Raw genomic sequence first — 144,179 nt, forward strand, 5'->3', positions numbered from 1 at the left:
TAGGAAGTCTGCTTGATTGCAAGGACTGGTTGTCACTTTCAGATCTCTTAACTAGCACTGTAGCTTTTGTAACATTAAAGCTACATATTTCCAAATAGGAATTAAACAAAGGGCTGGATATTGATTTCCTTTATTCAGAATGTATTGTCTGCAATGGTTTTAGGACAAACTCTTGTGAAAAAAATATTGTTACTTATACTTTTAAGTTCTGGCTATGTTGTAATATATTTCTTTTTGTTTCAATATCTAGTAGTATATTCTCTATTTTTAGGATTCCTATGAAAATGTCATTTAAAGGCTAAAACTATGGCATTTGGGACCCCAGCACTGCAAAGAATCAGTTTAAACAGATGCAGGACTATTCTCCAGTGGGAGCAACTGTAAAATATGTCGATTTTCAACACTTAACACTGTCTATTGTTCAGTCCTAGAAGAAATATGAAAAGAAATATGGTTAATGCCTCCAAAGATGATCACAAAAACAAAGAATGGGGGCTGGGTGTGCACTCACTGAGTCTCACTGACAATTATCATACATAGACGAGGTGTCGAAAAGCTGGGGAAAAGTAGTGTTTTGCTTTAATGATCCAGAGCCGAGGTTTCTAGGTTGCAGCTCCCAACAAGCATAATGTATGTATATCTTTATTTATAAAGTGCTACTTATGTAGGCAGCGCTGTACAGTCCTTGAAAATATTTTTACCTTTAATAGTAAAACAATAGTTTGTTGAACTTTTGCTCCTTCTTCAGAGACTTTTACAGAATTCTAGAGCCTTTTTTAAGAAAATGACAAGAAAATATCTCATGTACACACTGTTGAGGGTTTACGCCATGCAGCAAAGACAAGTCAAAAATATTTACACTGAGCCCCTGTTTTTTTTTAATGGCAACAACCACACTATAATTAGAAATCACCCTGTATTCACATGTTCACTAAGGGAACCTGGTATATATTTCTCAAGGGACTTCTGGGTATAGGATTGTGACATGGAACACACAAAAAATGTGTGGGTTTGTTTGCATGAGTACTAAATTATGCTTACGCATACAAGCACACAGCTTAGAGGGAGCATTGCTCCTCCCTGTTGTATTTTTGTGTGGATCAGATGGTAGATGTGGCGTTTCCCTGATACTTTTAAGGGTTATAGTGGTAATACAATAAAAGATGAAACGTTTATACTTTGTGCATTTTATTAGTGTCCCTGTTGAGACTTCATAGTGTCTCTGTTGGAAAGGGAAATATAAGTAAATGAAGGAGAAGTTCACCTTCAGACAATAGTCTGAATTTGAAGAGCCCCTATAAGAAAAAATAATTTTGTAATTCATCTTTATTATTTAAAAAACAAAAGGAATTCTGGGAATGAATTCCAAACAAGCTCCAAAACAAACCCATTTACATGGGTTTATCCTATAGGCTAAAACTTACCCACTGGCTTTTTAAAGTAGATGCCAGGATAATAGCTGATCAGATTCCCAACTATAGACCGGTTTTGCCTTCCTTGAGACCAAGAAAGGCGAAACTGGTCTGTAGTTAGCCTCAAGAAAGGCAAAACTGGTCTGTAGTTAGACTCAAGAAAGGCAAAACTGGTCTGTAATTGGGAATCTGATCAGTTATTATCCTGGCTTCTGATTTAAAAACCCAGTGGGTGAACTTTAGCCTATAGGATAAACCCATGGAAATGGGATTTTTTTGGAGCTTTTTTGGAATTCATTCCCAGAATTCTTTTTGTTTATTTGTATCTGTTTAAGGAAGTCTCCTCAACCCTAATGATATCTTTATTATTTGAAATGTTAGTTTTGAAGCTACAGACCAAGATCAGCGCTGCTAAAACTCTCCTCTGCTTTCCCCTCTCTTTGGAAGGGATCGCTGAACTCGCATTCAGCCTAAACAGGAAGTTGACACTGAACTGGTTACTGCACATGCCTTCCCTCTCTTGCTTCATTTGCCTTGCATTAATCTGATTGCTGAATCTTCCCAGTCAATGATATCAAAGATATGCAAGCGAAGCAGGAGAGGGAAGGCAAGTGCAGAACCTGTTCAGTGTGAACTTTTTTTATTTGAGTGCCTGTCAAGTCCTGTCTGGGAAATCCTTTACAGAAAGAGGAGAGAGCAGATCTGTGAGTGTTTTAGCAGTGATGATCCACAGTTTATATAGTTTGTACCTTCAAAACGAAACATTTAAAACTATAAAGATGATTAGCAAAAATGTTTGTTCTGACAGCGGTTGATCAAATTTGGACTGTTGTCTGAAGATGAACATCACCTTTAACTATGTTTCACTGGAAAATGTCTGGAGCAATGAGTTTGTAAAGAGAAAGTGTGAAGCAAGTGACAATTTGTAACAACAAAATCAGTAACATGTTGCAAGTATCATTCCTAAAATGAACACTTTGCCATCAGGATGAAACCTTTCCTAATTAGTTCCTTCTTTTACATGAAAAATCTCTCTACTGTTTAGGTAGGTGTTGCTTTTTCTCATTATTGTTTATTAATAATGTTTTGGGCAGTGTCTAAATAAAGAAACGATGTACCATATTTCTTACATGGTAGCCATATTAAACTAAAGTTGCCAGTTTCTCTGCCTCCTGGTCATTTAGTCATTTAACTCTGCAAATTAGAAGAAAAACATACTCAGGTAACAATTGCAAATTAAACTGTAGTCTTTTGTCTGGAGGTCTAATCAGAAAGCTGTTGCCATGTGAGCGCTGCTTAATTACCAGTTATGGCTCTTTTACCTGCAGTAATGCTTAGCAGTTGGCAGTAGCACAGTCAAACCTCTCTCTTTTGTTTTATATAAATATACATTTATAGTCTCTGATATACAGAACTAACTTGATAATTCATAAGCAACATTACATGTACGTGGATATACAGTTTGCAGGATGTGCACATAATAGTAAAAGTGACGTTTGTTGTTGCCAACACAAAATTTCTTATTAAACTGTATGTGCAAAGAGGGCATAACCAGTATGTTAAAAAAAACTCTTTTTATAATACCATTCAATCTTTTACACATACCTAAATGGAACTTATAGTTTCCTTTGCTTCAGAGGGTCAGATTCTATGTTTTATAAAAGTCAGTGGTTTTGTTTGCTTTGCCTAAGCTCTTTTTTTGTTAAATATCTTCTACCTGCAGAGACAAATCATTAGCATGCATCTCCAGGCAGAATTAATAATGCTCATGAGAGTCTCAGATAAAGGATAATTGATTTTGCCTTGATGTGATTCTGAATGTATATCCAGAATTTCTGCAATAAAGCAATACAATACTTGCAATGAGTTATGAGTAGCAGAAATCCCACCCCTATGCAAGCACAAAAACAGTGTTACAGTATACATAGGCATAAGTAAAGACTTAATATTCTGATTACAGTACCCCTTTAGACTCATATTATATATAATGTAGTAATAAGGTGCTTGAGAGAGGGTCAGCACTCACAGGACTTATATAAACAAATTATTTTTGTTTTAATAAAAATAATTTGTTTATATAAGTCCTGTTAGTACTGACCCTCTCTCAAGCACCTTCAACATTATTTGGACCTGCACCCAGGCAACAGCAACTTATCTATGCGTGAGTGCCGGCATTTACTTATATTATATATAAACAGTTCCAGTGTAGATAGCACACCGCAAAAAAAGGGGATGAAACCTGGGTGCTGCAGCAGTAAAATACAAATGTACATACAGTGAGAGCCAGCACTCACAGGATTTTCAGTGATCAAACAAAAGAAAGAAATGGTTGGCAAGAAGTATCCTTACATGGTGGTTTATTTATATATATATATATATATATATATATATATATATATATATATATATACAAAAATAACAATAATTAACAATCATTTCACGGGTCACAACAGCCCCAATACACTTCATGACAGGCACATGTGTCTACACAGTCCCCCACAAAGACATACCCCCTATAATCCCCTTAAAATGTTAGGGTACAGTGGTCCCTCAAGAGACCCAGTTCCCAATAGTCATAATACAGTTAAAAGAACAATGTAAGTAAGTGCCAGCTGACATTGCTCTCTGATCCATGAAAAAGTTCCTAAGGGGTGCCCAGTAAGGACTGTGATTTTTTATTTGGTAGCCCCATGTGGCTTGGCAGCCTACAGAAGGCTCTGTTTGGCAGTAGGCATGGTCTTTATGCCCCCAACATTTGCCTTCAAGTTAGAAATTAAAAAATAAGCACCTACTTTGAGGCCATTGGAAGTAACATCAAATGGGTTGGTGAGCAACATGTTGCTGGTGAGCCACTGGTTAAGGGTCACTGGGCTTGAGGAAACAATAAAAATTTATACATTGCATGTTTGTAATTCCTGTATTTGACGAAGCGTGAATCTAGGGGTATTACAAGTGGTCTGAGCATGATTATGTGATCAGTTTTCCTGAAGACTCCAAATTGCTTTTTTCAGGCAATATGACCAGTGACATTCCATTACTGGAGAACCACTAAGCAGGGCAAATATTTTGCAGTGCAGAGTGTTTTGTTTTTTTTTTTACAAAAACATCATATCATTTTAAAGATGTAGCTTTTAACTTCCTGAGCAATGATGTGGTGTCTCAGTTTGTCTCTTTATGTCATGAGTGAAATAAGGAGCTTATAATTAAAACCATGGAAGCTATGTGAGCACAGAGGCAAAGTAAGTTGAAAATGCATTCTAATTATTAGAAAAAAAAATCCCATGCCGTTCCTTAAGGGGCCAGTAAATTGATTTAGGCATTGATTCCCATTTAAAAATTTCATATTATAAATCTTCGTATAAGTAACATACAAAATCGCAGTACAGTGTATAAGACAATTGAAAGATGTCTTACAGTTTCTAAATGATTTACTAAAAGGTTCTGGTTTTGGACCTGTTATTCAGAATGCTCAGGTATCTTTCTGTAGTTTGGATATTCATACCTTAAGTCTATTACACAGTTAAGGATAAGGGTTAATTGCTGTATATCTTAGTTGGGATCAAGTACAAGGTTCTATTTACTTATTAGAGAGAAAAAGGAAATCATTTTTGAAGATTTGAATTGTTTGTTTAAAATGGAGTCTATGGGAGATGGCCTTCCCATAATTCGGAACTGCAACTGTATAGATATATAAATATCAACATAAACTCTGTATAGGAGTTTATGTTGACTTTATTGTTGCTGCTAATAGGGGCTCCTAAAGAAGACTCCATTTTCAGATGGAAGAGCTTGAGTTATAAGTAAGTCCTTCATATGCTGTATCTGAGGGTGAGCATTAATGGAAGTTTGGAAACTTAAAGTAAATGTTTCCACTATAACTTCTTCCTCTATAATGGCTCCTTTATGTTGTGCTTGCCTTATAAAGTGCTGACATACTCCTTTTCTATCATTTGACTGAGGGGCAAGTAAATAAGAAGAGGCTGGCAACCAATGCTTTATAGGATACCAGCTTAATAAAGATTATACTTGATCCTGACACTCCCTCGATTATGGTTAGGACACCCTATTTTCCCATTCCTGCTCAAGGTGAGAGTAAAATGTCCCTAGGGACCCAAGCAATGTTCTAAATTCCAATAATAAGGTGATTTGAGGGGGGATCCTAACAGGCAACTGTTCAGTGAATCCCAATAGTGCTAATTAGTTCTGCTTTGGTTGATATAATGGTTTTGAACTTCTACTCCTACATTCCTCCAACTAACTTGTCACAACTAATCTCAGAATTAGCCATTATTTTCTGCTGTAAAACGAAATTTCTTGGAATAGTGTAAATCAGGATAAAAAAAAAAATGAAATTCAATATTTAAAGCAACAGGGACAGCAAAAATTAAAAGGTGATGCATGGCATCAGTGATGTAATAGATCAGGTTTGTTATGTTGATCGGTGTGACATAATAATAATAATAATAATAATAATGATGCTACATTTTTTATTAATATTATTACTTGCTACTTATATGAAGATAAAACATATTAACTATCCATGGAAATTAGTTGCATTTGTCACATACTGGAGTAATTTACTATAATCATAGACACCAGTGCTGCAGTACTGAGAGGTGTAAAAGCATGTCTTTGAGTTTATGTTTGAAGAGACTGAGGGAGGATTTTTTTCCATAAAAATTCAGGTATGGCATTCCAAATGCAAAAAGCAGCAAGGCAGAAAAACAGGAGTGGGGGGTGTGGAGAGATGTGAGTTAGGGAGTCCAGTTAGCAGCAGGTTACAGTAGTCTGGGGGGGATAGGAGGAGAGCATGCATGGGTGTCTTAGCTGTTGCCTGCAAAAAAAGGGATGGCAATATTAAGTAAGAAGTGACAGGTTTTGATAGTCGTGTTTGACTCAAAGAGGTAGGAGTCAAAGACGACCCCCAGACTCCTTAGAGATTTGAGACTCTGTTTTAGCTGTTAATCAAGGGGTTTGATATATTTGGACATTATCAGCATACAAATGACATTTAAAGCCACGTGAGTGGATAAGATCTCCAAAATACAGAGTGTTTTAAGAGAATAGCAGTGGATCAAGTACATAGCCTTGTGGCACCCCTACATTAAGAGATACTGGTAATGATGTTGTGTTAGCATAACAGAGATTGAAAAAGAGAGAACAGTTATAAGAGAGATATGATGTGGCCTAATTACAGATGTAGAATTTGTATAAGGAGGAATTGGTTAACCAAAAGACAGCCAGGATCACGTGTGGTTTTTTTTAGAACAGGCTTGACAAAAGGCATGTATAAATAGAGAGTGGGAAGGTCAAAAAGCTAGAAGAATTTAAGATGTGAGTAAGAGCTGGAGTAAGCTCAGCAGCCCAATGTTTAATTGGAGAGGAAGGCATAATAGAGTTAAGAGAACAAGTTGTGAGTGGGGATGACAAGGTAAGTTGAGTGACTTCAGAGTGAGTAGGAGGCTTAGGAAGGAGGAGACAGCATGTGTTAGTAGAGACAGGGATAGACTCTACTTTGTTTTTGAAGAATCAGCAAAGTCCTGAGCAGAGTGTATGAGGTTGAGTGATTCTTTTGAAAGCTCTGTACCTAACAACAGTGCTAGTTTCAAAATGCATCTCAGGCACAAGGCAACTCTGTCCGTAGACAAGACTTTTTTATGTCCTTTTTTCCAGTGCTTTCAAACATGAGTGAATGATATACAAGTTCAAGGGTATGTAGGGGCAGGGAGCCTATGCACCTTCCTTAGCCCCTATAAATTCAGCCTTGATGAATGCAGGCAGTGCTGTAAAAGTGCAGAGCAGGGTGCAAATGTGCACAAAATATGGTAGCTTTTAACCATTTTAAACATTTTGCACCCTACCCTACACTTTCTAAATGACCCCTAATGAATTATTATGAAAAGTGGCAAAACCCACCCACAATGCGGTGCCAGACATTGCAGTGTGTAATGTCTGAATGCACCCAAACTAGAAATGGATTTGTAATAGAGATACAAAGAACAGAATGTGATTTCAATTCTTTTTTTCTATTCTCTCTCTCATACAATCTACCGTTATCCTCATTTAAAGGCATTGCTTTCTGTTAAATAAAGTATTATAGGTTTTTTAAGCAAGCATTTGAGAGAAGGAAAAGAAATCTCATTGCTAGTTGCCATAGAAACAGTGCAACATATAAGTGTGATACGAGTGCCTTGTTTTTTGAGATTATAGTTTTCTTTCCTTTTCTTATTAGTAATACTTATACAAATGTATTCCAACCATTATAAAGATAAAATAAATCCTGCAATTACAAATTTAATTTAAAAAAATTAACAATTTAAATTTATTTATTTTCTCTGGAAATTCTGTGGTGCCTCTGTGGGCCAGATTTACTAAATAGCAGTGAAATTTACTGTTTGTTAGCACTTAATATTGTAAAATGTACTACATGCAGGGTAAAATTGCCCTTTTTTTGCCCATGGGCCCAACCGAAACTGTGTGATTAGATGTTACAAAAATACAGTTATATTCTTTTCTGTCACAATCAAGATTTTTAGCTGCAATTGCATTTGTTGACAAGCTTGTTTTTATATTTTGAAAAATAAAAGGCTGCCCACCTGAAATCTGTTGAGCTTATGAAAAAAATAAAAAGATAGCATGGACAAATAATGTAACTGGGAGAAAAGCAATCATAATAAAGAACAATGTGTTTTGTAACATCTGTATACCCCCAGTTTTTCCTACAAATTGCTTTTTAAGGTTACAACTCCTTAATGATTGCCTCTTTTAATTTACACCACAGGGATAACCTGACAGAAGTTGGAATGATTGGGGCTACACCAACGAGCTGGCCATTGCTCCTCTATATACTATCCCTCTTATGTAAGGAAAAGCCAGGAGCAGTAACTCATAGCAACCAATAAGATATTTGTTTTAAAACAGAAAATCAGTGAAAGCTATCCACTCATTGGTTGCTATCAGGTCTGGGACTGGGATTCCCAGAAGAGTCATCAAAGCTACTGCTAATTTGTTGCAATGGTTAGCTCCACAGGGGCCCTCAGACTTTCAGGCTCATTTGTGATCGAAAATGCTAAAAAAGGGCACAATTAGTCTTTTTTTGCACTTTGCATTCTGCGTTTCAGAATTTGCAAATAGCTTCAGACTTCTGTGCTCCATAGAGACCTGTGATTAGCACTTAGAATCTAGTGGGGTCTGAGTTGGGCCATGCTTGATTCCAAAAAGTTGGGCAGGGGGAGGCAATTAGGTGTCCTCCCCTCCTGCTCCCTACATCCCTACCTTGCCTGTCATTTTGATGTGAAGGTAGGAGCTGCAGGATGCGCAGCCCGCGTCGGGGGGCCTGTCTTTACTGCCTGCCTTAATGCGGGCGGTCAGTATAGGGCTATCTGTGCACTGATATTTTATACAGCACTCAGTGTGCAGTGTAGAGGGGGCACAAGTGCTCCATAGCATAACACTAAGGGGTCTGCTCTTGCACCTGTGGTCCCAGGTTATAAATGACCCCTTTTATTTTTTACTTCTGTGTTATTGGCCCTTGCAGCTTGTTGTCCATTTTAGATTTTCAGCTTTCCCGAGCCTTTTCCCTAATCACAGATACCTTATTGTAAAACACTATGGCAGCATTTGTCCATGTTCCACCCACTCTCAACTGGCCTTGAAAGTATCCTCTAATTATAATAGCCTCTATTTTTGTCTTCTGTGGCTAAGCCAGATGAGAGAACACATTATACATAATATGGCTTGCAAACCTTAAAAATAGATGTACCAAGTCAGTTTGCAACACAGCAACATACATATAGGGAGGCTATATGGACATGTTGCTATAGGTGTTAAAAATAATGCTTCACCCTTCTATACTGCACCTCATGCTGAATTACAGTGACCCCCCCCTTTCAATGCTTGGCTCTCCGCCATGTCCTTGAGTACCCAGTTTTGTTGGCTTAATGATACATAAGACCAGACTGTTTTTAATTCTGTGCAGGAAGGGTTGGCACCTGGCTGGTATTTTACTTCCCCAGATTGAACTGATGCCAACAATACTAATAGATAACTAAGGTAAGAACAGGTGGTAACCCTAGGGGTAATGCACAGTGGCTCTTAGGGTGCACATTGCCTGTATGTAGTACATATATATTGTTAACCATTAATGTACTTTGGAACCAATGCATGTACATGAGAGCTATTTTTATTTTTCCAGTACCGCAGCACCTATATTATTTTATTTCAACTATAAATAGGGTTGTAATTTACAGAATATCAGTCATAACACTACAATTATATCTAGCCATTATACAGAATATATTCTATTAGTTTATTTTTACAGCTCTTAAATAAAGTTAGGCAAGAATGCACTCTGAGCAAAGAAATGATTGTGTCCTACTGTCACACTCGCTATTGTTTATGCTTAGAATGCTCTAGAAATTTAGAGCTGGTTGATGAGAGCAAAGGGATTTTGAGAGCAGGTGGCTAAAACTAATTTGAGAGCAGCAGATGAATTTGGCTTCAGTCGTGGAGCAGGGAAGTGTCAGGAATGACTTATGAAGCTTTATTCATTAAGCTTCTGTGATGCTGATCAGGAATCTGATGGAAAGAATCCTGACACTCACTTCAGCAATCTTTAGCAAAGTAAAATAGTGGGTAACTGTGACTATGGCTTGTCATTATTTGTGCTAGCTTTTAGGGAAGAACTTGGGCTCATTTGAGTAAACCCCAGGCAGAAGTTCTATAGCATTAGCTACGTGCCTCCCCCTCACACCCCTTATAAATACAACTGCTAAATGCAGGCAGCACTGTATTCATGGAGCAGCTCTCTGTGCTACAAAGAGAGTAAAAACCTTTACAATTCAAGGAAGAAAGGAAGGCAGTGGTGGAATGAGCCTGTTTGTCCACTTTATGCATTACCTTCCTTAATGGGCCCTGTAGTGTAACCTTATCATTAGATAAATTACCAAAGTTTAGTTCATGCATTATGCTTTAGCCATGGACACTTTCCTCTTCCAAATTCAAAAACAGGGCCGGAACTAGGGGTAGGCAGAAGAGGCAGCTGCCTAGGGCGCAACGATTGAGGGGCGCCAGGCAGGAGCCTCTCCTGCCTACCCCTAGTGCTACTTTGTCATTGCCTCCGCCGCTTGTCATTAGCAGCAGAGGCAATGACCGATCTAATCGCCCCGCCCCCCCTGCACCACCTCCTGTGCTTTGGTGCACATGCGCCGTTCGGGGGGGTGGGGAGGTGGGCGGAGTTGGCCGACCGGGTTGCCTAGGGCGCCCGGTCAGCTTGGCCCGCCCCTGTTCAAAAACATTCAGTGCTCAGTAAAAATGTTTAATCCTTTATTAACAAATATTACAATCAGCACTGGAGCAGTACAGGAATATTTCATGGCAAATGGCCACTTCCTTAGAATCTTCAAACTGAAGCATTAAACAAAAAGGATGTAAAAAAGGTACCCAAAAATGAAACCATTTCATTGCACTTCCACACTGGGTTAAACTAAAAAGGTATAATATCGACCAGGATTGAAGGAATTAAAACTTTAAACAATTTTTTAATGTATATTTAATTCAAAATATAGTGTAAATGGTTAAAAATGTGGATTTTGGCAACAAAAGAAATGGAAGGGAAAGCATAATGGATTGTGGCTTGATGACTTGACTTGATCAGTTTCCTTATAGGAGACATAAGATGAATAAAACATCTCTTAATCTTGTAGACAATTGTGAATAATATGTGGTGCTGGTTTCACTTTGGGCTAAAAATGAATACTATTTGTAAAACGGCCCCTTTATTGGAGCTCCCTATAGATCCTCTCAGGTCCCTGTCTGTGTTTAAAATGAGGGGTGAGCATGTCCTAACTGTCCCTGCCAGAAGCACAGTATGAAAGACAGACTTCAATTCCCCATCAGGTCAGCCTAGCTGCTGATTGGTTCCTATCCTACAGTGTCGTGTCGCTGGCCCCCCTGCACAGCCTGGGAAAGGAGGCAGCAGGAAGTGGAACCGATGGGTGGGGCTAGTAGGGTTCTTGCAGAAATTTTCAATAAATCAGCCCAAAACACTACTTTTTAATGCACATTCCTTTTATATTTAGATGAGTACAATTCATTGGCATAATATTGAATTTCACACAATATGTCTGCTTTAAGGCAAGGAACAACACTGAACTCAGGAACATAATTCAAGTATACAACTAATAACTAGGGGTTGTATAGTCATGCTTATCATCACTATAGTCTGAACAAGCCTGGCCTGTCCTTTCCTATTATAGAAAAAGGGCTTCTACTGTATATAACCTAAGGTGTACCTCAGTGTCCACTATTGCAGAAATGCATTGCTGCACTTAATAGGTGTCCCATATCCTACTTAGCAGTCATAGTCTATCATCTGCAGGAAACTGCAGGAAAACCCGGGGCTTCTATTTGGCCCTCAAAACTGATGTTAATGCAAATAGTGCACCAATATTAGCCTTGTGTTCTGAGTTGGAGCCACCAGTGATCTGTAAGACATGGAAAGCTTTCGTTATCTTCTAAGTGGCGGTAAGCATCATGTTATGTACATACAAAACTGAAGCATAGGCAATATTATGAAGTGCTTTAATCTTAGCATGCAAAAAGAGAGGGGGATTGATCAATGCACATTCCCTGGTCCCCTGTTTCATAAGTAAATTGTCTATGCTAGTGGATGTATTGACAAAAAACAGGGGTTTTTAGTTACAAAATTATGATCATAAGATTGGTAAGCCACCACACCAGGTCAAGGTAAACCCTGTATGGTGGTCCTATCTATTTACCTCTGGTCATATTTTTCAAAGGCTGGCACTCCCATGCACTATTGCCATTCTTGACCTGGGGGCTGGTTTGAGTCAGAGGGCTTAGTCACTCCCATGCCTTCAGCTTTTATAGAGAGAGATTGCCAGGACCGCAGCTTGGTTCTACAGGCTTAATCCTCCCCTGCTTGCGGCTTGTAAAGGAGAAGACTGCCCATTAACCAACACCCATTTTTTTAAAGGCATAAGACCACCATTAAAGGGACGGGTGTGGGGGTGATAACCCACATGGAAGTTTGGCCATTCTTCCTGCAGAATAACTCTGCTAAAATACATAGATACACAGAAAGGGGTTGTGGGAGCACTACAAGGCTAAATAGAGTATACAAATACAATGGAAGTGCGACTGATCTGGCCAAATTAACTACAAGCATACAAAAAGAGAGGGGGATTGATCAATGCACATTCCCTGGCTTACCAATCTTATGATCATAATTTTGTAACTAAAAACCCCTGTTTTTTGTCAATACATGCACTAGCATAGACAATTTAATTATGAAACAGGGGGCCAGGGAATGTGCATTGATCAATCCCCCTCTCTTTTTGTATGCTTGTAGTTAATTTGGCCAGATCAGTCGCACTTCCATTGTATTTGTATACTCTATTTAGCTTTGGAGTGCTCCCACAACCCCTTTCTGTGTATCTGTGCTTTAATCTTAGTGCACCTTGTTGCCCCAGAATGGAAGCAATAGCAAAAATAAAGTGTGCTTATGTTCTTTAGAGAAAAAACTTGTTGTCCTGGATTTTTATGCAGTTAAAATACCTTCCAAGATACAAACTTTTTAGCCCTTATCCCTGACTGTTCAGGACTAATTATGCCCATTAATGGCACAGATTTAGCACAAATTCCACCAATGTTTCAGCAAGGCCCATCCCTTTGGAGTCTGCAATTTAGGATTTCTCACCAAATAGGAACATCTGGGAGGTGCGACCCAATTTTACACTTATGTCTGATCTGTGAATATCTAGAACCAGAAAATGAATGCTTTTTTAATCAACTTACGATTCAAGGCAGCGATAATATATATATTTGTCTAATTTTGTCAATTTGTACTGATAATTTTCAGTAGGAAGACACATTAGCTGCTGTAGTAAAACTGTAGGGAGCTTTTTGAGTCTCTAACAAGCTTGACAGAATTTTAATTGAATTTTACTTCCCGCTAACTTAACCTTAACTTAACCTTAATACACTGTTTTTTCTCTCCTCCCAACTGTTATTGATGAAGCACAGTTACAGGAGCAATGTGCTACATGTGTGCTTGCTGGGGCTCAGGATCACTTAGCAGGCCTATGTCAGCAGCTCAGTCCCTGGCATATGTTTCTAATATCTTTTATACTTGGATGACCCATTCGAAGTTTAAGTCTAAAATCAAATTGGCATTAAAAACAATTCTGCACAATTTCTTTTTGTTAGACCTGCTACATAGTCCTTCCTATGAGAAATTCAGTGAATATAATTTTTGAGATTTTACTGAAGCTTTTGCTATGCTACCTCATTAACAATTTGGGTTGAGAACTGGCTGGGTGAGATGTTATAAATGGGGCCCACTCAATTACATGAAAGTAGGGTGAGGAAGGCAGCTTTGTAATTAAGTTTTATGAATGAATAATGCATTAACTGTACACTAATATATGTGTCAGCCCACAAAGCATGTAAATTGTACCAATGTATATGTTTCTAGTATATCAATAGCTGGAGAACTGCAGGTTGGACATCCTTAACCAATACAGTTGGGGTTTCTACCTATAATATTTCCCAGCACCCAATTGCTCCTAAGAATGCATTTAGGACTGACCATCCATTTCTAATACAGTTCTTGGTTTGGAACATAAATATGCGTTTATATACATATTATCCAACAGGAATAGAATTTACATTGCTAGGAATGTCTTTTGGTGACCTGCAGAAAATTATTTTGCTTGAGCGGTGTTCTGCATTACCCTTTTAACAAAAAAAATAAGGAGTGGTTCACCTTGTTAAAGTTAACGTTTAGTTTGTTATAGAATCACCAGTTCTTAGCAACTTTTCAATTGGTCTTATTTTTTAATATCTTTTGGAATTATTTTGTTTCCTCTTCTGACTCCAGATTTCCAGAGGGGGTCACTGCCAGCAGCAGTAAAAAAAAACTATTGCTTTTGTGGCTACAATCTAATTGTTATTGTTACTATATATTGCCTATGTTTCTATTCTGACCTTTTTTTTTCTATTCTTATTAATAATTAAGTTTCTCAATCCAACCACTGTCTGGTTACTAGGGTAATTTGGACCATAACAACCATATAGTTGCTATATAATTTAAAAACCACAAATAATAAAAAATGATGACCAAATGCTAATTGTTTCAGAATAGCATTCTCTACAACATACTAAATGTGAATTTAGGTGAACAACCACTTTAATAATAGCAAACAGCAGTTCCACCACTGAAAAATATCAGACATGAAAGCTAACATTAAGCACATACATAAAGGGGTCATACTGTATACTTATCCCCCGGGCAGAAGTGAAAAGGCATGAGGGGGTCAAGAGTGTTAAAATGAGTTAAACAGCGCCTGCATCCTCTGCCGTTCCCTAGTTTGTACATCTGAATGACATGCAAGTTATTTTTATTTTGCTCCCCTACTTTATATTTTACGAAGAGGATATTGGCTCAGCTTGCAGGCTAGCCCAGGCTGCCATTGTCTCTAAGGATGCTTTGGTAAAACCTTTCTTATCGCCTCCCAAAACCCTTATCTTCTGTCAAAATCACCTAACAATCACTTGACAATAAAGGTGGCCATACACGCACCGATATTATCGTACGAAACCTCGTTTCATACGATAATCGGTGCGTGTATGGCATGTCGGCGAGTCGACCGATATCGCAGGAAGCTGCCGATATCGGACGACTCGCCGATCGGACAAGTTTGAAAATTTTGATCGGGCGCCATAGAAGGCGCCTGACCAAAATTCTCACTTCAGAGCTGAATCGGCAGAAGGAGGTAGAAATCCTATTGTTTCTACCTCCTTACCTGCCGATTCAGTCCTGAATGGTGTGTGGCGGATCTTACGATGTTTCGTGCGACCGATGGTCGCACGAAACATCGTCGGATCGCCACGTGTATGGCCACCTTTAGTCAGAAGGGGGCAAGACTTAGATACTTTTTGTTACTCTGTGTACCCTTGTTTGTTAAACTTTCTAAGATCACAGTTTTTTAAATCCAATATGAAGCATTGCTTAATATGCTGACGCTATATACTGTAAATAAATGATGATCATGACTTAGCAGGACAGAGAATTGATATAATTGGGAGAGTGGTGGTACAGATCTATAAATGAAACTTTTCACAACGGAGACTTTTTTGTAGTCTTTATGGAGAAATGCCATAAACTATGTATGTGACAGTATTCTCCTATACCAAGCACAATGCCACAGGTACATTTCTGAATACATTAGTTGATTAGCAGTTTTTATTAGCTGTTAAAAGTTTATCTGTACGGTGCTTCTGACAATTAACCATATATATATATATATATATATATATATATATATATATATATATATATAAGACCCGTATGCTATGCATTCCCTTTGATGTCTTTGGAAAGACTGACAACAATATAAGTAAATTGCACTGTGCCAGATACTGAGGATGTTCCTGCTCATGCGCAGGTAGATGAAATAAAGACGTGATCCACTAATCTATTGCCCTTTGCTCCTGCATGGCCCTTCTTCATCCACACTGTTCAGGGCTTTTGATGAACAGAGCTGCTTTTGCTCTTAAAATCAGTGGCTTTCATATGAATTTCCCTTTGTGTAGGCTGCTCTTTTATACCCACAGCATTTTTTTTATTTATTTGATGCTAGTGCTTTTTTTAGCCTGCCTGTGGCAGTGGGTGAAGCTGAACTTGAAACCAAAGAAACACAGGCTGGGAGGGAAGAATTCTTGTGTGGAGAAGAGAAAGGATTGGCTCCTGACAAGCTTATCATGCTAGTATGTCAATCCCCACATATAGCCCAGCACCTCTAGCCTTTGATCTCTTAAAATAAATAATACATTTGTGCGTGCAGAGATGGGGAATTTAAAGCAGAAAACAGATTTTAGTTTGACTGTTGCAAGAAAGAAAAATGGAGAGTTAGAATTATAAGAAGAATTATAACTTGCTTCAGCACACTGCTTTCCTTAGTATTCTCAAACTCCTTCACCTTCAGCAGCTTTATATTACAGCCCCCAACAGTCCACAACATACAACAAATGTTGGAGAAGCTGAGAATTGCAGTTCCAAACAGCTGAAGAGGTTAAGAGGTCCAGTGTCCCCTTTGAGGTCCAAAATACAGTCATGGACCTTCATAGCTCTTCACAGATATATGAAATCATAGCTATTGCCATGCTATAGTATTGAGAATGCCGAAGATTTAATATGTGTTATAATATATGTGTTATAAGTGTTCACCCCATACATTACCCATGTAGACTTATAGATTGGGCTACCAAAAATATCTAGAGGAGCAAACAGGCATTTTCACCAAAGCTCACCTTGCCCTGCTCAGGGCCCTCTAGAGGGACAGCCCCACAGTTTGGGAGCCATTGCATTAATAGGCCACTTGCAGCCTGAACAAAACAGGTGAATAAACAACTCATTTAATATGTCAAATCCATTTGTGATTCAACTGAAATTAAAAATGTGACAGGCTGGGGATGTAAAGGGAAAAGGAACTATGCCAAATGGTGAATGATAGGGGATTATGGATTATGTAAATTTAAGCAGCGTTAAACAAAGCAGTCATTCTGTTCCTATACCTTGACTGGATGGTCTGGTCTCCTTAGTAACTATTTATATATATTTCTACATATAGAATGCCTACATGCATATCGTGCGTTTGTACAGTGCTGTTTAGCGTTGGCATGTCCTTTCAGTCAAAGGAAACAGTAATACTGCAACATTTTCTAACAGTACCGGGCTTGTGGAAAGAAATCTTGTTGTCAAGGCAACAAAACCAGTGTGACGAAGCTTTTTATGTGAAACATATTCTCTATAAAAATAGTCCCATTCTGTTCAGAAATGAGGTACCTGACAAATGTACCGCTGCACCAAGAGACCAACACGCCTATAAAATAAATGCACAGAACAGTGTCCTTTCAACTTTAGACTTGCCATGTTCAATAATCAGCGAATCCAATACAAGATATACTGTTCCTTTTATTGTTTGTATGTGGAGTGAGAATACACAAGGCAATGCTTACTGTGTACTGCAGTAAGTCAGATTTTCTTATTTTAATGGTACGGGTATGGGATCTTCTATACAGATGGCTTGGAACCTGGGGTTTTCTGGATAAGGTATCTTTCTGTATTTTGGATCATACCATTCCTTAAAGGGGAACTATTATGAAATTTAAATGCAGTATAGAAAGTTTATATCGAGGCTCAAAACCAAGGATAAAATGCCTATCCTTGGTTTTGAGCATCTGCTGCTTAAAGGGGATCTGTCACCCAGACATAAAAGCTTTATAATAAAAGTCCTTTTCAAATTAAACATGAAACCCAAATTTCCAGCTGTCAGTCATATATTGCCTGCCTCACCTCTATGCCTTAGGCAAAGATGCAGGGCAGACAACTAACTTTCCATTCAGCACTACCTAGATGTCACTGCACTGCTTACTTTCCCCCTCCCTTCTCACCATCTAATTGTGTAGCCAGTGCATGGACATGGGCATCTGGTCCCCCATTCTGGCACATAAACAAGATTTTGGGGTGATACAAAGCTTGCCTTAATAACAACGTCCACTAATGGCACCTGCCTGCTTGCTGTGATTGTGTAATTCCAAGACTGAAGGAAACAAGATTTATATTATTTATATAGTGTAAGTGAAGTTTATTTTTCTCAACTAACATTTGGAATTATTTCTTTGGGTGACAGGTCCCCTTTAAGTGATGATCTACATCTGAAGTGCACACTGCTCTGAAATTGCTCCACATTGCAATGGTTTATCCTTTTCTATTTGGCTAATGTGTAAAATCTGGTAGCATTTTGGTTATACAGGATCTTTCATATGGAATGTTTGGGGCCTTGGGTTTTCCAAATAAGAGATTTTTCACAATTTGGATTACCATACCTTACCTAAAAACACAAAAGGAGCCATTTATGACTGCAAGCTCATGTGCATGGCCCCTAATTTGCCCACAGCCAGTAATAAAAACTATTTATTAAAATTATTTGAGTCAACACATGCATTCTTTGCACTTCTGTATAGTTGTGCTTGGTGCCACTGCCTTCCTCTGACTCTTTTCCAAATAAGTGCAGTTGCGCCTATTGATGCAGGAGAACCATGGAGCTACTGGCAGCTATGAACTAGGTGTTAACTCCTGTAGCAAGTAAATGATTCTTATAAATATGAAATAATCCCAATATTCATCATATTTAAACATTTGAATAATTTGATGGAAATGGACATTTATAGGGATGACCTTCTTGTAATTCAGAGCTTTCTGGATATCAGGTTTTCAGATAACAGATCCCATACCTGTTTATTATATATGTGCTACTCCAGTCCTGACATCATTTCTGGTAAAATCAGTAAGTTAAAATGTGAATAGAAATGCAGATTCTCAGCTTATCTTTTACAATGTATTAAAAAATAGCATTTACTTGTGCAGCGAGTTATTTATCAGTTATTTTATAGTAGTTTATATATTTGGGCCCATTCATTAAAGCATGAATTTGGGATTGTCAAAAGCATGATTGGAAAAATTTCGTAGAAACCACAATATTTTCTGATGAGCGTAAATTGCGCAGAAATTCATGTTGTGGTCATACGAAAATATTGTGGTTGCAATCCAAACGTTCAGAAATTTTCATATCCAAACGATCATAAACATCGCAAAAACCTTTCTGACTTTGATCCTTCTGTGCACGATTTAGGAAGCCTCCCATAGGGCTCAATGGCACTCTGCAGCTCCAACCTGGCCCAAGGAAAGTCTCCCATAGGGCTCAATGGCACTCTGCAGCTCCAACCTGGCCCAAGGAAAGTCTCCCATAGGGCTCAATGGCACTCTGCAGCTCCAACCCGGCCCAAGGAAAGTCTCCCATAGGGCTCAATGGCACTCTGCAGCTCCAACCTGGCCCAAGGAAAGTCTCCCATAGGGCTCAATGGCACTCTGCATCTCCAACCTGGCCCAAGGAAAGTCTCCCATAGGGCTCAATGGCACTCTGCAGCTCCAACCTGGCCCAAGGAAAGTCTCCCATAGGGCTCAATGGCACTCTGCATCTCCAACCTGGCCCAAGGAAAGTCTCCCATAGGACTCAATGGCACTCTGCAACTCCAACCTGGCCCAAGGAAAGTCTCCCATAGGGCTCAATGGCACTCTGCAGCTCCAACCCGGCCCAAGGAAAGTCTCCCATAGGGCTCAATGGCACTCTGCATCTCCAACCCGGCCCAAGGAAAGTCTCCCATAGGGCTCAATGGCACTCTGCAGCTCCAACCCGGCCCAAGGAAAGTCTCCCATAGGGCTCAATGGCACTCTGCATCTCCAACCTGACCCAAGGAAAGTCTCCCATAGGGCTCAATGGCACTCTGCAGCTCCAACCTGGCCCAAGGAAAGTCTCCCATAGGACTCAATGGCACTCTGCATCTCCAACCTGGCCCAAGGAAAGTCTCCCATAGGACTCAATGGCACTCTGCATCTCCAACCTGGCCCAAGGAAAGTCTCCCATAGGACTCAATGGCACTCTGCATCTCCAACCTGGCCCAAGGAAAGTCTCCCATAGGACTCAATGGCACTCTGCATCTCCAACCTGGCCCAAGGAAAGTCTCCCATAGGGCTCAATGGCACTCTGCATCTCCAACCTGGCCCAAGGAAAGTCTCCCATAGGGCTCAATGGCACTCTGCATCTCCAACCTGGCCCAAGGAAAGTCTCCCATTGGGCTTAATGGCACTCTGCAGCTCCAACCTGGCCCAAGGAAAGTCTCCCATAGGGCTCAATGGCACTCTGCAGCTCCAACCTGGCCCAAGGAAAGTCTCCCATAGGGCTCAATGGCACTCTGCAGCTCCAACCTGGCCCAAGGAAAGTCTCCCATAGGGCTCAATGGCACTCTGCAGCTCCAACCTGGCCAAAGGAAAGTCTCCCATAGGGCTCAATGGCACTCTGCAGCTCCAACCTGGCCCAAGGAAAGTCTCCCATAGGGCTCAATGGCACTCTGCAGCTCCAACCTGGCCCAAGGAAAGTCTCCCATAGGGTTCAATGGCACTCTGCAGCTCCAACCTGGCCCAAGGAAAGTCTCCCATAGGGCTCAATGGCACTCTGCAGCTCCAACCTGGCCCAAGGAAAGTCTCCCATAGGGCTCAATGGCACTCTGCATCTCCAACCTGGCCCAAGGAAAGTCTCCCATAGGGCTCAATGGCACTCTGCAGTTCCAACCTGGCCCAAGGAAAGTCTCCCATAGGGCTCAATGGCACTCTGCAGCTCCAACCTGGCCCAAGGAAAGTCTCCCATAGGACTCAATGGCACTCTGCAGCTCCAACCCGGCCCAAGGAAAGTCTCCCATAGGGCTCAATGGCACTCTGCAGCTCCAACCTGGCCCAAGGAAAGTCTCCCATAGGGCTCAATGGCACTCTGCATCTCCAACCTGGCCCAAGGAAAGTCTCCCATAGGGCTCAATGGCACTCTGCAGTTCCAACCTGGCCCAAGGAAAGTCTCCCATAGGGCTCAATGGCACTCTGCAGCTCCAACCTGGCCCAAGGAAAGTCTCCCATAGGAATCAATGGCACTCTGCAGCTCCAACCTGGCCCAAGGAAAGTCTCCCATAGGGCTCAATGGCACTCTGCATCTCCAACCTGGCCCAAGGAAAGTCTCCCATAGGGCTCAATGGCACTCTGCAGCTCCAACCTGGCCCAAGGAAAGTCTCCCATAGGGCTCAATGGCACTCTGCAGCTCCAACTTGGCCCAAGGAAAGTCTCCCATAGGGCTCAATGGCACTCTGCAGCTCCAACCTGGCCCAAGGAAAGTCTCCCATAGGGCTCAATGGCACTCTGCAGCTCCAACCTGGCCCAAGGAAAGTCTCCCATAGGGCTCAATGGCACTCTGCAGCTCCAACCCGGCCCAAGGAAAGTCTCCCATAGGGCTCAATGGCACTCTGCAGCTCCAACCTGGCCCAAGGAAAGTCTCCCATAGGGCTCAATGGCACTCTGCAGCTCCAACCTGGCCCAAGGAAAGTCTCCCATAGGGCTCAATGGCACTCTGCAACTCCAACCTGGCCCAAGGAAAGTCTCCCATAGGGCTCAATGGCACTCTGCAGCTCCAACCTGGCCCAAGGAAAGTCTCCCATAGGGCTCAATGGCACTCTGCAGCTCCAACCTGGCCCAAGGAAAGTCACGATACTGAAGCTTGAATGAATCCGAAATGTTCGAAGTCCTTGGAAAAATACGACTTTTTCGTGCAAATTTACGTAAAATGCAAAAAAGTAGCATAATTTTAACAATATTTCCATGGCCATTACGAAAAATTTTAAACTTTAGAAAAATTAAGAATTTTTCGCAATCGTGGTCATCATGGTTTAATGAATGGGCCCCATAATGTAAGGTATATTCAAACAAAGGCCCCCAGTGAGAGTGGATCAGTACCAACATTTTAATAAAGAATAATTATATAAAGTTACACAATCATGTTGGTTTATATATGTTAATTCATAATTTTAACCATTTAATAAACTTAATTTTTCTTTCCTAAATCTAAAATTGAATTGTTTTTTTTTCTTTAAAAGCCATTTATTCCATTATAAACTCGAGTTTAAAGCCTAATACAGCATGCAAATACAGACTATATCATCCCTGGTAGAAACATTTCTTGTTTAGACGTTCTGCATTACATACAGCTTCCTAGAGGGCATGTCTGCTCAGGTCCATGACAGTCAGCACTGTAGATTCCATGATCTGCACAAGGCAGCCCGCTCATCAGGTCACATATAAAGAGCAAGGTTGGTCTCTGCATCTCCAAATGCTCATCTTGTCCAGACACAGAATCCAGAAACAGACTCTTATGTCTTCTGAATCATTTATATTTCTTTAGAAATCTTCTTTATTTCTGCATTAGTCAGTGACTTTTGGGATAGCATTTAAAGACAGGAAAGCCAACTTACTGTGGGTATGATGCACTATGTGTCCTATGACCCTGTTCCACCAAGTTGCCATATGCTGTGGTACAGTGAGGTGGTAAATCACCCACAGACTTCAGCCATGATTCTCTGAGAGATTCTAGCCTATGACTTTCTGCCCTCACTTTCTTTAAGAGCTACAATCTGACTGTGGAAGAACACTATCTTCTGGGTTTATCTGAAGTCTGCTGAATCTCTCCAAAGGCCACTTGGGTCCACTGCCCCAATGATCAGGTACTGCTAATCTGTGGGGAAGCTTCTGTTCTGTTAACCTGTGGATTGCCTACAGGGAACTCTGCATAAGACTTAAAGGACATGTCATCCCAAAAAATATTTTTTTTGCCTAATTAAAGAAAACACAATTCTAAGCAACTTTGCAATATATATTTATTAAATATCTGTAATGGTTTGTCTGTAAAATTCCTATCAAAAGCAGTGTTTGTCATTTTCTATTCTCTGCCCTGATAGCTTTTGAAAACAATGTAACACGAGCCAGCAGACTGACAGACCTGCCTTGCTGGAGGAGACTGGCTTTTGCAATATTGGTTAAAAAAATAACAACTGGGAGTTCAGCAAATGCTACTTTCAGTAGCAATTACATTTACAAATAACATTTAAAGCACTAACAATATTTTTAATAAATTGATATTAGAAAGTTACTTAGAATTATGTTTTCTTTTATTAGGCAAAAATATTTTGGGGGTTTTATGTCCTTTAAACAGATTCTGTATTGTCAATCTGTGGATTGCCACAAGTGGATTTTTAACCTGTGATTTGCAGGATGGCTGATACGTTAGATTGTGCTGTTTTGATTGTGTATCTCAGCTCATTTTTGCATGTGTCCCCTCTCTCCCTAAAACTATCTATCATCTATCTATCATCTATCTATCCATCTATCTATCTATCTATCATCTATCTATCCATCATCTATCTATCTATCTATCTATCTATCTATCTATCTATCTATCATCTATCTATCTATCTATCTATCATCTATCTATCTATCTATCTATCTATCAACTATCTATCTATCTATCTATCATCTATCTATCTATCTATCTATCATCTATCTATCTATCTATCTATCATCTATCTCTCTATCTATATCTGTCTACTATCTATCTATCTATCTATCTCTCTATCTATATCTGTCTATCTATCTATCTATCTATCTATCTATCTATCTATCTATCTATCTATCTATCTATCATCTATCTCTCTATCTATATCTGTCTACTATCTATCTATCTATCTATCTATCTATCTATCCCTAAAACTATCTATCATCTATCTATCATCTATCTATCTATCTATCATCTATCTATATATCTATCTGTCTATCATCTATCTCTCTATCTATAACTATCTATCTATCATCTATCTATCTATCTATCTATCTATCTATCTATCTATCTATCTATCTATCTATCTATCTAATCATCCATCTGACCTATTCAGCCATATACCTCATTACTTACATGTAGCAATGTAATTTAACCTGTATCATACCTGTAGCTATGGCTCTGTGCCAATCTCTTTGTATTTCAAGAATTACCATATTCCTTGGTTAACCCCTGCAAAGGGTGTGCCAGCTAAATGTGAACCAGAATAAAAGGGTAATTGTTTTATTTGGAAAGACTACCAATTTGAGATTTTCTATTAAAGAAATTCCAATTTTCTATGGCTATATAGCAGCTGGACTTTTTTTTTTATAGATTCTTTCTAGATCTTTTTTTAATCTTTACCTTTCCCTGAACATGAAAATATGCAGTTTAGAAAATAAATTCTGCTTGGCCATGCTGAGGTGCCCTATATACATTCATTAGAGACAAGGGGAACAGGGATGGAAAAGGCTTGATTACAAGCTGATTAGGAGACACTCGTTAAGAATACAACTAATAAGACCTTTCCAATTACCAGAGAAATGTGCACCTTTTTATACATTTTTATACATTTGCCTTTTCAGTAGCTTCTTTTCTGTTTAATTCTAATGTTATGGGACCCATTATCCAGAATGCTCGGGACCTGGGGTTTTAGGGATAAGGGGTCTTTCCGTTATTCAGTTCTCCTACCTTAAGTCTACTAAGAAATTATTTAAATAGTAATTAAACCCAATAGGATTGTTTTGGCTCCAATAAGGATTACTTAAATCTTAGTTGGGATCAAGTACAAGGTACAGTTTTATTATTACAGAGAAAAAGGAAACCATTTTTAAAAATGTGAATTATTTGATTAAAATGGAGTCTATGGGAGCTGGCCTTTCCCTAATTTGGAACTTTCTGGATAATGGGTTTCTGGATAAGGGGTCCGATACCTGTAAAGTGTAATAGATTAAATAGCCTTTTCTGCCATCAATATCAAATGGTTTTGAGGAATTTCAGCTTATGTGTGTTACAGGTAGAAATGTTTGTGTAGCAATATTGCCAGGCACCTATAATGGCCACAGAGCAAATGCCTTCATGCCAAGATGCGTTACGTTTGTGACAACTAATCTCTCCTACACAGTGACATTAGAATGCAGTGTGAGCCACGTGTCTCCGCTGTGGATGCTACGCTCTGCTCCATGCTTCAACACTTCTCTTAGTGCTGGCCATGCCTGATCATTAGTCAGCTGAGAGATTCTGACCTTAAACCCCTCTCCTTAAACATCTGTACACAGAAATGACCTTCCAGTACAAATGTCACTTCTTCTATATTGCTTTTCCCAGCGTCCCCAGATGGCAATAGACTGACACCATAAAGAATTCTTTTAACAAGCTGCCGATAAAGATGGATTTATATTTCAGTAAGATTAACAGACATATGGGGAGGGGGGAGGATAGGAATACATATTAAGTTGATATTTTTAAAACCATTCAACACTTTAAAAAAGGTATATCCCTAGACCAACTCTTGCTCAAATTTTTGAATAAGATTTTCTTTTATTCTCTTGATGGACATTGATGAACTATATTGTAAGTTTTGATTTATGATTCAGAAACGTCACATGAATGATTTACTGCTGTGGGGGAGAAGCTTTACTGCTCCCAGAACCTTAATGAGATGTTTGATGTATTTACAGGCTTTAATTCAACCTTAGATCTCAATGTGCAATGTCTGACATGTTTCCCACTGTGTAGAGCTGAACCCATATGCAGTTAGTATATGGCATTAATAACAGAATATTTGCTAATATAAGATTCAAAAATAATATATAAGAAAAGAGTAATTACATCATTTTTATAGCACAGGAAGCTAGGTAGATGGATAGATAGATAGATAGATAGATGATAGATGATAGATAGATAGATAGATAGATAGATAGATAGATAGATGGATAGATAGATGATAGATGATAGATAGATAGATAGATACTGTAGATGGAAAGATAGATGGATAGATAGATAGATAGATAGATAGATAGATAGATAGATAGATAGATGAATAGATAGATAGATAGATAGATAGATAGATAGATGATAGATGATAGATAGATAGATAGATAGATGGATAGATAGATAGATAGATAGATACTGTAGATAGATAGATAGATGATAGATAGATAGATAGATAGATAGATAGATGATAGATAGATGATTGATAGATAGATAGATAGATAGATGATAGATAGATGATTGATAGATAGATAGATAGATAGATAGATAGATAGATAGATAGATAGATGATAGATAGATGATGGATAGATAGATAGATAGATGATAGATGAATAGATAGATGATAGATAGATGATTGATAGATAGATAGATAGATGATAGATAGATAGATAGATGAATAGATAGAGAAAAGTGCAAAATTACCAAGATACAATAAGATAAAACAAGGCAGGGGCATCTGATGATCTCAGCAAGTGTTATCTGTGACATTTAGCTTTAACAAAACTGAATTAGAAAAAAACCCAAACTTTAGTAAATGGCATCCTTATTGTTTAAATTGTTTTTAGAAAACTAAAGATTTGTAAATCCAAATTATGGAAAAACCTCTTTGCTGGAAGCCTCAGTGTCCCAAGCATTACACTTAATATATCCCAGTATTTAGAATGTGGGTATTAGAGTGGTGACGTGCGGTGGGGTACTATTATAAATATCCAGTTTACGCCAACACTTCAACAACACACAGGCAGGTTTATGGGCTTGTGTTAAAACTGACCATAGTTTGTGTTAATGTGACATTGTATGCTCCACTGAGGCAGGGATAGATGTGAATGATAATATACGCATAATGCTGCAGAATATGTTGTAATTATATAAAAAGATCCTTATATTAATATGCCCATTGTGTAACTTGCCTTTCACTAGTGGAAGTTTCTCTTGCCTTAACCTATGTCTTCCATAGGTCTAGTATGCTCTAACACAACTACTTTGTAGATGTGAAATATAGGTATGCTGTTCACAACTACACAATATGTTCACTATCTACAGTATATCTGAAGAGAAGAGTGAAAAAAGCAGTTTTTGGTTGGTGCAAAGACACCTTGCTATGGGATATACCATGCTATCTCACCCAAAAGCAGAGATGTTTCTTGACTGACTGCTGGCATGTTTTTTAGATGTAGAAGCTTCATCTAGCGTCTGTAAAGGACCATGGCTAGGATTTTTCTGAGAGATGATACTGAGACATTTCTCCACTACAGTTGTAAATCAGCAGTCTTTATCAGCATTCAGGCCAGAGATTAAACCTCTCAAAACCAATACAAAGAAAGGGCTTAGCTGCTTGTATTCTTAATGTCCATAAACAGATCTTAATATTTTTAAGGTAGTGTTTTAGTAAACATGTTCCCCCTATGTCCTGGTTTCTGGCCTATCCAGCCTTGTTTCACTGATAATTTCTTCTGACTGCTTTATTTGCTAAATCTTTTACTAGTAGTTGTCAGTTGTTCATATTGCCTTGATTAGTACTGGTTCTTGTCTCAGGGACTTTGTTCCCATATCCACAAATGCCCTACTCAGTTCCCCTGGCGCATTATTAAGTGCCATGATGTGCCCTGCAAGATTCAAAGTCGGCCTGTGTCCATAACCTCTTAGAAGTGGTTCAAAGTCAAACATTACAGTCTGTTTTCTTCACGTATCTTTCCTTATTCAGGCAGATTTTTTTAATTTTCAAATTCTTTAGAAATACAATGGCAAATTGCGAGTGGGATTGTGATTTCTTTCACACTCCTGATTTTTCTTCTCAATTGCTAACTTACTTACAAAAAAACTTACATGGGAAAAACCCAGTATCAGTTTATGAAAAAAGTCAATCACAACAAAAAGCATATTTCTACTATTTAAAGTTCCAATCAAAGTTCAAATTCAAACTAAAATAGCTTGAAATTGAAAAATATACAGGTATAGGATCCCTTATCCGGAAACCCATTATCCAGAAAGCTCCAAATTACAGATTACTGATTTCCTTTATCTCTGTAGTAATAAAACAGTACCTTGTAATTGATCCCAATTAAGATATACATAATCCTTACTGGATGCAAAACAATCCTATTTGGTTTAATTAATATGTTATTGATTTTTTGAAGACTTAGGGTATGGAGATCCAAATTATGGAAAGTCCCCTTATCCAGAATACCCTTGGTCCCGAACATTCTGGATAACACGTCCTATACCTGTACTCCCCATTGCCCTATATAGCCATAAGGTATTGCTGCCAAAAGTCTTTAGAATTTTCAAGATTATTTTATTTCCATTGGTAAAAATCAAAAGTTGGAGTTTGAACACTTTGGGGCCCATTTACTTACTCACGAACGGGCCGAATGCGTCCGATTGCGTTTTTTTCGTAATGATCGGTATTTTGCGATTTTTTCGGAAAATTATCGCGACTTTTTTCGTTACCAATACGATTTTTGCGGAAAAACGCGAGTTTTTCGTAGCCATTCCGAAAGTTGCGATTTTTTCGTAGCGTTAAAACTTGCGCAAAAAGTTGCGATTTTTTCGTAGTGTTAAAACTTGCGCAAAACGTCGCGCCTTTTAAGTTTTAACGCTACGAAAAAAGCGCAACTTTTCGCGCAAGTTTTAACGCTACGAAAAAATCGCAACTTTCGGAATGGCTACGAAAAACTCGCGTTTTTTCGCGCAAATCGTATTGGTGCCGAAAAAATCGCAAAAAATACGAAAAAGTCGCAAAATGTTCGTTTTCCAATCGGAATTTTTCCAATTCGGTCGGAATTCGTGTCTTAGTAAATCAGCCCCTTTGAATTTAAAGCAGTTCCCATTGACTTTTCTTCTCAAATTGCAGGAAAAAAATCAGAATCTCAAATGTAAATAAACAATAACAAGGCCATTTAGTGTACCAAGGCATAACAAGTCACCCCATTAACTTCACTGGCATTCTGCAACATTAGGCAAAATATTTTATCTCTTTGTACCTTAGGCACTGAAAAATAATTTATTTAGTTTACAGGTTGTGTAAAACTAATACTGCTACTGCTTTTGTAAAAGCTATCGAGCTGCAGAGTGCAATAGGGATACAAACAAGCTTATATATAATAATCTCAAACTGCTGTACAAGATGTGGGACCAAGGGACCTAGCTTCCTATTTGTATTACTTATTAGCCAAGTCATTCATATAATTATTTAATGCAGGAATTTCTGTTGAAAAGAAATGCCGTGACGGTAGATAAAAGAAACATTTTCATCTCGCGTTTCTTTATAATTCTCTGTACCTTGTCTCCTCTGAGAGAGCTATCCACCCACTCAGAGTAAGAGGAACAAAGCAGGATTTCTGAAAATAGAAAAACCGCTGTCAGACACCTTGAAGAAACACAGTGCAACAAGCTTACGTACATATCAGCTAGAATTATACAGTAAATCCATTGTGCAGTATTGCCATAAACCAGCTTCTCTTGCATCGATTTCTTTGCACCCCCTAGATCAGAGCCTTTGGCTTTATGATCATGTTATGACAGTCTCCTGCTATAATGGTCAAAAAGAATTCATGTTCATCACAATTTTCAGCATTCCTGTAGACCACATCAACAGCATTGAGAGGTCCTTAAAGGAAAACTATACCCCCAGAATTAATACTTAACTAGCAGATTTTATATTTTTATTTATACATTTTATATTATGTTTAGTGACCTATTAAAGAATCTTGCCAAACTGGAATATATATCAATAAATATTGCCCTTTTACATGTTTTTCTTTGATCCACCATTTAGTGATGGGCTGTGTGCTCCCTCAGAGATCACATGACCAGATATAATGCAGCTCTAACTATAACAGGAAGTAGTGTGGGAGCAAAAGGCAGAACTCTGTCCATTCATTGGCTGATGGGGCCTAGCATGTATGTGTGCCTTGGCTTGTTTGTGTGCACTGTGAATCCTATGATCCTATGGCAATTTTCTATTTAGGATTACCCAATAGCACATACTACTAAAAATATATATTTTAATGAAAATGGTTTATTTAGATGAAGCAGGGTTTTACATATGAGCTTGTTTATGGAATATATTTTTATAGAGATCCACATTGTTTGGAGATATAGTTTTCCTTTAAGGCTTTGGAACCTCTTTTATAAATTAGATGTGACACACAAAACTCCACCTTCCACAAAATGAAGGGATCCTCAATGAAGTGTTGTTGATAAGATTCATACAGTGCAAGAACCAAACCTCTGCCATTAACAGATATTATTGTGTACATATAGATAAATTGGCCTGTGGCACATTTAGTTGCTTTCATAAATGTAACTTCCTGCAGTCTGTAATAGGGTCATTATTCTCAATGTGCTAGGGTGAACATCCACAGTTGGAAAAATGAAGCCTTTTTGTGCTTGCTAGAAAGCTGCTGGTATGAATAAGACCTAAATATGGAATAATTAGAAAGTGTAGAAAAAAAACAAACCTCACTAAGGTGCATTTATCAACACAGGGTAAAACTGTGCCTGGGCATTTACCCATGGCCACCAATCAAATGTTTGCTTTCATTATTCTACCTACAAATCACTGTCAAGTTTAAATGTTCCCATGTGTTGATAAATGAACCCCAGTACAAAAAAAAAAACAAAACTAAAGAAAGAATGGTTTATAAAGCAGGTATAGACAACCTATAGCCCCCATAGATGTTGCTAAACTCCTGTTTCCAATGTTTAGCCAATAGTCCCCAAAAGGATAAAACTAGGTAATACTAATGTCAAGTTACAGTATGTACACAAAGATGCACTGGTACCATATATTATATCAGTAACATGGGAATAATAAGACTACCCGTATATACTTGAGTATAAGCCGATCCGAATATAAGCCGAGGAACCTAATTTTACCTAAGAAAACTGGAAAAACTTATTGACTCAAGTATAAGCCTAGGTTGGAAAATGCAGCAGCTACTGCTAAGTTTCAACAATCAAAATAAATACCAATAAAATTACATTAAATGAGGCATCAGTGGGGTATATGTTTTTAAATATTTATTTTAAATAAAAACTGTAAACTAGCTCTGTAAGTGGAGGGTCAACAAAAACAATTGTTTTATCAACAACGATACCTTAAGAGTACTTACAAAGAGTTAAAATCCTTCAAAACTATATATAGTTTATATAGAATATAAAGTGAAATGTCTAGTGCAGAATGGGACAGGTGAGGATGATAGATGAAGATAAATTTGGGAGCGGGCCAGGGCACTGCAGGGTCTGGTTGCGGGTGGCCTAATTTGCACACAAAGTACGGAGGGTGCTAGTTTGGAGGGACCTATGGCACCCGACTCGAGTATAAGCCGAGGGTGACTTTTTGAGCACATTTTGGGTGCTGAAAAACTAGGCTTATACTCGAGTATATACAGTAAATCCCAGTATGTCAGGTCTAACAAAGTGAACCAAAGATGGTCAGACTAGTTAGGCAAATAAGGTATTCAGTCAGTCTGAATTACTGCCCTCAAGTCACACTGAGACTGATAGGACATTCCTACTTGAATAAACACAGGACTCTTTGTGGCTTACATAATAATGCAAGTGCAAAAATGCATTAATAACTATATGAAATTAAACGCAAATCACAGGTACTGACTTTAAAACACTTGCCTTAATAATTGCACCTTGCCGCACAATACTTGTTAATTGTTAAATACAGTTCAATATGATTTACACTATAGGGCACCTGGATGCAAGGGAGCTCTGAAATTAACACCTACCCAAAGATGATTCATCCACAGCTCTGTTTGTGTCAGTACTACTGACTTGCACCTTGTGAATTGTTTAGTCTCAACTCTGGAAATAATGCAGTCTGCAAATACTTTACCTCCAGAACATGGCATTTTGTATGCACTGCATTTAAGTTTACAACTCAGCCCTTTCCTTTTTTCTTTTGACTATTTTTTTTAAAACTTTATGTTCTGCAGTGACTACAGGTTTAAATATTATTTTGAGATATCGTTATATGCTACTGAAGGTTGGGTGGATGTTCATCTTTCTGTAGGACAACAATCTGGGAACAGGCCAGGCCTGGAGCAGTAAATCAGAGACTTCTGGATATTTGTTTCCCTGCATGTATACTTTATGGATTTTAGCCAGAATCCAGTACCACTGATGTAGCATTCCAGCCTTTTTTTTTTATAAAACTTCTATAAACAACTTGGAACAAAAGCTATTTAGTGTAGGTCTGCATCTGTGCTATTTTGTTGTGCTATCTGATGCCATCACACCATGGAAGGAGCCAAAGGACAAGAAGATTGGAAATTTAGTGGTTACTGTACCACTAGATCCTGCTGGTTACCCTGTTGGTTCTTCCCTTAGGTTAATAATGCATATTGGTGTCAAGGTTGCATTGAAGCAGGATGGGCATGATATCATTTTACTAGTTCAAAATTATCATAGTCCTAAAATGTGATTTACAAGGGTATATGTGATTCAATGGCATTTGGTGTATTTTATGCAATTTCTAAATATATAGGTTTGCCATCCATTTTAATTGTTTAGGCACCTCTTTAAATAATTTTTATCACACCTTAATATTTTTTTGAGTATATTCAGAGTGGAGCAATGTCATTGGGTGGGGCCAGGGCTATAAAGTGGTGGTTGGTAATTGGCCAATCACCATATCAGTTTTGGAGAGTCCAAATTAGGAAAATTGGGCAGGCAGTTTTGACCTGGATAGGACTTCCCAAACCCGGGTTGTCCAGGTCCAAACCGGACGGGCTAGCATCCTAGGTTGGGTGTATGAAGACTTAATTGTTAATTGTTAAAGATAAACATGTAGGTTTGTCATCCATTTTAATTGTTTAGGCACCTCTTTAAATTTTTTTTATCACACCATATTTTTGGGGGTATATTCAGGCAGGGTATATAAAGACTTAATTGTTACATTTGGTCCCTGGTAGTTACAGCACCATCAGGAGGCAGTATTTATTGAAGGATGTAACATGTATCATGTTGATATTTGGTCTTTCACATACTGTACATATTTATAAGAGCACTGAGCATCCTGTTAACTACCACAGCTCTATTCAGCACAGTTTTTTCCCTTCCCCCCTGGTCAAGCAAATCTTATACTGTCTTTCACTCTAAAGTTCACTTTCTTTCTAAAGTTAACAGAGCCTACCTGCCTTATATTTGACTAAAAATCTGGTAGGTTTAAAAATTCCATCAGGCTGAGAAGCACATTGCCTCACTGATGAAGTCCTGGTCCCAACGACCTGTACCATCAATGTGATCCAGCCATTTGGCTTAAGGACTAAACAACTGGATCAGTCTGATAACATCTACCTCAAGGTGGGCATATCAGTGAATGGCCATCTTAATATTGGGACTGTCAATTTCATTATTGCAATAAAATGTTCCCAGCAGGTAGGTTATGCCTGAGTGAGAAATTTATTGGATCAGTTTCCTTTCCTAATATGCTAATATGGGTGTGAAGAGTATCAATTCAATTGTTTGTTTTGGTGTATTTTAATGTGATATTAATGAAGTGTTTAGTTGAATTACAACTGGTGTATATTCAATAAACTATTTGCTGAAACTAATATGGGATTTTGTTCTTTTTCTTTACCACTCTCAAATCATCTTGTTATTAGGAGAGTGTACTTTAAATCATTACTATGCTCTATTGGGGTTATGTAATAAAAGGCACTAAAACCAGTAACCCATATCAACCAATCAGCAGGTAGAATTTACTGATCACCTGTTTAAAAGCAAACATCTTATTGGTTGCTATGGGTTACTGCTACTGGGAAAACTTAGTGTCTTTATTACATATGAGGGTATGTTTTAATTATTATCTGTCTAAGGATAAGGCGCAGACTACAGCATTGGGGAGAGCAGGCCAGTCCCATTGTGGCCAGAGTCCTCTGCCATTCCTGCAGTTTAGGGGACAAGTAGGGAGTGGGAGGAGGGATACCTGGGTTCATTGCACACTCAGCTGTTGTAGATGGCTCCTATGATGCGCAAAGCACGCTATATTTTTCACTTTGCCCCATGCCCGTTCAAGTTTCCTGCTTGTGCCCTGAGGTATACATGTCTGCCTGCACTTGGGATCTGCCTATTGCCTTTGCACTCTGTATCTTGCACTGCTTTTTTATATTATTATAGTGCAGAAGCAACTACAGAAGGGCTAGGTGCAGAAGCTTACTGCTCAGAGCTCCAAGGGCAACAATCTTGCAGCCCTAAGCACTCCTACTCTTTTACATAGCCCTACATACTGTAAATAGGTAGTGTTATAATGCCCTTACAAGAAAGCAGCAGCATGGTCTAGCAGCTAAAGTTATGTGGTCTGATGCTATTGGTAAATGTAGCTGTTTGGAAGGGGACAGCCTAGCAATATTTCTGGATAGAATACTTCCTAACTTTGTTTATAGGCTTCACAAAGAGAGGCTGCAGAACTATACTATCATGGGTATAACACTGTATATATGATTGTGTAAAGCCCAGTCCAGCAGGAATATGAATCAGGTGTGACATCACTTTTGGTTATGGCAGTGGGTAGATGCACAGGTGAAACGACAGAGGGAGACGCCGGCAGAATCCATCTCTTTGTATTGCGAGGCTTCGCTTCCACGATCTGCATCACAGCAATGGAGAAAGTGACTGATTTGTGACTTATATAAGTGCCATACGTTTTATAATCTTTTTAAAAATAAAGGAGAATTATACTGTAGCTGCTGCAATTGCTTTTAATGTCTTTACAGAGAAAAGGAGCTGGTACTGATATGTTATTTTGAAATCAGGAATCTTGTAAGTTGCTAATTCCACAGGAGAGTGGAGAAGCCACATGCTGAGTTTTGTTTTTTGGAGAAAGCATTATAGCAATTTGCTTTATTTCATTTTACTTTTTAAAGAAAGCTCTATAGCACCTTGTTTTGTATTATTTTATGCTTAAAGAAGCACTATAACACTTTGCAATAATCACTACAGCACTTTAAATACACAGACAAATCTGTGTATAAACTTTCTATGGATCTGGACACACATAGAATAGTGTTGTAATACCCTAGTGTTCATACAATACAATATTGCACTAGGTTCTGTTATTTGTTTTCTTTTTCTCCATAGCATGTGGCGCTGATCTGTATTTTGTCTTGAGCTGGTGATCCAGTGGAGGAACTGTTAAACAGATTGTCAAAGGAAAAAAATCAGAGTGTTTACTTTCCCTTTAATCTTGCAGAATTTTTCTTGTTAATTTTTGCATTTTAAACTTTGTTATACATCATCCCTGTGTCTGAAATATTACTTACCTTCACAATTAAACCTGGATTCTGGACAAGTTTTTATGAGCCTGCCCCAACTTTATTCTGGTGCTATTTCAATAGGACAGGTATGGGACCTGTTATCCAGAAAGCTTAGGACCTGGGTTTTTCTGGATAAGGGATATTTCTGTAATCTGGATCTCCATGACCTAAGTCTGCTAAAATTCATTTAAATATTAAATAAACCCAATAGGCTTGTTTGCCTCCCATAAGGATTAATTCTATCTTAGTTGGGATCAAGTACAAGGTATTGTTTTACAACAATAGAAGAGAGAAAAAGGAAATCATTTTTAAAAATTAGAATTATTTGCTTATAATGGAGTCTATGGGAGATGGCCTTTCCGTAATTCAGAACTTTCTGGATAACGTGTTTCTGGATAAGGGATCCCATATCTGTAACATGTAAGAGCCACCTTTCTTGCTACTTCAGTTCCCTATATTTCCCACTGTCACCGGGGGGCCTGGGAACTGAAGGGCCTGGACCGCGGGGTCGGCTTCCTCTATAGCCGCTCTCTAGCCCTAAAATTTGAGAGCCAATTGTGAGCTATCTGCTGCAGGCAGGAGTGAGGGGACATAGAGGGGCAATAACAGGCTGGTAGGTAGGTTGCTGCTCACTGGGCTACTCTGAAAATTTTGGGCTCTGGCCTATATAGGCCCTCATCGTTACACCGTTCCTCCCAGAACCTTTCTTAATTATAACTTACTGGGATGGTTTTGAAACTGTTGTTTAATTAAAATAGATACGTGGTAAGTGAACAACAAAACAAAGCAGCTACAGTGATGAAGGAAGGACTAGGATGAAGCCAAGACATATACAGCCTGAGGTGTACTATACCGTACTGTATAGCGTACATACACAGCTCTGTTACATGTATCACATGGCCAGACATCAGGGGATGACAAGCCGGCATGACAAGGGACTGTCTAAATTCATTAGGTACATCATTCCTGCCTAAATCATCTGTATGAAGGTCCATCACTGGTGTAGTTAGCAGGGTCTTAAACAATGGTAATGGGTCTGATGGTTATTAAAGTGGAATGCAGAACAGATTAGATTGTGAGAAGAAATTGTGCTGGTTCATTCTAGAAAAAAGCAATTCCCACACTTCTACAAATATAATCGCAATGTAGGAAAATGTTGCTAATGAGTCAGAGCCATTTCAACTGAGAATATGTTAATGTTTCCATGACAACTCATACTGCATAAGAATGTTCAGCAGGAAATTTTTATACAGCTTGTGTCCAATTGTGTGGGAGAGATACCAAATAATAATACAGAAAGCGCCCACTGGCCATGTAACGTCAAACGGAATTTAAGAACATGCATTAAACACCCAAGCAATTAAGTGGCACATTTTTCAAAAAGAGCTGAATGGGACCTTGGAACATATTTACCTCCAGTGAGATAGTGGCATTTTTCTGTCACTGTGTGGTATGGTATTTGTGGGTTATGCTCCAGAGATCTGAAAGCTCATTTATAAAGGAACAGCATGGTGCAAAGTGCACTTTTTGGATGCAAATTTGCATGTTTTACCCCGGAATTCCAGCATCATTGTAGTAGCGCACCAAGTATAATTGGCCACAAAAGTAGCATCTGTGTGGGTTATGCAGTAAACACAATATATACATGATCTGAGGTAGTATGATGTCACTTCTGGCTGGCAACATTAATACTGGTATTGCTGTGTGACTTGCTTGGTGCAAGTCCGTACTGTCTATAGACGCAACTCACTAATGGAACTTTGGAAATACCACCAAGTCCAGCCTGGTAGAAATTCAAGGTTTGCCTACTCCCTGCTAGTGCTTGCTAGTTCAAGGTGTGTGAACGGGTACAAGTAACATTTACAGTATGAATGGGGCTTTATCTGCAAATGTCGTTATTAAAATGATATGCTGAGCCATAAAGAGCTTGCTTGTGGCTTTCTAAGAAAAACACTTCTCAATAGATGTAAAACTGTAAGGAACACAGGGAAACAGATATAAAATATAAATAAAATGTATAATTTATTATGGATGGATGGATGTGCAATGCATTATATCTTATGTTATAGAAGCTGCCTTGTTGCTGTGCTGTCTGTACTGAAATTGCTTTTATGCAAGAAGTCAACAGAGAAATGAAAATACCCTATATTATTGGTTATAAATTGCTTTTTTTTATTGGAGCATTAATCCTGTTTTTTTTTTTATTTTATTTTAGCTAATACTATAAAGAGCCAGAACATGGCAGATTGGATTTCAAAGAGGACAGATGGTTGGTGCACATGTAGAGGTGTGCATGACAAAAACTATTTCTTTGATGTACCCAGAGCGTCTGTGTCCAAGTTTATGACAGCATTAACAAAGGATGGGAAGGCATCAACTGTTATGTCACCGGAAAGATATGCTTTATAAACCTAAAATATATGGTAGAGCTGCTATGGCCCAACCATTCTTTGGCATACAGCCAGTCATGTAATGAGCCAAATAGCAGTGACAACAGAAACTGTGTATCCAATGGTTGGATGTGCACACACATTTGCACATTCCCCTTGGTCTGCTAGCTCTTGGTAAATGCTACCACTAGTCAGCCTTTTTCTTCCAGGCTAGGATAGAGAGATAATGTACCAAACACACCCAAAGCATATCTGCACTATTCATATCACCTAATTCCATTCTACCCAATGGCTGCTCCGCTACTCTCTGTGTCATGATCCCATCTCCTTGGTACCTGCTCCAAAAGCCAGTCATCATATACATCAGTGCTCCAAAGCATTGTAACCACATAATTCCAAAAAGACACATGAGGAAAGAAGCTGGAATTGAACTCACAACCTTTTACTTATATAACGGCACCCATAACCACCAACCCTCCAAGAAAGCAGATGCTGGAAATGAAACCTCAACCATCTGAAATTGAACTTTGAACATGGTCTTAAAAATCAACCCATCAAAGCATTACACCAGTGAGCCTTTACTTTTGGATTGTTAATTTTGGTTGCAGATAGCCCTATATGACCAATAAAGGCCACTGTAAGCAAACCATACCAAAAAGGTGGATTTTGCAAGAAGATGGAGCTCTCAACCTCTTAAAAAGAAGTTCACCCAAAGAGACTGTCAAGTTGTTGTGAAGAAAACAGGTACCCCCTGAATGATGCTGTGGTACTGTATGTGGTTTTCTTAGAACAGAGGATCTACTTATATCACTTATCATATACCAAGTTAGGAAAGCCATCAGAGCATTTAATTCTGAGAAGTTTTGTCAAGCCACAATTTAGGAGGATATATTTTATCTAAATATATATAAATGTTTTTTATATCAATTTTTTAGTGCTCCTTCATGAAGATCCAAGGCCACTATAAGCACCTCAAACCGACAGATATTGGAAGAAGCTGGAACTGAACTCACAACCTTCAGCTTATAAAGCAGCTGCCTTTTTTAACTACACCATAAAATCGTCTTACTTGGTTGGTCAAATTTAGAGGCAGATGTTCCTTCATGAAGAACCAAAGCCTGTAAACAAACTATCCCAGAAACTGGAAGAAGTTGGATTTGGACAACCTTTATTTTTTACAGAGCTTCCTTAACCACTACACAATTGAAACACCACACTTGGGTAGGAAAATTTGGTGGTAAATGGAATTTTATAATAAACCGAGGCTACTCAAACCAAATATAGGCATAGAAAGAAGCTGGAATTGAATTCTCAACCTTTAACTTTGGAAGAGGCTGGAATAAAAAAAGCTGCTCCCCTAACCACTACACCATTGAGACCCTGCGCTTGAGATAATACAATACATTTTTAATGTGTAGTAGTGTAGTAGTTAATGTGTAGCAGTGTAGTAGTTAAGGCAACAGCCTACAATTCATAGCATCCTGAGGTTTATTCCTATCCAAGCTGCTTAGGGTTGGACAGTTAATGTGATTTTGTGCTTGCATTTCTGGTTGCAAAGATCTGTGGGAGGTAACTGAGCTACAAAGTGTGCCCTAAGGAATCAATAATGTCTCAGGCAGGAAGAAAAATGGGTGCATGGGGAGAGAACAGTGCAACTATAGCATTAAGCGGGGAATAAGATAGACAGGGTATGAGTACTAATTAGAGGCCCAAGAGGAGTAGTTCACCCCAGAAAAGGCTGTCAGGTTGTAGTGAAGAAATAATTTCCCCCCTGTGTGATGCTGTGATGATATATGGTTTCCCCAGAAAATGTCCAAGGAGGCTACACAAGGCTGCTTTAACCAAAAATGAGCAAAGCAATAAGGTGGTTTGTGGAGGGAAGGAGTAGCCCAGAATGGAGAAGAATTCTCAGAGCAGGTGCCAAAAGAGGGGGTAAAATGGTGGGATGAAATCAGGTGCAATCTGAAATATGCAGGGGGTGGGGAGAGAGTGAATGCCTAAGGTTGAATAGTAAGAAGCAAAACAAGGTTTCAAAAGAGTCAGAGGGTGTTTATTTTTTGGAACATGCAATAATTGCCACCCTATCTAGCCATGATAGTCCTCTCCACTGATACCTCATGTATCTTGCCCACTTTGTAACATCTACAGTACATACACAGCATTTCACTTCTCCTCATATTGCTGCTTTCAGTAGAAATAAGTACAGTTTCCACGTAGTGTTGCCTGGGAAACCAATACACCCACTATTTCTCGGTATACTTGAGCTCAGAAGTGTTTGCGCTTGTTATGTAGGATTCTGTTCTGATTCTGTCAGATTGCTTAATGGGTGAATTGGCCTACCCATGTGACTCGAGAAACAGGCCCAAGGCCAGATTTGCAATGGCACAGTACTCACAAATATACAGTCATTGCCAGCCACTAACTAAAGGTACTGAATTGCTATGTATATTTTAGATTGTATATTCATTTCAATTGGCATTTTGCAAAACGGTATCACTAGTTCCTTTGATATTTGAAATCGAAGTGGTTATAGCCTGACTAGCCCAAACTGACTTAAATGCATATTTCTCTTTGAGCTGTACTATACACTATAATGGAAGTACAAGCTACCAAATATGCAAGGTATGTGTATAGTCCCCCTTTAAACCCCCCCCCCCATTAAATCAAAACAGTGATATATATGCACCTAATGGCCTAGGGCGGCAGTGCCTATAGAATAGATGATATATGTGGCAAACAGAGAAGAGGCACATTCTACAGGAGATCCACAGGTTTTGCTCATCATTAAATTACACCTGAACTCTGAGCCGTTCTTTAAACAATTGCTACTTGTGTTCACTTGATCTATTCTGTAGTGATTAAAACATTAGCAAGAAAAGTGCAAGATAGCGAAAACAACAGATAATTGGGTCTCAGGAAACAAAACAATCTCTGTGCTTCTCTGTGATAATATATCTTAGGTGACTCATTTCAATACATTACAATTGTATGAAGGGAGATGGTGGATGGGGCACCCTCCCATTAGTTGTCATTTTCACTTACTTTCAGCTTGCCTAATTGCCTCCTGAGTGTATTTATTCTGTCCACTATAACCACTTCTCCTCCATGTTCGGCCTGTTGAATTAATGATGATAAATGGATATCACTGTAGATTGGTACGGCTGCTCAGTTTATATCCACTGACAGTGCTTTGTGCTATTATTTTGCTTACTAGACAATAGTGGAGTTTGCATGTAGCAGCCACTGAATTGATAAAAACCCAATGATTTTTGTTAAATTAAATCGCCATACTATTGGAGAAAGAGGATAGTCCCTGAGCACTAAGAGAGATATATTTGGGTATGGCTGGGCTCTGATTCTGAGCAACTATAATAAGAAAGGATACACTGTGCTGTTTCATCTCGTGCTAAATTGCAAGATGACCATCCTCTTTTGGACATTGCGTCCAACTTTTTCATAGCATGTCAAATATCCTGTATACCAAATACAGTATTCCATGGCCAAATAAAGTTAAATCAATGAACTCATGTGAAGGGTGCTATAAATATCTCTTAGAGGGCTCCTTGTGGACCATTAGTTTCCAGCTGCACAAATTAGAGAATGAAGGGTGTGACCAGTGTACATTAGAGGATCCCAAACTGTAGGGTTGGCCTCCCATCTGCTTTTAAGACAATAACATGTCCACCCTGAAGTTTTACTCTCCTTGCTGTCTGTGATGCAAGGTCCCCTCTGCTAACTTTCTGCACCTATTATTGAAGTGCCCTGAAGTACAAAAATTTTGGAAACAGGTTGTACATTTTATGGCTACAGAACTATCACTTCCTTCCACAAGTGTACAACCCAGCAACATGTTTGCTCGGCTTACTGCACTCCCTGGTGCCCAGAACACACACTAGATGTCTCATGAGGCTACTCTTCTTCTACGCCAAAAATACTGTAGCCATGCCTCCATCACTTGGTAAATAGATCACTCTACAAATGTAGAGAGGGGGCAGGCACTCCGGTATAGTCAAAAATGAATAGCGATTGTTCATGAGAGGTAAAGGTAAAATCAAAAATCTTTTATTAGATTAACACATGATACAGAGAGCCTTACGCGTTTCGTACCTCCTGGTACTTAATCATAGGCTCTATGATTAAGTACCAGGAGGTACGAAACGCGTAAGACTGCGACTCACCCTCACCAGTTACAATCAATAAAATACACTTACAAAAAAAAAAAAGATTGGAGTTGGAGATGAATGTTTATTAACTGTATTACACAAGAACTACAATAGGTACTACTAGGGTTCTTGTGATGAGTGCACTTTTCAAATATCTGTGGAACAAAACATGGTGGTAGCATGAAGCTAAAGTAGGGTGACAAGACTTGTCATTCGAAGCCAAATACGATACAAAACTGTTTAAAGTTCAGACCTATAATATGTTACCTGCCAGGTATGGTGCTCAGAGGGAGACCTGTGTATTGGCTCTGTTGGTGTCAATAGCTTGCAAGTGATTGAGCAGCTTGGTGTCTCAGTGGGTAGTAGGTCTGGGTTCCTAAGTTTGATTCCAGTCAGGGAACTATCTAGACGGAGTTTGTATGTTCTTCTCTTGTTTGCTTGGGTGCTCTGTGGGTTCTCGTTTCTTCCTAGAGGCAGGTTAACTGGCTTCTGATGAAACTGGCTGTAGTGTGTCAGGGGTATGTAATAAAAGGCACTAATTTTGTCCAGGAGCAGTAACCTATAGAAACCAATCAGCAGGAAGCCTTTACCGTTCACCTGTAATATTGAAAAAAATGTTTAAAATGGCTTGTGTGTCTCCATATTAACATTTTAATTTCTTTAAATAAAGGCATCTTCACAATCTAATGAATTATCCAAAAAACTGTCAGGATATTTTGCCTTTGTGGGCAAAATGTGTGAATTTGCATTTGGTCTTTCAAGGCTTCCCCAAACAAATGTAACCCCTATTTGGCTGTAAACAGACAAAGCACCAGCTAGAATAGGTTAGAGCATGGGGTACATGCAACTCTCTTAGACAGAATGGGCCATCGCTATGTGGAAGTATCCAAATATCCCGGGTGGTGTAGTGCAACTACAACTCACTGTAGCTGTGTGCAGTGCATATTAGCAAATAATGGACGCCTTGATGGTGAACAAATAACAACTGGGTTTATTGTCAGAGACAAATAAAGGTGCAGGGTTAGCTCACATATACTCACACTCTGAGGACAACAAGAGAGAGAATGACACCGGTTTATCCCACCTCTTTGGGAGACTGGGCAGGGTATAGCACCTGGTCAGCTTGGCACCCCTATGGAAGCAGTCTGGATAAATACCTCAGTCCTCAGGTTAAATACCTTTAGCTTTAAAGAGTCCTACAGCCGACTGCGGATCAGGGTTAAGGTACTAGCCTATATCCTGTGTCTTAACCGTGGCCCTATGCTAAGGCAACAGTGCCTGTATGGAAGGATGGAAGGGTACTTCCAGCTACTTTCCTGGTTGGAGCCAAAAACTGCTCTTGCTTCTTTCATCTAACTACCTCCCTTTCCTAGAAAGTGCTCGACAGAGTATAACTATTTAACTGGTCCTCATTCACAGGGTCCCTGCCCCACAACTTTCTCTTGAGTATAGATGGGTACTCTAGGGTAGGCTCGCTTTACTGGGGCCATGTTGATCCCAGGCTCAGTGGACCTTCACCTGAGACACAGAGGCAGCCAAAGAGGAAGACACACCCCTTTGCTAAACACTGTATTGGAGTGCAAAGGGAGTAGTCAACCAAATAACCAATAAGGCATATATGCAAAACTACATATGGATACATGGGTCTTTGCTCAGTAACAGCATAACCTAGGAAGTTGTAGGGTTTAAAACCATAGGGGCATATTAACCATATGGGTCCCTACACAATTAAGGAAAATAAATAAATAGATAAGTCAAAACTTTTTATTGCTATTTAGTGACTAAATTTTGTATAAACCACAGACATGAATATTTTTGTATGTGTGCTTTTCATTTACTAATATATTTACTAATATATACTGTGCTGGCACATTACAATAGAATATAGTATATTTTTAAATAATGTGATTTTTTCACATTAAGAATAAGTTCATTACCCTTTTGTGACTGGTACTGCTTGTGGGTACAACAGTTATGCAGATGTGGAATCTTTTATCCAGAATTATTGAATGCACTGATTTTCTGCATAAGGTGGAGCACCATGCCTTAAGGAAGAATAAACCCCCCCCCCCCCAACCTCTGTTTTTACAGAGACTCCCTCCTACCCAACTGCATCTGTACCTACCCTTAAAAGTGCATCTGTACCTACCCTTAAAAGTGCCTGGTCTTTTTACTGTAGAGTGACATAGTGTTGTTGGCAGCCTCCATTTTTGGCAGTGTCAGATCTGGTTTCTGGGCAGTGATCGCTTCCACTACTCCTGTTCAGCATTGATTGTCTGCCAGAAATTAAGTCTGATGCTGCTACACAACATTGTCTGTTGCAGAGATGGTATAGGGGGCCTTTAAGACTACTAAAGACTTAAAAAATAAAATCACACCAACAGGAATGCTTTGCCATCAATACGAAGTTAGGCAGCTTAATCACCAGCAAGTACTGGGTACTGCATTACTATTATAGAGAAAATAAATTCTATCAAAAATTAAGAACAATTGGTTTTAGTAGGACTCTGTGGGGAATGTCATCCCTTTATTTCAGAGCTTTCTGGCTAATTAATCCAATACCTGTACATAAACAAATACATACTGATCTAGATATCATCATTTTCTTATGTACCGTATTTATATTTTCTTGTTTATATGCCAGCTATACAGTGATGTGTCTGTTATCTTTCTAACAAACTGACAGCTAGAGGGTGCTGATGTTCCTTTAGGAAACATAATGAATTCCTACAGAATCACTTTCCTATGCCAGTCATTTTATAGGTTTGTTATTACTAGCGGGACCTATAACATAAAAGCTTGAAGCAAGCTAGAAGTCCCTCTGGGAGGTGTTTAACAACTTATATATGTTTGCATTAACATCTTAGTACAACCAAATAAAACAGGAATACTGCATTTGATTGTCTGACAGTTCTGGAATAGAGGTTATTGACAGGAGAATTGGATTCTGGATTGAAATATATGTAACGTGTTATATTAATTAAAAGGACAAAGGAAAACAACCACTATATTATAGAGGATAATTACCTTTATAACAAATTTTAATGCATTATAGATCAACCTACTCCAAGCAGCCTTTCAACTAGTCTTCCCAGTTCAACTTTATTTTTACCTTTAATTCAGTTTTTGCCTCGCCTGTAAACCTTCAATTCTGATTTCAAACTGTTACCTAGTTGCTAGTGCAATTTTGCCCTAGCAACAAGATTACAGTTAAGCCATAAGCTTGACAGTTGCAGAGAACCAAATGTAGATATATTAAAAACCACAAACAATAAAAATGTATTGCAGATTTTTACAATATATACACAATATAACTGTTTAAGATCTATGGGGACAGGGAGAAGAAAAGTGTAATAATTTATCATTCTCCCTGGGGACTAAATAATATATTTTTTATTCATAGATGTGTATTCATATATAACCAGTAATATACACTGCTCAAAAAAATAAAGGGAACACAAAAATAATCCTAGACATCCTAGATCTGAATGAATGAAATATTCTTATTAAATACTTAGTTCTTTACATAGTTGAATGTGCTGACAACAAAATCACACAAAAATTATCAATGGAAATCAAATTTATTAACCCATGGAGGTCTGGATTTGGAGTCACACTCAAGATTAAAGTGGAAAAAACCACTACAGGCTGATCCAACTTTGATGGAATGTCCTTAAAACAAGTCAAAATGAGGCTCAGTAGTGTGTGTGGCCATGTGCCTGTATGACCTCCTTACAAGGCCTGGGCATGCACCCACACAAATGGCTCAGGTAGTGCAGGCCATCCAGGATGGCACATCAATGCGAGCTGTGGCAAGAAGGTTTGCTGTGTCTGTCAGCGTAGTGTCCAGAGCATGGAGGCGCTACCAGGAGACAGGTCAGTACATCAGGAGACGTGGAGGAGGCCGTAGGAGGGCAACAACCCAGCAGCAGGACCGCTACCTTTGTGCAAGGAGGAACAGGAGGAGCACTGCCAGAGCCCTGCAAAATGATCTCCAGCGTGCCACTAATGTGCATGTGTCTGCTCAAATGGTCAGAAACAGACTCCATGAGGGTGGTATGAGGGCCTGATGTCCACAGGTGGGGGTTGTGCTTAAGCCCAACACCGTGCAGGATGTTTGGTATTTGCCAGAGAACACCAAGATTGGCAAATTCACCACTGGCGCCCTGTGCTCTTCACAGATGAAAGCAAGTTCACACTGAGCACATGTGACAGACGTGACAGAGTCTGGAGATGCCGTGGAGAACTTTCTGCTGCCTGCAACATCCTCCAACATGACCAGTTTGGCAGTGGGTCAGTAATGGTCCAAATGGACTCCAAATCCAGACCTCCATGGGTTGATAAATTAGATTTCCATTGATCATTTTTGTGTGATTTTGTTGTCAGCATTCAACTATGTAAAGAACGAAATATTTAATAAGAATATTTCATTCATTCAGATCTAGTATGTCTTAATTTTGTGTTCCCTTTATTTTTTTGAGCAGTGTATATATATATATATATATAGGGAATAATGCACCACTTAGCCCTAGGGCCAAACAATCATAGGAGCCGTGGGACCAAGGGCTGCAATGAGCCGTTACGGTTCCTGATCTGACGGGAAAATCAAACCTGCACAATTGACAAATGCCAGATTTTCGGCACATATTGACTGGGGAGACCTGTCGGGGGCCCTATACATGGTCAGATAACCTGCCAAAACAGTAGAACAGAACTCAAATTGGCATCTTAAATCTACCTGTGTATGGCCATCTTTAGGGTTTTTAAAATGATCATTTAACTCCATGGTAAATTTTAATCTGCTTATATTATACATCAAGGTGTATATCATTTTTGTAGTACACCAGTTCCCACAAGTCATGTGGCTCAAGTGTCATCACCGAGGAATATAATACACATATAAAAAGTGTTTAGTTATGTAATTTGTTTGTGTCATACTTTGTGTGTATTATAAAATAACATGTCCACTGTTGTAAAATCTGAGGATATTAGAAGTCACCTCAGAGTCCCATGACCTGTATAAAAGCATTCAGCCTCTCCCTGTTTGATAAATACCCTCTTAAAAATGTCATAAAAATGACTAGAACATGGGTGAGGTTTTATCTATTGAGCTCTAGACTCACATTTTGATAAATCTGCCCCTTTGTGTTTAGTGATGTCAGGTTTGCAAGAACTCGTTGAAGTGAAGTGTTTCATGAGCTTTATACTTACTGATTTATATCCTTATATTTTGCATTAGCTATACATGATCTTAAGTAGTTAGGCAGGGGTCAGACAGGAGATGACTATGACATAGCTGGCCAGCTTGAAGTATATTGCAATATATGGACAAACAATCCCTGTTTTGTTTAAAAGGGAAGGTACTGTATGTATTAATAGCTTAATGCACAGAATTTACTAACAGTTGGGTTTTTTTCTGATTCATAATTTTTAGCATTTTACCTGGGACTTCAAAATATGCAGCCACTTATAGACTTAATGGGACTGCACTAGGCAAATCCATAACGGAGAAGGACCTCAGAGTCCCTGTAAATAATAAACTTGGCTGTAGCAAGCAATGCCAGGGCAAACAAGGTTTTAAGCTGTATTAAAAGGGTCATATAGGGATATATAAGGGGATCATACAACAATCTTTCTAATGCTTTTTTTTACCAGTAGGTCTGTCCAGCAAGGGCACCCACTCTGATTGGAATAAAAGAGGATCTGTCTAAATATTTTGAAAGGGTTTGTTACTGTGAGAGCTGTGAAGCTGTGGAATTCTCTCCCTGAACCAGTCGTACTGGCTGATACATTATATAGCTTCAAGAAGGGGTTGGGTTGTTATTTAGCAAGTCAGGGAACAAAGGGTTCATAATACAAATTGACCTATTGTAAAGCGCTGCGGAATATGTTGGCGCTTTATTAATAAATGTTAATAATAATAATCTGGGTACTGGTCCAATTGCCATCATGGAGTCAGGAAGGAATTTTTTCCCCATGCAGTCCCATTAAGTCTATAAATTAGAGAGGCTTCAGATGGGGTTTTTGCCTTCCTCTGGATCAACTAGATGTTAGTCATAAAAAGGTTGAACTTGATGGACGTGTGTCTTTTTTCAACCTAACTTACTATGTTACTATGTAATTCACCATCTAAAACTTGTAGAGATCATGTAGAAGTCAAAGGCAGATGTCCCTTTCCTGGAAGAAAAAAGACAGGCAACTGCTTACAGAGATTTAATCTAGGCGATCTTACTCATGGTGACACTTATATGTTCCTATCACACATTCCCCTGTCTTATCCAAAAGCATTAGTGTGACATATCACTGTCGAACAAGCATATTCCTGTACCTGATGCTGCGGATCTTTTTTGAGGTGAGGTACAGATAGGGCAATCAAATGAATGGATCAATGACAGGTTCAACCATGCTGAGCCACAAACATACAGATCAAAGAGCCCTGTCAGTGTACAACAGAACTCTGGGCAATCTGCAATTTTCTGTCCCCATCTGAATGATATCATGTGGAGATAAGCTGACACTGCAATAGGAACAGTCTTTTTTATTCTACTGAATAATCACCCGTGGTTTAGTGCTTTTCCCTTGTCCCAGTATAGTCTCACCCTTTAGTCCTAAATGAGCAAGGGCTTTATCAAGTGGCGTGACAATCTTGTTTGCAAAAATAAAGGCCAGCCTTCTCCTTTATCTTCTAGGTGACAAGCCGACATCAACTGCCAAATCCATTTACAAATGGGCTTATTTCTGAAACGTACTCATGTACTACAATATGAAATTACATTATACTGGCAAGTCCTCTGCATTAAAACCTTGTGGGAATGTTGCCTCATGTAACCCTGGAAAGGCTTTTGGATTAATAGCCAATCTAGTTGGTTGTCTCTAAAAGCACCAGCATCAAAAATATATTTAAACTGGAATTTTAAAGCACTGAAACCTCCACAAGTTACAGCAGGGGTCCACAACCTTTTTTTTTTACCCATGTGCAACATTTAAATATAGAAAAAAGTTGGGGAGCAAAGCAAGTGTAGGGACCCATAGGGTTAACAATCCCCTATGGCTTTAACCCCTACACCTCACTGTTACTGGGCAGCTGCTTATGTACTGTATCTATTTTGCTATTTAGCATATGCCTGTCATTGGCCCTTAAGGTGGCCATACATGTTACAAATATGATCTTTCTTGCAACCATTGATCACAGGAAAGATTGTTCCACTCCACAGATGTTTAGGGTTCAATCGTCAGATATGAAGGTAAAAACAACCCCTATCTGACGATTCAGCCCTAAAAGCATCTTTTGCTTGGATGCCTTTAACGACGCCTGACCAGAATCTTTTGTCCCACCCTATTGACGAGACAACCGATATCCAAGGCTTTTGCGATATCGGTCGCCTCGTTGATCCATCATACACGCACTGAATATCATACGAAACCTTGTATTTCCAGCTTTAGGCTTGATGGCCACGTCTTGCACACTGTAATATAATGTTTAGCAAGGACTGGACCTGCATCTCCTGCATCTGTTAAACCAGGTGGATGTTCATTCAGCCTGGGATCAACAAGGCCCCAGTAAAGCTGTGCTGAGGGACCTTAACCTCTGGTGAAGTGGGGGAGCAGGGGCCCCATAACCAATGCTTTAGTCAGAGGCAGGTCATTATTTATTATATCACTTTCTAGGAAGTAAGTAAGATAGATAATTCTAGCTAGTAAGAGCAGCTCTGTGTTCCAAGAAAATGCAGTACTGACAGGGGAATCAGGCTTTGCTGTATCTCCCTGATCCATGTCTGCTGTATGGGATCCAGACCACACAAGGCTTTGAAACCCTAGGGATGAACCTCAAACTACCTTAAGCCATTTTTATATGGTGTCACAGTGTGCTGTCCCAGTTTTGCCTTGACTGTCCTGACCTTCATCACAAATTTGTGCTCTATTGCCTCTGTGGACTGTGAGTATTATCACCCTGCCTTGATTTTCTTGGGCAATAATATAGTTCTGTATGAGTTTTCTGCAAGAACCTTCTGGCGTCCTTTATCTGTTAATTTAGCACACAGCATAAGTGAGTTGTAATTTCAACTCCCCCTTGATCCTTCCACATACCAAAAGGCCATCCTGTGTGCTAGACTCCAGTGTACCACATGCTCTATAGCCATTCTAGCTGGTCATTGTCTGTTTTACAGCCAAAAAAGGGTTACACAAGCATGAAAGATGTTCCTAGGTGGGGAACAATAAGGGCTGTGACTGCCTATTTGGTAGCCCAGTGTGGTCTGGCAGGCTGCAGTAGGCTCTGGTTGTCAGTACACATGGTCTTTTTGCCTTCAAAATTGGCCTCCAAGTCAGAAATTCAAAAATTAACACTTGTTTTGAGGCCACTGGGAGCTACATCAAAGGGGGTGTTGAGCAACATATTGCTTCTGAGCTACTGAGTTACAGAGTTATGACATGGAATAAAACATCGAGTCATGTTCCCCAGTAGCAGCTGTCAGGGACTTAAGGGGAAATCCCCAGTTCACAGATCCTTAAGAGAAGGGACTGTTTGGGAGCAAGCTGGACAGACTGGAGCGGGATAAAACAGAACTAAGTCAGGAGTGGGAAGGAGCTGGTAGAGAACAGGACTGGAGCAGGAACAGAACCAAGGCAATGGAGGGTCACAGCAAAGAGAAGCTAGAGCCACAGTACTCAAGGCAAGGAAGTGATGCAGGAAGGTTTATATAGTGCAGATTCAACTCTGACTGGCTGACCAATAAGGGTGAAGACACACAGAGCTACTTAGTAGCAGCTACTTTTTCACAGCTACTAAACTCTGGAAAATACCCTGCCATAGATAATACTGAGACTTGCCTCTGCTAAAACACACGGAAAGACAATAATTAGCAAATGATCAGCATTGTCTATTTTAGTAGCCTCGACAAGTGGCTGCTACTTGTGGCTCTGTGTGTCTACACCCTAAGGCTGCTGAACTGGAATGGAAAGCCAGTTAAAGGCTAATTAGATGGCCTCCCAACAGGTCACCTGGCCTAGTTGTTAGGAAGAGCTTGAATCCAAAAAAAAGTCTAACAGCAGCTTAGTAAGCCTGGTCACCACATCTCTAAACTGTGACAGTTTGATCTATTAGTCTCTGTAACAGATTTAGAGAAAAACTATATAAAAATTCATTCTGTGGTACTATTTGCACAGAAGAATAAACACAGACAAATGGACAACTTAAGGTTGAGAGGAGACCTCAGATCCAGAATGAAGAAACACTGAACAGTAGAGCTTGGGTTGCAGAACACAATCACCTTTGCTGTTATTCCCATTACTTTTAACCTCATTACCTTTAAGCTACTGAAGAATTCTGACTGATCAGAAGAACTGTAGAATAAATCACTATTCAATACTGTTTGCACATAGACACGTGAAAGACAATTCTCAAATTACTCATGTATATCTTGCTAGGAATATTTGAAATCTGAAACATAACTGGGTCTGGGCTAGCAAAACTCTTTTGCACAGATACATTGCATTAGAATACAAGCTTTTAATAACATCCTTTTTCATTTGCTTAGTTTTATCTGAAACTCCTGCTATACCTTTCTGCAGTTGTAACTAACATGAATTGGAGCAGGGTGCAAAGGGTGCACAATGGTAGGATTTTTGCACTTTGCTCATAAATGGAGCTCAGATACCTGCACTGCCTGCATTGGGCGGCTGTATATTGATGAGAGGCTGGGTGGGGACAGTGCCTGAGCATCCCCTTGGAAGCCCCCTAGGTTGAACATCATTCAGAGGGGCAAGCTATGTTAAAAAACAACATTTAGGATTTATTAAATATATCTTGTCATGTTTAAATGTTTTATACCTGGTCCCTTAAAAATCATATTGTAGTGCCACACTTTCAAACAGCAATACAATACAATACAAGAAGCAGATACATTAATAAACAGATTTCTTAATAATTTCCCCATTCACCTACATAGTCATCAACCAGACACAACGTTGGTGTCCTGGCCTGCTTGCAGTACAGATATATCATCATATCACCCACCCATATCACTTCTGTACTAAGGTGTTGCCCATTTGTATATTTCAGTAATTGGAAGATAATGAATATTATATGAAGATCTTTACAACTGACAGTGTTTATTGATGAGCTAATAAAACTATCATTAATTTGGAAAGCGTCTCCTCCTTAGTCTGATGTGAAAATCTCTCTAATAAATCTTGCTTTAGTCTAGCTCTGCTCCCACTCGTTATATCAAAACTTCTACGTGTCAAAACTGACAGTCCTGTCACACTGATGGGGCATCTCTAACAGCACATAGAGGTGGGATGCACTAGAACTTGAATGATGAGATCTTTATGAGGCAGGCATGTTAGCAATAGCTTGTTCTCCCACACAAGTCTCCCTGTATATTTGACAATGAAAGTTACAGTGAAGTGGTTGTCATTTTACTCAGGAACAAAATATCATGAAGCTGGTCTGATAATGAAATCGTGAACATGACTCGAATGCTTTCATTAGCGGCTTCCTCTAACCATCTGATCTGCCTAATAATCTTATTGGCTTTAGGTTTGGTAGCAGAAACCACCACCTTGTAGATTATTTCAAGTCCATGATTGTCCTTCCTGCCCTTACAGGATTATATGCCAGACAGGTATCTGTGCATATCAGGTAGCATTTTGGGCCAACTTTAAAACACAAAGTTTTTTGCTGAGCTGTTGTGGACATGGTATATTAACAATGGCCCTAAATACTTTAGCTTTGAAGTGTGTGTGTGTTAAAGAGAAATTGTATGGTTGGATCAGGCTCTTGATAGACTTTATGTGCTAACTAGGTGCACTCTGTACATTTCTGGGGGTTTTTTGTTCTATTTATGAAGATTTTTACCCTTGTCATAAATGACCTGATTCCAAAATAAACTTTATTTTAAAAACGTGAGGCTTAATGAAGACCTCAACAACCAGAAGGCAACAACCATTTCAGACTCTTTGTATTCTATTCTTTCTATTCCTTTACATTAATGATGAACTATTGATTATAAAGCAACAGGCTATACAATTTTTGTTGTGTAAAACATGGGCAGTATTTGAGGCTTATTTTCAGCCTCAAATTTTTGGGCTCTCCTGTTCTCTCTATCTATGCAGGCTTGCTTTTCAACATTCTGGTACAAAGCAGGCTTTAAAAGGCTGCTACACTGTTTACTACAACATAGTGTCATTTTGTAAGTAATTGCTATCTTGGTTTTGACATTATTTCCATGTATATATGTGGCAGTTGTGGCAATATATAGGGAACCATGAAGTTGAATCTCAATATCAAAGGGCTTCCTAAGATTGGTAATTGGGCTGCATGTTTGCTATAGGAGCCATTAATCTCAATACTGCATTTGAGCTACCCTCTTAACAGTATGTGAACAAAGGGCAAAGTCTTTATCAACTATCTGACAAGCTGAAACCTGTTAGTTGGAATAGGGGCAGGTTTTGAAAACATGCATAAAAGCTAATCATGTGAAAGTAGTGAGGGGGCTGATGTGAGGACGCAGATGCTGGAGAGAAGGTGTGCTGAAGACTGAAGAGAGAATATGCAAGATAGGCAGCGGCAGATGCCCTACAGCAGTCAGACCAAGGGAAGAAGTGCTAGCTGAATTAGTATTAAGGGTTACACACTTGCAGTGTTCTACCCCTGCTACAATAAGCCTACAAACAGCACATTTCACATTGCACATGTTGGTGTAGCTTAAAAAGTTTTAGGGCTCTGGCACACGGGGAGATTAGTCGCCCGCGGCAAAACTCCCTGTTCGCGGGCGACTAATCTCCCCGACTAATCTCGCGAGTCTTTTTCGGCGATTTGTGCGAAATCGCGCCGCCGCGTCTGCCATCCCGCCGGCGACTTACATGTTCGCCGGTGGGATGGCAGGGGTAGGCAACTCGGGGAGATTAGTCGCCCACGAACAGGGAGTTTTGCCGCGGGCGACTAATCTCCCCATGTGCCAGAGCCCTTAAAGTGACAATATGTTCAAAAGTGAATCACTCCCACAAGGCAGACACTTGAACATGGTTCCTTAATGACTTGCCAAGTTCATCATACAAAAGATGATAAAAAGTACATGTGGGCTTATTTAATAATTTTCAAGTTTGTGAATTTGAGTTTGCCTTTTTAAATCAAAAACTTGCATATCAAATGCTCATTTATTTATTAATGTGGTAAACTCAAAATTGAAATCCTACTGAAATCCCATCAAAAGATGTTGCATTGTGAATTTGTAATAAATGGGATAATGCATTGTGAATTTGTGACATTTTTTTTTAGACAGGCACCAGTGGACACGATTTAATTTACTCTTTTTTATTAGCTTGTTTTTACACATTAAGTTTGTTCACGCAAAAGGATACAGCTCCATTTCTTAAATAGTCATTTTTTACAAAAAATAGTCTCTGATCATTTTATCTTACACATTGACAGCGGCCTTTGAATCTTAGTTTTTATTATGAAGTCTATATATTATGAAGTACTGTACATTTTTGATTGGACTCAGTTCATCCAAATTATCTATTACATATTTCCCTGTGAAAATAAGAATGTACCCTTTAAATACTACATATATGGTACTATGATCTTCAATGACACTCAGCGTGCACAAGTTTAGTTTTAGAAGCATTTCATAACTTTTCATATTAAAAGTAGAATTTGGGAGAGTTTATATATGCATTAGTCATAACCTTATTTCTAGCAGAAAGTATACCTTACATTTATATACATCATTTTAAGCACAGACATTGCAGTGTCATGCTTCCATTAAAAAAGCCATTTTTTCTCATTACATTGCATGGCATCTACAATGTAAGTATTGCTTTGCAAATGTAGACAAGATCACAGGTTGGCCTTATACAGTGTGTGTAATGTCTTACACAGTTTCACTCAAATGATGAGACAGTGCTATCATAAATATACCAGCCAATATATAACATTAAAGAACAAAAAGCAGAATGGAAATAATGCCCTGGAGTAAAGATCAATTCGCTTCGCTTCTGATGGAATGACTGGCTTGGCAGGTGGAGGCTTTTTGTTGTTCTTCGCTTGGGATTTTCCCAGTCCATTGTTGACTTCAATTGGTTTCCCATAACAGTCATAATTGGACAATTCAAAATCTCTGGGCAGGCTCCCAACAATGCTGAAGTCGTTGGATCTCAAATCTGATTTAGACGTACAGACTTTTTTGCATCGATTCTCTCCGACCTAAGAGAAAGAGATTCCTGTAAAGTAGTGCTTTTGAAATGCCAAATATTAAGCAAGCGTGTATTCCTAATTGGTTTTTCGTCTGAATGGGGGTTATAAATAAACATTTCTGGGATATTAAAATGTCTCTTTACCAGGCCATAGTAAAGTGAACTTACTCTCCTGCAAATTCATATATATATATATAAATATTCCCCAAAGCAAGCTGTCAGTCATATATACTGTGCTGTAAGACTCAGGAGGGAGAAGACCTTTCCTATGCTACACCTGTATTTACTTCCTTCCTTAAACCAAACATATTATCAGTAATTAGTATCAGTTTCTCCTCTGACTATACATATAGAATATGAATGTCTTTCTTAAACAAGACTGGAGTCATGCAATTTCACGAGACTCTTTATTTTGTTGGAGAAGAAAAGATTTGAGAATCAATATTTCCTTCAAATTGTACTGTCACCATAATGATGTCTTATCCCTGTATCTGCAAAAGAAAAGAAACTAGCGAGCAGTGGTGTAACTAGATGTTCCTGGCCCCGTAGTTAAGGGACTTATGGATCATACTTTTTTTTTTTTAAACCATTCAACTTCTTCCCTCCCAGGAATCATTCACATAAAGCTTAACAGCAAATTCAAATTTCAACAAGTGATCTGGAGTGCTGTGGCATTCACTGGAATTTCAAATGTAATGTCTGTATTTCCAATATATACAGTATAAGTCAATACTGCCTGTGATTTAGTTTTAGCAGTAAGAAGGAGTTTATTACAAAGTGGCTCAACTGGGAAGAAAAATTTGTAGTCTCTTCCTCCCAACATTGCTCTGATGAATACTGGCGGTGGGGTGCATAAATCAACAGGGAGACATGCACACAAACACAGGCACAGACAAGCATTTATAGAGCAGTTTGTGTTGAAAAAGAAAAACTGGTGGATAAAAATTCTTTTTGAGTAAAAACAAGTTTTTATTTCTTCTCACGGAGAACAAATGAGGCTAATTTAAAATTAGAACATTTTTTATGAACACCCCATATTGGGATACAGATATATACTGCCCCTTAAAAGACCCGTCACACATAAGCTATACCATGCACACTACAATTATGATGCCAACTTACTTTTACCTTATTCTTTAGAACTGTATTTAAGATTATTAATGGGTAACAATGCTCTTTTTGCAAACTGATTGTACACTGTGCTAGTCTGACTAGTGAGTGTGGATACCTATGTCAGTTATCTGTGTTATTTAGTACAATTCTCTGTCAACCATCGAATCATAACCAGCACTCCGTATTCCAATCTTCTTATAATTAAAATCCCTTTATTCACACGATTGGCACAGACCAGTGTAGAATTGTCAAGCTGCAAATTAAGGCATTTTAATTATAAGAAGATTGGAATACGGAGTGCTGTTCATGATTCGATCATTGCATGACCTGTGCGGTGAACACAGTGGGATGTGCATCAAGAAATACAGGAGCCTGATTTGGTGCTGACTACCAGGAAATCTATTGTATCTCTGCCAAACCAAGTCACTTTACTGGCTGCTTACAGGGAGTATGGTGTACTGAACTCCTAAAGAATAAGAAAAGGTTCAAATATAATGAATGCATTCTAGTATTTCATCCACATTTTTTATAGCTACATACATTTAAGTTAGATTTATAAAGTGTATACATACTTGCAAGGTGCTGATATGGATAGGAGTACCGGTTCCATTGACTGTATTCTTTTTGGCTGCATTGGCTCCCTTTCCTTCGGCCTGCTCAGCCTTTGCAATTTTAGCTTTCTCTGCTTCAATCCTTTTTGGGCTGTTCAACAGTACCTGAACAACAGCATACTCAACAAGGGAGGCAAAACCAAACAGGAGACAGGCAATAAGCCAAACATCTATAGCCTTTACATATGACACTTTTGGCAGCTCCTGTGCTAAGGTGGTACATTCAGATGCCAAGCTGAGAACGGAAAAGATCCCTAAATACAAAAAAAAAAAGAAAAGAGAGTTAATAACCTGACAAACTGTTAAATTATTTATAGTTAGAAAACAGAGTATATGGAACTTTCATTTATAGATCAGTCAGTGGGTGAAGAAAGCTTTGTATCTCAAGCTACATTTGTGTTTGTTGCCCTTCCTAGCTTGTCCTATGGACAAAGGTGTTAGCATACAAACAACACAGACACTGGGAATCCCTTATTACATTCAAATGGTAGAGCAGAGTGTAAATGAAGAAACATAATAAATTAAAAAAAAAAAAAAAAAAAAATTGCATTTGGAATATACTTCACTTAATGATGAATCCCCAATAAAATGTTATCATTTCCTACATTACTTTACAGCTGTAATGTCCAGTAGTGATGAGCAAATTTTTTCACGAGGCATGGAATTGCAGCAAAATTCCAGTTTGCCATCAGCAATTTTTTTCAAGAAATTTGCCAAGAAAAACATTAATTGACTTTAATATATTTAGAAAAAAAGCATGGTAGGAGTGAGGAAAAAAAACACCCATTGACTAATGTATTTAGAATGAGAAAAAAGTCAAAATTTTTCTCTAGTTTTCAAGCTATAAACCATTTTTAGATTGCTTATATAACTGAATACAAACAGAGGTGCCATATCTTGGTCTGTACTGCTGACCGGCCTGACAGATGGAAGAACATTTTAGAAGAAGAGGAAAACCTTTTTCTTAGAAAAGAGCAGAAAGAGTCATCAGATGTTTCTCTTCCTTGGTCAGGCTGGTCGGCAGAACTGGCCAGCAAATGGCACTGTTATTTTAAATTTACTATAGTAGAAGTTTAATAATAGTCAGTGTTGGACTGACCCACCAGGATAGCAGGAAAGCTCCCATTGGGCCCAGGTATAAGTGTGCCCTCCTGCTCCATTGTAAGCCTATATCTTAAGCATCTGTTTGAGAACAAAAAAGGAGCAATGGAGAGAATACTAGACAAGAGCATAGTGATATATGATAAAGAGACTAGGAGAATATAGATGTTGAGTGAGAAGTAAAGGCAAAGTAATGTGGAAAGTGTGCCTTTGATCTAAAGTTCTCTGGAAAGCCCCTGGCATCCACGTCCAACACTGGTTTCTGCTAATATCTGAAAACAAAACTATTGCAGAAGTGCTCACTAGAGAACGCTGAGCATTTTTTCTTCATTTGTTTTGAGGGGTTTATATTTCCTTGGTATTGTACGATAAATTCCCCTTATATGCGATAGAATTAAAGAAAGTCAATAACTTGTACTATATTTTGCATCTAACATGATTTTTAACTTTTGCTTGATTATTATATCTATGTACAACAGATGCATGCTTCACTGTTAAATAAACTAGACCAGAAAGGTGTCAATGGTTTAGAAATAAAAGGAGATATTGCCAAGAACAATAGCAATGGAGAGTTAATAATGCAAATCTTACAGTTCAGAGGCACCTGTCAAAGTGATCCTTACTCATTGCTCATCATGTGATGGAGGATTTTTCTGGTGTGATGAGGATGGTCCACATATATTAAGATTTTACACCAAACAGACAGATGAAGCATGTTTTATATGACGAATTATATCAAAACATTGATCTGGGAATGAAAAGTGATGCCAGTGCATATGAAATGGAAAACTTAAATACAAAAATTAGTAACAACAGAGCTTAATTAAATTGCATTCACTAATGTAGATACTCGCTAGCTATCTCCTAATTTGGTAAGGAAACATTGGGCAATTTGAAGGAGAAATGCCAGGATAAGCGTTTGGATATTTCAACAAGCCTCTCTAAAACAAGGCACGTGAATACAAATCAGCTGGCAGACACACTTGTGTACAATCTAGTTGGGCCTTCCCTGCAACACATTTCCTTCTGATTGTGAGCTACTGGTAAGCAATTCAGAATGGCAAGAAAGTGAAAATGGTAAATGTATATTTCTTTGGCACTGTTCCAATTGCAAATTCCCTAACACAAATGGGTTTGGTCTCTAAATACATAAAAGCAGATAAAGGCAAGGAGATGGAGGTCAACATGGTACCATGACATAACATGCAACAACAAGGTGCGATTATCTGTTTAAAAAATGTGAACATGTTAAGATAAAAGTTTACTCTATCAGTAAACAGTTAGGCCCTGGCATTGTACAGCAGCCCCTCTGGTATTTGCCAGAATTTGCTGCTCTCCAGTCTTACTTCTATTTTAAATACCAGTCTGGGCCTGACAACATTTGCACCATTCATCTCATTCAGAAACTGAGTGGCCATTAAAAGACTATATTATACAGTTGGATAAAGTACAAAGAAAAATACTAAGAAAATACTTTACCAAGTGGCACTCTTGCAGCACTTGCATCTGGGTTGATCCAAAATGAGAGCCAGGAAAGGACAACGATGAGTAAAGTTGGGGCATAAACACCCATCATGTAAAATCCAACCTGTCGCCTTAGGGTGAAGATCACTTCCACACAAGTATAATATCCTTGAGCAGAATGGACACCACAGTTAGCCGAGAGAAAAAAATGTATTTGTTTATATACCAGCTAAATTAAAATAGCACAGATATCTTTCAGTTACTTGCCCCCAATAAGGATTAATTATATCTTAGTTGGGATCAAGTACAAGGTACTGTTTTATTATTACAGGGAAAAAGGAAATCATTTTTAAGAATTAGAATTTTTGCTTATAATGGAGTCAATGGGAGATGGTCTTTCTGTAATTCGGAACTTTCTGGATAATGGGTTTCCAGATAAGGGATCCTATACCTGTATATATATTTCATACTTAACAAGATTCTCTTGTATTTTTTGCTGCTCGGCATAAGTGCACAGCAGCAACTAAAAAAATAGTAGAATCTTGTTGAGTATTAAAATCAGAATAAATAGAAGATTGAAAATGAGATATTGGGACAGTATACATGCCTAGTTAGACCCAGCTTGTTATATGGTAAATCTGTATTTCATTATGGTTATTGAAATCTCTAGGCAAAAGTTAATGAAGTAAGTAAAGTGTTTAAAGAATCCAGAATGACTTGAGGGAAATGTAATAAAACTCATAAAATGTTTAAAAAAACATAAATAAGAACAAAAATATCACATCTCAAATAAGTGTAATATTCTTCATTAGTCAGTAAGTACATTGCAAATTTCACTTTTGCATCTTTTAAGACTTACTTAAAGTTGGTTTAATTTTGCTACAAAAATATTGAAATTTACACTGCAGCCAGCCAGATGCAGGCTATTGGGGTCCCTGTGGGAAGAAGTGCAGAGAAGTAAGGGGCAAAGTACATGCCTTTAGTGCTAACTCAGCAAGCTGTTTTCCCTCTCAGGTCTGGATGCAGCCTGCACTGGCCAGACTGGGGCAGACTAGAGCATCAGGGGGTGCAGGGCAGCCTTGTCCTTACTGTCTGCCAAGGGACAGGTCATTGCACCCTCTTTTTGCACTGTGCACAAAAATGACTTCTTATAAATGTGCAAACATTTTTACTTGGGCAGATGGGGTATTAAATAATGGAAGCACAGTTTTCCATTAATTTAGACTTTCCCCAGAACATACACCAACTTATTTCTGGGCAAGAAATCACAGGTAATGGCATTATATTGTGGCAGTCCAACCTCCATGAGCTGCAGTCTTTTAAAATGCATTGTTTATTTTCATTCTTGCTTCTTTACTTTCTTACCTTAGTAGGTTTAGACATTTCTAAGCCATATAGGCAACTAATCCACCTGTATGTAATATAAGGCATACTGTAAAGTTCGCCCAGCTGCATGAACCTATAGCATAGTAATCAATGACATATTTGCTTTTAAACAGGTGACCAGTAAATGCTACCTGCTGGTTGGTTGCTATAGGTAACTAGACCTGTAGAAAACTTTTTCCCATTAGTTACATAGCCTTATTTGTGTGGTCATATATGATGTGCCTAGCTGTAATAAGCATTTTACACTCACTCACTGCCCAGCTTAGATACTTGCAGTTTGACCATTATTACAAGGCCTTAGTCATAAAGCATGTAAAAACACTGATTTTTGGCACTATGGATAGAAACACAGTAACATGAGTAAGAGCCAGATGAATGACTAGGAGATGCTTCACTTAAACACAAGATTAAACTTTACAAAAGGCAAATGTTTCTTCATGCATTGACTATCATAATTTAATTAATGACAATAAAACATTAAGGTTTTATTATTTTTTAATTTTAATGAGTGTCCTTAACAGAACCATGGATTTAATGTTGTCATTGACATCAACATTCTGAACCGTGGGCTACAAGCAGAAAAGGATTAGTCATACTTCAAGGCGCTTGTAAAAAGCATGTCTAGCGCCAGAACTGTAATTTCCTAGTGCCGATATCAATGGGCAGGAGCTGTACTATTTAATCTGACCTTTCAGAAAGGTATTGCCACCTGGCACTGTGGAAAAGCTACATGCTGCTCAAGATCAATGCCCAAGTTTATAGGGAATCGTGCAGGGCCCCCATCATTGGAATAAGAGTGATGTAGCTCACTGCAGGAGCTGCTCAAATAACAGTGTGGTTGAAGGCAATACCTACAGAGTTGTTTAACCTCTTATGCTCCACAAAGATATGCCATATACAGTTAACAAAGGCAGGGCAGCAAAAGGAAATTCTTCAAGATATCTTATTTAAGAACCAGATGACTTTATATACAAAGTACAAACCAGAGATGTTATGTAAATTCCAGCATTAAAAGGGTGGTTGCAGGCCATACTAAATATAATGTTGCTTCAATAAGATTAAGGTACAGAGCTGCTGCACTGCTTTTAACCAGCTTTAGCCTTAAATAACGCCCACTTAACTTCCAAATGCCCTTGGCATAAACCAGGGACCCCCAATCTTTTTAACCCATGAGCCACACTCAAGCTGGCCACACACGCACCGATATAATTGTAACAAACGATTTTTGGACCATGTGTGGGCTCAGAATTATTGTCCATATTCATACCATGGCAATAGGTCACTTAGTTGTTCGGACAGGTTAGGAAAATTCGGACAGATAACGATAAAATAATGATAAAATAATGATAAAATAACGATAAAATGTATTGTATAACTGACAATATCCTTGGGGGACCTACAATATGTTTCCAGGAAGTCACTTTCGTATGACTAGTGTCTGCCAACTATTTCATGTCCTCCCATTTGTTAATTTTAGGGCTTTATCGTACAATTTCAGTCTGAATGTTAGGTTTAGATCGTTGCATTTAAATGGGCTGGGACTGGCTATTTGGGAGCCCCATGTGGACTGCTGGCCTTCAGGAGGCTCTGCTTGAAGTAAAACTGTGCCTCTGTGCTTCCAAACTTGCATCCAAGCCAGAGACTTGGAAGGAGAGTAGTATCATGTTAGAGAATTGTGGAAGGTTAACGGGGGCTGCAAAACAGACATAGGGCTGACAAACAAAACAAGTGGCAGAGCAACCCTACTGTTAGGAAAACAAGGTTTTGTTTACATTAGGCTGTACATGTGTTTTAGGGCTGTGACACATGGGGAGATTAGTCGTGCCGCGACAAATCTACGTTGTTGCAGGCAACTAATCTCCCCGAAATGCCATCCTACCGGCTAGAGGGGCAGACTAGAGCATCAGTGGGTGCAGACCAGCCTTATCCTTACTTTCTGCCAAGGGACAGGTCATTGCACCCTCTTTTTGCACTGTGCATATATGCCATGCCACTGGCGATTTACATTCTAGCCGGTGGGATGGCATTTCTGTGAGAATAGTCGCCCGCGACAAGGGAGATTTGTCGCAGCACAACTAATCTCCCCGTGTGTCACAGCCCTTAGTAGCTGACTGAATAAACAGGTAAAATATATAAACATTATAAATTGTCTACACGATTACTTAAAAATAAAAGGTTTTCTTCTATGCTCAATATCCACTTACCAGTGCCTTTGTAATACTTTGTACAATTGCCATACTCAATGTCTTCTGTTTTAATATCAAACTGAGGTAAGGCAATTTTTTCCATTTGAACAGGATCTCCTGACTGCCAAATGAACCGCAAATCATCGGTGGTATAGCCAACTGAAACAGATAAAAATAATCCCAATAATAGGTTTATGAAGAACCACATAAATTGGCAGATGAGCCAGTCAAAGGGCTCCTTTGCATGTTCTGAGAATTCAGCAGTAGGATAGGGCAGTCCAGACTGAGTGCATTTGAGGCCAAATAACAGCAAGCCCACATTGAAACCAGCAAAAACATACAAGAATAAATTGGCTATATTTTGATATAAGGAAGCTAATCACTTTTATATATTACAGGTTCCCAAGCTAAAGACTAGAGCTCATGTGCAAAATGTTATTTTATTTGCCTCAAAACACTTCTAATGGATGTAAAACGGCATTTAATGCTCTGGGGCACCATATAAAAACCAATGAGGCACCTTTGCCCTTATCAACCGCCAACAAATATCAGTTGCAATATATACATTGTCTTAATTTTTCGTTACACTCCCATACAAATGGGAACTGTGTTAGAAAGCAGAATGCATAACTTGACAGTTTTCAACATGAAGGGGCTGATTCATCAAAGTCCAAATTTCGGACTGTGAAAAGTACTTTTAAGAAAAAATCGTATCAAATATGAAAATTTCAGATTGCTTCGTGGCCGTACGGAAATATTGTGGTACGATCAGAAAGTTCCAAAATTTTCGTATCCGAACGATCAGAAAAGGAGCAAAAAACTTTCTGACTTTGAACCTTCTGTGCATGATTTTGGAAGCCTCCCCATAGGACTCAATGGCACTCTGCAGCTCCAACCTGGCCCAAGGAAAGTCTCCCATAGGGCTCAATGGCACTCTGCAGCTCCAACCTGGCCCAAGGAAAGTCTCCCATAGGGCTCAATGGCACTCTGCAGCTCCAACCCGGCCCAAGGAAAGTCTCCCATAGGGCTCAATGGCACTCTGCAGCTCCAACCTGGCCCAAGGAAAGCCTCCCATAGGGCTCAATGGCACGCTGCAGCTCCAACCTGGCCCAAGGAAAGTCTCCCATAGGGCTCAATGGCACTCTGCAGCTCTAACCCGGCCCAAGGAAAGCCTCCCATAGGGCTCAATGGCACTCTGCAGCTCCAACCTGGCCCAAGGAAAGTCTCCCATAGGGCTCAATGGCACTCTGCAGCTCCAACCTGGCCCAAGGAAAGTCTCCCATAGGGCTCAATGGCACTCTGCAGCTCCAACCTGGCCCAAGGAAAGTCACAATACCGAAGCTTGAATGAATCCGAAACTTTCGTACTTGTCGCGACAAATACGATTTTGTCGAACAAATTGTCACAAAGTAAGAAATTCGTACTTTGCTAAATGTGCCCCAAAGTATTCTTATACTATTCTCAGCTGTATGTATACAGAAAAACATTTGTGGACATCAGTTTTCGAGTTTGTTTTTCTAAAGCAAATAAACTTGCATGTCGACTGGTCGCTTATTTATGAATAAGGAAAACTCATTCAAATAGAAAACTCAAATATCTTTGAGAATATGGCTTGACTTTGCCTATAACAACTCCCATTGACTTCTATAGAAGCTTTTAGATGGCACATTTTACTTTCAAGTTTTCAGTTTTTTTGCATTTAATATATAACAGACATTCGAGTTTTAGAACCATAACTCAAATTCGAGTTTTTTTAAGGGCAAAAAAACTCAAATCAAGAAAAAAGAAAATACTAGACCATTAATAAAACACCCCAAAAGCCCATTTTTAAACACAACTACAAGTGCAAAGTGCTAGACTCAACACAAAACTGAGCAATTATTGCTGTAGTTCACAATGGTCTTGCAGCAGTAATTCCAGGCTTCCCAAAGCTGTTTACACCAAGTAAAATGAAGCTGTGCACATCAGTACACTGGCGGTTATGCCATCCCCACTTTGGAACTATACACTACAACTTGCAAACAATTTACGAAAGGAAGGAGCTAACAAAAAAGGGAAATAAAATGTTTTTTAAATGATTCCAATTTAAAACCTGTCTAGGACCTACAGGGTTGGAGTAAATTAGTCAAAGTCTAAGTGGAACTGAGGTAGCTGGTGGGGCACAGCCTTTGGAAAAGCTGTAAGTTTGTTAGAAAAGAGACTTTGCAATACAAAAATTATTATTATTTAAAACAAAAAGACATGCCTGGCTGTATTTGACTGCAGTACAACGCTTAAAAGGACTCTTTAAAGCACAGCAAGCTAAAATCCATTAAATCTGGATTATTGTTTTGCTTTAGGTCAGTTTGTCATACAGTAGAACAGGGAATGGTGGATGGCCGAGAACCCATACTCATTTAAAACTTCACCTCCTGTACAGAACCATCTTGTTGTGTCCAGCTGGAGGCCTGAGGGCAGCTGCAGCCCTTAATATATATGTATCAACGTAAAAGTATTGTGGCCAGCAATTATGTAGTACAGATCGGGTAGGCAGGCACCAACAGCTTTTGAATGCCTCAGAATATAAGTCAGAGCTATTTTAATTATTGATTATTCTTAAAAAAATTATAAACTGCAGTTACCAGATATCAAGTTTAAATATGTATAAAACATGCACCCATATATTTTCTTTAATCTCTTGCTTATAAAACAGAAATCTCTACAAAAAAAATAACAAAATATTATGTTTTTATTTAGGTTAAATTAAGCTGCTGATTGAGCTGCTGCTATAAATATATAATATTTCAAATGTTCAACATACTGTAACTGTAATTGGTTTAGGAAAGGATGGCCAGAAAATCTGATGCATGTTGCTTTTTTTAAAATACAGGTGTAATGCCAATGGCCTAACAGAAGCATGCCAGAACACTGGGGAGAAAACCATGGGTCCTATTCACACTGTTGTAATTTCATCGTTTGGCCAAACAGTCAGATTATGCCGATATCGTCCACCTTAGTTGTGCATACCATGGTGGAAAGATCTGCTCCTTTGGCGACTTCACCAAATCAGTGGATCTTATAATGTATGGACCTTTAGAGGCCTTATAACATGGTGACCAAATTGCTGAAAGGCACCTAAGCAGGATAATACCAAGTCTTTGTATATTATATTATATTATATATCAATAAAAGATGAGCCTCTGTAATCCTAAGGGGTTTGGGAAATGATGCCGATATGTCAGAGATAGACTACCTCGGTTTGACTTCCTTTGAATCTGTATCAGGTATGTCTGTTTGAAAACTCTTTAGTAGTTGAATAGTATTCATGCACCTAAAGTACTTTACATAAGCTCATCCATGCAAGCTTATCTAAAAAGGGGTATATATTCTCTTTAATTAAACTAAAGCAGAGGTTACTAGACCATTGGGGTATAAACTCCCCTTTATGGTCCAACCTTTAGCAAGGCCCTACTTGCATATACTGAGGCTATGGAGAGAAAAAATACATTTCTGTAAGAGTCTGGCTGACTGGTATGACAGAATTCTTGTTGCCACTAGAGGTATTTTAATGTTTACCGGTCAGTTGACAAGTGGTGAAAGCTATTCGAACATTATGTAGTATATTTTTATAACCTCCATGATAAGTGCTGTGGCATGTGGCATAATCAAAGCACTGATACCTGCCAAAGATTTCTCCCTAGTAACATGAATGGGAAGTTATATTGGTATACAGGTAGTGATGTTTATATTGGTATACCGGTAGTGATGTTTATATTGGTATACAGGTAGTGATGTTTATATTGGTATACCGGTAGTGATGTTTATATTGGTATACAGGTAGTGATGTTTATATTGGTATACAGGTAGTGATGTTTATATTGGTATACCGGTAGTGATGTTTATATTGGTATACAGGTAGTGATGTTTATATTGGTATACAGGTAGTGATGTTTATATTGGTATACAGGTAGTGATGTTTATATTGGTATACAGGTAGTGATGTTTATATTGGTATACCGGTAGTGATGTTTATATTGGTATACAGGTAGTGATGTTTATATTGGTATACAGGTAGTGATGTTTATATTGGTATACAGGTAGTGATGTTTATATTGGTATACAGGTAGTGATGTTTATATTGGTATACAGGTAGTGATGTTTATATTGGTATACAGGTAGTGATGTTTATATTGGTATACAGGTAGTGATGTTTATATTGGTATACAGGTAGTGATGTTTATATTGGTATACAGGTAGTGATGTTTATATTTGTATACAGGTAGTGATGTTTATATTGGTATACAGGTAGAGATGTTTATATTGGTATACAGGTAGTGATGTTTATATTGGTATACAGGTAATGATGTTTTGACTGCCACTGCCCTAGCCATTAAATCAGGTATTTCAAATATTTTTGATTCCCTTTATAAAATCACCAATTTTAAAGCTGAAATCTATGGTTAAAATTCATGAACAGTTAGGTATCATAGGTATTGTACTTACAACTTTCCAGCTGCATTTTACAGCGTTGAGTATCCATTGGGAATAATGTTAAGTCCAAAGGGCATGACAATGTGATGGATAACCTAAACATGAAACAAAACAGTTAAACAGGGTAAAGTGTAATGTAACATACTTTAAACATTTTGGAAGCACACCTACACATACAGTGCTTGCGATACATAAAAATGCATCAGCTGACATAGAGACTGAAAAAGATGAGGTAAAGAGTTTTTATTTTATTGAGGATTTATTATTCTTTCTAGATGTCATAAACCTGTGTAATTAATAGAGATTGTTGCTAGGACACATATTTGTGATAAAACTTCGAAGAGAACAGTATTTATTAGACAAATATATTATAGTAAAGTTATATTACAACACATTTTCTCAACTTTGTCTCAGCAACAAAATGAAAGTTGTCTTCATGATAATCAAAGGGAATCTTCAGAGAGCCAAACATGAAAGAAACAGTAACGACTGAAAGTCATGCACGTCACTCTTCTTATTTATTATAATGAAAGTTATCCACAACAAGTTTTTAACATTTTTGTCACAAAGACAATTTCTTTAGAAGAGACAAAGGAACGTAGAAGATTGTGCCCAGATAACCACACTTGCTTTTTAAGTGTAGCCTTAGACATATATATAAATTATAGAAAAGAATCTAGGGCAGGCAGAATGATCTTTGTTGCCACACAAACCATTACTAGTACAGAAAAATAAATAGAAGAGACATCTAAGAAAAAGAAATAATAACACAGCAACCAAGGCTCCTCATCTGTAACTCACTAACATGAATGCCCACATGAGTGCAGAAATAGGACAGACAGTGAGATACATTCTAAACTATTACTCTTCTAACATTCAAGCTGCTACAGGTATGGGATCCATTATCCAGAAAGCTCTGAATTACAGGAAGGCCATCTCCCATAGACTCCATTTTAATGAAATCATTAAAATTTGTAAAACGTATTTCCTTTTTCTCTGTAAAAATAAAACAGTACCTTGTACTTGATCCTAACTAAGATATAATGAATCCTTATTGGAGGCCTAACAATACTATTGGGTTTATTTAATGTTTAAATTATTTTCTCGTGGATTTAAAGGAGAATGAAAGTCAAAATCTAAACAGCATACTGCCAAATAGTCCTCCTATTGTTTAGTAAAAACGCCACACTTTTGGCTCACCTAATCTAATATTTACTCAGTTACACTTACTTCACATTTTCTATCTGTTTTCTTGAACATGCAGCCATCTTTAAAAAGGTATTCTCTCTTCCTTTCCCACCTGCACATGTGTTTCATTCCCTCCCCCCCCTCTGGCAGATCCGCTTCTGATTGGCTGGTGGGCATGTGTAGCTCGGAACAGGAGACAGGATCAAGTTACGCACATGTGCATTGCTACTGAAGGCTGCCGCTGGCAGCCTACAGGAAGGGGAGAGAGATTTCAGTGATGTCACTGTAGTCTTCACACTACTGTAGGCTGCCTAATTACAAAAAGATCCCTTATATGGAAAACCTTAGGAACCTTAGATCCTGGATAACAGGTCCTATACCTGTATAAGAAAGAGAGCTGTAGCTATGCTATAACAATGCCAAACTCTGGTCTGCTTGATGTGGTAATGTGATACCATTTATTGGCAGATATATGTAAAAATGCACGCTTTTGAAAAGAAAATTAAAACTCTTCACCAGGCAATTTCATGGTGTTTCATTTCTGAAACAGTAGCTGAATATATATATATATATATTAAGGATCCCTAGCACTTGGGTACTAAATGTGCAGTTTGAATATTCAGTAGAGCCATTTTGATGTTATTAAGCCATTTGAAATGTCCATGTCTCACATGATGGGGGGCGGGGCTAGTCCCTTGACTATATTCAGCCTTGGGCTTATAGCTCATAGTGGCACTTACAAATACAGAGATACAGGAGACAAAAGAGAAAAAGCAAAGGGTATAGTGACTGCAATGGCTTTTCAAAATGCAACAAATGAGAGCAGCTCTGTTGACAGATAAGAGACAGGAAGAGAACCCCTACTATAAAGTAATAATGCAGGCATAAAAAAAAGACAAACAATCATACAGTAATTTTAAAAAGTATGAGGAGGAAAAAGTCTCAACAGAGACAAACACAGAAGCAACACTACCCAACTCCTACCCAAGCCAACATACAAAGTATCTTAAGTGGCGATCATCAATTCAGATCAAGTCCACATTCACTCCTACATAAGTCTTCAGTTCCAATACAATGCAATAAATAGTTACAACCAAGATTCGTAGTTTTGACAGTCAGTTGAGGAATACAAATATTGCCAATGAGAATCATTGAGACATTAATCAGTACCTACAACAATAACAGCAAATTATCAGATCATGAATTAAAATGATTTTTTTCTCTTGTCTTTCTCAATATCTGTCAATACAAGCTGCTCTTGTTCTTCGCTATTGAGAAATTCTTTGAGAACACTTTTGGTCTTTTTTCATCTCCAGATACGCTGAGGTATTGCGCTATTGTATTAACAAAAAAAGTTGTTTCAGAACATTTTAGTTTCTTTATCAAAGCTGATTGCAATGACACTGTGTGGGCTCGAATATACTGTACATATTCAGAACATTGTGCACAGATCAAGCGATCAACAAAATGGAAAATATATATGCATACATTTAGAACTTTGATTCACAAGCAGAGACATAAGTATAGGAAGGGGGCTATGTATAATTGAGAATCAAAAGTGAGAAGACAAAATATCAGAGCTAAGTGGTTTCCTACTGGCATGTCAAGTTTTGTGTAATCCTATAGATTATTGTAAACCTATAGTTAAGTGAAGGCCCTGTGTGCTCCAGAAAACTGTCTGCTGACCATACAAATTAATCAACATGTGACCCTTGCAGAGTAAGTGCTCAACAACAACCCTCAGATTGAAACCATACTAGCTTCACCTACTAGGACTATCTCCACCCAGGGCCTAACTTGTATCTACCTTCCAGGAAGGTGGAAAGAAAGAGACAAGGCACATGTTGGCTTCCCCTGCCAGGAAAGAATTTTAATCCAGGATAGGGAAACAGCTTCCCCTAACAACTGTAATGTAAGACCACACTTAACTTTTTAAAACTTTATAGGACTGCCTTAATAAAGGGTAACTACCTTCAGTCCCCTACATTATCAATAACTATTTCCTGTCTGTCCTCTCTATTCTGTGTAAACTGATCCATCTTTGACACACACTTTTCCAGAAAGGGTGGTGGGTGCACAGATTCCCACTCTTGCCTTGGGTGCCAAAGCTACTTGGTGCAGCTCTGCTCTTTCCTGCCAAAGCTTTCCATCCTACACTTCCATCAGATATCATTGGCCCCATCCCATACATTTGTGTTTTCTTCCTGATTGAGTTCCAGGTCCATCTGCCCATTTTATTTTATTTAATGTTGGTTATTTTTAGATGTGTGCACCATGTTGCCTAAATAATTTTGCATCCTTATCATTTTGTTGGGAACATTTTTTGGTTTATAAGCTGTGTTTAAAATACTGTAATATTTATTTTACATCAATTAATAAGGAATAATGATGTAGCTTACTAGGCGTACATCAAGCAGAGTTGCTGTTTTCCATAGACAGAAGTTGAGCAGAATCATATTTTAAAGACCAATTGGTGCTGCTGTTCCTTTGGTCTATGGTGAATTTTCAGTTTCTTTGTGAAGAGTTACAGAAGATGTGGGTTAAAACTAGAATGCCAAAGGTCTTTAGAGGAATTCTGTCAAGGGAAAAAATAATTCTGCATTGAAATCCATTTTTCAATGGGGCTAGACATATTTTAGTTTCCCAGGTGCCCTAAGCCATGTGACTTGTGCTTTGATAAACTTCAGTCACTCTTTACTGCTGTGCTACAAGCTGAAGTGAGGTCACTCCATCCCCTTCCCCCAACAGACCTCCAGACAGGAGGATAACACTCAATAGTAAAACACCCAAGTTTGGCCACAACTCCTCCAGTTATATTGAGCAAAAGAAACAAAAGCTTATCTGAAAGCAGTTCTATTGTGTGGTGCTGGCTGTTTCTAAATGCTCAGAATTAGGTACAATCCCTGAGACAGCTGCCTACACACCAATATCACCTAAAAAATACATTTATTGGTTCAAGAATAACATTTTAAATAGTAGAGTGAATTATGTGCAATGTACACAGTGTAATTTAGTAATAAAAACTACACCAGAAAAAAAAGACAGAATTCCCTTTTGATGAATGCAAAATGCATGCGAAAAGTTTGCAAAACAAATATTACAAATGCACAAAGAGCTGAATTGCTTGAACAAAGTAAATCTATTTCATTAAGCATTTTATTTTCTGTTAACGACCTTTAATATATCTCTCTATGACACATTATGTATAAAAGGAAACAATCTAGATTTACACAGGCATGGATTTGTAAATCCACGTACGATCGTGGAGAGGGGGGCGGCCTCTGGGTGCCGTAAATAGAAATCTGGTGTTGGATTTATATGTTTGGGAAATTTAACTAAACTGTAACACAAGGAAATGAACAGGGTCCGGACACTCTTTCATTATCTCTGCAAAGAAACATTTACAGTATGTTGTTTGAGTTTCTCTATGCTCCTAAATGAATCATCTTTTACTTAAATGCATTTTTTCTATACATTTAAATGAATAAATAAATGAAAAAGAAAAGTACCTCATACTTAGAAGAACATCTCCATCGCGGAAAATGAACAGTAAAATATTTTCTTGGGTGACATCGTGAAAGTTTGCATTCTTTTCGTTTGCAAAAAATAAATCTGGCTTCCAGAGACATTTAAACATTGTGGGATCAACTGTCAGAGCGTCAGAGCCTCGGAAGTCATTGGGGAGTTTAAGGCGAGGGTCATTCCATCTTTGCCTTAGAAAAATGTTGACTCTGTAATCCTAAAAAGGTAAAATAAAATGACAGAAATGTTAATACTGCTGAAATAATAAAAGTAAACATCTGTTTGTCTGCTGTGAGTTACTGTATAGAGATAACTTTGTTGAAGTTTAACCAGTTGCTCAAATGATTCCTGAAAAATCCAGAGGTAAGTGAAAAATTTATCCTACTGGCCTCAGAAGATGTAAAGAACGCCTTCTTGACTACAAAATGGTAATCAAACCAATCTGCCAACTTCTTGGTGTAAATGTTGGAGCCTGTTTTGTGAATGAGGTGCAAGTTGGATTGGGTCAATGTGGTCATTCCTGAAGTGTGAAACACCACAAATGCTGTTTGTCCATGATTCAGCTGCTGCAATTTGGTCAAATTTGCCTATAGGTACAGCACACAAAGGGTGTCCAATATTTGTTGCCTAAAGATGAAAATAGTGACGTACAACTCTGCACAGTGATCTGTGCATACCATACAAGCATAGAGAAGTGCATACACTATGGACTATTAGTAGGTGACTATTTGATGAGTGCAATAATACATCCATTACAGTATGTAACAGTGATCTCCAACCAGTGGCTCGTGAGCAACATGTTGCTCACCCCTCCCCTTGATGTTGCTCCCAGTGGCCTCAATGTAGGTGCCCATTTGTAAATTTCTGGTCTGGAAGCTAGTTTTGGAAGCACAAAGACACAGTTTTACTCCACATGAAGCTATCAAATAGCCAATCACAGCCCTTATTTGGTACCCCCAGAGAACTTTTTTCAAGCTTGTGTTGCTTACCAACACTTTTTACATTTGAGTGTGGCTCACGTGTAAAAAAGGTTGGGGATCCCTGGTATGTAACTATGCATCTAGCAATCATAAATGAGCCCTTTTATGTTACTAGTGCTTTTTTCAGGCTGAAATTTCATCTCCTTGAGGGGTGTACCTGCAGTTAGAAATTCCTGTTAATAGTATTAATAGTAGTAAAAGTACAAGGAAGCGCACAATAAAAACTATATAGTGTAGTAAGTTAATACAAATTGTGTGTTTGTATAAATATAAGTGAAAAGTGACTGATAAAATCCACTTATAGTGACTTGTGCACTTGTATGATCTCTCCTTTACTATACCCAGTAAATCAGTCTACTCACCAGATACAGATCAGTATTAAGCCAAATGGAAAGAAATGGTGGTACATACAGTCCTTTTTTTTGTGCACTTCCTTGTAGTTTTACTACTTTTGTATCAGATTTTGAACTGTACAGAGATGATGATTCACAAAGCTGCAACTCACTAATTGGATATTGGACATTTGTTTGTTGAAGATCATGTTTTAGCACAGAGCATTTGCTTAATTATTATAACCTTGGCGGGTTTTACCCTGCACATTTTCAAATCCCAAGTACAATCTAACATTTATCTATACTGAAACTCATCTGTGCCTAGCTCTTTGTTCGTGCAGACCCCCCAGCAAGGAAGATACATATTGCCCAGTCTAAATTCTTCTACACAGCTTTGAGTCACTGGTATGTTTATTGTAAATTTAGAGAAGACGACCAGCTAACATACTTCTAATGAGTAGAAAAGTCTAGATCAAATAGTTTTATGATGTTTTCACACAATTTCTCAGCTAACAGCTATTCGTTTGTTTAAGATAAAAATGATAAATACAAAACACATTCACACTCTTCATTGAAGTCACCAAAGGAATCTTCACAGGAGTACAGGTAGTTACTTACACATAATATATAAAATGTGCCAACCTGTTATATACAATACTGGCTTAGAGGAAATAATTAAGACACCACTCTCGCAAACTCCCTCGTGTTCACACACTCAGGATGGTGCAGGTTTTGCTGCTTCTTTATACAGTTCATAATTCAACGGCAGTTTACACTAGAAATATTTTAGTTTTTTATGTGATTTAATGAATTGTTCACAATGCTGAGTCAAGCTGAACTGTTCCAGCTACTTACATCATGTTATACACATTTTCACTTTGAAGTGATGTATAATGGCAGAGTTATGTCGACAAATCTCCGCCATTGAGGGGCAGAGATTTCTCAGTACAGCAGGTCGCAAATAAAGAAATATATAAAACCCTGCTTTACAGAAAACAACAATATTTCTGCTTCTGTAAAAAAAAAAAAAAAAAAAGATTAATAAAAATGGGGGTGAACTTTAAATAGAAGAAAAAAAATGAGGGTTTTTACTTTTGTTTTTTCCAAGTAAAGCTGTCAGTGCAAAAGGCAGCCACTGCAGGCATGTACTTTCATCATAATAGCATGCTGCTCTGGGTCCAGTTGCCATGGTAACACTTATATTATAATAGTTAGGATCCCGTTACTGTAACTTAACTTACTGTTGAATTGGAATACACTTCTGTATATTTTAGGGAATCTGTTTTCCAAAGCAGTTACACTAAAAAAAAAAAAAAAAAAAAAAGGCGCTGCAAGCTATTCTATGTTGTCCTCAATACATACATTACTTATTGCTTCCTTAAATGGGGAGCCATGTTTTACCACTTATACAGAATATAAGGTTGAAGGGGTGACACCCACTTACAAATCTTAAGTACGTCAGAGAAATTTACCAGTAAATACACAGCATTTGCATTAAAAGGCAATTACTGTGATAATCAGATTATACTAACCCTTGTTCCACTGCAGTAGATATGGGGATCAATGAGAATTAAATGATTGTTATACTATTTTCAGGAGCGTATGAACCAACTTTTGCTTTAATCCATACAATTGTATATGTTGTATGTTTGGTCAGGAATCAGTGTGTTGCCAGGTGTAAAATAGAAGGGAGTGAACTAATAGAGCAGTCTCCAAGCAGAGACAGCCAGCTCCTATTCTCTGTCCTCCTATGTTATGTTATATGCGTCACCCTTTCATCAGGCAATTTTCGCCTTCTTATTATACAGTATTCTACTATACTCTGTGCTATGCCACATCGCCACCTGTTCTTTGCATCTATCTCATTATGTATGTTACCCCCATATCTCTAATGCACCTGTGATACTGTAAATATATTAGTGCTTTGTGAAGCCCCTTCTGCTTCTCATCTCTACAGCAAGCAACACTGCTCTGTTTGTCCTCTGCCTGTAATTACGGTTTATCCCCCTCCACTTGTACCTGAGATCTCTGTACTTAAGCGCAATGGGAATGTGAAGGTGGATTTAAAAATCTTGCAATCTGCATACGAAAACCAAAAATGTACCCTGCTTCTTTTTTCCCTATTATACTACAGGCACAGGATCTGTTATCTGGAAACTTGATATCCAGTAACTTCAAATTACGGTAAAGGCCAGCTCTGATAGACTCCATTTGAAGAAAAAAATTCACATTTTTAAAAAATTATTTTCTTTTTCTCTGTAATTATAAAGCAATAGCTTGTACTTGATCCCAACTAAGATATAATTCATTCTTATAGGAAGCTAAACAATCCTATTGGGTCTATTTAATGTTTAAATGATTTTTAAGTAGACAAAGTATAGAGATCCAAATTACGGAAAGCCCCCTTATTCGGAATACCCCAGGTCCCAAACATTCTGGATTACAGGTCCCATACCTATATTAGGATCTAGTAAAATATTTGAAACTAAGAAAGAGCTGTAGTGAGGGGTTAATACTGTAGTGTACAAATGGGTGATTCGCCATTAAGGACTAAAAGTGACGTTGTCCTTCATTTGCATATGCCTTAGCATGAAATTCCCAGAAAACACAATACCTTACAGCACAGCCAAAATAGAACATGAAAGCACGGTATGAGAAGTAGCCAAGCAGAAGACATTTCTATTGAATAAATCTTCTAATTTCCATGGCCTCAGGTAAAGAATATAAAGTACACATCTGATTATTCCAAGAATAATATATGAGCGCGGGCAGGCTCCAGTGAATTGATTGCCAATAAAAAGAAAAAATAATCACAGGGGAATAAAACTCTGTTTCAGTTGCAGTGATCGTCCTGTTGCCTACAATATGCACAATGCTCTCTGTACTCTAATTACAGAAAATAGAACCTGGTTTTGTTCAAAAGAAAATAAAGACACTTTACATTCAGGTTCTTCTGCTATAAATGTAAAACATATTAAATAGGTTATTTTCTTCAGGAGGTCTTAAACATCCTAATATCTTAATTTCTCTCTTTTTTTCTCTGTATAGTCCTGAAATGTGGATGCAAAAAAAACAGGCCTTACCAAAAACTGGGCATGGTTCTTTGAGACAGAACATGGCCTCAGTGGATCTGGGATGTATCCAAAAATGCATCAAATTTTAAATTAAATTTGTAATACTGTTATTGCGATCAGTTATCAGGGGTCCCAAACATTTTTTGCCCATTCAAATGCAAAAAGATTTGGGGAGCAACACAAGTATCAAAAAGGTCCTGGAGTACCAAATAAGGGCTGTGGTTGGCTCTTTGGTAGCTCCTATATGGGCTGGCAGCCTACAGGAGGCTCTGTTTGGCACTCACTACACCTGGTCTTTATGCAACCAAAACTTGCCTCCAAGCAAACAATTTAAAATTAAGCATCTGATTTGAGGCCACTGGGAGCAACATCCAAGGGGTTACGCAACATGTTGCTTGTGAGCCACTGGTTAGGGATCATTGGTATAGATGGAGGCAGCTATGCTATTCCTCATCAGAGCAACAAGTTATTAGTAGTCCCCATTTTGCCTTGCACATTTAGACTGCTTGTTTAGTCTAATAAATTACATTTACAGGAGAATTCAAACCCTAAAACCAGATTCAAGAGACCTGTAACAGTAACAGACCATGCCTTTCGCCATAAGAGTTTGAATCTTGTTAGGCCATCTTTTGATTGTCAGTGCCTCTGCACACGCTCAGTGTGCTCTAGGCTGCTGTTCTGGGTTGCTAGAAATCACCAAAACATTAGCAAAAAATGATATTACATTTGTTGTAGAATCTGATGCTACTGGTTCACTGGTTTCTATGCTACCATGTTATGTGAATCAGAATCAATTTCTAATTAGCCCTGTATTGTACATTTTATGTTACACTGTATATGCTTTGTATGCATTATATGGAAATATACAGGTAATGGATAGCAGCCATAGAGTATGTGCTAAACACTGGGATGGCATTGGGTACAGAAACCCAAACTTTAAATTTCAGCTTAGTCTTATTCTTTTTTGAGATTTCTTTCTTGATTATATCAACATCAAGGCAAAGGAATAGCCCTGAATAAAGGAGATCAGTATTTTTGGCCATCACATCCTTTTAAGTAAAGATTCAGAGCTTAAACTTAAACCTCTATGGTTCAAATTGAAGGCAACGCTGACATGAATGCTGAATAAAAGCAATAAAATAAAACTGATAAAGAGCCAAATTGCTGACAGCACATTGCAACACTGTGGCTTGAGTTAAATTCTCTGCATATTCTCTCCATTTACTTCTAGATCTCCAGTTTGCAGGACTGAGTGACTCCTGATACATGCTCCTCATCCAAGAAAAAGGAAATGGCATCTATAAGGAATGTGTGGTTCAGAGCAGAACCCAATCAGAGTACAGGGAACCAGATCAAAAGCACATGGGCAAAAGGTCGCCTTCTGAGTACTTGCTTTATGTTATTGCCACTGTTTGTTTTGGCAAGAAAAGCAAAAAGTGTGCTCTTTGCTAATATCATATTCCAAGTAGACTATTAGAGGTCGTCAAATATCTGACATCAGTCATAGGCAGTTTTTACAGCCCCTTCAAGGTAAGCTAAATCAGTTACACATTGTTCATGTTACTTCATAAAGCACAGTTAGACTAAACGAAAAAATAGAACAAAAAGCATTTATAACATTTTACCACCTGCATTCCAATGCTTTCAGGATTAATTTCTTAGTCTATAAATCTTGGCATTTTTTCCACATGAATATTAAAATAACAGTTTCCAAACCGAACTCCCTTTCTGCCCTTTGTGTTTCACATGTGGAGAGCTTTTACATGATGTCAGCTCCCTGATCAATAAAAGATGCTTGCCGATGAGTCTTTTGTTCTGTGTGGGCAAGCTTAGTTCTAACAGTTTTTATACAAAGTGGCTAGAACTTCAATCATATTATATAAAAATGTAATACTTACTAAACTTTTTTGCAAGCCTCCCTTACTGGTCCAAAGGATGGTTCCAAAAGTGAGTACACTGAACGCTAACAGATAAATGATATTTTTAGAATGTATTATCAATTTAATTCAGCTTTATTTATATTGCACCAACATTTCAGGTCCAGAACTTGGTGTAGGCAGAAGAAGAGGCACATGCTTAAAACACAACGCTGGGGGGCGTTAAGCACGTGACCCTTCTGTCTGCCTAGGATCGCTGGGTGGGATTTTTGTCACTTTGCTGATCGGAAGCTTGCCTTTGGCACACCTTCTACTTGCCTTACCTTCTACTTGCCCTGGCACTGCAACATATGCTTTAAAGTGGTTAAACATCATTTACATCAGTTTGTGACTCGTGGGGCTCACAGTCTATGTTACCATCACTGGACACTTCACATATTCCTTAGAACCAAGATGGAATATGGAGAGTGTATACAAATGAATGAGGAATTTGTTTCTACATGGCATTCTTATCCTAGAACTGGTGATGGACTGAGACCTAGAAGAGTCACACAGGGTTCAGTGTATACAGATGTCACCTTCCCAAGGGTAAAGCAGGTAATCGATAGTTATGCAAATGTCAGAAACAGAAGGTAGTTACTGCATTTAACATAGGTTCCCCATCATGATGACATCAGATTAAAAAACTCTTATGTTCTTAAAATTGTTCATTTTCAGATAAGAGATGCAGTTCCCTGACTGCCAGATATCTGTTTCTAATATTACTGTTCACCTCCTATAAAAAGTGTTCTAGTGTTCTGGACAAAATAAAAGATTACTGCTAAGTATGAATGTACTGTAGGCCTTTCTTCTGCCATGTCTGGATAAAGGCCCATTTAGTATTATATTTCTACACCACACAAACATGGGCACAGCTGAAAGCATATTTTTTTCCTCAGTAATTGATATAGATCAGAAGACTGATAAATCACAAATAAGCCAAACATTCAGTTTTCTAGTACTGCCAAAAATATAACTTAATATAAGATTTCATATATCATGAATATTTTGAAATTTGAGACTACCACTTTGCTAAAGAAATACCTAGAATTCAAAATATAATATAAGATAATAATAATGTAAGGTGAAATATAGATAAAATGTAAGTTAGTTGATCTAAATGTTCAGAAAATGGTCTGACACAGAAAAGAAGAATACAAAAATGTATTCCTATATAAGACAAAACATACCTAACATACCATATGGACAGGCTGTTAACCATTTGTTTGTACACACTGCTAGCAATCTTGTCCAGTACAGGTCCTGATCCAATCATTTGGAAGTCCACAAACATTTGTTATAAATTAATGTAAAGTGCTGCATAACTTGCTGGCACTATATGAATAAATGATGATGATGATGATGATGATGATGATGATGATGTTGACTGTGTTCCACCCAACAAACAGATGCAGATAGAAATATGCACTCATTTAGGAAAGTGTAATGTGTAAGGTGAAAAACAGGTCCAAATTGCCATGTGTTTTTCTCACAATGAGCATTTTCCCCATAATTCAAATGTAATAGTAGGGACCCAGCAAAAATCTTGTGGTCAATCTGTGTACAGAATACCAGTGCAGACTCAAATTAGTTTTTTCCACATTTTACTGGCATTAATAGGTGGTGTAAATTGCATCATTTGGCATGTAGCCTTAGCATTCTATTCATTAAGTGTATGTGTAGGTACAGTATGCAAAGGGAGCACTGACACCTCCTCAAGACAGTTATTAATTTCAGGCCCCTTGATCTGTGTTATATGATTCCATCAGATTGCTATCTGTGAAGACAGAAAGGCAGGTGGAATTGGGGTGTGTCTGGGTGTAGCAGTGACAACAACATTCAATAAGATGGCCTCCAGTGGGAGCTTAAATAGATAAATCACGTACACAGAATAATAAATGCTAAATATAACTTTTTCCGTGCTTAGATGTTTGTGCTTCGAATGTTCTAAGTGACAGCCAAGAATGGAGCATTTATACACTTTCTAAAGCTCTTCTAATGATGTCACTCCTGGCAAGGAAGGATATTAGCATGAACTATGTCTGTCAAACAGGAGCAGAAAAGCAATTGCCTGCGGCTGTGATTACGGGAGGGGCAAAGCTGTATTTAAGTCTATAATGAACAACATGACAGCTTTAAACAGCAAAAGAAAAGGAAGAGAAGAACATTTAACAGCTCCACATTCTTCTTTTTGTTATTAAAGAAACTGCACAGGTAATGTAATGCTTCCCATAGAATTTAGTGCAAAATTACTTCACTGTTTTAAGCACAGCAGGTTCACTTTAAAAGAAAGAAAGAAAACACATTTCATAACAGAATGGTATAACCCTTGGTGTGCAAAGCACAATGCATGCTTCTCAGAGTTCCTCTCCCTATCCCTTTGTAGAGGAGCTTATATTCCTCTAGGGTAAAAGGCAATGGAAGTTGGCAATGTGTTAGTAATAAGGCCGTCAATGAGGTAAAATTTTTAGTCATCTGATAAATCTGATGTGTAAATGTCCTAGAGCTGACTCTTTCCTAGAGGACTGGGCCATTGTAGGACATTCTATTTTTTTTGTTCTTGAACTACACCAGTCTTTGAAGAACCTGTATAAGTCTGCCAACAAAATTGAAGCTTGGGCAAGTATTCCTCTTTCAGAAGGACAGAAAAATGTATCTCCTAATTTTCCTATAAACTTTAATGGAGGTTTCATTAGATAACCCATGGGATAAGTTTCTCATCGTATTGACTTACTGCCCCATTGTATTTAAACATTGTGTATTTTTATGCTAGCATAAATCCACAGTGATGGATTAAAATTGCTATTGTTAATATTTATTTGCATGTTCAATGAATAGGAATAATATATAGCCCCAGCTCCCTCCACCAAACATGGAGTGGCTTTAACTTCCCTAATTGCCCTGTTTAGCTTAAGAAATAATATTAGGTAAAAGGATGTTTAACACAAGCAATAATTCATTGAACTCATGTTGAACAAGTAGGTATAGCCTCTTTAAGGCATTGTGCTGCACTTAATAAAAAATACTCCTTATAGAGAAAACCCCTGGTCCAAAACACTCAGCATAATATATCTCATACTTGTGGAATTAAGCACCAAAATTATTTGAAAGAGGTTGGAACATAGCTGATAAATATTGTTTTGGCTTGTCATTGCCTACACAATGAATTATATAAATGCAACATTATAGTGCATCATATGGCAGAACATAAGATATGATGCATACAAAGGGATATCCTTTAAAAATGAACACAAAAATGAAAATTTGTTATAAGCTTCATCATACTGAAATAAGCAATTTAATACAGTATATAGAATCAATTAATTAAAAATTCTGTAATTTCTGAAATAATCACGTTTATCTTCACTATACCCTTCAGCATCTGTCTCTCTTCATTCTGGTCTCATCCAGGAGTCAGAAATTTGACTTTGATTGACAGTTAGATCTAATACAGTATATACCTCTGAGGGAGGGAGCTTTCCTAGCAGGTGTATTAACGCTAAGGCTGATGTCCAACGGAGTGTGTTAGCCGCCTGCAATAAATCTCTGCTATCCCGGGCGACTAAACGCTCCGAAATGCCTTTCCACAGGTACAAATAGGAATTGCTGGTGGAAAGGCATTCACATCTCTTCTGTTTTCTGAAGTTGAAGTTTCCTCTTGCCGGCAACTGTGTGTGGCAATTCAAAGGCCTTTCCACCAGCGACTCCTGCTGTTGCTGATGGAAAGGGATTTCAGAGCGGTTAGTCACCCCCGTGATAGCAGAGATCAATTGGGGGCAGCAAACAAGCTCTGTGGGACATTTGCCCAACTCAACTGATTCAAGCAAAAACAAAATCTAACAAAATAATTTACTTTGGCACAAATCCTGCATGGAAAGAGACAGAATTTCCTTTAAAAGAAGACCTCTTTTAGGTAAAGGGTACAACCCCCCCAAAGGCTGTATTAGACCTGTCAATCAAAACCAGACTCCTGCATGAAGAGAGACAACGTTAGTGAAGAGTAATGTGGTAATTTCAGAAATGGTACAGAATTTTTAATTTATTATACAAAGAATTTTTTTATATTTTAGTATTATGAAGCTTATATTAAATTGTCATTTACGCCACAGTTCCCCTTTAAAAAAACAGTCCAAAGATGTATTCAAGTTAATAAGTTAACAAAAACATCTGCATGGTTTGTGTTGTGTCATTACAACAACACAAGCCCCCGCTCTTATATAACAGTGTTTGGCAATGGGAGCAATGAAAAGAAAATGTTTCAGATTTTTATTAAACCCAGATATTAAGATGATTGCGTGATTGAAGAGGACAGTTTCAATTAGCTATAGAATAAATCTAAACAGACATAACTCTAATGGTTTACGTCCATCTTCAATATTCAAGCCAGTTCAGCACAAAAGAAATTTTATGCCAGGCCAACATGTACTGTACTTCCAGTGGGAATTGCCATTTGATTAATATGTTGCTATTTTATCCATAAACCTGTCCCAGTTTTCCAGCTGGAATCATCCATAAATAGATATAGTCTGCTTCTTTCAGCTGTAAAACAAGCTCCTGCTATGGCTTACATTAAACAAGGGATTCGGCTTTTAATCAATGCGAGCAGAATTTTGTGATAAATGTGGTGCATTCTTTTTGCTCAATATGGTGTCCTAATTTTGCAGTAAAGATACTATATATAAACTCTGACAAGTCTTCCATTCCACTGCTGTCTTCTCAGGCTACCAGTCTGGTCAGGTCTGTTTTTTTAACTCAGTAAAGTCAATAGAAAATTATATTTAGTGTATCTGAGTAAGAGGTTATATTAAGGCAATAAATTAAAGGGAAACTCCGGTTTCCAAACCAAAATTTATAAAAGAGCCCCAAACAACACAGAAACACCTGAAATACCTATGACTGTATTCTGTTCCTTCGAAAAGTATGAATAAATACTATTTTTATATACTGAAATCCAACTGCAACACAGTTCTTCTCTTTCTGCATCACTTGAAATCCTGGCAGAGGAGGAGGGACTAAAACACTGATGTTATCCATTGTAAAAACTTCTCTACAGCTTACAGGCAACATGCAGGAGCTACATAACCCACAATGCATTGTGCTGTGATGTTCCTTTCCTTATTGACATCACGTGTGCAGGAAACTGTGGCATTTAGAGTATGCAGGCTGAGGACTACTGTGACTTTTTTTTTTTTTTTAGTCTAAAAGTAGTCAACTAGACCAGCAGGAGAACAGGGGGCCAGGCTTAGGTAACTGTTCCAAACCATAGTATTACATTAAAAATTATGAAAATGCTGCATCTTATCAACTGATGTATATTGAAAATGTGCTTGAAATTATGTTTGCTTTTCAATAAGCTTAAGGTGTGTTTGGCTAGCGTTCCCCTTTAATTTAAAGGAAAAGAATTTAAAGTGACACTTCTAATCTAATATCTGAATTGCAAAGTTCTGGATCCATTTGCCACTTCATTATGCTAGTATGGATGCTTATACAGGTATCGGACCCCTTATCCGGAAACCCGTTATCCAGAAAGCTCCGAATTACGGAATGCCCGTCTCCCATAGACTCCATTTTAATCAAATAATTCAGAATTTTAAAACTGATTTCCTTTTTCTATGTAGAAATAAAACAGAACCTTGTAATTGATCCCAACTAAGATATAATTAATTCTTATTGGATGCAAAACAATCCTATTGGGTTTAATTAATGTTTTATTGATTTTTTAGTAGACTTAAGGTATTGAGATCCAAATTAAGGAAATACCCCTTATCCGGAATACCCTTGGTCCCGAGCATTCTGGATAATGGGTCCTATACCTGTATAAATGTGTTTTGCCCAGACCTGACAATTCTGCCTGCATCTGTCTTCTCTGTGCCCTGCACATACCCAGGAGGAGGTGCCTACTCTTCCTTCATAGGAGGCAAGACAAAGACCAACTGAAGACTCAATGTAACATATGTGTAGTTACTCCATTGGAAATCCTTGTATTATAAATACAAACCTGCCGTTAGTGGTATCAAGCATGACCAATTTCTGCCCAGTGGTTTCGGTACTACAAATCTCTGTGAGTGTACGGAGTACGAGGCACGCTTCTCAGCAGCAGGTTTTATCACAAATAAGAACAATTAACTGACTGTTTAGGGGTTGGCTAGTGGACTCATATAAAGTCCTTTAGGAGAGAATGTTGAATGGTTATATATTATAGCCTTGTAAATCTCATTTTATCGGTTGTGACCTCAGCTGAACCACCAGTAGCCACGGGTAATAAAAGCAAATAAAGATTTTTCCATGTTTGCGTTTTACAGTGAACATAGAAAAGTTGAGTGCATGAAAGAGGAAAGGAAAGAGATGAAGTAGCTAACAAAATTCTCACTGAACCCTATACATAAATAGAGATTACTTTATCAAATTTTTGGAAAGATTTATTTTTGTACTGCATGTGGTAGAAGCATTACAGTAAGGGGTAAGCCATTTTTTATTACATTGGAGAAGAAAGCTCGATAGTCCTTTTAGAGATAAAAGCTGAAGAAAGAATATATAAGTGTTCAATATAGGGAATTATCTATGCTGACCATTTTTATCAGGTCTCTCTCTATAGCAGGGGTGGGCAAATTTTTGGCTCACGGGCCACATTTACTCACCCCCGGGCCGGACTGGGCCAGGGCGGGCAGGGCCAGGCCTAATAGCAAATTGTATTCCTGCTGCTGTTATGCAATGTTTTTTACGTTAAAGCCCATTTTTTCCTAGCTATGCCATGTATTACATTAAGCAAGCTCCTTGGCACCTAGGCCATGTCCAATTCTGTAAGCAACCAGAGGACACAAGCAATGTTTTAGAGAAACTGCCAAAGCACTCAGTGCTAGCTTTAAAACTGTTAGGCAAGGCAAAACAAAAAGAATTTTAATTTTAAATACATTTAAAACCTAACATTACACAAAGATTTCCGAAACGTAAAAATAAGAAACAAGATTTAGCAGAACTTATATATATATATAGTAATACTTATATATAGTAATGGGCAGGGCATAGAACTTTGTATTACTAGGTTTTATCTTATCCATGTAGATTTCATTAAAACAACTTAGCAGTTTTACCTCTGCAGGGCACAGCGTACCTTGAAATTCTAACAGGAAAGACGAAGGAAAAAGGCAAGTGACAGTGCATTAACCAATATAATAAGGAAAATATATTAGATCCTACTACTCACAAGCATTATCAGTAGTGCATATCTTATACCAGCAATGGTCTACTTCTCCTCCGCTCTTACACCCACAGTATGGCATACCATACTATAATAAATTTAAATACATACTTTAAAATTAAACAAAATGAAAATTAATAACAAAAATTATCATTTTACAACGTAGTATTGTTCATGAGATGGTTATTAGGTTGTGCATTTTTCATGGCAAGTTTTTAAAGACCTGCTTGAGGGTTTTTTTTTTATGCAAAATAGTATAAGATACCTTAGTAAATTCAGTAACAAAATAGCGTATTAGAATATATATTATATAAAGTGCATGCTGGTGCATGGCAGATGAGATTTTATATATTTGTTTGTATTTGCAAACCACATAGTTAATACACATTTCAGAAGGGAAATCTTTTACATGTATTTTTTCTTATATTTCCCTTTTGGGTGTTATTTCAGAGCAGTACATTGATGATCCAGTTATTTATCAAAAGTACAATACATAAAGGTGATTACAAGTTTCCCTCTAGCTGGGGCATTTACATCTGTTTCCTCACTCAGTACCATGAACTTACATTTCCCAACTGTCCATGCTGTGCAACATCCTTTATATAACAATGGAGCACCGAGTGAAACAAGACCAGAACTGTCTAGCTAGCCACACACTTCTGGATCTTTGGAAAGTTTGTTAAATAACATAAATAAAAAGTATCACAAATCTCAGACAGACTAACAAGTGGTTAATGAGATTATGACACCAGTTGATGTTTGACTAAAAACCTGGCTAAAGAACATGAAGATAAACAAGATATTATAGCCCATGCTAAGAATAGATGTTTCCGTACCTTTCATATATTAAAAAATCTCAGCTGTGAATCATATATTGGCTGCTCCATCTACAGTATATGCCTTGAGCTTAACTTTCCATTTTGCACTTCCTCAGTGTCACTGTAGTCCTCACATTACCCCTCCCTCCTTACAGTTTATAATTGCGTAGCATGGGCAACAGGTCCCTCATTCTGGCATATAAACAAGATTATGAAATGATCCAAAGCTTGTCTTAATAACAGCGGCCACAAAATGGTGCCTGCCTGCTTACTGTGATGGTGAATTCTGAAACCGAAGGAAACAAGATCTATAACATTTATTTAGTTTCAATAAGTAGTTTATTTTGCCTGACTAGTAAAATAGAAAATAATTTGGAATTATGTCTTTAAATATGCCTTTAAATACCATTTAGGTATGGAAACTTTTGCCATTTTCCAGCTGTGTGGAGGAAGCAAATTCAGGTACACCACAGCACTGGAAATAACAAAGGCCGATGGCTTGATGGCTTCTCCCTAGCTGGAAACATACACCTACAATATCAAATTCTTTTTCCCAACATCCATAAAGGTATGGATGACTTAACTTATATATTAATGTTCCAGAATGAAACCCTTCCCTAGAAACGTAATACAATAAAACACTCTTCGATAGCACTGTACAGTTGCAAACAGTGCAGCACATTCAAATAGTTTACAAACTACTTTTATAGAATGGATCAGCAGAACACTGATGTGTATTACACATTTACAACTGACCCCAGTGTGCTAGACTGAATAGAAGGCTACCTTTTTTATTATGCTTATTTATATATAATGCAGAAAGCTTTACATGTAGTGGAGGCGCAAGCACATACATATACACATACACAAGTTCCACCAGAAGTCAGTTAGCAGAATGTTTTTCTTTAATGGGAAGAAGGCAGAGCACCTGGAGAAAACCCATAAAAACACTGACAGAATATACAAACGACACACAAATATTAACCTAGTTAAAACTGATTTAAGCATTGCCTAAAATAGCATTGCACTGACATATATAATGCAGCACAAAACTTAAATGAATATCAGTAAGCCAAGAATCTTGGCATAGAAAAGAGACAAAACAATATACTATAAATTTGCAAATTTGTATAACTTTGTACTTGCCATTGTTGTTTCTTGTATAGATCCAAAACTGTTTATAAAAATGTTGACTACAACATCCACAGGAATTCCTGAAAAATAAACAAAGAAATAAAAAAAAGTGTTAGCAAAACTATTTGGTAACTGAACTTTTTTTGCAAAGTATGTAGTGACTAAAACCAATATGGGAACCATGAAGCTACTGCCAGGTCTAGGGTGGAGACCGCTCAAGGGGTTTCCCAGTTGCAATTGCACCCCATTCATTAGACGAGGCAGTTACATGAATTGCAACTATATACGCTCTTTGTTGCTTCCATTTTAGTTAATGACCCCTATAAAATCCCCCAACTCTAACTCTCAGATCTGAGTTTGGACCAAATGATATAGCGTGTAAAGGGCATTAAACAGTGTCTGTGAGCCTTTATTTTATAGAGAAAACCCTATTTCTGCGATTTCTATGCAGTGTTCAAGCAAACCAATAGCGCTCTCTCTCTCTTAAAGAAACTATAGATCCTTTTTTGTGATACAAAACAGCACATTGCCTATTGAAACTAATGTAGGAACTAAATATAATAATTACAAATGGCGTTAGTCATTTAGTGACATAAATAGGCTTCAGAAACAAAATATGAAAACACAGAAACCCCTAATATACCTATCGCTGTAATCTGTTTCAAAAAGTATGCATAAATACCATTTTTATATGCTGATATCCAGCTGCAAAACAGTTTTCTTTTTCTGCGTCATTTGAAATCCTGGCAAGGGAGGAGGGACTAAAACATTGATGTTACAAATTATAAAAACTTCTCCACAGTTTACAGGCAGCATGCAGGAACTACATAACCCACAATGTATTGCAGTGTGATGTTCCTTTGCTTAATAACATCACGGGTGCAGGGAATTGTGGGATTTGGAGAAGGCAGGCTGAGGACAGTCAACTACTGTTACAAGTAGTCAGACAGATCAGCAGGAGAACAGGGGGCTATGCTTAGGTAACTGTTCCAAACCAGGTATAGGATCAGTTATCCGGAAACCTGTTATAAAGAAAATTCCAAATTATGGGAAGACCATCTCCCATACTCCATTATAAGCAAATAATTTAAATTATTTGTACCTTGCACTTGATCCCAACCAAGATATAATTAATCCTTATTGGAGCCAAAACAATCCTATTGAGTTTAATTAATGTTCAAATGACTTTTTGTACAGTTAAGGTATGGAGATCCAAATCATGCAAAGATCCCTTATAAGGAAAACCCCTGGTCCCGAGCTTTGATATATACATATATATTATAAAATTGCTTGAAATTTTGTTTACTTATCAAAAAGCTTGTTGTGTTAAGGTGGAGTTCCCCTTTAAGGTTGACACCTGTATCGCAAAAGTGCTAAGCAGAAGCATGGCCATTAAAGCAAATGCACACAAAGAACTAAGAAGTTTGGATTTAAAAGTCCATTACTAGTACATTTCCAGCAGTAAGGCGAGGACAATAGCTCATGTACAGAACATATTTAGAACCTGCTTTTTGCTGTGCTACAAAAAACGGTTGCTACAGCAACATGCTTCGTAGATTACAAGTTATTGTCACCGCAGCCCACGCAGCAACACAAAGTACATTAACAAAGCAGACCTGTTCTTTTAATTTTTCCACATATCTCACCCGTGGGTGCTAGCAGAGCTCTGAAAATGGATTTTTCTTATGCTGGAAATCAACAGGCACAACATCCGACATGTTTTGAATCAATAAACACTGATTTTAAGGATCTGAGTGAACTGGATGAGATGTACCCATGATTCTTATAGTATTTACAGCATTAATAATAAAATGAGGTGTTTTATTTGCAATGTCAACTCAATATGCTGTTATCAAACATTTTTAGCTGTACTGTAAACAGTGGCTGGTTATGAGTGGGCAGGTGCTAGGTGATATCTACACTTCCTTCTCTAATCAAATGTGGGGCTTTTTGTATTATAAATAGTGATGAGCGAATCTGCCCCAATTCGCTTTGCAGAAAAATTTGCAAAATGGAGAAAAATTGCAAAATGCATTGAAGTCAACAGACAACATTTTTTTCTACCTGCAACAATTTTTTCTTACACATTATAATTTTTTCTGATCACTGCAGGAGCACTGAGGTATAGTACTTGGATGCTATTTTAATGCAAAAGTTTGATCACTTTAAGAACCTATCCTCATCCTCATGGCAAGGTTCCCTCTAATTCCTTTGCAGCTGTATGTGCAAAAAAAATATGTGTGTGTGAATATTTTAAAAAATTGTGAGATTAAAGGAGAAGGAAAGTCATTTTGACATTTTACTGCCAATAGATTCGCCACATTAGTGCCACTTAGAATGCTATATTTACTCAGCAGCTTTACTATACTTGAGTAAAGAGCCCTAGAAGCTCCCTTTTGATAGCAGCTGCCATTTTAGCTTGGTCTTGGTAGCTTCCTGCTGCAGTTATAGGCATGGAAGCTCATATCACACATTTCTAAGGGAGGGGGGAGTGAGTTCTTATGCATTCTTATGGGAGGGGGGAGCAGGAGAAGGAAGGGGGAGAGGGAGAGAGGACAGAACTGAGCAGATTTGTGCCGCAAACCTGAAGGAGCCCTAAAAGAGAGGAAGTCTGATACTGAAGAACATGTTCCCAAAAACGGGAAAAAAAGGACAAGAAATCCTGTGTTTCTTTTGATAGAGGACTCTGCTTTTCTTTGAGTGCTTATGACTGTATTTGCATAGACCTTTCTGATAAAGCTTATTTAGTTTTTACCTTTGTTCTCCTTTAAATGCAAAACCTTGGGTTTTCACACAAAATTCTTTCTGAGTGCCACAAATTTGTAATTAAAATTTGTGCAAAGCTTAGAGCGAACAATACTCATGGCTGTCCTCTGTATATACAAAATCTCATAGCACTCAATCTTCAGCTATTAGAAAACGTATAACAGATAGACAGTGTATTACCTATTCAACTCAGCTAAAGTGGAGGATCCATGGTAATATAATCTATACATTAGATTACACAAGATACACAAGACCAGTGTACATGCTTAGTTTGTAAGACTATGAGGAAACTTCTGGCTGATTGGCTCAGATCCACATTCCTAAGGGGGGAGAGTGAGTTTTAAGCATTCTTGAGGGAGGGGGGAGCAGGAAAGCGGAGAGAGGAGAGAGCTGCGTGTCTTTGGCAGAGGAAAACAGACACAACAAATCTTTTGACAGAGAAGTCAGTGCAGCGTTTCTGTGAGCGCTTATGGCTGTATTTGCATAGACCTTTCTGATAAAGCTTACTTAGGTTTTACCTTTCTTTCTCCTTTAATGTCGCCGCATAAACACGGAAGTGTAAAAAAACCCTTCCAAACATTTAACCCTTCCAAATCCTGATTAGCATATGCTAATTAGGATTCAGATTCGGTTTGGTGCATCCCTACTATACATAATATCACACTGTATAGGAGCTCCTGATTCTTGGCTTGTACATGGATATAGAAGGCAACCATTACCAACCTCACATCAAAGTAACCATGGAAATGTTTTTTTATGCTGGTTATTATTAGTGATGAGTGAATCTGTCACAGTTTGCCGAAAAATTCACAAAATAGTTTCAAAATGCAGCTACCAAACAACTTTTTTGAGGCACGCAACTTTTTTTATGCAATCACGACTTTTTCCTCACTCTGCAAATTTCCTTTGCACCAAATTTTTTCAGCAGTTTTTTGAAAAAAATTGCCAATGGCGAAATGCGGAATTTTGCAGCAAATCTATGCCTTTAGAATTTTTGTATCACTAGTTATTATATATAAATGTTTTTAAAGCCTAAACCAACAGACCATAGTGGTAATAAATAATTGATATAGCAATACAACACATATTTTACTAATCAGTTATCAAACATATAAAATACCTTTGAAGTTTGGTCGTACCCTTGGATCATAACTGACCAAAAGTCTGTTCAGTATGTTGCTAGTGGAGTTAGCAGGGACTCTGGCAAGATCTTCAGCAGATAGTTGGCTGCAATGAACAAGGAGAGCAATTTAATTTAATTACATTTCAGTTTTTAGAATTTCTTAACAGAAAAAAACCCATACTGTTCACTGCAACCTCTGTTTGCATTTTATACTGATGACTTAGGGTCTATTAATATGGTGAACCCTTAGAAAATGTTTTACAAATACGCTTTGCCAAACAGACTGCAGGGAATTGAGAAAGAACAGTCTTTAGAGGATACCAGACATGCTTTCTGCATTCCCCCAGCCCCACCAATGACAAGACCCCATCTATTACAGTCAGTTGCAATTGATTTTTGAGTTTGTTCATTAATTCCTATGATTAAGCTTTTTCTGAGGTGACAATTGTTTTTAGGGAGAAAAAGACTTATGAATTAATTTGTGTAAAAAGTTCATACTGAGTTGCTTGAATTCTACTGGGGGTAAGCTTCAGGACTTGTTTTTGAATCCTTTTCCCAAGCATATTCTCAGTTTACCAAGCATTTCTAGAATGCACAACACTTTTAAATAAAAGTACCTGTAACTGATTTCCCCAGGGTTTGATTAAATGCCTCTTGAGTCATTAACCAATGAAAAAAAGCAATTCATGTATTTTTTGTAGGGGCATTTAGGCATTAAATCCATAAAGATTTGAAAACATCATTTGCAGAGAAAATTTAGTTAGTTTATTCATTAGCCCACTGGAGGTAAATGGAATTGTGCTGTGCAGAAGCTTGTTGTATCTATTAAACAAAACCTCATGTTTAATCGTTTTCATTTGTATACCAGATTCTTATTGGTTTTTACAATAAACAGTCAATACAACAGTTTCTTGCAATAGGAAATTGGCATAGTAAATGGTAATATAACACGTAGCAGTAAGCATTAGTCTACTTTAAAAAGTATGTCAAATAATATCAGAAATAAAGAAGACATCAGCACTTGATAGAGACACACAGAACATCATGTGACAGATTGAGAGGAATATGGGTGACAGATTACAATTAACAGCTGTCAAATTTGTCATGGTGATCAGTTCAGGGAGAGAAGAAAAATACATAAGTGTATAAGGAATGGTAGAGTGCTGGCTGAAAGAGTTAAGACTTTATATTCACTCAACCAAGATTTCTCAAACTGGGGTGAGGTTCCCCTAAAGCTAGCCATCGCCCATTACATCTGCCTCATGCCATGTACACTGTTGATATGTATTGTATTGTTTCAGGCAGAGAGAGGGGCTGTAGATCTTTTCAGTGCTGCATGATTGAAAGTCTAGATATTGTAAGATACAATACCACTATAGCATTAGAGGTAGCTAGCTGCATTATCTTAAAGAATATTGTAGAAAGTAAATCTTCCAATTGCTTCCAAAATGGTGTAATCTTAGGGCACTGCCACAGAATATGCCGCAAATCACCCATGTCCCCACAATTCCTCCAACAAAGAGAGGAAGAATTTGGAAATATTTTATGCAACTTTGCCTATACCAAGCACTTTCTTTCTGCCTAACTGTTGTGTCCCACATACATGTGTTATGATGTTCATCAACTAGTTTGCCTGTAGCTAGTTTGTCCCTCTCTCTTCCCTGTAGTTTGGTTCCTCCCATTTAGTCTCCCCTCCCACAGTCAGTATTTTTCAGACAAGTATCTGTAAGCATGTGCTGCATCCATCTTTCTGTATCTGGTAAAGTTACTTCGTTTTGACCTATGGATTTGTCACTGTAAGATCTGCACTGCAAGATTAAACTTCTTCAAGATCTTCACCTGTGTCTTCCATTGAGTCGCCTATCTGTGGATACTGCCCTTATGTAAGTTATTGCCATTCCACTGGGACTTGGGACAGTCTAGGGATCAGTAATTACATAGCCACAGCAGCTGAAACAGAATAGTCAAAACGAATAGAAGGCCATACAGTCATCACTGTGACGTTCAGCAGCCTGAGAGCCCTGCTAGTCACACTACAGATTGCAGTATATTGCATCCGGCATATTACAGAACTTACACAGCATCTCAGTCAGATCTACTCCAGCTACACTACAGTTATCTGTGAAAAGGCCAGTAGGAATATAAGCTGTGTGTCTGCATTATAAACTGTGTTTCTACATTATAAATTGTGTGCATTATAATCTGTGTACTCTCAATACTGCTTATCAGCCTGCATTAAGCCAAGAGAGGCAGCATTTCTACCTGCAGAGCATCCCCCCTGTGCCTGCCCTCTGCAAACTGTTACATTGTATCAACCCACGCGCAGCAGCTCCCTGTAACCTGACACTCATGGCTGAGCAAGTCTCCCCTCTGAGCCAGGCTGAAAACACTGAAGATCAGCAAATGGCTGACACTCTGCTGCAAGAGGAAGGTGCAGATAATCTGACAGAAGCAAGTGTCAAACCCAAACGTATAACCAAACTTTCTTGGAAATCTAAAGAAAACTTTGAGATTACCATGGAAGAGTTCTCAGTTGATCTAGCACATCGCTGGGAGAGGACTGTACACTACATGTCTGAAGTCACACAGCCTAGCCAGAGAGTACTGCAACTAGAGGGCGCTCTCTTACGCTTCAAGTCTGTATATGAAACTTACCAGAAGCTCTGCACTAAGTACATGTCATTCCTAAAGAGCACAAACACAGAAGAATCTTTAGAAGAACTGAAAAGGTTTGAACATCTGAACCAGGAGAGAAGTAAAAAGGTGTCTGAAACCAAAGCTAATGTAGAGGCAAGAATTACACAGCTGCAAGAAACTGCATCTCATCGCTCCACATCTACTAGGCACTCTAAGAGATCTTCGAGATCATCCCATTCAAGAAGTTCCACGCTCAGTGAACTTATAAGGGCTCGTGCAGAGGTAGAGGCAGCCAAGGTGCGAGCTGCCTTCGCAGATAAGAAAGCAGAAATGGAGGCAGAAGCTGCCTGTAAGAAAGCAGAGATGGAGGCAGAAGCTGCCCGTAAGAAAGCAGAGATGGAGGCAGAAGCTGCCCGCAAGAAGGCTGAAATTGAAGTCTTAGACAGAAAATGTGATCAAGCTACAGCAGAAGCAAAATTAGCGTCAGCATGGCAAATTCAGAAGATGCCATGGAGCGCACTAAGAACTATGTCCTCAACCAGAACAGCAATTTCTCTGCCACTTCTGAGGCTCCTGATGACACATACACTCCTTTAAGACATCAGCTTTCTGAAAATATTGTGACCACGCAAGACCTCAAACCTTCTGGTCCCTCTGCCCATCAAGATGGGCCCTCAAGCCATACCTCGCCTCACAAGCCCCAGACTATTAAGTATCAGTCTGTCAACCCAGGGGTCAACATCCTGGCCAAGTTACCGTCACCTCTTCCAGTTACTGGTATGCTTCCTGAAAACAACATTTCTTCTGAATCACGTCCTGCCAAAGCAATGAACTTCCAACCCGTTCCTGGCTTAAACCCCCATGCGAACCCATACTACCCTAGGCCACCATGTGCCGATGTGTCAGATCTTGCTAGATACATGGTTCGCCGTGAGCTCACAAGCACTGGCCTCGCAAGCTTCGATGACCACCCTGAAAATTATAGAGGATGGAAGTCTACCTTTAAAGCTGCCATAAATGACCTTGGAATACCTCCTGGTGAAGAATTTGACATGTTAATAAAGTGGCTAGGTCCTCAGTCAAGAGAACGCGTGAAGCGACTGAAAGCTGTCCACGTTGACAATCCATCTGCAGGCCTACATGCAGCTTGGGAACGCCTAGACCAGAGTTACGGTAGTCCGGAAGCTGTAGAAAGTGCTCTGCTTAAAAGATTGAAAGACTTCCCCAAGATATCCGGTAAGGATAATCAGAAATTTCAGGAACTGAGTGATCTTTTGCTTGAACTACAGCTTGCTAAGGCAGATCCACACCTCCCAGGCCTCAGCTATCTTGACACGGCCCACGGTGTAAATCCAATTGCCGCAAAACTGCCATATGGAATACAGGAGAAGTGGGCAACCATGGGCTCAAAGTACAAGAGAGAGAAACATGTTTCCTTCCCACCATTCTTCTACTTCTGTGACTTTCGTCAAGAACATCGCAGAAACCAAGAACGATCCAAGCTTCCTTTTCAATGAGTCAAACATCTCAGGTCCGAATTTCGGTAAAGACAAATTTGCTCTGGATAAACCCAGGAGCCATAGGGGCCCCATGTCAGTTAAAAAGACTAATGTGCTACCTGATCCTGTTGCTAAACTTGAAAGGGGCGGACAAGGAGAGAATACAGAAAATCCCAATCGCCAATGTCCAATTCATAAGAAACCACATGCCCTTAAGAACTGCATTGGGTTCCGGAAAAAACCACTGCAGGAACGCAAAGAAATCTTAAAGAAACTCGGGATTTGCTTTAAGTGTTGTGCTTCAACAGAACATCTCGCAAAGGACTGTAAGGCTGAAATCAAATGTAAAGATTGTGGAAGCGGTACCCATGTACAAGCACTCCATCCACTTCAGCATACCTCTTCTTCTGCAGATTCTGATCCTGCCACAAATCATGGCGGGGAGAAAACAAATCAGACAGCAAACTCTACTTCAATTTCTTCTACATGCACTGAGGTTTGTGGAGAAGATCTTTGCGACAGATCTTGTGCAAAAATATGTCTAGTCAGAGTGTACCCCAACGGACAGCCTGAAAGAGCCATGAAACTATATACGATTCTGGATGATCAAAGCAACCACTCGCTTGCCAAGCCAGAATTCTTTGACCACTTCAGGGTTAAAGGAGATTCCCTACCATACACACTTGGCACATGTGGAGGTGTTACAGAAGTGTCGGGAAGAAGAGCTAATGGATTTACGATAGCTTCTCTTGATGGTATTGTAGAACTGCCACTGCCTACTCTTGTTGAATGCAACAAGATTCCTTCCCACAGAGAAGAGATCCCTACTCCTGAAGCTGCCTTTCATCATGCACATTTAAGAGCTATAGCTTAACACTTACCACCACTTGATAAAAATGCAGAAATCCTTCTTTTGCTCGGCAGAGACATTCTAAGGGTGCATAAGGCACGCCAGCAAATAAACGGTTCCCATGATGCTCCGTATGCCCAGCGCCTTGATCTTGGCTGGGTTATCATTGGCAATGTGTGTATAAACAGAACAAAAAGAGCTACCAGTATTTCTTCTTGCAAAACCTACGTGCTGCCTAATGGACGCGAAACTCTTTTCGAACCATGTCCTTATCATTACAGTGTAAAGGAGAGATTCAACAGCACCAGAGACTGGCAATCCGCCACCAGTGACAGTAAATCCACCTTTAATCACCTGGAGGATTGCATTGGTGACACAGTATTCATTTCAACTAGTAATGATGACAAACCAGCACTTGCCATTGAAGACAAAGAGTTTCTCAAGATCATGGATAAAGATTTCACTCAAAACCAAGAAAACAGTTGGGTAGCCCCTCTACCCTTTCGTACACCTAGAGAGAGACTGCCAAACAACCGTCAGCAGGCAGTTTCCAGATTTGCTTCATTGAAACGTTCCTTTGAGAAGAAACCAGAGATGAAGAAACATTTTGTATCGTTTATGCAGAAGGTTTTAGAAAATGATCATGCTGAACCTGCTCCACCATTGAAGGAAGGCGAAGAATGCTGGTATCTTCCATCCTTTGGTGTATACCACCCCCGCAAACCTAGTCAAATTAGAGTAGTATTTGACTCGAGTGCTCAATATCAAGGAGTCAGTTTGAACAATGTTCTCCTTACTGGGCCTAATTTGAACAATAACCTTATAGGAGTGCTCATCCGATTCAGACAAGAGCCTATAGCAGTAATGGCCGACATCCAACAAATGTTTCACTGCTTCATTGTCCGTGAACAGGACAGAAATTACCTTAGGTTCCTATGGCATAGGAACAATGACTTGAATGACAAGGTTATAGACTACCGCATGAAAGTGCATGTATTCGGGAACAGTCCTTCACCTTCAGTAGCAATCTACGGGCTGAGAAGAACCGCCCAAGAAGGGGAACAAGAGTATGGAACTGATGCTCGTCATTTTGTGGAGAAAAACTTCTATGTGGATGATGGCCTTAAATCCTTTCCTACAGAGGAAGAAGCCATTGACCTTCTACGAAGAGTCCAAGAAATGTTGTCTGTGGCCAACCTCAGACTCCACAAGATCATCTCCAACAGCAACAAGGTAATGAAGGCCTTTGACAAAGATGACTACGCTACTAACTTAAAGGATCTTGACTTAGGGTCTGAAGACCTTCCCATGCAGCGCAGTCTCGGCTTGCTCTGGGATATCAAGCAAGATACATTCACCTTTCAAGTGTCAACCTGTGATAAGCCCTTCACAAAAAGGGGAGTTTTGTCAGTAGTCAACAGCATCTACGACCCTTTTGGGATTTGTAGCTCCAGTCACAATCCGAGGAAAGTTTCTGCTGAGGCAACTTACTTTGGAGAAAGTAGACTGGGACACTCCACTACCTGATAATAAGCTGAAGGCATGGAAAACATGGAAGAATTCCTTAAAGGCACTCCAAAATCCCCAAATCCCATGCTGTTATACACCTATCTCCCTAGCTTCCGCTAAAAGAAAAGAAATTCACATCTTTTCAGACGCATCTGTTGAGGCAATTGCAGCTGTAGCCTACCTTCGTCTTACTGGACTTGATAATAGACCTTCTGTGGGATTTCTCCTAGGTAAGACTAAGCTGACACCGAAGTCTGGACATACTGTTCCAAGGCTTGAACTCTGCGCAGCTGTGTTAGCTGTAGAAATGGCAGAAACCATAAAGAGTGAAATGGACACTGTGATCGATTCCTTTGACTTCTACACTGACAGCAAAGTTGTACTCGGGTACATTCACAACCAAACCAGACGGTTCTACGTGTATGTCAGCAACAGAGTAGAAAGTATCCGTAAGTTCTCCACACCACAACAATGGCACTACATTTCAACTAATCAGAACCCCGCAGACCATGGCACTAGGGCATTACCAGCAAATGAACTTGCAAGGTCAAACTGGCAATTGCCCCCGGATTTCTTATATGATCAATCTGAGTCCAGCTCTACTGATGTCTTCAACTTAGTGGGTTCTGAAGTTGACAAGGAAATCAGACCTGAAAGTATCACTCTTTACATGACCATACATCAGAAGAAAACACTTGGATCACACCGCTTCCAGCAATTCTCCACATGGTCATCTATAATCCGTGTCGTTGCACGACTGAAACATATTGCTTGCTGCTTCAAGGGTAATTCTGGAATGCCACTTGAGTGCCGTGGTTGGCACATTTGTAAGAATCATCCCACCGTTGAAGAAATCTCTCATGCTGAAGAAATTATACTTCAATGTGTGCAACAGGAGATCTACACAAAGGAGATCAACCTTATCACAGAAAACTGCAAAGTTCCCAAAAACAATCCTCTTCTAAAATTGAATCCAATTATTGATGAACATGGGTTGTTACGAGTAGGAGGTAGGATTGGAAAATCCAACCTTTCTAGCAAGGAGCAAAATCCAGTTATTGTTCCTGGCAGTCACCATGTAGCTGTTCTTTTAGTTCGGCATTACCATGAACAAGTGAAGCACCAAGGCCGACAGTTCACCGAAGGTGTTGTCAGATCAGCAGGTCTTTGGATCACCGGCATGAAAAGATGCATTTCTTCAGTGATTTACAAGTGCGTTAAGTGTCGTAGGTTGAGAGGAACTCATCAGCATCAGCAAACGGCTAATCTCCCAATAGACAGATTGAGCACCGACCCACCTTTTACCTATGTTGGTGTAGACGTCTTCGGCCCATGGTCGGTCTGTGCACGCAAGACCCGTGGTGGCGTGGCTAATAACAAACGCTGGGCCGTACTGTTTACCTGCCTAAGTGCAAGAGCCGTGCATATTGAGGTAATTGAATCTATGGACTCCTCCTGTTTCATCAATGCACTTCGCAGGTTTTTCGCCATTAGAGGTCCCGTCAAGCAACTCAGGTCTGACTGTGGAACCAACTTTGTTGGAGCCTGCAAGGAACTGCAACTTGATAATTTCTTGAAAAACAGTGGATGCTCATGGGTTTTCAACCCTCCTCACTCTTCCCACATGGGAGGTTCCTGGGAACGCATGATTGGAATTGCAAGGCGAATCTTAAATTCCATGTTGTTAGACTCAGGTTCTCGACTTACCCACGAGACATTGACTACTCTTCTAGCTGAAGTTTCTGCGATAATTAATGCAAGACCACTTGTGCCAGTGTCCTCAGATCCGGATTCTCCAACAATATTGACTCCTGCAACTCTTCTCACCCAGAAGGTTGGCAACATCCCACTACCACCTGTGGACTTGGACTGCTCTAATATTCACAGACGTCAGTGGAAGCAGGTCCAACATCTGGCCAACGTATTCTGGAGCCGTTGGAGGATAGAATATCTGCATACCCTTCAAAGCCGCCATAAATGGCAAGAGACTAAGCCGAATCTTCAAGAAGGAGACCTTGTGCTACTGAGAGATAAAGAAGTTTCTCGCAATGACTGGCCAACTGGACTTATTGTCAAAGCCATTCCCAGTGAAGATGGGAAAGTGAGGAAGGTCGAAGTTAAGACTACCAAAGGAGGTACAACTAAGATCTTCTTCAGACCTGTTACCGAGGTGGTGTTGCTTCTACCTTGTGAAACACATTCTTCAGGTCAAAGCAAGACTCCTGAGACCTGAAACTGCTTATCCTTTGGATTACAATTGTGAGTCAGCTGAGGTTTGACATATTGTGGCCTCTCTGACTTGAAGATGGGTTGTTCTTTGTTGTGTTACAAGAACTTCTGTCAAGAGAACCTACCGAGACCTCTTTGCATGTTTATTGTTGTTTGCTTTATTTTTCAGGTTCAAGGACTAATTCGTTGAGCTGTAAACTTAACATTAGACTAATGTTGGTATATATTAGTGAAATCTAAAGATTTCAGGCGGGGAGTGTTGTGTCCCACATACATGTGTTATGATGTTCATCAACTAGTTTGCCTGTAGCTAGTTTGTCCCTCTCTCTTCCCTGTAGTTTGGTTCCTCCCATTTAGTCTCCCCTCCCACAGTCAGTATTTTTCAGACAAGTATCTGTAAGCATGTGCTGCATCCATCTTTCTGTATCTGGTAAAGTTACTTCGTTTTGACCTATGGATTTGTCACTGTAAGATCTGCACTGCAAGATTAAACTTCTTCAAGATCTTCACCTGTGTCTTCCATTGAGTCGCCTATCTGTGGATACTGCCCTTATGTAAGTTATTGCCATTCCACTGGGACTTGGGACAGTCTAGGGATCAGTAATTACATAGCCACAGCAGCTGAAACAGAATACTAACACTTCACACTGTCTTCCTGGTATTTTCCCATATTTCTTCCCATTGATATAATGGTAGCTCAGAAGATCTTACGGATTCCCATTTTGGGAAATGGATTATCGGGTAGACTTTTTAATAACTGATACAAACTAGAGATCATAGCCTTTGTAGTAATCCCCTAAGAGCCAGCCTCTCAAATTAGGGCTGGGGGTGTCAGTAAAAAGCGTTTGTGCAAAAGATTTGAGCAACATGTTGATTAGAAGGAATGTGGTGTTTAGCCTAAAGTTCATCAAATGTCATCAGTTTGTGGGATAAAATAGGGGCTAAGATTGCGTTTAAAGGGGAATGATGACAAGCCAAGTGATAGATACTATTGCAACAGTTCCAAATTTAATTAAACTTAATTGGTAAGGCCTCAGTTTTGTCCACATTTAGCTTATACCCAGAGAATTTGCTTATAGTTTGACAAAAGAATATGGAGGTTCAGTAAAGTATTATGGCATTAGTTAAGGGTTAAGAGGACATCATCCACTAGTAAAGAAATCACAAGCTCACATTTCTCAATTTTTTGTCACATGCCTGTATCTATATTCTTAAATACATTAGCACACTTTTTTTTAACTTTATTAAATAAAAACTGGTTCTGATGTCCAGTATTGAAGCTCAATATTTGAGTGTTGGTCTCTGTCAGTATAAATGTATACTTTGTAGACATATATACTTTTGAATGGTGTTTAATTCAGGTCATATCTACACAGGAGGTTATACAAGGCACAGGAAAACATATTGGCACACAGTCTATTTGGCAAGTTCATGCTGATCATGACAAAAGGAACCAGAACCTTTTAGGACTGATAAAATATGTGATTAGGACAGTTTTGTTAGGATATCAATTTCAGGTTTTTACACATTATAAGAAATAGCCGATAAGTGGTAAATAATAAGCTGACTATTGCCTTAAAACACTGTATGGCAAGAAAAAAAAAACAAACAAAACCAATTAGTACTTCAGCTTTTTTAAGAATTCTAGCAGTATTAACGGATTTAATCTCTCATCAAAATATTAAGTTGGGGCTAAAAAGGATGAAGTAAAAGCTTAACACTTCAGAAAGTATAAAATGAAGTGATGAAACTGAGAATTTGATAGAAGACTTGTTTCAAGTGTTGGAGATAAAGAGCAGCAAAAAATATAGAGGAGGGGGATAAGAGTAAAGAACAGCCTCTCAGAGTTAAAAGCAATACTAGCAGCCATCCAACAAGCCAACCAAGGTTCTGAATAATGGAGGAGAAAAATTAGAACATGGTTTTACAGTACATCAGACTTTCCAAAGACAAAAACTAGCAGCCACAATGTTTTAATAAAACGCTAGTACAGGTATGGGATCCCTTATCCGGAAACCCATTATCCAGAAAGCTCCGAATTACGGAAAGCCCATCTCCCATTGACTCCATTTTAATCAAATAATTCAGAATTTTAAAACTGATTTCCTTTTTCTCTGTAGTAATAAAACAGAACCTTGTAATTGGTCCCAACTAAGATAAAAATAATCCTTATTGGATGCAAAACAATACTATTAGGTTTAATTAATGTTTTATTGATTTTTTAGTAGACTTAAGGTATGGAGATCCAAATTACGGAAAGACCCCTTATCCGGAATACCCTTGGTCCCGAGCATTCTGGATAAGGGGTCCTATACCTGTATAAGTAATTTTAAAGCAGAAAATATTTTATTCTTTCTACCAGCAGGGTAAATAGTCAAATTAATGAACCATACTTGTAATCTTGTAAAATGTATCAGTTCATAGGGTTCATACAGCAGAATCCTACATTTTTTAATTTTGAAATCTCACATAAAGCTTGACATGTTTTCTGGGGCCCTCTGCCATGTGATTTGTGCTTTGCTAAACTTCAGTCATGCTTTCCTGCTGCGCTGCAAGTTGAAGTGATATCACCCTTCCACACCTGCTGCCGATCAGCAGAACAATGGCCAGGTAACAAGATAGCAGCTCCCTGACACCTGTATTGCAAAAAATGCACCCATGTCCCACACAGTGGTTGTTATGAGAATAACACTCAATAGTAAAAACCCAAGCCTGGCTTACCCAAGTCATGACTTCTCCAGTTATATTGAGTCGTAGAAACAATAGCTGATCTGAAAGCTGTTCCATTGTGAAGTGCTGGCACTTTCGAAAAGCTTTGGATCAGGCACAATGCACTGAGATGCAACAATATTACAACTAAAAAAATACATTTATTGCTTCAAGAATAAAAGTTTAAATGGTAGAATGAATTATTTGTACAGTAGAACCCCCATTTTAAGTTTTTCAGGAGACAAAAAAAAAATGGTGCAAAATCCGGGAAAATGTAAAGTCAGGGAAGTTTATCATGTGGTATATATTAGTGGGACCACAAAACAATGGTGTAAAATGCAGGAAAACTTAAAACCAGGGAATGTAAAATTGAGCTTCCACTGTATGTGTAATTCAGTAATAAAAATGACACCATAAAAATTATGACAGAATCCCTTTAAATATATCTGAACATGATACACAATTTTAAATTGTGCAATTACTTTATTTCATGCACAATAAACCATTAAACAATAAATTGTTATATATAACTAACAACAATAGTAAGTGTTCCTCATCTACATTTCTGCAATATAATGTCCATAATAACATGAATAGCCCTAAAAATGAAAACACATTGCCACATCAGCAGTACAGCCATATCACTTAAATGCAATATTACCTTCACAGATTGTGCTCCTACAGAGACATTTCTTTTTCCTCTATTGGGCCATTTTTAACTAGTCTCTATTCTTTTAGTAAATATGTAACTACGATATTACTTTATAACAACTCATTAATTTATTTGATTGTATTCATACAAGGCTGTAAGTAGTAATTAGGTTTAGGGAAGTCACTGAAGTGTGTGTGTAATTTGAATATTTTGTATAATATAACTGATTAATTAACATAGGTGATAATCTCCACCAGTGGGCTAACCCATAGCAACGACTCAGTAATTAGCAGTTAGCTGTAATAGAATATCTTGTACTGGTTTGCTGTATCAAAAACATTCTAATAAGCTGTCTGCAAATAATTACATGCAAGGAAAATGCAGCATAATATAAGGTACTCAAAAACGATGTGTATTCATTTTGAAATTAATGTGATTTCTAATTAATGGCACTGCACTGGGTATATCCATAATGGAGAATGACCTTGGGGTCCTTGTAGATAATAAACTTGGCGGTAGCACGCAATGCCAGGGCAAACAAGGTTTTATGCTGTATTAAAAGCGTCACAGATTCTCGGGAGAAGGGGGTTATTCTTCCACTTTAGAGCAGGGCTGTGGAGTCGGAGTCGAGGAGTCATAGTCGGAGGCAATTTTGGGTACCTGGAGTCGGAAAAAAATGAACCGATTCCGACTCCTACTAAATTTAAATGGGAATAAAAAAAACAAATAAAGCAAGTTTAAATGTCCCAATTCACAAACAGTCATAATTAATTACTTCTCTGCTATAAGAATAAAGCCCAATGCACGCAGTGCATAAACAATCACGTTGAGTGACCATGAAGCATGCTTTTCATTGACTGTATGAATGTATAAAATACATTAGCATAATAAAAACAGAGGAGTCGGAGTCGTGGAGTCGGAAGTATCAGAAACTGAAGAGTCCACCGACTTCACAGCCCTGCTTTAGAGAGTGCTGGTAAGGCCCCACCTAGTTTATGCCGTACAGTTTTACAAACATCATCAAAATTACTACCACTTGATTAACACTGGTGCATCACTGATTTTGATTAAAGGAATACTGTCATGCCAAAACATGCTTCTTCAAAACACATCAGTCAATAGAGCTTCCCCAGTAGAATCCTGTATAGAAATCCGTTTTTCAAAATCAGATTTTTTTATATTTAATTTTGAAATTTCACATAGGGCTAGCCACATTTTTCATTTGCCAGGGTACCACAGTCATGTGCTCTGATAAACTTCGATCACACTTCACTGCTTAGCTGAAAGTTGGAGTGATATCACCCCCCCTCCCAGCAGATGATCAGCAAAACAATGGGAAGGTAGCAAGATAGCAGCTTTCAGGAGATATTAGATATCATAGCACTCAATAGTAAGAAACCCAAGTCCAGCCTGGGACTCCTCCAGTTACATGGGAGTAGGAGAAACAATAAATTATCTAAAAGCAGTTCTAATGTGTAGCGCTGGCTCCTTTTGAATGCTCAGACTCAGACACAATGCACTGAGATGGCGCCTACACACCAATATTACAAATAAAAAAAAAATACATTTGTTGATTCAAGAATAAAATTTTAAATGGAAGCTCCGTTCCTCTAATCTAAAGGGGGGGCCTCAGGTGCGTTGTTTTTATGGGAAAAAAGAACATCCCCCATCTGCCTATAATCCCCTATTAGTATCACAATAGCCTTGGATATTCTGCTTGTTCAAAAACTCATCCAGGCCCCTCTTAAAGGCATTAACAGAATCTGCCATTACCACATCACTAGGAAGGGCATTCCACAGCCTCACTGCCCTCACCGTGAAAAACCACCTACGCTGCTTCAAATGGAAGCTCTGTTCCTCTAATCTTTAGGGGTGACCTCTGTTGCGTTGATTGTTTTTATGGGAAAAAAGAACATCCCCCATTTGCCTATAATCCCCTCTAATGTACTTGTACAGAGTAATCATGTCCCCTCGCAAGCGCCTCTTTTCCAGAGAAAACAACCCCAACCTCGACAGTCTCACCTCATAGCTTAAATCTTCCATCCCCTTAACCAGTTTAGTTGCACGTCTCTGCACTCTCTCCAGCTCATTAATATCATTCTTAAGGACTGGAGCCCAAAACTGCACTGCATACTCAAGGTGAGGCCTTACCAGAGACCTATAAAGAGGCAAAATTATGTTTTCATCCCTTGAGTCAATGCCCTTTTTATACAAGACAGCATTTTATTTGCTGTAGTAGCCACAGAATGACACTGCCTGGAATTAGACAACTTGTTATCTACAAAAACCCCTAGATCCTTCTCCATTAAGGATACCCCCAACACACTACCATTCAGTAGATAGTTCGCGTTTATATTATTTCTACCAAAATGCAAAACTTTGCACTTATCAACATTGAACCTCATTTTCCAGTTTGCTGCCCAGTTTTCCAATTTTGTCAAATCCCTCTGCAAAGCGGCAGCATCCTGCATGGAACTTATAGTTTTGCACAATTTTGTGTCATCAGCAAAAATAGAAACAATACTGTCTATGCCCACCTCCAGGTCATTAATAAACAAGTTAAAAAGCAAAGGACCAAGGACTGACCCCTGCGGTACTCCACTAACCACACTGGTCCAATTAAAAAATGTTCCATTTACCACCACTCTTTGTAATCTATCCTTCAGCCAGTTCTCTATCCAATTACAAATAATATGTTCTAGGCCAATATTCCTTAATTTGATTATTAATCTTCTGTGAGGTACTGTATCAAAAGCTTTAGCAAAGTCCAAGTAGATGACATCAACTGCCATTCCAGCATCGAGGTTCCTACTCACCTCCTCATAAAAGGCGACTAAATTCAAGTACCCTATCCCTTATTACCCCTTCCAAAAGTTTTCCTACTACTGATGTCAGACTAACAGGCCTATAGTTTTCAGGCTGAGAACGGGATCCCTTTTTAAATAACGGCACCACATTAGCAATTCTCCAGTCTCTCGGCACCATGCCAGACCTCAACGAATCCTGAAAAATTAAGTGAAGAGGTTTGGCAATCACAGCGCTCAGCTCCTTTAATACCCTGGGATGAATCCCATCCGGTCCTGGACCTTTTTTTACCTTTACATGTTCAAGTCTCTTAGGGATTTCCTCCCGAGTGACCCATGTGTCAGTAGCTAAATTACTAGAACTGGGTATATTAAAAGGGAAGCCTTCATTATCTGGCTCCTCAGATGTATAGACAGATGAAAAATAAGAGTTCAAAATTTCTGCTTTTTCCCCGTTCTCATCAACCAACTTACTCCCCCCCCCCCCCCCGGAATAATAAGGTTCCCACCCCTTCTTGCTTCATTTTTTTTACTATTCACATAATTAAAAAATAATCTTGGATTCTTTTTACTCCTAGCTGCAATATCCCTTTCCATCTCTATTTTAGCTTGCCTGATAGCTTTTTTGCATGCTTTATTTGCTTCCTTGTACCTGATAAAAGTTTCTGCTGTCCCAGCTAACTTAAATTAGCAGGCAGTTAATTAGCAGGCAGGATTAAAAAAAATTTAGTTCTCAACCACTGCTATTAAAGAACTTTTAGAATGGATACCAACAATTTTTAAAATACATTAAACAACTTTAGATGAAATGCAAAAAAAATACCATCTTATTTTAAAATGTAAATTGCATCTGAGTAGGCATTTTTTGTAAAGCATATTACACATAAGGAGACCACATTACTGTCTAGTTTCTTTATGGCTAATTAGATTTATATGCTTTAGAACAATTACCTAATCACTGATCCATAGGGAAATAGTGACCTGCAGGTAGTTCCTTAGCACAGCAGGTTCTACATAAAAATACAATTCTAAAAATAATGACTAATTCTGTTATAGTACTTCAGCTTAAGTACATAAGCAAAGAACTATGTGGTTGTCTTGCCATATAATTTTTCCAAACTCAACAGATAACAGGAAAGTAAAATTAGGTGTGACAAGAATGTGACATACACAGATTATTAGCAACTGGTCAGCTGATGTTCAGGAATCTAATTTCACAAAAAAAATGGGATTTTCCAAGGTGAAGTGCAAATTGCTCACCAATGAATGTCTTATAAGTAAACTCGTCACGCGCCATGGCACATAAAAAAAGCTTTGTGTGACATGTGGAATAATTTTTCCACTTTAAAGTTTGCAAATGTCATCCAGCATGAAGGAAAACAATAGATCTTGGGTTAAATATAGAGCTGTAATATATATTTTAGAAATTGAGATAAAGAAACAAAGGTATTCGGTGATTCAGGGAAGCAAATTTAGCTCCCGAGTAACTGAAGAGAAGAGAAAAATCTTACCATACAATAAGTTTATGCGCCAAGTGAACAGCTAATGGAGAGACTGAATACCGGATTATCTCTTTCTGCTTCTCTATAAACCTAATAAAATCTTTATAAACCTATTAAATCTGTTGGCATTATGAGCAAAACCAAAATCAATAAACTTGATCTCTAAGAATGCCTTGTTGGAAAAAAAAATGGAATATATTTTTAATGCGATAAAACGTGAAAATAACTTCAGCGGTCTGAAACTGATCATTACATTTTTATGAGGATGCACAAAAGCCATTTTATTGCTTTATTTGTGCCTTGCTCATAAATTGTTAAACAATTCCTTTTCTTTCTTCATTTAAAATTGCATCATTACAGAGACGATACAATGACACAATTCCTTGAGTTTATATGGAATAAAACTAGATTTCTGGACTTGGGTGGAAGACATGAACAGAAAGCTTACTTTCACGGCCGTGCTTTTAATTCAACCTAGCATTTAATCACGCATTGGATAAAGTTATGAAGTTATGAAGGAAATGGGCAGGAGGAAAAAAAATAAAGACTATTAAGGTTGTAATATTGTCCCAGGACACCTATAAAAAGGCATGAGGCAAGGTTAACTATAAATTTAGTTGCAGATTCGGCTACATAAAACCCAGAAATCTTAAATCATTAATTTCCAGGCATGCAGCACAGCAATCTTTGGTTTTTATGAAAAATATGGAGTTGATGAGAAAGGCTGGGCACGACTGATAGAACAGTTCACTGGATGTGTGCACTGCACTGGACTGGAGCTCAGATGCACAGTAAGACACTGATGAAGGTGTGCTAACCCAATACAGTACATACAGTATTCTCTCTCAGCTAAAGAGAGAGCAGTAGTGATATATTTTTTATTAATAAAATGCCCTTGACAACTTGAGAACATGTTTCTCTTGTGATTTTTTTTTCCTAAATCTAAACACTGTTTACAAAGCAAATCATTTACTCTACCATTTAAAACTGTATTCTTGAACAAATCTCTTTTTTTTAGTTACAATACTGATGAGTAGGCGCCATCTCAGTGCATTGTGCCTGAGTCTGAGCTTTTAGAAGGAGCCAGTGCTACAGATTAGAACTGCTTTCAGGTAACCTATTGTTATTCCCAAGCCGGACTTGGATTTTCACTATTGAGTGCTATTCTGATATCTAACACAGGGGTCAGCTAGCTGCTGTCTTGCTACCTTCCCATTGTTCTGCTGATCGGCTGCTGGGGGTTGGGGGGGGGGGGGAAAGGTGCGGGGATGATATCACTGCAACTTGCAGCTCAGCAGTAAAGTGTGAATAAAGTTTCTCAAAGCACAGGTTACATGGCTGTGGCACCCTGGGAAATGAAGAACATGGCTAGCACCATGTGAAATCTGAAAAATAAATATAAAAAAAAAAATCTGTTTGTGCTTTTAAAAAATGGGTTTCAATGCAGGATTCGGCTGGAGAAGCTCTATTAACGTATATTTTTATTGAAAAAAACAAAAAACATGTTTTCCCATGGCAGTATTCCTTTAAATTAGGCATTATCCTATAACAGCATTACATATAACTAAAACACAAAATAAACACATTTTTCTAACATTATGCTAAATAAATGCAGGCTTTTCCTTACATACCCTGGAGGAAAAGCTTATCCCAGTTATAAAAATAACCTTGTAAAGTATATTAATCTTCCAGCAGAGTCAGCATCCTTCAAAAAACCAAAGACTACACACAGGCATTTTGGACATCCTCCAGAATTTGCTACAAATGCATGTAAATTCCACATTTCACAGTGGGGTTTTTAGCTCATCTGTTTTCACTGTGTTTACATGTTTTTGTGAGATGCATTCTATGTATGTAAAGAATAGCAAAGAGGTGGTATCCGCAAGCCTGCAAAACCCTGTGATTCCTCTGCCCTCATTAAATTACAAATAAAAGTTATTACTATAAGCATCAACAGAACCTGCCCCCATGAGCCTGGTTACAAGATACACTAGTACCCTAACATTGTGCTTTTTGGGTGGGTGGCAAAATAAATAGCAGTAGCAGGTTCTAAGACATCCATCAATGCTGGATATGCTGTGCCTATCCAAAAGTAATACAGTACATGGCCACACAAATCAATATTCTTATGTAACAGGACCTGATTTATGAAATTAAATCCACTAACCCCCCACCTCCAAACAATAAAAACAAAAACCATGAATTTGTTCTAAGTAAGCATGGGGTCATACAGATAAATGAATCAATATACTTTATCACCCCTGTGCAAATAGGTAAAGGGGTATTTTCTGAGCCGTAACCTTACCTATTAGGTGTGGATTTTATATTCAGCAAAGATCCTATTCATTTACAATTAGTTATTTATAATCATTATCAGTAGTCATGATGTCACATTGCAATCTATAGTTAGCATATTTTATTAAACATCAGTTTCTGCAGCTTGCCACTATGTATTAGGCACACATATATGTAGCACTGGGGTCCTGTACTGGATTAGAGGTTGCCATTTCTAGAGCCAGCATGAAGATGCGCCATAACCTTTATGTCCACCCCTGCTTTGAATTCTCCAGTGCAGTTGGCAATTCATTACTATTATTATTCCTTTTAACTGTAGCACCATCATATTCTGCAGCACTTTACAGACATTATTTATCATTCAGTAAGTTTCAGCCCCAGTGGAGCTTACACTGTAAGTTCCATATCAAAAACACACACACTGTGGTGAAAGATATCGGAGTACAAAGGGTAAACTTCTATTAGAAGGTGCTATGACCAGAATTAAGCTAGAACCATAACTCTGCAAATTAATCAGCTGGTCTCTCACCAGCCAAATAAGCCTTCCAAATGCTTAATCTTTTATTTCTTGAAAGACTGTGGGAACAGGGAGAAAACATACCTGACAGCTGCTATCTAGTTCCCTACCTGCACTCCATCTGTTACCTTCAAACTTTAAAAAAAGGGATAATTTTACTATGCTGTATTTATACAATGCTGGAGACACTATCATGTCATTCTTGGGACATGGTCGAGAACTCCTTTTCATTAAGATAACAAAAACCAATTACATTCAGCACAAATCACAGTAATAAAGTTTATGTGTACAGGATATAGAGCTAAAGCACTGAGTCATACTTAAAAGAAGCTATGAGGCACAAGAGTGACTGTCACAATCTCTGCATTTTATATTGCCTATTCAGATTTTGCTGAGATGTTCTGCCTGGAGAAAGCAGTAGAAGTATACATTCGCTCAACTAATTTCCTGCTCTATTTCCTGTTGAAATTTGGCAACCACTATCTAGTTTGTCTTTACATGGCTCAAGAACTTTATCACTCAACAAATAAATTAGTTAATACTAATTGTCCTAAGTATCGTATCCTTCCTCTTTACTGATTTTGCCAAACCATGTTTCACATTCAAACATAATGATGCCATGCAAACAGTCTGTTTATTACTAAGAACATGCAGATAGTAAAACAAACTTGTCCACTGCTATAAGAAGTACTTAATCCCTTAAAAATGTCCAGAATATACTGTACCCAAAATGTAAATTGCCTCTAGTATAACTGGCAGTAATGCCACTAGAAGAGTACAAAGTTGAACTTTTTCTGCCTCACCTGTTTTTTTCTTTTATTTAAATATGATCTGAATTTATTTTTATGACTTCTCTTCCTTCTCAATCAGAGACTTGACAGGAAATTGCTACAGCAACAAATTCTGACAATTAATTTGTAACTTAGGAGTGGGACTTTTTGAAAGGACATTCCGTAAATAAAAAAAGTCAGTAATATAAGAGTGGACCTTTAATAAGGAGGTTTTGTCTTGATTTAGAATTAATAGAATTCTAAGGAGGAGGCTTTTACATATTTAGGGGTGGATTTGTCAAAATTACAAATCAGGAATCTTTCTAAAAGTTTACCAGTATATTCAGAATATAAAACACTGTTCACTTGCATGTTATTCTGTAAGTGAAGGCAATATACAATACAATTAGATTTGAGGAACACTGCATATAAACTGCTCAAGAAAATTAGGCCAAGTAATGAAATGAATGATGCCTTTGGCAAAACACAGTTGAATCTGTTTAACAATTTACTGTAATTTCATTCATGTTTATCTGGATTCTGGTAGAATTACAGTACAGTAGAACATATAGTAAAAGAGAGACACAAAATCTACGAAACTTGCTTGTCAGTGCATATTCATTTACAGTTATGTAGTTTCTCCTATTATCAAAGTATAGGTTTTGATAACCAGAATGCTCAGTTTTCTGGTACTGTTTTATTATTGCAGAGAAAGAGGAAATTACTTTTACTTTAAAAAAATGCTAAGTGTTTTAGCAAAATGGAGTCTATGGGTGATGGCCTTCCCATAATTTGGAGCTTTCTGGATAACTGATCCAATACCTGTATTGACACGTATTTATATAGCACAAAAAAACAAGTGTAAACACTAATATACAGATTACATACAAAAATACAGCCTATAGCTGATACAAGAGGTAACAAGGGCACTGCCCAAAAGAGCTTAGAGGAGGGTGATAATTTATAACATATACAGTAAGTAATATGTATGTTTCCTTTGCGGTTTCTTTTACATATGCTGGTCTCTGATAAGTTATAACAATACAGAACTCTTTAAGCAATTTAATCCATACTTAGCAGTATGATATAAATACTTTGTAGCTAAAGGCTAAATAAGGTTACAATTTAAGAATGATTGTTAATTAATCTCACAGTTACGTCTTCCAATCAAACAGATTTTCTTTATCTCTGGTCCGATCAATTTTATGTGCTGTAGTCATTTATATGTGTAGCTTTCTGAAACCATAATGCAGTTTGCTGCTGTTTTTGATAAGGATTGTGTCAAAACATACACATTTTTAAATGTGTTATGATGATTTTCCAGGAAAAACTCAAGTGTTTGCAGCATTTCAAACAGAACTTACCTTGGAATCTTTAAAAATTACATTAACACTTGTAGTGGATCCCAGCAATTGTAAAACAAATATCATGCAAGCTAAACAATTCACGTATTAAAAATATTTAAGCCTAAACATTCTTTGGCAGATTCATTAGCAGAACAATTGATCCATTGTACACGTGATCATTCAGTTATGGATCAATCACATTGGAATGTTCATTTGCACTTTCAAGAAAGTGGGCTCAATCAATATAGACATCAACCAAATCCATTTGTAAAGAACTTCACAAAAAGTCATTCTTCTACACAGATTAAGAAAGGATAAATATTAGTATTTGATTGGTCGGTTAGTTGGATAAAGTCCATCAAAATTGTTTAATCCACAATGTATCTACAAATACCCCTAAATAAAGATATACAGCTATACATATACAGAATTTATACCACACTGTTATTACCAATCAAAAATATCCTCCATAAAAGTCAATCAGTGTGGCTGTTTATCTATTTGTTTCTGCGGTTTAGGTATGGGATCTGTTATCCGGTAACCCATTATCCAGAAAGCTCAGAATTACAGGATGGATATCTGCCATAGAACCCATTTAAATCAAATAATTTAAATTTTTTTTTTAAAAATAGTGACTTGTACTTGATTCCAGCTAAGATAGAAATAAACCTTATTGGAAACAATCTTACTGGATTTATTTAATGTTTAAACTATTCTTTAGTAGACTTTAGGCCAGATTTATGATAGTTTGAGCCTTTGGGCTCATAAAGTAAACCCGTATGAGTTAAGGAACTCAAGGGGGGCTTTAGGCAAAAATATCTTTTAGTTGAGGTTTTTTTTCTAAACGGGCTTTTTTTAAATAAGGTTTTAGGTATTTTTTCCCAAAACCCTGCATGAGTTCCTTAACTTATGCAGGGTTTTTTATGATTGCTTGAGCTGAAAGGCATGAGCGATCATAAATGTGCCCCTTAAAGTATTAAGATCCAAATTATGGAAAGAGGCAGACATGTCCCATAACTGTTGCTAACTTGTGATGTTAGCAAAAAAGGCAAAGTCAGGATCATGGAATCTCTATATGACATTCACTCTTTTAACATGGTCCCCTAGCAATGCAACTCCCACCAAGAATGTTTTTTTCATATTGATTGTAGCTCCATTTAAAGGAATGGGCTATGTACCGATCCTATCTACTCAATGTGCACTTTTTAAATTTAATTATAGCAAAGAAACAACTTACGATGGACATAGATACTGTTTCTTTTTGCCCTTCCCTTTTTTTGATGATTTTTCTTTAGAGTGGACGCCATCAAACCAAAGAGAAAAAACGAGAAACAGAAGAATCCCCAGTAGAAACTTCATCTTGATTCATGAATCTTGGGACAGTGGTCCTGTTGAATTACAAAAAGTATTTTATTAAAATAAACATATACACTGTTGTAAATCTATGAATATTTGTTATTTAGTGACAATTAACTAAAATGTTTTTATCAGGTATATATATTTTTAGTCTGTCGGTCTATAGAACTTCAAAATGTAACTACTTTATCTCAAGATATATTCACCTAAAAAGCAATTTACAATAAATCTGTTTTATTTGTGATACATAATAAAGTTGCAGTTGTACTGCAGGGCCAGCAGTTCTTAAACTGTGGAACTGGTTACCCAAGGGCCTCTTGCAGCTATGACAAAGGCATATGATACATTATGATTTGCTGTTCAGTATACTCTTGAAAATAAAGAGCAGTGAGTAGTATAATTGAATATTGTGTTATGGACTAAGGAAAAGGCCTGATAAAATGTTGGACTGGAAAGGAGTTTGAACACAAAGTTTTCTGTAAAGTAATCCCCTGAGCAGGTCATTCTCCTTACAAGTGGCAGATAATGATGACCCCCACCAATGCATACTAAGGCAGTTATGGCCCTAAAATAGATGCAAAAGAAAGAGGTTGATCAATGGAGCTTACCTGTTTTATAGGTAATTTAGTATCTGTGCAGACATTTTCAAATGTCTTTAGTGGTTTTTAGCTAAAAGAATTGTTGTCTCTAAGCTGTGTACTTGTGCATGCACACACTTTGAGGCTAGCGCACAAAGCATTTTGCATGTATTCTGACCTAAGCACAAAGTTTTTAATAATGAGCACACAAAATATATTTTTTGTGCAGATAGCAGAGAAGGAATTAGAGAAAACATTGGCTAGAATGGTATAAGTAAAAATGCCAAGCCACTGTACCATGTCAAAGTAAACTCCAGATCTAATGGTAATTCAGCTCAAAGTTTCTTTGAATTAATTTATCAACATCGATATATATTAATATAGCGCTAACAAGTTAGACAGTGCTTTACATTAATTTATAATAACAGGAGTCTTACAACAATTAAACCAACAAGGGTAACAGAGCTAAAAAATAGGATCAGAGGGCCCTACTCACAAGCGCTTACAATCTTAATTATCAGAAAATCACCTTGTTAAAAGTGAAGTAAACACAATGTTTTTTAACCTATAAAAGTCATAAAGGAGAATTTAACCCTAAAAGGCCCAGGCCTTCAAAGTTGTTCACTGGGGGTCACAGTCTTGGATTTTGTGAAACACACATACTTAGGGGCCCATTTACTAAACCTCGATTAAGTATTTATGAGATAAATTTGTATTTTTTTTTTTTAATTTATTGAACATTTCAGAATATATGCGAAAAGTTTGTTAAAATTCAACGACTCTTTACTTGTTATTGTTAACTTCCACTAAAAAGTCGTACTTTTCGCGAAGACTGTGACCATTTCGGAATTCATTCAAGCTTTGGTATCATGGCTCTCTTTTTGCCAGATTGGATCTATGGGAGGCTTCCAAAAATAGACATTAAAGACTTCAAAGCGAGAAAGGTTTTTGTGGTTTAACCAATTTTTCGGTACGAAAATATTGTGACTTTCGGAATGCAATTACAATATTTTCATACAACCAATAAAAGCATTTTCGTGACATTTTAGAACATCCGAAATTATTGTGGTTACTCCAAATTTTTTCCATATCGTGATTATAAGCCCAAAAGTAAATGGGCCCCTTAGTGTGCTTTGGGCAGATGAGAAACTACACTTAGAGGCTGTAGCAAATTATCAAGCAGAAAATGAGGTACACGTCATAGAAACGGATGCTAGTAGCTCAGGTAACAGCACAGAGCATCAGTAGAAAACAAGGATTGGTAGTTACTCCAGGCATATTTGAAATCAAAGATCTTACCTACTAAAGAGCTGTGGTTGCCTTGGACTGGTACTGAACCCCAGAACATAATGCACAGTATTTCTACCATACTTTCCACCCTTTAATCCGTTTGTTAATGTCTTCCTTAATATAAGTTATGGCTCCCACTGGAATAACGCACATATGTTGCACACCACTAAAGGCACTGATAATTTTGTTCACAAGAATGAAAAATAAGAACTTTTCTCTGCATGGCTTTACAGGGAATGCTCTGTGGGTAAACTAATTATTTATATAAGTTATTTATATATTAAGTTCCATTATTACCTTACATTCACTATAGGTGACAAGACCTGCATAAGTAAAAAGTTAAGTTGTTTGGTATTAAGTATAGGACCCCTGTAAAAAACTATAGCACATAGGTAAAGTTAGTTGTTTCCTGCTCTATTGTCAATATGACTTTATTAAATAACCCCCAAGTAATAAGCATTTGGAAAGATGTGTATAAGCGCAAAATAATGTGACCAATAAAAAATGGTGTATCTTTAAGTAAGTGTGCTTGTATGAAAAAGTTCCTTTGTTTTCTGGCTGTAGATACAAGGTAGGGAAGCAAAACCAGACATACAGTGTAATTACATGCTTTGAAAGTTCAGCAGCCCTTGCATTTACAGGAACTTAATAGTAAGCTGCTAAACTTAAATTATAAATGCCTCCACATGATGTGAAAATCAATAGAAATTTAGAGAAGAAAGCATTTGGAAAGATGTCTTTTTATGAAGCAAGATATTAAGACTTTGTAAAAAGATTTCTCATAATTAAATGTATAAGTGAGTTGGGTAAATAATTATACACTGTGCAGTGCTAGGCTAAGGCACCTAGTAAGACATGATGAAACATGGGCTAATTTACATTTCTTGCAGGAAATTAAGCTAGGATCTAACTGTATTATTACAAACAAAATTACCTTCAGATTAAAATGTTTTATCCTAAAAATGTAGACTTGGTGCTGCAGTTTATAAAAAGGAGCAACAAACACTTTCACTTCAGTGCTGCAAGCTATATCCCTCAAGTATCATAGTGAAATCATTTGTTATTTTACACACACACACACACACACACACACACACACACACACACACACACAATTACAATTGAGCTTAGTGATGTAATTTCTGTCACATGACTCACTGAAATGATGTATTATAAGAAATACTGTACCCCCTGTTATTACATATGAGGGTAATGGAATACCATCACCAATTTTGGCTTCATCTTTGTGATTTTATATGGTCAACTCCTCTGTGACTTCTAATATCCTACACACACACACACACATATATGTGTGTTTGTTTCGGTCCTCAACAGGAGGAAAGAAAGGTCCTGTTGAGGGCTGAAACGTTGGATTCTCTATATGTTCTCAATAAACTTGTGACTTAAAGGGTATGCCGGTCATGAAACCTTTTTTGCTCTATATATAGGTCTGGGATCCCTTACCTGGAAACCCATTATCCAGAAAGCTCCGAATTACGGAAAGCCTGTCTCCCATAGACTCCATTTTAATCAAATAATTCAGAAGATCTTACACAAGAATTAAAGTTATACGGACATATTCCTATGAAAATCTCATAATCTCTAATTAAACTATTAACTAAAATTTGATATGTGAACATTGTACTGTCCAAAAGTCTGCTAAAGCCTCCACTAGCCCATTATTTCCCAAATTCCATAAAAAGTTGCGTTGCAGCCTCTCTGTCTGTGGGCTGATACAGGCTGGATTGAAAATAGTACTACAGCCTATTGAAGAATCATGGTATCTCTAAGTAAGGGTACCTGGCACAACTAGTGATACTGACACAATAAAACTACTCTTCAGAATATTAGTCTACATAAAACGTTACCTATAGGTCATGTTCAAAATTTTTCGCCGTTAGGGCTGCTTTTCTAAGTAATTGTTAGTTGAAGTTTCTAAGACTGACTGTTTTGCCAACCTGACTGTCCCTTCTGAGCTTGTTAGTTACAGCTTCTAATTCCTACTGCTGCACAAATATGTCAGCCCCCTTATAGAGGAACATAGGGGATCAGATAGGTAATGGGAAAACATTTCAAAACAGTGTAATTTTAGGTGTCAGTATCTCTTTATGACAGGTAATTACCACTGAACTGGGGGGCTTTGGGACCGTTAGATGCCTGTGCTTCAACGTTTTTAGTAATACTGACATGTTCCAATAGATGCCTAGTGCAGGCCGCAACAAATCTGCCATACAGTAGGTGGCTAGCACAGGCCTTTCTGGCATCCGCTGTACTTTGCACCATGTTCTAAATGAGTGCAGCAAGATGCCAGATGCAAATGCTTTTTAAATAAACTTAAAGGGGCAAGTGTATGCCTTATATCTAGAGAATAAGAAAAAAAAATGGATTGTATGGTTGAATTAACCCATTGAGTAGGGAGCATATAAGCATTCTCGGGGTGGACAGTAGCCATGTTGCTGTCAACCATGAAACCCAGCATTTACTCTGAAGGAATCCCGATAAATGGGGTATTTCAACCACATCCAGATGAGCTTGCCTACATTTTTTTTTGTTGTCATTCATTTTCAGGTTTACCCTTGTGTATCCACATGCATAAACAACGATCTGATCATTTTTGAACCTATCCACCAGAAAGTTGTCAGATGGTATGGACGGTAATGATGCAAGGTACAGAGTCACTTTTGTCTTTGACAGTCTTCAGCCTATCGGCCCATGTATATGACCTGTCCATTCAGTTAGCTCTTTTTCATCAGGAAAGGACCAAATATCCATGTTCGGTCTTCTTATCATGTAGGTCTGCATGGTTCCCACACTCAAAGTGGACAGAGGTTTGATCATCTAACCACCTCAATAAATAAGACTCTTGATATATTTTCTATATTTCGGGAATGCCTTGTTAAAAACAGGAATAGACCCTATTATGCAAATTTGTACACATATTGAGCAACACTATCTCCTTCAAATCATAATTCTGTTTATGAAACCTATACATGTCCTCTCAAGACTAGTGTAAGATCTCAGTTCAAAGCGTTCCTATGATCAAGCTAAAATGTACTTGATGCAATTACAGAGTTCACTTGGGAAAATAAACAAAAAGGCCTGCTTTCTCTGAGGCACAAAGGTGCCTAACTAGACTGCTTGAAGTTGTAGTCAGCCAAATTTGAAAAGCTGTAAGCTGGTTATCCCAGTTTTATCATTTGCAGGCTTTCTTTCTATAGAGGTACCAGCCAATATACTTTTAACATCCTTTAAAAACAAAGCCACCCCCTCTTCCAACAGCACAAAAAGTGATGACTCCTACCAACCTCAGTGCTTCTACTGTAAGTCATTAAACAGACCTTTCAATACAAATTGGATTTCAGTAAATCACATTGATTTGTAGTCATCCTGAGTTATTTATAGCCATCACCAGCGCCATGAATAATGCAGGATTCGTACTTATTCCAGCAGTAATTTAGAACAATGATCATGGTGCGCACATTCATATTGTTCCCCCCCTTGAAAATGGCAACACAGAATACAGGGTAAAACCACTTGATGATGTTATTAGAGAGAATGAATGAAGCCTGTGAAGGTCAACATTTTGCTGATCAAGTCCTAAACCACTGAAAGCAAGGCTGTTTGACCCAGGTCACATAACTCTGTTTGGCACCCAAGGAAAAAAACCACAACACCCAGCATTCCCTGCGGCAGATATTCAAAGCCTCAACAACTTTATTGAGTTATTTGTGGACGTGACAGCAGCCTGAGGGCTCCCTCCCCTACTGGTTTGCATCTTGCAGTTATCGCTCGGCTACACTAATTACCCAGAGATATACCATAAACCAAATGACAGCCTGAAGAGAAGCGATATCCCCCTACACAAAAATAAATGCAAACCTGCTCTGGAGAGAGCAGAGGAAAGAGAGAAAACACTTACCCTGGGGTTGGCTTACGGGGCACAGTTTATCCTCACACACCGGCAGCAGACAAGGAAACATCCATTATAAAAAATAAAACAAAAAACAGAAACAAATACAGTTTGCTAAGGGCCTTTTACATGTGAATGATAGAGAAAATGTCCGTGAGAGAAGGATCACGATGCTCCAGGTTCATCATAGCGATGGATAGTCCCCTTGCTGATTATTCTGTTTGCATGTATAATCCTCTGATTTTAAGAGGATCAGTCAAATAACCAGACAGCTGCAGCCTTTGCCCCAATCGCCGTGCTTGTGTTTATTAAAGGATGTGCTGCTGGCAGCTGCAGTTGCAGGAAGCATAAGATGGAGGAGCACCTGCAACATGCGCAGTAGCGGCCCCAGAGCAGTGCGATTAATCATTAGCTGCAAGTGCAGCACACAAGCATGAGCAGGGCTTCAGCGTTACGATTAGCAGAGTACAAGGGAAAGGAGATTTGTCCCCATCCCTAATGGAACGCTAATATCCCTGGCTGTAGCCCCTATCTCTATCCCCACACACAGCAGCCTCTCTCCCTGTGCCACTCAGAGTGGGGGGGGAGGGGGGGGTACACTCATAGTATTGGCTGGGATATACAGGACAGTCACACATCTTCCTTCTCTCGGTGCTTATCACTGCTTCATTTGCTGCATTCATGTCTATCATGTCCTGACTTGCTGATTCCAGTGTGTTTCTGATAAGGGGTGTGCATGTATTCCAGTGTCAGCAGAATATCTGATGATGAATATTAGAGATACAGTAAATAATTGTGTAGACATACACAGAACATGAGGACAGAGGAATCTCAACATGTCAAATGGGTGTTTGTACATGCCTCCTTTCCTTCTAAAAAACATCCCGACTTAAAATAATAAAAAATATACCTTCCATGACTATTTTCTGGTAGTACACAGACAGTATACTGAATTGTATGTAGTAATTCCACATGTCCCAGATTCCAAGCAGTCTAATACATAAAGGGGGGAGGGGAGATCAGTCATTATACTGTAGGATGGATATAAGGTTTTTGTGTGCTTTGGTAGCATATTTTGTTACTTAAGGTTAATATACTGTACTTGTCACCCCCTGCTTGCTTATTATCTGTCCCAGACCTTCTAATATCTTATTGTCTCTCTTAATATCTTATTTCTTATTTTCTCTCCCATGAAACAACTCATATAATTGTAATTAGAATTTATTATTATGATTTTGAAAGGAATACTCAATCAATCCTATGTTATTAGGGTGATAATGCTACACTTCAGGTATTTTTGAGACCTTAGGGCTCATTTACAAACATTAGTAGTGAGCAAAGTGCAATTTCGAGTGCATCGCCATGGTTTTTTTTCTCACAATGCAGCATTTTCCAGAATTCCTGTGTTGTTACAGTCACACAAGGGCAAGTTGTGCTTGGTACAGTTGTGGCCAATTCATTAAAATTAACACAATTGCTGACACACTTTAACCTGAATCAGACACAATAGCGCAATTCCAGTTAATACCATTTATGGCATTCAGAGTGCTAGTGAGGTGCATGCCTCTATCAGCACAACTGAGCTGCAACTATGGAGTTACTGCCTGGTTTAGATGTGGCAGTGGCTCCAGAGTTTCCCTGATTCAAAAAACACAACTATGCTCAATTTGAAACAGGAGGAGACACACTGCGAGTAAATTGGCAGGACCGCAACTGCGCTAGCTGTCGTTAATGACCACTCTTATTTCATATCCCCATTTTGAGTGAAAGGGTTTAGGGTCTACAAAAATCCATAACAAGATCATTATTACCTTGATGATATGTGGTTAGTTAAAAGGCTCAGTTACAATCGCAGTTGTGCAAAAATGGAAGTAATCGTTTTGCAATGCGGGCATCAGCTATTGCATTGTTTGATGCATCAGTCACAATATTGACCGGCACAACTTTGCACTCATCTGAAATGACACCAGAAGTGTGTGGAAAAAACGATGTTGTGGACATGACAAATTGTGTTTGAAACTGCATTTTGCACTCTGTACTTGTATTCATTAATGAGCGCTTATACATCTAGTTATTATTTGCCATTATAATGCAATGCAATATGTAATATGCATTTCCTCCATTCTCTTTCGAAAGATACGGTAAGTATGGCAATATTACACAAGGCCCTTTCACCAGCTTATGATCCTCTATTTGGTCAATGGGCACATGGCCCCAATTTTATTCTGTATGCTTTTAGCCTGAATCCTATAATGATGAAGACATACTGGTCAAGGTGTAACAAATTTTCCACTCAACCTAAACAATAGATACTGTTAATGGCTACTGGAATTTCTGATTTCAAAGTCAGACTGGAATTCAAGAGTGCCAAAGGATCTGCCAGTGGTTGGGGCATACATGCCCATTTCTTGCATGAGCCCTATTGCTGCTCTTAAAAACAGACATTGGCATACCATATCTCACTATGCCTGGTGAGCTTTAAATGAGCAGAATACTTCATTTTCAGCATAAGTACAATGAATAGGGCTTGGACGAAACATGCTTCTCCCTATTGTTTTAATAATAAAAAAAAACTATGTTCATAGCTAACTAGGAAGACTGAAACTATTCCATATTTGGTCATTCTGAAGTTGATAATTAGATACCATGCAAAAGGTAAATGGAAGTCAGTAATGCAGGGTGATCTGGTTGCTGGGTTTCTTCCTAAAAGAATGCATTTTACATGTACAAGACAAATCAACAAAAATCTTCCCCATGTCTGTTATGGCAGATGCTTGAAAGTTCTAGTACAAGCTTTTGTCGAAAGGAAACAAGCCCATCTTTTTCAAATGACTAGTGTTTGTATATGCAGGTAAATGATTTGGGGTGATTTGCCGCTCCCCCAGTCTACTAAACATGCCCCGTGTGCCTGTTTTTTTGATCATACTTTCTAGTTCAGTTTAAGCATATCTAAGTTTCCCATATCTAACAGAGATGACATCGGTTTTCTATTAAAATTCTGGGACATTTCACACATCTCAGTTGCTATGCATTCCAGGTAGCTACACTGTGGGAATAAAAACTAGCGAGACAAATGCAGCAAGTATTATGGTAAGTATTGCGATTAATTCTCTAAATCAGTGCTGTCCAACTTCTGTGGTACCGAGGGCCGGAATTTTTCTGGCCTACGTGGTGGAGGGCCGATAATGGAAGCCAGGTTTGACCACTCCCCTTTTTGAAACTGCACCCACTTGAAACCACACCCATGTTATCACATGACCATACCCATATTAATGGTTGAAGTACAGCAAAACCTGCCATACTCTGCCTGCCCTACCCTGCCTGTGTGTGCCATACTCTGCCTGCCCTACCCTGCCTGTGTGTGCCATACTCTGCCTGCCCTGCCTGTGTGTGCCATTCTCTGCCTGCCCTATTCTGCCTGTGTGTGCCATACTCTGCCTGCCCTGCCTGTGTGTGCCATTCTCTGCCTGCCCTATTCTGCCTGTGTGTGCCATACTCTGCCTGCCCTGCCTGTGTGTGCCATTCTCAGCTTGCCCTATTCTGCCTGTGTGTGCCATACTCTGCCTGCCCTGCCTGTGTGTGCCATTCTCTGCCTGCCCTATTCTGCCTGTGTGTGCCATACTCTGCCTGCCCTGCCTGTGTGTGCCATTCTCTGCCTGCCCTATTCTGCCTGTGTGTGCCATACTCTGCCTGCCCTGCCTGTGTGTGCCATTCTCTGCTTGCCCTATTCTGCCTGTGTGTGCCATACTCTGCCTGCCCTATGCTGCCTGTATGTGCCATACTCTGCCTGCCCTATGCTGCCTGTGTGTGCCATTCTCTGCCTGCCCTATTCTGCCTGTGTGTGCCATACTCTGCCTGCCCTGCCTGTGTGTGCCATTCTCTGCTTGCCCTATTCTGCCTGTGTGTGCCATACTCTGCCTGCCCTATGCTGCCTGTAGCCTGCTCCTACAGTCTGCACAATAACTATATATTAAAAAACTTTTTAATTGCAGTACCACCTCAGTATATGTTCTTTTTGTAGTGTGCAGGGATTATTTGTGGGTTTCTACTGCTCTGAGGTGTGAACAGGGGAACAATGGGGGTGATTACAGCCTGAGCCTGAGGTGTGAACCCTGCAGGGGGTAAACAATGCAGGGATTAAAAGGTGTGAACAACACAGGTGATTACATATTTAAACAATACAGGGGGATTACAGTCTGACTCTGAGGTGAGAACCATGCAGGGGGGCAGTTAATCTCAGTACTGATACCATTTAAAGCTTACACAAGAGTAAGCCATCAAAGCAGCCAGACAGGTGGGGGGCCACACAGAGGGGGGTCGCGGGCCGCCAGTTGGACAGCACTGCTCTAAATCATTAGAGAGAGTCAAAAGAGAGTTTGGGCCCTCCAATACATGTATTACAATACACATACATTTCCCATGAACAAAAATGATGCCCCTAATGTTGGGTGCATGCAGTGGAAGGGTCCATGTACAGTAACCTCAATAGAGCACCAGAAACTGCTTCCATTCCCTCTCTTAGTGGCTGTGCCTACTAAGGTGTGACTACTTTAGAGTCTTCTTTAGTATGAGTATAAAACTAGAATTCATCTTCACCTGCCAATTATGCTAAATCTATGTAACAAGCTCTTACAAATGCCTAATTTTCCTGTTTCATTAGTGTACCCTTTGTTACTTAGCTGTAATTAGTTGTAAGTGCCACTGTAAGTGTGAGTAGTTCTTTGGCACCATTTAAAAAAATGATGATGTTAATGGTAATGATGTAGCAAAGAAAAAACATTTTAATTCATATTTCCAATTTTAAATCTAAAAAGTGTACCTGAGTCATGGTGTTGTCACAAAATAAAAATAAAAAAAAGTGGATGGGAATTACCATATCACAATTTCACTTTGAAATTAAACCTAATTTAAGTTCACCTGTTCAATAAATTCAGAATATGAATGTACATTAGGGAGGGCAATTACTATTGCTCAGGTTGTTTGTTCAAGTTTTTGACAGCGAAAGCCTGATTTTGAAAGAAATGTGATTTTGTGGTGATTTATTATTTAACAAAACCACAACAAATCTGACTGAAAAGATATACCATGTAAAACCTGTCTAGATTACGTAGAGCTCAATGACAGATGTCCCTTTTACAACTGGAAGATTTTTCTTTGCTTTGTGGTTTTAGAGGTTTTCAGGTTTTTTTGTTATACTGGCTTTTCTACAACAATACAAAAAAGTTGCAGTTTTCATGTGACAAATCGAAAATGTTGCGTTTTTTACGATTTTCTGCAACTTTTTTTGGTTATTTTTTTTCAATTCAGATCTTTTAATAAATGACTGATATTCGAAAAATGAGTTTAGTCCTGGTTTCTAAAAACGAAAAAAAAACACAAAAATCTGTATGTTAGTAAAAGGGCTTCAAAGTTACCTGTGGGTCATGTACATTGTTTTTTTCACTGATAGGGCTGCTTTTTTTGTAAGTAAGGGGGAAGACACATGGGGCGATTAGTTAGTTTGACTTTTAAAAAAGTCAGTAGCAGGAAGTCGCTGTGACTAGTGATGGGCGAAATGTTTTGCCAGGCATGGATTCGCGGCGAATTTCCGTGTTTCGCCATCAGCGGATTTTTCCCGAAACGGATGAAAAAATTTGCAGCGGAAAAATTCGGCGTGCGTCCAAAAATTGTCGCGGGCGCGAAATAATAGCCGCGCGACAAAATAATAGCCGTGGGCGACGAAACAATAGCCGCGGGCAACAAAATAATAGCCGTGCGACGAAATAATAGCCGCGGGCAATGAAATAATAGCCGTGCGACGAAACAATAGCCGCGGGCGACGCAATAATAGCTGTACGACGAAACATTAGCCGCGGGCGACAAAATAATAGGTGTGCGACGAAACATTAGCCGCGGGCGACGAAATAATAGCTGTGCGACGAAACAATAGCCGCGGGTGACGAAATAATAGCCGTGCGACGAAACATTAGCCGCGGGCGACGAAATAATAGCCGTGCGACGAAACAATAGCCGTGGGCGACAAAATAATAGCATGCGACGAAATAATAGCCACGGGCGACAACATAATAGCCGCGGGCGACAATTTTTTTTGACGCGCGACATTTCCGCCGTTTCGCTAATTTTTCGCCGTTTCGCGAATCTTTTGGAAGATTCGCAAATTTTTCGCCGAAACGGGACAGATTCGCTCATCACTAGCTGTGACTAATTGCGCGTGGTTTTTCACTGCGCGGATTAGTCACCGTGTGTGTCTTTGACCACATTGTTATTTAAAGTTCCTAAACCTCACTGTTTTACCAACCTTACTGTCCCTTCTTAACCTGTCAGTTACAGTTTCTAATGCTAACTGACTCCTGCTTCACCAATATGGCAGCCCCTCATAGCAGAATATGGGGGATCTGATGTAAAAGAATTGGGTAATGTAAAAGAATTGGGTAAATATTTTTAAGGCAAAATTAGAAATAGCATGTTGTGATAGATATAAAAAGGGTTTCATTTCTGGTGTCAGTATCTCTTTAAACAACATAACAGTGATCTTTGTGTAGTTGTGGCCCTGCTTTGTATTGACTCCACTCAGTTTTGTTCTGCTTTACAACTATTAAAATACAGTTTGTAAAGATGTCTATAGAAATATTAAGAACCACACTGTAATTTTGCTAAGTTTGCTTCTTCACTTAGAGACCTGCCAGTAAAAGATGGCAGAATTTTTATAATTTTTTTTTTATGGGCAACCTGCATTTTTTGGAAAGTCGAGTGCAGAGGGAAGTTTATATAGTGGGATTGGGGCCTTGTAAGTTATAGGGGCAATTTTTCAAAGCTGATTCGATCATGTTTGTGCAAAAACTCCCATATTCAAATTATGGATTCTAAAACTTTCATATTAATTTTCATATTTATTAAGCAAATGTAAAACTTTGGCATTTAAAAGTTTGTAAGTTCATGTAGAAGTGAACAGGAGTTGTCCGAGGCAAAATGTATGTGTTGTTAGTGCCACATACCCAGTCAGCAAACCCCAAATATATCATTCTTTTAAATTTTTTTGAGCAGTTGTAGACCCATTGAAAATGATGAGTAGAATACAAATTTGATGCATTTGAGTTTTTTTCACAGTTTCATTTTATTAAGTTTTTTTACATTGGAATTTTCAATAAATAAACAAACTTTACAATTTTGAAATATTTTGAGTTAACTTGAATTGAAAAAATCCTCTAAAATTCACAAATTTGAAAACCGATTAATAGGCCCTCTCATCATACCTCCACACAACACTTTACAGTGGGCATACAATAGTTCTAACCCACCACCTGAACTAGAGTGACAAGGCAGGACCAAAATATTAAAGCAGTAATTTGGTAAATATTTGCCAATGGCACAACAGTTGCTCTGAGAACATTAGTGAGAATAGTAGCTAAAGACGCTATGCTGGTCACTAACACATTACAGCTGCAACTGATTTCTGGCCTAAACATGTTACACAATTATTTTGAAAATGGGCCAGTACACAATGAGAATAATCAGAATACAAACTAGCAAAATGGCTAGGTACAGTTTGTCATTAGGGCATCAGGAATTGCACTATAGGTGCACAATGTGACATAACTATAATATATGACATGTTTAATTGACTTATTTATAGTGAGAACTGATTTCTGGTCCAAAGATTTGTTTGAATTATTTTGTGAAACTGCTTATCTTACAGCAATCTGGGATTACTAAAAGTAGAAACTCAAATCCACAGCAACTGCTACATCCATCAAAAATGGTCATAAAGACAGGGTATTACACTTGGCAAACAGAAGCTTGGAGAAGTGCAGAAAGGGTTACATTATCTGCCCTGCTTTTTTTGTCTTCACAAACAGTGATTGGTGGCAGATTTATTCAGAAAGCTCTGAATTATGGGAAGGCCATTTCCCACAGGCTCCATTTTAATCAGCTAATTCCATTTTTTAAAAAGTATTTCCTTTTTCTCTGTAATAATTAAGCAGTACCTTGTATTTGATCCCAACTAAGATATAATTAATCCTCGAGGCATAACTATCGTATTGGGTTTATTTAACCTTTAAATGATTTTTAGCAAACTTGAGGTATCCAAATTATAGAAAGACCCATTGTCCAGAAAACCCCAGATTCCAAGCATTCTGGATAACAGGTACCATATCTGCAGAAATCATCATCCTTTATATAGTGCCAAACGCACTTTAAATTAGTTTAGAACAAACAGGCGTTCCAGAATACAAATGGGATAGGAGGACCCTGGTTTCGCGAGATTACTAAATGTAATGAAAGTTCATTTTTTCTATTTTCAAAAACATATTTTCACAAAAAGGGCTGTAAATGGTTTGCTCATATATCCCTTTTATTCTTTCACTTAATACCTAGAAGGGGGTAAATAAAGTTGATGTTTTAATTAAATGCTTGGGGTTTTTTATTGAAACAAAATAAAGATATTTGTCTTGGTGCCACATAACCAGTCAGCAAAAAAGTTAAGTTTTATATCCCTAACCAAGTTAGTACATGCCGACGTAGATAGACTGGACAATAGAAGATTTATTAGTATACTGGCATGCTTATAGCATTCTGCAAAATGAAATAGCTTTTTATTAACATCTAATAAATTCTGCAAAATCAAAAGAGAATGGAGCAAGTGGTGTATTTATTTCTTGTGGATGCATTTTGATTTTCATAACATCGGGTCTCTTTCCCAAATGGTTTTTACAGTTTTGGCCCTGAACAAAATATAATTTGTCACCGGAATAATATCTGTCACTTGGTCTTATGGCCATTTTAATCTTCTTTGCATTGTTTACATTCTTGACCATAAATCAACAGGCCGTTCCCAGTCACACTTATTTGCAAAGCTCCATCAGGCCATGTGTAATAGCTACAATATGGATTATTGCAGGATAAGTCAGAGCATATTACAAATACCTTCCATGACCAAAAAACATAGAAACAATATCTACATTGTTTTGAATTTTGGCTTTTAGCTGGGGTAATTTATAAACTGTTTAATTACTATAATTTATTATAGCAGTGCAAATGTAGGGAAGTTCAGCTAAATCCACAATATTGGTTGAGTTGAATCTGGATCATTAGTTTCACATTAAAGCTACAGTATGATAGTATGATGTTTCTTAACATATTTTAATACAGATTATATGTATGGTCCTCATACAAGCTGATCTTTGTATGATTTAATACACAAGTGCTGCACTAAACCTGATTGTTTGGTCTCTGGGCCAATGATTGGATCATATGGAGACCATATGAAAATGGCATCTGAGTGGGTCTCGATCAGGTATAAGTTTTGGATGCAGGTATGGGAAATGTTATCCAGAATGTTTGGACCTGGAGTTTTTCCTCTAAGGAGGCTTTCCAAATTTTGGATCTCCATACCTTAAGTCTATTTAAAAGATTACTTAGATTAAAGGGGACCTACCACCCTAAGAAATAATTCCAAATGCTTTTTTATCATGTTAGATGAGCAAAATAAACTTTACTTGTGTTATATAACTTATTTAAATTTTGTTCACTTCAGTCATGGAATTCAAAATCACAGCCAGCAGGCAGGTGCCATTTTGTGGACACTGTTATCAAGGCAAGCTTTGCATCATCCCAAAATCTTGTTTATGCTCCAAAATAAGGGACTTATACCAATGCCCATGCTCAGAATACACAATGATGGGCTGTGAGAAGGGCTCTGATATCTACGTAACACTGAATGGAAAGTGAAAATAATTTACTGCCCTGCGTGGCAGAGGTAGGGCAGGCAATATATGATTGACAGCTCTGATTTTTTTTAAAAATTGTAACACATAGGTTTTTTTTAATAAAAAAAAGAATTTGGGTTCCATGTTTAATTTGCAAAGGACTTTTATTATTTAGCTTTTTATTTGTGAGTGACAGGTCCCCTTTAATTATATCTTAGCTGGGATCAAGTACAGGTATGGGACCTATTATCCAGAATGGTCAGGACCTGGGGTTTTCCGAATAAGGGGTCTTTCTGTAATGTGGAACTTTATATTTTAAGTCAAGTAAAAAAACACTTAAACATTAAATAAACTCAATAGGATTGTTTTGCTTCCAACAAAAATCAATTATATCTTAGTTGGGATCAAGTACAAGGTACAGTTTTATTATTACAGAAAAAGGAAATAATTTTTAAAAATCTGAATTATTTAATTAAAAAGGAGTTGATGGGAAATGGCGTTTCCATTCTTTGGAGCTTTCTGGATAACGGGTATACAGATAATGGATCCAATACTTATTCCATAATTTTAGCCAATGGATGCTTGTCAGCTGAACCCCATAACAAATATTATGAAACAGAATTTCCCCTATTTCCCTACTCGACTGCTTCACATATAAATAATGTTTCTTACATATATTATTATATTAGCTCCTCACAAATAAATGAGTTTAATCAAGAAGTTTTATTCTAATATATCTTTATTTTATGATCCCACGATAAAACAGAAAGATCCCTTTTGGGATAACAGATGTAATCTGTATGTATGTATATTAGGTTTCAAACTATTCCGAAGATTTGAGAAATGGTCTCTGTTGGGGAATTCACAGGCTGACAAAACGCCATGAATAATGTAATAATTTTGATTCCACACATGCATACACGATACTGACAGTGTATATACAAATCATAAGAAGTGCAATTTTAAAAACAGCATATTTATTTTCAATATAATCATTAGATTCCTCCTAATACTGAAACAAGGTCAGTTAAAGCATTATTCTGCATTTCAATTAACTTATTGTCTCATTTTCTGAAAATCACATACAGATAATTTACAGAATATGCAAAGTTCTTTCCAATGACCTTGACAACATCTGCCAGTGCTTGATGCAATTATTATGCATTCAGGTAGCATAAATTGTCTCCCGTTCTGGAAAGGTTTTGACTCATGTTTAATACGCCATCCTTTTGACATCCTTACAAATTAGTTAAGATCTGTCTGGGGCTTTATATTACTGCTTGTATCTCATCTTATTGTTCATTAATGGGCAAAAGTTATAACAAGGAGAGTAATTTTATATAAAATATTGAATATGTGCCATGATTTCATTGCTTTTATTATATATTATATATGACACCAGTGCACCTGTACATCACCTAAAGGAGAAGTAAACCCTAAAATATGGGTAGAAATGTCAAATCTTTTATACTGGACTTACTGAACCAGCCTAAAGTTTCACAATCTCCTTAGCAGTCCTTTAAAGTTGTCCATTGAACAACCCATTTTGGATTCTGTTAGATGTGTCAGTGACACTCACATGCTCAGTGTGCTCTGGGCAGCTGTTGAGAAGCTAAGCTTAGGGGTCATAACAAATTCTCAAGCAGAAAATGAGGCTGGCCTGTCATATTACTGATGCTACAGGTCTGATTATTCACGAGAATCTGGATTAATTATTAATCAACCTTGTATTGTGACATTTATATTCTGTATATACAGTATATTATGAGTCCGCCCCTTAGTGACTGACAGCAGCACAGAGCATGTGCAGTAAATCAGCAGAAGAGAAGATGGGGAGCTACTTGAGGCATTATTGCTTCACAAAGCTGATTCTGAAGCTACATTTGGGTCCCCTAACAAAAAAATTTGAGAAACAGTGATCTGCAGTTAGATTTTAAGATTATTATTCAGAAATATTCCCCTATTCAAAGCTTTGTTACCTTTGTTTGTTATTTTTAATGTTATTAGTGAAATTCATAACTCTGATAACTTGTTTTCTATTTTATTCTGAAGATTTTCTATTATGTTTTTTATCCTTTTTATTATCTGCATATGACCAGCGCTTAAAGACCACTTAAAAGATTCCAGTAGGTTTCTACTAAGAGAAGCAGTATTGTAAGTACAGTATTTTACTCTATACCCAGTAAACCCTTTTCTTTCTAATCCTGTGATCCCAATACAATACCAATTATTGTATATATTGCTTTTATAAAAGCTGCTTTACAATCCATGGGATGTTGCTGTTTAGCCATGTTAATGAACTATTACACACATATTAGGGGGTTGAAATACATAGGGCTATCGGGCAAGCAGGGATCATGAAAGTGTCATTAGGATTAGCTTTGCTGTGGGTGGAAGCACAGGAATAAATACTTAGCAAAAGACCAGCTAACTATTTTGTGAACACAGACAATAAACGAATGGGTCCACATCTCTATTTAATTCCTGGTTTTAGAAATTGTCCTGATTTTTTCTGTTTGTAAGCGCACGAAAATTCTTACAAAAATGAGGATTTTGAGGCTGTTCACTAAAAATCAGAATGTAGATAAATGGGCCTCCACATATTACTAACCATACTGAGTAATAAACCATACTGAGTAATAAACCTAACCATACTGAGTAATAAACAAATAATGTTCAAACCATTTATGCTTGTTGAATGTGACCTTATATTATACTTGATTATAAACTTATTATCTATTTCAGCCTGTTCATCCCTCTGCTTTAATGTATAGGGCAGCGATCCCCAACTTCTGGCTCAGGAGCAACATGTTGTTCACCAACCCCTTAGATGTTGCTCCCGGTGGCCTCATTGCACGTGCTTATTCTTTAACTCCTGGCTTGGATAAGTGGATGTCTCTAGTTATATTTAAACCACCCCAAACCTGAATATTTCCACCCCCTTGCTTGTCTTTAGGTTTCATGCAGTTCCATTAACCTCCAATATGACTCCAACAGAATCTAAAACTTTTAAACTTAGATTTGTAAACAAGTATTTTACTCAAGATAATCAGTAATGTTTCAGTTTGGCTCATGCTGAATTTTTATATTTGGAAAAAATGGTTTGAATGGAAGGATACAGTTTGTTAGTTGGTTTTGTATTGCGGATGCAGTTACTGTTTTGTCTCATTATGGATTTAACTTTATATACAGGTGTTCTGCCATTCATGAAAATTATTGTTTTGTGAACATATCTCCAGTGTGTGTTGCACTGCTCCTTTAAAAATTCTCAGTTTAGCTGTAGTTTGGTACTGAAATAACATTTTGCCACCCAGCATTGCCACCCAGCTGCACTAAGATCTTCTGACATAAACAGATGGAAAACATTGTTTTTAATGTTTTCAATATTTATTCTAGCAGGCTCAACAGTAATGTAACAATATATTTATATAGTGCTGACACATTTATGCAGGGTTTTTACAGAGATCGGACGGACCTTACAGTCTAAAGGCCCTCTCTTGCATTCATTATGGTTAGTTTTATCAGGAGCCAATTACCTACCTGGATGTGGGAAAAAAATACAAACTGATTGGCAGTACAGATATGAGACCTGTTATCCAGAATGCTCGGGACTTATTTGGATCTCCGTATTTTAAAAAATCATTTAAACATTAAATAAAGCCAAAAGGATTGTTTTGCCTACAATGAGAATTTATTATATCTTTGCTGGGATCATTTTTAAAAATTAGAATTATTTGCTTACTATTGTGTCTATGGTAGATGCCCTTACTGTAATTCTGAACATTCTGGATAATTGGTTTCCAGATAACTTATCCCATACCTGCAGTGCCTAAGCCAGAACTGCACTATGGACCCAAGTACTGCAAGACAGTAATCTTATCAATTTATAATTGAACAAGATATTTAGTTGCATTTCAGTTTCATATTTTAAAAATGTCCACATTTCCAAAAAATCTATTGATTTCTGTCAATTTGAAATAAAAAAACATGTATGCATGTTTTGAATATTATCAAAGAAATCCAGTCCTTTGTTGTGGACTCAAAATGTTAGAAAGCAGCTTTTTATTATGTCAGTATTTACTCTGTGGTTAGAAAAGTGGACAATGGTATGGTACTGTAATTGAACAGGACATCTTGATTATTCATTTCCCTGTAATGTAGCTGCAAGTTGTGATACCACCCTACTCCCAGCAGCAAGATAGCAGCTCCCAGTAGATATCAGAATAGCACTCAATAGTAAGAAATCCAAGTCCAGCTTGGGACTCCCCCAGTTACATGGGAGTAGGAGAAACAATAGGTTACCTGAAAGCAGTTCTAATGTGTAGCGCTGGCTCCTGAAAGTTCAGACTCAGGCACAATGCATTGAGATTGCACCTATACATCAATATTAAAGCTAAAAAAAAACATTTGTTGAATAAAATTTTAAATTGTAGAATGTAGAAACAGTGTAATTTAGAAATAAAATGTACACCGTAAAAATCATGACAGTATTCCTAGGTCCAGTTCACACCTTCATGTCTGGTGATATTTTGCCAATGTTGACCCGTTTAGTTACATTGCAAAGCAACCATTTTTCCTTTAGCTCGTTTAATTTTAGATATGAGATAAACTCCTAACAACATTAAAGAACACCAATTATTTTAACAGCATTAGATAATGAAATTATTCATCTGTACAACTGAGTTAAAACCATGTGGTAGACATAAGTAAAGTTACATTGGTTGTCACTGGTTGCATTTTCAAATTCTATTGTATAAAGGAAAAATACATTTAAAAACTAAATATCCTACGAAAGCATCAGAAAGTACATATTGGAATTTTTTGGTTTTAGATTGGATGCATCATCCCAGAATGCTGTACCACAAGATGGCAGAATTGTCCCACCTTATATTATTACATTTGGTCTCGGAGTGACCATTGAAAATACTTTTTTGTGCCCTAGTACGAGAGGGAATCATTGAGAAAATATTACTCTAAAGCTGTTTAGACACAAGCAGATCTGCCCCTTTGGGTCCAATGGCCAAACAATCAGATCACTGGCCAACTTGGTTGCACGCATTAAGGTTCAGATTTGCTGTTAATGACCCCAATTATTAACCTGAATGGATCAGACTTGGAGCTATTTAACTTACATACATACTGATTAAATTGTTGGCCACGCAGGTTTCTTGGAACATCCATTAAGACCCTGCTGACCAGATTCAGGTTGACTTGTTTCAAGGCAAACACATGGGCGAATGATTGCAAAAAGTGGATAATATAGCCAGGGCTATATACAGTTTGATACCCAGCTGAACACAGCCCAGAACAACAGTTATGGCCTATCTATTTGCCCATTATCTTTTGTGCCTTTAATTCCTTTTCTAAAGATTTGGGTCACACAGCAAGATTGATTTGCTGGATAAAAACTGTTTTTGATAGGGGAAGCAGTCTGTATATATATCTACATATACAGAAACAATTAGATGCACTTGTGGAACTTTCATACCTAGGCTACTATAAATATACAGTATATATATATATATATATCTATATATATATATATATATATATATATATATATATATATATATATATATATATATATATATATATATATATATATATATATATATATATATATATATATATATATATATATATATATATATATACATATAGTAGCTTAGGTTCTCCCTAGAGCCATGAATTTATTGTCATTCCATTATTTCTGAAACAATGATAAGTAATGAATATTAAAAAAAATCACAGTGATGAGGTCAGGAATTGTCAGGAATAGATCACTGGTGTAAAACTACTAAAATAACACTGCTGTTGATAGATTCTGTTTTGGGCTTAAGAGAAGAGATTAGTTGTGTAACAGATCGTTATAACAGCTGTTTATTTAGTTCATGGCCTGAAATGTGACGGAGGGTTCCTCAATTGAACTTTTTAAGTTTAATGCCAGTATTTAAAACTTTGATGGTGCATTAACATTTACATGCCCACTAAACCCCAAAAAAGGGCTTGATGTAAATGTGCTTCACTTACGATTATTTTTTTTCATAGCTTCAGCCTGCTAATACCAGTTTTTTAGCACAGCACTTCTCTATCAAAGTGTCAACAAGCCTAGGGTGTAGCATCCTGCCTGGATTTAAACCAGGAACCCATTACTTATTATGCAGGTTCCTTACCTCTTGCCAGTTTGAGCAGACTGCTGGGTTCCTTATTCATGTCCTAGTTCTGGGTGCACTTTCTGTTCTGTTTATTTGGTTCTAACTGTATCCTGATGTCGACTGAAACCTGCCTGGACTGACCCCCTTTTCCTGCTTGACTTCTCTTTTGGATCCTGATTTTGTACTGCACTGCTGTTGTAGTTTTGACCTGGCCTGGCTGACTCTGATTCTTGTGAGCTGCCTCAGTCCTCATCCTACAGTCTGGTTCCCTTGCTTGCTCAGAACATTTGCCTTGATCCTTTCACTTTTAGACCTGGTGGCACCTAAGTAATGGAGTGCTCCAACCGAAGCCAAAGGTGGCTATTATAGCCAGAAGTGTCAGCGGAGCTCACTGGGACCCTGGCAATTGTTCTTGGTTTTGAGCAGAGCTCACTGTGAACGGAGCTCACTGGGACCCTGGCAATTGGTCTTGGTTTTGAGCGGAGCTCACTGGGACCCTGGTAATTGTTCTTGGTTTTGAGCGGAGCTCACTGGGACCCTGGCAATTGTTCTTGGTTTTAGGTTACCGATCATGACATTGGGTTAACCAACTATGTTGATGGCTGTCTGCTTACTGTTCTTTAGGGGCTCTGGACCACTTAACTGATACTGATGTATAGCAGTAACATATACAGAATTATAGGAAGGCCATCTCCAATAGATTCCATTGTGATCAAATAATTTAGATTTTTAAAAATGATTTCCTTTAATAATAAAGCAGAACCTTGTATGTGATGGCAACTAAGATATAATTAATCCTAATGGGAGGCAGAACAATCCTATTGGTTTATTTAATGTTTAAATTATTTTTAAGTAGGCTTAACAGGTCTCATACCTGTACTGTATTGCCTGCAAATTAATGTTTTCATGGATCCATTCCAATTTGTTGATGTTCACATTTTAATCAGTAAATGATTAAAACTACTGAAAATCAATCTGAAAATAAAATAAAGAGCACGCCTCGCTCAGCAATTTGTGTTGTCAGTGGTTTTAAACCTATGACTAATCTGTGTGGTTTCCTAAATTGTTTTTTCATTGTGGTGAGGGGCAAGCTAGTAAAAAGAGCTTTACAGATGAAGTGTATATTATGTTCTAAATAGTTTGATGCATATATCAGGACTTGCTTTTATCTTACTGTTTCACGCCGCTGTCGGTTCAGCAATTTCCCTTTTCATCTGTCTTCAAAGTAAGAGTTAACGTTATTTATGAAACTCTACACTTTGGCTTCTGCGATTAGAAACTTCAAAAGAATGTTATGTCCCTTCGTCTTAATTGGACTCAAGTTGCAAGGGATTATTGAATGGAAAAGGTTGATTTTTCACACACTAGTAATACACTTAACTAAAAAGTCTGAACTGAAAATGTCTGTGCAGGAAAATGTAGCAGAAAAGTCGCAAAACTCGGAATATTCCTCTACTTGTTCCTAACTCTAACAGGTTCCATACATTCATTGATGAGCCAGTTAAAGACATGGCTGTGTTTGAACAGAATGATGCATGTATGACTTCTAGGATGTCCGAGGCAACATATTATACAGTTTGGCCATAAAGGTGGATGACAAAACATCAGTGATCAGAGTGATTTGCCAAATGTAGGTGTAAATTTATACAGTACTGGGATATACCTATACAGAAGGTCATACGTTGACTTTTCAGTGATCTCACAAGAAATTCCCTGTCACACATAGCTGTTGAGTGGGCACATGCATAGGTCATATATACAGTTTTGTCAGAAATTAGTACAGGTATTGGACCTGTTATCCAGAATGCCAGGGACCTAGGGTTTTTTAGATAAGGGATCTTTCCATAATTTGGATCACCATACTTTATCTACTAAATAATAACTTTATACCTTGAATAAACCCAATAGGATTGTTTTGCAACCATTTAAGATTAATTATATTGTAGTCGGGATCAAATACAAGTTACTGTTTTATTGTTACAGAGATAAAGAAAATCATTTTCAAAAACTCAATTATATGCTTAAATTGGACTCTATGGAAGGCCTTTCTATGATTTAGAGCTTTCTAGATAATGAGTTTCCACATTATGGATCACATCTGCATATATTGTGGTATGGTATAAGCATCAATTAGTTATTCCTTTTGTTTTGGGTTTTTTTCTGTTGTTCTGGGTGGAAGGACCAACAGATCTTTTAGTTAGACATTTACTTGCCTGTAAACCAATGTCTAAAGTTATTGTTAGAGAATAACAGTATATGTATAGGAAAGTGGTGTAACAGGGAAGTACTTATATTATTTTTAATAACTATTTGAGTGCCAGTGTGCCATTTAAACATTCTGGCACAGATCAAAGAGCCAACAGAAAAGCAGAATCTATGACTTTATGATCCATTAGAACCAGCACCATGGATTCTATGATTCTATATGCTTTTGTTCCTCTTTTTAATTTTTGGTGGAAATATGGGTATGGAATCTTTTATCCGGTACCCTGATATCCAGAAAGTTTTTTTTTAATTATCTTTTTATTGAGTTTTTATGCAGGTACAAAAAGGTCTATCTAGACATATGGGGTGAATAGAAACATGTTAAATCAAGAGCAAGTCATATCAGATAACATTCGGCATGCAAGAGTAGGTCAGATAGATATGTTGAGGCTTCATGATATGTTCAGTTAGCGTAGTCTATAGCAGTGTGTCACATACGTCTCTTATGTTGCAGAGCCTAGAGCGAGACAATTGCCATATGGCAGTGGACCGCCAACGAAATTAGGTAAAACATTATAGTAAAGAAGCAGGTAAGAAAGAGAGATGCCAGATTGGGGGGGAGGTGGGGAGAGGAATAGGTAGGGTATGCAAAACTGGGAGGGGGGTAGATGGGGTACGGGGGTGGGGGGTAGAAGAGGTCCTGTCTGGAAGGGTTGTGGAGCTAGCGCGTGGAGAGTTTTCAAGACTGTATATGTGGGTGAAGGAGAGATATTTAGGAAGCTTAGTGGGTACAGAAGGGAGAGATGACTGAGGTTCAAGAGTCATTGAAGGCACGTATCTGGGGTCGGAGAGCCACCCGAGGCCCGCGTCCAGCCCAGCTCGTCCAGGGTAGTGTATTCCCATGCTTTAGATAGGGAGGTTTGCATAATTAAGATCCTACACGAGACACAATCGCCTGTAGGAGTCTGTATTTGTAAATTCCTTCCAGTAAAAACATTTGGTAATACATTTCTGAGAGTCCACTGCAGAATTGGATTTCAACTCCTCAAATCTATGGATCTCTGCTACCTTGTGCAACCAATCTATTACCGAGGGGCTTTTGGTGGTTCTCCACTTAATTGGTATAAGAGCTTTGGTGGTATCTAACAGTATCGGAACTAGAGAGTTTCTGTACACTTTAATTGAGGTGGGGGTGTCATGTAGAAGGATTGTCAACGGAGTGATATCCAGAAAGTTTTAAATTATAAAAAGCCATCTCCTAAAGAGACCTTTTTCTTTGTAATGGTAAGACAGCACATTCCCCTCCTAACAAAGCTGCAAGAATCCATATTTAAGGCGAAACAATCCTACTGGTGTTATTTAATGTTTAAGACTCTAGTATCCAGATTCCATAGATAGATAGATTCCATACCTATAATATATTCCCTAGTTTCTATAAAGGACAAACCAAGTTTACAGTTTTATTGTTGTAAAAGACTGTTCTTTACTCACTTACTCACTCACTATAGGGCTCATGTACTTAAGGGGGTACTAAATGGGGACAAGCTGCATGATTTTAGCTTGAGGGAGAACTAAACCCTAAAAATGAATATGGCTAGACATGCTATATTTTATATAATGAACTTACTGAACCAGCCTAAATGTTCAGCATCTCTATAAAAGTAATAATCTAGTGCTTTAAATATGTCACTGGGGGTGAGATACTGGACACTTCTGTTATAAGTGTCTGTGACACACACATGCTCAGTGGGCTCTGAGCAGCTGTTAAGAAGCTAAGCTTAGGGGTCGTTGCAAATAATCAAGCAAAGAAAATGATGTTTGTCTGTCATAAAAGCTGATCCTAATGGGCTGATAAGTAAAGTCTAATGCTGATAGCACTGGTTTCATAGCTGCCATGCAATGCCAATTATCTGTTTTAATTATTAATCAGCCTTATATTGTGACATTTATATTCTATATATACAGTATATTGTGAGTGGGTCCCTAAGCTCAGTAAGTGACAGCAGCACAGAGCATGTGCAGTGAATCAACAGAAAAGAAGATGGGGAGCTACTAGGGAATCTTTGGGGGGGACAGATTTTCCCTGTTAAAGGGCTGTGATTGCCTTGGACTGGTACAGAAGCCCAAAACATAATTTACAACATTTCTAGCCTACGTCTTTAGTTAAGCTTTAGTTCTAGTTCTAGTGGGAGTCAGCGACCCTATGAGGCACAAATCTTTGCACTTCTAGTATTAGAGTGAACGTTTTCACCCGCTAAGTAGATTGGTCATGCAAAGGAAAATTACTGGGGTGGGTCAAATGTCAGGCACTCCTCAATCATTATAATCATTTTCTTGATACCTGGTGCTCCTTGTTGCTGAAAACTACAGTGACCTGGGGTATTTCTGTAGGAACAGTACATGATCTTCTTGCACTTCTTCTTTCTCTCTAGGGTTGCTGACTCTCAGTTGAGCTAAAGATATGGCTTTAGCAGTCTATTTATATTTATTTATTTCCTGATATTTATATAGCACTGACACATTTCTGCAGCACTTTGTAGAGATTATTCAACATTCTGAGTCCCTGGCTCAGAGGAGCTTACAATCTAAGCTCCCTATCACATTTACATGCATTATACTTAATTTAGTTAGAAGCCAGTTAACCTGCCTGTATGTATTTGGAGGGTGGGAGGAAACCAGAGTGCCCAGGAGAAACCCACACAGACACAGGGAGAACAAACAAATACCTTGCAGATAGTCACCTGGCTGGGATTGAACTCAGGACCCCAGAGCTGCTACCCACTGAGTCACCGTACTGCTAAAAATGCTAATGAATAAATGTAAAATGCAAAAGTGCTTAGAGATACACCCTGGTTACGTTTACACCAATTCATTTTTGGGGTTTAGATTCCATTGAAGTATAGGGCTCCTCCTGAAAATGAAGTACTGCATTATGCTCCTTGTACCAAATGTTCCTATAAAGGGCCTAATTTTAAAGCAAATTTCCTCCATAGTGCTATGTGCTGATATTGGTTACTAGACCAGCTACAAACTTTGTAACTCTTATTACATTACTCCTATGGTCTCTTAATGGCGCTATGGGAGGAGTCTATGGCAGTGAGACATCGCTAATGTCTTTACAAACAGCTAACCTGCTGCCTACGACAAAATAAGTACCATTTGGATATGTTAAAAAAAGACGCTTTCAGACTTTAAATATAAAAGAAAGAGGTTCCCATAGAAATTTGCAATATTGAATTAAAAATATGCGCAGTCACAGAGGATGAAACAGAGGCTGAAACAAAAGTTGTGCCTGAAATTGGAAAAGTAAGCGAATGTTGATTAGATTAACTTTACATTTAAAGCCTGTTCTACTAAAATATATATATATATAATACTTAATTTGGATTTTTACACATAAGGAGAGAATAACAGAATGCTAAGTGTCTCATTACAGTGCATTTCTTCTTCAGTAAGATCAGTTTCATTTAATTGGAAATGAGCAGAAAATGAGCATTACATCTGGCAATTCCATCATGTATTCCGCTGCACTAAAAATGAGCCCTTTCTATGCCAATTAAGAAAGTTATTGGACCTAGATCTAAAATAGAGAAATGAGGAGAAAAGGGGAAATTTACCCTAAAATTAATATTAAGTATGATGGCGACATAATCACTTTGAGTTAACTTTTCTGATCTGCAGCTTGCCATTTGACTTTTCTGGTAACTAGACATACTGATCCTAGCAACAGGTAAACACCTGTGTGTGTATATCAGGAAACAGAAAGACCAGCAATGAAGATCAGCCTTTAAAGTTATTTGAAAAACATGAATATATTACCTAATAAAAGTTATATTGCCTCATCAATATGTCCATATTGAATTCTGTGGCCCTGATCATCTTACTAATACTTATCCACAGACCCAGGGCATCTCAAGTAAAAGTTATGTACAAAATATAGCATATTGTAGGATTTACAATTATACAGCAGCTTCAGTTATGCATGGGGCATACGAAGGCTGTTGGCTCAGGAAGAACACACTTAGTTTTGGCTGTAACAGCTGTGTTTGCCTCAGGGTCAGTGCGCTCAGTTATGAACTTATCGGATACCAGATGTTCTTTTGTTATGTGTATACATAATATTTATCAAACAGAGGACTTGGGCAGCAGTAAGCAGGTAGATGCTTTTAATATGGATGTGGCAGGACAGCTAATCAGCTTGTCTCACTAATGGGATTATTCTGTCACTGGATACCCTAAACCCATCAACAGATTCATAAAGCTGTGCAATCAGCACATGTACAACTAGATATATATTGCTGAAAAAAGCACACTGGAATCCATAAGATTTGGTGAGGCAACCATGTATGGAGTTCACACATTTTCATCCACAGAAGCAGTGGGTAACGTATGCTTTCCCCCGCAGTACTTTGCACCTCAAACCTTGGGTCCAAATACACTCTACACACTTCTTTATAGTTGTGCTTAGTGCTAATCAGTCTTTTCTGCCTTCCATTTAGAATTGAGCACTGCTACGGCTATTAGCACCCTCAGTCAATATATAAGCACCCTTGCATCTAAAGAATTGAGCACAGATGCCAGACAGACTGTGAAAGTAAACACAAATGTGTCCGATTCAACACCCACATTTTGCCTGCAATGAAGCATGAATTTATTGTGGGGAAAAAACACGAGGATTTTGTCCAAAATTGCAATTTGCTCACTGCGTTTGGGTGAATGAATGAGCCCTCACATCTTGGGGAATTACCTGCGACAGGCCTTTATTGTCTAGTACATGGTTATAGATACTTTCAAAGCATCTTTTTTCTTCAGTCTTCCTTGGGAGTTCCAAGGAAAAGGGCTGTTCTTTGGATACTCATGGCTGTGCTTTCGAGCTTAGGAATATACTTCATGATTTTTTTTGCAGTGAGAATAAAGGCTTAAATAACTACACAGAAGGGAACAGCTATGGGAATTAAATGAATAAAGTTTGTATTTGTGAGGTTTGTTTTAATGAATAACTATTGCTCCAGCTCTGACCCCTTGCAACAGAGACAAAATAGGGGAAGCAAAATAGCTTCTCATAGGTGAAGCCATGATGCAAGACCAAGACATGCACAATTACACAACTGCTGTTTTAGTTTCCATAAACTGTAAACATTTCTTAAACACTAATATAGCAAAAGACATTACATATATATTAACACTTAGATAAATAAATGCAGCCAAATAAAGAATAGCAGGTAAAATTGGGGGTAATTTATAAAGACTGGCAATTTGCACCTGGGCAGTAATCTATAGCAACCAATCAGTAATTATAGATTGCATCCAGCTGCCAGTTGAGCAGTGAAAGAAAATACCTGATTGGTTGCCATGGGTTACTGCCCAGGCTTTATAAATGACCCCTAATGTTCTAACACACAATTACTCCTCTGAGGTAAAGAACAGATTGGAGTAAAAGTATTGCCCTGCCAGCACAACTCAGTGTACTCTATCCCTCTGTCTCTTGCCTTTCAGGGAGGACAGCTCTAGCCTGGATTCCTATCCACTCCACTGGTCACTGAACTAGGTGGGTTAAAAAAGCAAATGTACATTCAGAATGATTTTATTTACTTATGTAAATTTGGGGTGTAAAAAGGGTTATAACATAGTACTAGGACAATTTTTATGAATATTGCAGTTTTGAAGGTCTTTAGCCTGCTGGACAGCTCTTACCATAGATGTGCCATTTGCTGGGGAATGTTGAGCAGTATTTACAAAACCACATACACTAGAGCACCACTGACACAAATCCTGGTCCGAAACAGACTTTTGCAGTTACAAATCTGCTCTACTTTTCATCTATACCAGCTTCTGCCTAACTAAATAGACCTACTGCACTCATTAACTCACTCATAAAAAACCTGCATAACTTCTCTCTCCTAACTCACTATTAGGAGACTGTTTAGTCCAGATAACTAACAACCTGCTATTAGCCAAAACACTTCTCACTACTAATACTCCTAAGTCACTCAGATGATTTGTACACTGTTGATCACACCTTCCTTCTTCAGTCCTTCCATTCTCTTGCTCTTTGTGATACTACCCTATCTTGGTTTTTCTCTTACCTCTCAAATCAATCTTTCAGCAATTTTCTACAATGTAGTTTTTTTTTCCCCTTACCTCCCTCTCACTGTTAGGGTTCCTCAAGGCTCTGTCCTAGACCCCTTATTATTTTCTGTGCATACTTCCTTCCTTTGCCAAATGATCAGTTCATACAGTACAGTTTTCATTACCACTTCTATGCTGATGATGCTCTAATCCAGTGCTGTCCAACTTCTGTTGTACCGAGGGCCGGAATTTTTCCGACCTACGTGGTGGAGGGCCGATAATGGAAGCCAGTTTTGACCACTCCCCTTTTTGAAACCGCACCCACTTGAAACCACACCCATGTTATCACATGACCATACCCATATTAATTGTTGTAGTACAGCAAAAACCTGCCATACTCTGCCTGCCCTACCCTGCCTGTGTGTGCCATACTCTGCCTTCCCTACCCTGCCTG

General features: G+C 38.2%; 1 protein-coding gene across 2 annotated transcripts; it reads right to left on the minus strand.

Annotated features, from left to right (window-relative positions):
• Nucleotides 1-53,857: 53,857 nt before the first annotated feature.
• glrb (glycine receptor beta) lies at nt 53,858-120,165 on the minus strand. 2 transcript variants are annotated; one of them, NM_001078787.1, is given in 10 exon segments: nt 53,858-54,764; nt 56,440-56,732; nt 59,059-59,211; nt 62,634-62,774; nt 67,098-67,180; nt 71,783-72,012; nt 87,260-87,327; nt 91,134-91,240; nt 113,693-113,843; nt 119,599-119,874. In NM_001078787.1, coding segments are annotated over 9 exon segments (1,494 nt in total). In that variant the 5' UTR covers nt 113,815-113,843; nt 119,599-119,874; the 3' UTR covers nt 53,858-54,467.
• Between the last annotated feature and the right edge of the window lie 24,014 nt (nt 120,166-144,179).

The sequence above is a fragment of the Xenopus tropicalis genome, chromosome 1 (assembly GCF_000004195.4).
Source record: "Xenopus tropicalis strain Nigerian chromosome 1, UCB_Xtro_10.0, whole genome shotgun sequence".
Classification (NCBI taxonomy): Eukaryota; Metazoa; Chordata; class Amphibia; order Anura; family Pipidae; genus Xenopus; species Xenopus tropicalis.